The 144,179-nt window shown below is 45.1% G+C and overlaps 3 protein-coding genes across 3 annotated transcripts; 1 reads left to right on the top strand and 2 right to left on the bottom strand.

Annotated features, from left to right (window-relative positions):
* The first annotated feature begins 19,507 nt into the window (after positions 1-19,507).
* Positions 19,508-20,700, top strand: HAND1 (heart and neural crest derivatives expressed 1). The gene is made up of 2 exons (XM_051631298.1): positions 19,508-20,015; positions 20,587-20,700. The coding sequence occupies exons 1-2, from the start codon at positions 19,509-19,511 to the stop codon at positions 20,686-20,688; spliced, it is 609 nt and encodes a 202-aa protein (XP_051487258.1). The 5' UTR covers position 19,508; the 3' UTR covers positions 20,689-20,700.
* Positions 20,701-30,079: 9,379 nt separating this feature from the next.
* On the bottom strand, positions 30,080-40,745 carry SAP30L (SAP30 like). Its single transcript, XM_051631337.1, has 4 exons — positions 40,246-40,745; positions 38,302-38,424; positions 37,005-37,103; positions 30,080-35,089 (listed from the first exon to the last, which is right to left on the bottom strand). Exons 1-4 carry the CDS (start codon positions 40,429-40,431, stop codon positions 34,961-34,963), a joined length of 537 nt encoding a protein of 178 aa, XP_051487297.1. The 5' UTR covers positions 40,432-40,745; the 3' UTR covers positions 30,080-34,960.
* Positions 40,746-45,150: 4,405 nt separating this feature from the next.
* On the bottom strand, positions 45,151-127,898 carry GALNT10 (polypeptide N-acetylgalactosaminyltransferase 10). The gene is made up of 12 exons (XM_051631353.1): positions 127,623-127,898; positions 88,379-88,481; positions 87,408-87,546; positions 83,223-83,389; positions 67,238-67,423; positions 65,484-65,667; positions 64,475-64,592; positions 57,147-57,254; positions 55,127-55,348; positions 54,269-54,385; positions 52,037-52,186; positions 45,151-51,277 (listed from the first exon to the last, which is right to left on the bottom strand). The coding sequence occupies exons 1-12, from the start codon at positions 127,803-127,805 to the stop codon at positions 51,110-51,112; spliced, it is 1,845 nt and encodes a 614-aa protein (XP_051487313.1). The 5' UTR covers positions 127,806-127,898; the 3' UTR covers positions 45,151-51,109.
* Positions 127,899-144,179: the final 16,281 nt, after the last annotated feature.

Below are 144,179 nucleotides of genomic sequence, written 5' to 3'. Positions count from 1 at the left end.
ATCAAAACAACGGGTCACCTGCCTTCATCCTTTGGGCTCCTTCCACCTCTGCTGGCTGCAACCCGAAGGTCCCTTCTCTGGCACAGCAGCTGCTTTCTGTCATGATGCCATTAGGAAGGAGCTGGGTGAGGAGGTGTTTGTGTAGGCAGGAGTTACATCCATCCCCTGCTACCAACTGCTCTCTGCTCCCTGTCCCAGCCACAACTCAGCACCAAAGCTGTCCAGGCAAGGTGGCAGCAGACGCCGGGGTTTTACAGACTTTGGAGGGGACTTCAGTGGTAACGTCGGGGGACTTTGCTGCCAGGAAATGCTGCAAGATTGTTGTGCTACTAAAGGAGAAGAGGCGAAGCAGCTGGCAAAGGCTGGAGTGTGCTGCTGAGCTCTGTCCCCGTGGCAAGTCCCCGCAGGTCCTTGTGCCACCACAGCAGGTGGCAGCTCCGGTCTTCACCGGGGCTCAGGGTCCTCCGAGGGGACCGACCCCCGCGGTGCCTTGGCCTCCTTTCTCACACTCGCCATTTAAGGGAAGGAATAAAGCGCTGCGGGAAGATGAGAGGCGATAAAATCACAACTCCCTCGGGTCTGCCCACGGATAACCCGTGCCTCAGTTTCCCTGAAGAACCTGCTTGTCGCTCTCGAGGCAGAAGGACAGCGGGGCTCAGGCACCGCGCTCGGCTCTGCCTCTCCAGAGGACACAGACGCTGCGGAGCCCCGAGCATCCCCAGCCCGAGCAGGCCCGGGCCCCGCTTCGGAGCTGGGCTGGGCAGCTGAATCAGCAAATAACGAGCAGCTGCCAGAGCCGGGGGATTAGCATCTCTCTCCTCTGCAGCCGTCCAGCCGGGCTTAACCCTTTCATCCGCCTGTCTCCGAAGCTTTGGGGTCTCCCGGGAGGAGATGCTTTCGAGGGGCTGGCGCCGCCGGGGGAGTGCCCGGGGAGTGCCCGGGCTGGGCGGCCCGTCCCGGGGCTCAGCGCTGTCCCCGCCGCAGCAGCAGCCGCGGAGCTCCGGGACGGGCCGTCAGTCCCGTGCCTGGCGGCTCGTTTGTTCACCTCCGGGCAGCCCGATGACAGCGTTTCCCTTTACTACCAGCTGCAAAAACCTGGCAGCTGATTTAGGAGAGCTCCCGGGGCCCGAAATGTAAACCGTTTTTCACCAGGAATGTATAAGCAAGCCATAAAATAAGGGATTTGAGTCTGGTCACATGGGACAGGCCTCCCATAAAATTGAAGCATTGATCTGTATTTTAGTGAGCAGCTTCGAAGCTGCCCAGATGATTGAAGACCTGAGCTTTAACAAACTCTGTAATCTCCCACCATACATCTGAAGTGGCATGTTTGAAGTCTGAGGAGGAGTTATTTATATTATTTGTATAATACACGGTGAAAGGACATTAGCCAAAGCCCGAGAGCCAGTGGCAGGTATTGCTGGTGGGCATTGCTCTGGGTTGGGACTGTCCCACATGTGGGCACATGCGTGTGATGGCTGAAGTGGCCCTAAACCACAGGATCTACCCATGCTGCTGCACACCAGTGCTGTCCTGGCTGCCCCATACAGCCCAATCAGCAGCTACTGGGCTGGGACACGTGATGCTGCCCTGCTGTGCTGGTGGGGGTCATTCCCTTCCTGGCATGTGTCACCCCCTTCTCTTGATGACTGTCACTCCATTTCCAACAAGTCTCACCTGTTCCTGATGTGTCATGCTCTTCCCAGCACTTGTGCCACCTCCATCCTAGTGTGTGTCACCTTCCCAGTGTATGTCACCCTCATCCTGACATGTCTTACCCCATTCCCAGTGTATCATTGCCTTCCTGGCATGCATCACACCTTTCCCAGTATATGTCACCCCATTTCCAGCATGCCACCCACTTTCCAAGATGGATCATCCTGATCCTGGAGTCCCCCACCTTGGCAAAGCCACACAGGAAAAAAAACACTTTTGCTATCCTTTCATTTTAATGGCCCAAACTGGCCTCACCCATGAGCAACAAAAATATATTGGAGAAGAATATATTCACAATAAAAAGTGTAAATTTAGGGGTAAACAAAATTGTTTCTGAATTCTGACCAAACTCTGAACAACTCTGGTGAGGCTGGAGGGATGCCTAGGGTATGGGCTGAGAAAGGCTTTGGTTTTCTGTATTGGGGAGGTGTTTCCTTTCCACCCTAAGTTCACTTTTTTTTATTTGAAGGGGTTAAGCAAAAAATGGCTAAAAGCTGGAAAATGTCTCCTCCAAAACCAAATTGAACTGGAGCTATTTGTGTCACCTGCAGAACATTGTAACCTTTAATATAAGTTTCTTCATAGCTTTTCTGCACCAAAATGTCCATGTATTTTTGGGATCAGCCGTGAAATATGTATGTGGCAAAGGGGAGCTCTTGGTTTGGTGGCAGCTCCCAAAATGCAGTGCTTGATGAGACACCACCAGTGTGTTGGAAGACCTGCCTGGGGTTGCTGTGAGGACCCCAAAATCCTATTTTTCTATTTCCTGCCTGTCTCTCTTGGAATATCATTAACCGCAACATTTTGCCCCAGGATGTTATAATCCAAGTGACCAATAATCCCTGGAAAACCCCACCAGCCCCCTACCACACAAGCCTCAGCAGGGGCAGGTGCAGCAGCTCAGGCTCAGCTCGAGGTTTCCACTTCAGAATTCAGGGGTAGGTGGAAAATTGTGCAATAATCAACCTCTGGCAAGTATTTTGTGGCAGCCAGAGCTGGGCTCCCGTGCCCTTGGCAGGATGACAGAGGCTGTGATTACTAAATCCCTTGCCCACTTAAGGCAGGCTCTGTGCTCCAGCACTCAGGGAGGCATATTTGAAATGCTTCAGGACAGATTCGGTCTTCTGTGCTGTTCAAGGATTTCAACGGTGGCCCAGAAAATCCTTCTCCCCAAAATAGCCCCTGGCCTTGCCCCTGGACCCACACCATTGGGGGATCCTTGGGATGGGCAGTGCTGTGCCCACGGGAGCCTGGGTTGGGGAGGACAGTGGGGATGGGGGTGACAGAGGCTGCTTTGACTCACAGAGGCAGCCCCGAGCAGAAGAGACTGGACTAGGGGGCCAGGACCAGCTGCTGCTGGGGTTCTGGCAGCCTCACACTGTGGTCCAGGCATGGAAGAGTCTGGGTGTCCACCACAACCTTTATGGGGTGCATTGCTCCCACCTGAGCAATGCCCCTGGAAAGGCAGCCAGTTAACTCAGTGCCACTTAAAAGGGATTAAGCCTACAAACCTGATAAGGGATTAGGAGGGTTATTTCTCACCCCCTCCACAACCAGCAGATAGGATAGGGGCTGGGGTTGCTAGCAGGGGGCTGAGCCATGGGGCAGGCAGGGTCCACAGCCCCCCCATGCTTTCTTTAGGCGGAAGGTGATGGAGCAAAGCTGCAATAAATGCCCAGCGTTTCACCACATGGGGAAATTATTAGGACAGATTTTGGAAGTGGTCAGAGGGTCGCTTTAACACTGCCAGCTTTAAACGTGTGTGTGTGTGTGTGTGTGTGTGTGTTTTTGCAACATGCCTGTGAACTTCCCTTATCTCAGGGAAACCACCCCAGTTACCTACTTGGCTTTCATAGACTGGGAGATTCAGGGTGTGGAAAGGACCGAGCCCATGGCTTCATCCATTCCAATGACCAAAGCTCCCCATGGCCACTTGTTGCTTGTCCAGAGTTAAGTCTCAAAATGCACCTTGCAGGGAAACACAACACATCAGCTCCAGATCTGAACCCTTCTGCAGGAGATCACAGCCCATCCTTGGCTGGTGCATCTTGCCCTCCTTGCAGCTGGCTGTGGGATAGGTTTTACACCAAAACTGCTGGAATCCTGTGACTGCACAAAAAACCAGATTTTGTTAAAAAAAAATCCACAAAAAACCAAAAACATTTTGAAAAGCTTTAAATGTGATCACTTAAAAAGGGGTGTGTGTGTGTGTGTGTAAATAATTCTAAGTCAGTCTCAGGAGCTTTGCTTGCCTGACTCGTGATTAGGTTTTTGGGTTTTTTTATGTTTCACATCAGAAAATACTGTAAAACATACTTTCAAAGCCTCAGAGGACCTCGGCCTCCTCGGAGTATTCAAAAGCATCAATTACATGAGCATTATGGGCAGGATAGTTTGTACGAACCCTGTTAAAAAGTCAACCTGAGACTTGTGCCTCTAAATCCCCTCACTGCCCCCAGGGCTGGAACTGATTTCTGCCCGGCCTTCAGCACTAGGAAATGTTTCAGTTTAAAAAATGTTGAAAAACATTAAAACCAGCCCGTATGCACTTATTATTGAGAAAATCCCACACAGATGGACTGAATTGAATTGAGAGCAATTATTTTCTGCCGTTCTCATGAGTTAACGAGATGATCAGAAGTCCCCAGTGACCAACCTTTGCCTGCAGACCTGTGCATCAACCTCCTCTTCTGCAGCCTGGGGCTGCATGGTGCTGGCAAAAGCCCCTTTGCCAGCCCCAGGGCTCCCTGCCAAGGGACTCAGAAGGCAGGGAAGGCAAACCCTTGTTTTTTACTGGGCTGTTAAGCCCAGGATGAAGTGGGGTTTTTTTTGGTCCTGAACGTGTTTGGGTGTGTCTGAACGTCAGGAACGCTGGCAGAAGCTGGTACCCTATGGCAAAGCCACAGCTGAGCAGGAGCTGCCACGGTTTGGCACGGCACAGACAGCCAAGAGAAGAAGAAATCCTTTCTTTTTCCCCATACTAAATCAGGTTTGATGTTACACCACCAGTGGGTACCTGTTTGCCACCATTGCTGAGCGCACCCCCCTTTTGCTGGGCATGGGGTGCCAGTGCTGAGCAGAGCTCTGGACACAGCAGCTGCTCCTTCTGCCAGCCCTGGCCATCACGGTGGTCATGGAAGCCCTGTCCCTGCCAGACCACAGGTTGTTTACACCCACTGGTGCCTCTGAGCCATTGGGAGCCCTGCAAAGCGCTGGGTGTGATGCACACTCACTCCTCTGGCATGAGCAGAGCAGAAGGTGACTGAGGTTTGCACTCTTATCAGCACCAGAGCCCTAATTACTGTCCAAACGTCTAATACTCCAGGCTTGGCCAGTACCTTAGGGGCCTGATTCCCTTAGACAGAAGCTGTTATTGTCCAGATCAGGGGTTTGAAGTCTTGCAAACACAAACCTATCCTCAAAGGGAATTTCTTTTGCTGACACTTCGCAAGACAAAGAAACATTTCTGCCTGTGTTTTTGCAGCAGATGGATCTGTCCTTTTTTTAATTGTTATTATTTTTCCCCTCTCTGGATATTTGCAGGTCTGCCTGCTTCTGCTTTCTGTAAAGAAGGGATACAGGCAGGGGTCGGGACGACCACTGTGGGATAAGATGGGAACTCCTGGTGGGGCTGAAGCCTGTTTAACTGATGTTCTGAGCTCCATTTTACTGGTGCTCAGGGCTGGGCTCCATCCTGTGGCTCCGGGGCTGTGGTCCCAGCTGCCATGGGGAGGACATGATGCCACAGCAGGGGCCATGGGCTCATCAGAGTGGCGAGTGCAGGACATGGCAGGCTGGAGCCAGGTGGCTGCCAGAGCTGCTTCAGCCTGCTCTTTGCAGGGCACAGAGCTGGAAGCATCAGCTTCCTCTACTTTTTGGCTGCCCTGGTGCTATTCCCATGGGCATGGCCTGGGGCAGCTACTAGTCCATCCTCTCCTAAACCCTCCGTTTATAACATGGAAATGACCAGATCATTTATTTGTTCCAATCATTCACCTCCAGTGGGATGTGAGGCTGCCCACTCAGGCTGGAGCTGGCCAAGCAAAGCAGGGGAGGGAAATCCCGTGGCCTTTCTGCTGTGTGAGTTCATCAAATTGTTCCTCATTAGCAGCTCACAAGGCCAGAGCCCGGCACTCGCTGAGTCCAGAGCAAAGCTCCTGCTGCACACGCTGGGATGAGAGCAGGCTCTTAAATGCCATTGGAATCAGTGATTTAAAGAAGTAAACTGATCAGATGTAGCTAGTTATTATAACGGACTTGGCAACTTTAACGAGCTCCTGCACAGACTGGATTACTGAGATCACTCATCCATAGTTCATTAGAGCTTCAGGAAGGGGATCCACAAGAAGGCATGAAATATGATCTCCTAATCTCTCCTAAGTGGGAGAAGCCCAGCTATAAAGAAAATACCTTCTAAAAATACCCATGGAGTGAATAAATCTCCCTTGTGCTAAAAGGCAATGAAAGTGGACCCACGAGAGGAGGGGATCTGCTCAGGGGATGCATTTTCCATGCGCACAGTTAAAGAGACTTTACACAAGGGTGGTGTGCTTAGGTGGGACCAAAGGTCCTTCTGGTTTTCATGGAACAAGAGTAGCTTTCTAAGGTTTTTTTCCTTCGGGTTCCTGTGGAAAATAAATAAGGAATGGCTGGCTGGAGGAATACTATTCCAGTAGGTGGCAGTGGGCAGAAAGCCCAGAGGAGAAAGGTCTGCCCATCCTGGAGGGATGCCCAGTTTAATCCCAAATGTCTTCACCCAGCTCAGGGCCAGGAGGACAAGATGTCCCCTGGGACCTGAAGAAAGTAGGATGGGGCTGCTGGGACCAAGGTGTCCCAACAGCTGGTTCTGCTGAGATGATCTACATTCAGTCCCATCCCATGGGTGATGGGAGGCAGTAAAATCACTGAAATGGAGAAGAAAGCAAAACTCCAGAAAACATGGGGCCAGATCCACAACTCCAGCATGATGGATGCAGGTGAGTTTTTTGACTGGGAAACCCACATCGCTCCATGGGCAACAGAAGTGGCATGGCAGCAATGGTGCCCATGCAGGACTTCCTGAGTAGGGCATACAAAGAGAAACCCTGAGAAGATTCCCTTGTCCCCTATAAACCACCCTGGCCCTTATCAGGGAGAGCATTCAGCAAGCGATTAACTGAAGACTTCATTAATACTGCTGCAGCTGGGACTGCTCAGGGGCTTAACCTGAAGCATGTGCTCCTCTGGCTGAGGGTCTTAATGCACTTAGTGAACATCTGGATATGGCCCTCCCCTTCCAGACCTTTCTTCTCTCCACGGGCAAATGGGTTATCTGGAGGGGAAGGAAGCCTGAAAGCTGACTCTGTCCTCCAGGGCCGCTTTCATTCCTCAGCAGCCCCGGGGGACAATTTGGCAGTAAGGAGCGTCGCATGAAGGAATGTCCCGTGATGGACGGGGCTTAACGGGACACCTCGGCACGCACCCCTTGGTGGGGCAGCCACGGGTGCAAACCCCAGCTTGTCCCCAGCAGGCTCTTGGTGTGGAGAGGTGATGCCAGGGCTGAGGGGTGCCTGTGCTCACCCTCGCAGCCGGGAGGACACTTTCCCTCCAGACACCTCCACGCAGGCACTGGTACCTCTGGACGCGCAGGCTCTGCAGACTCCAAATGTTGAGAAATGTTTGACAGAGCAGCATACGTACTCCAAACATTGTTTGATTCATGTTTTAAAGTCTCACTTGCAAGCATACTTCCCCAGCTCAGACATCAATCACCGCAAATATGTTCTTATAAACAAAGCAATACAGACTGACTGTCTCTTCCACCCCTACCATATGGAGGTCACCGGGCAGCACCCCGAGGAAAGGCACTTCCCAGCACATTTAAGTCCCCCTGGAGGGCACCAGCACAGGTAGCTGGGAAAAAGCAACTGGAAACCTGTTACCTGTGGCACAGTACCACCCAAGGGCATGTTTCCCAAAGGAAGGCAGCTGAGTTCTTCATCCCTGCACAGAGGATGACTCCTTCCTGCTGCACAGCCACTGCAGGAAGGTGCCTGTCCTCATATTGAGCCATCCCTTCAGCTTCTCATCTCCACCACTCTGTTCCCCCAACACACGTCCCTGCCACTGCAGGGATGATGTCCTGCCAGGCAGGGACTGGATATGCCTCAGTCAGGAGAGAGTATTTCCCAGCACACAGGGTTCTTGAATGCTTACACATGTAATGAGAGCAAGTGTCTAAGTTCATTTTATGCTTTAACCCTGAATGCCTGATTATCACACTTCATACCTACAAGAGAAGCCCATCCCTGGCATTAGGGACCTGCTGTGCATGGTGTGGGCACAGGCACATCACAGCTGGTTGCTCCTTGCTGTCACCACACCACCATTGCCAGCGCTACCCTGCCTGTGCTCCTGCAGGAGCACAGGGCTGTGCTGGGAAGCAGTTCTACGTGCTTCCTCAACCACTGTGGACATATCAGACCCCACAAGCCCCAGTCCTTGCCACCACACAGCAGAGTCCCTGAAGCACACCCAGCTGTAGGGCCACCCCTGCCACCAGCCAGGCACCCTGAGAGTCCTTACAGAAACCATGAGACACAACAGGGCGACTGATTAAAAAAAAAATGCCTGCTCCAGACTCACGGGTTTTGGAGACTTTTTAAAGCAAACTTCCTTTCCTTAGGACGCTCCAGCAAAGTGCAGGATCCTGCTGGTAGGCAACTCTCGCACTCCTCAGCCCTCTGTTTAGGAAAAACAAATAGGAAAGAATCCAGCAGTGGCTCTTTCCTCCTGCTGCACGAGATGGATCGGCGCTCGCCACTGCAGGAAAACTGTCCCACCGTGATCTAAGCCAGCACTTTGTCCTGAAATGCTCTGCTACAGCTAAATAAATGACTCCTCTGGAGGAGGGTGACACATTCCAGCCCCAGACAGTGACACTGACAGATGCAATCAGCCTGCAAGTCTTAATGGGAACATGGCATTTGTGGAGACGGCAATGGGAAATTTATGAGGGATTTGGGAGAGGAAGAGGGAAACCAACAGTGTTGGCTGGTGCAGGAGGGAGGAAGGTCCCAACGAGGCAGCAGCCCAGCCATGGTACGTTGGTATTTATTGTGGGCAATTTGGTGGCAGGAGCCTGGCTGTGGGGATGGGATGGCAGCATGATGGGGCAAAAAAGGGATCCCTGGCTTCTCATTAGCCATGAGAGAGCAATCAGAAGGTGGCTTTGTGGCAGTTTCCTGCATGGGAAATAGTTAGCCCTGTGGTTCCCCCATGTCTTCTGAATAGAGAAAACCCTACCCTGCCATTGAGCAGCCTTTTCAGAGCAGCAGTGGCACATCTTGCATGGGCTCGAGTGGGCTCCAGCTCTCCCAGGTCAGTGCAGTGCATCCAGCTGAGCAGCAACCTACTGATGGGATCCTGCTCGTTGCCCAAGGTCCCCAGATCAGCCAAAGCACTAAGACAAAGGAGGCTTTGGACACGTATACTCCAGGTTTTCCTCCTCTGGTCTTGCCCTGCACCCCTGTCAGTGCCGAGGGGCTGTATCAGTCTCCATCTCACCTGAGTCAGCACATGCCATGATGGCCCGAGATATCAGCAAGTGGCTCAGCCATAGGGCTCCAGGGGGAGAATTAGAGAGGAGACAGCTCTTGCTGTCACCCAGCTGCCTTCCCGTGCCGCAGGGCAGGGCTCAGGGGCTGCTGAACCCTGCTGGGACGTTTGGGGGGCTGCCCTGCTTTGGGGTATTTCCCCACAGAGGGGCGAGGAGGGCAGCCCCATCACAACTCCCACCACCAGCCCCCGCCACCGAGGCACCACTGCGAGGGCAGGAGAGGGGAAAAAAATGTCTCACTGCTGTAGGGAGATTTACTGGGCTTGTTATCAGCACAGGAAGAGCCAGAGCTTAGGGGCAAAAGAGAGATGCTTTGCCTATTGCGGTATTTTTTCCTACCGTGCTCTGGCCCTGCCGCCGGCGCGGCGCAGGCAGGCAGCACACTCCACTCTGCCCCTTGCTTGCCAGCAAGCTTAGTGTGAGCCCTGTCACCTCTGGCTCTCTGCTTACAAAGGCAGGGGCTGCTCAGAGCCCAGAGCAACCATCTTCACTAAAAAAAGTGCTCAGTATTGAAGTCCCTAAGTGCAGCAGAGCCACTGGCGTGGCCGAACGCTGCAGCCGACTCACTGGGCTGGGGGCTGCTCTCCACATCCAGCATGTTTGGGTCTCAAAAACTCCTTTTAGATGGGAATGTGGCTTGTAACCACTGCTGGCACCAAGTAACAGGGACGTACCTGGCTTTTGTGGGTCTTCCTGGTCTTTCTGCCCACCTGCAGCTCACACCAGCCTCACCACGCTACCTCTGGGTCATGTCCTGGGGCTTATTTCCACAAGATCTTAAGGCTGTGGCCAGCTTGGAAGTGAGAGTTTTTCTCCAGGTGAGAAGGGATGCTTCCCAAGGATCTTGTTTTGTGCTTATTTGATCCCTCCCTGAAAATTCACGGGGGAGCACAAGTGCCTGGGGAGCCAGTGTGTTGTTACAGGGGGTACATTCACCTACCATGAATGTGGGTGTGACAGAGGGGGAGAAAGGACTTCCTCATCCCATCTACTAAATAGTAACATCCATGTGAAGTAAAACAAGATCTGAGTGGGGAAATGCACCCACAAAGGCCTTTATCTGGCAGAATCAGAGAAAGATCAGCTGCAGCGTGGGAAGAGAGTGTGCTGCACACAGGAGACCCAGCCCATCTAGGGTTTCGGCTCTGGTTAATGACACTGCAAATTAAGCCTGTCATCTTTAGACATGATGTTTCTTGCAGTTTCAGCTCAAGAAAACAATCACCACCCTGTAAAACTGTGGTTTCACAGCAGCGTGCCCTCTTCTCCCCCCATCCCAAGGAAAGGGGGAGTGAGGGTGCAGCAACTCCTGGGGTGGTGAGGATGTGGCATCGGGGGCTTGGCTGCAGACACCCTCTGTGCTGAGATTTTGGTATCACACAAAAGCTGGCTTCCTCCTGAGGAGCAGTGCACATCCAGAAGGATCCTGGTTCCCCTTTTAAACTGGCAGGTTTGGAGAAATCCATGAGCAATTAATTTTTGCCAAGTTGCACGGGCGTCGGGCTGAGAGCCCTGGCAGTCCCACAGGGCTGGGCTGTCTGTAAAAGGGGGGCAGCTGCTTGCCAAAAATTAATTGCCAAAGACATGGGGTAGAAATATTTGTGCCTAAATTGCAGACTGGTGCTACAAGAAGAAAAAGCAGCACTATATCTATACATATATATATATATAATTTTTTAGAAAAATTTAAATATATATAAAATATATATATTTTTAAAATATCATATCAGGACTGCTGGTGTGTATATTCCTGGCTTGGGAATTACTGGGATATTTTCCCAGGTGCAACATGGAGTCAGTAAGAAAAAAAAAAAAAAAGGACTTTAAGAATGGCCTTGACATCTCCTTGGGGAAGGGTTTTCTTTTGTCCTGGGGTATCCTCAGCTCCTGCATGGCATGGGCCCTTTGGACAGGCTATGGGAGCGCTGGCTCAAGGTCACAGTGGGGCTGAACACTGCTCCAAAATCCCTCCCTGCAAAAACTTCCCTCCATGCAAGCCTTCCTCCTGATGGAAAATACACCATGCTGATGTTGGAGATACTTGACCAGCTGGGACCACCAGCAGCAAAATACAAGCAGGGGCACTCAGCTCACCAGCACCCAGCAGCCCTGGCTGTGTCTTGCAAAATGTCCCCGGAGCTGCTCTACCAGCAGTGCCAGTGGGTGGATTTCACCAAACATCCCTGGGAGCTTTTGGATTTATGCTGTAAAAGAAACCTCTTACTTTTCATCCAAATGAGGTGCTTCTTGCAGAAATGGCTATTTTGGGATTTGCGTTTTGGCTTTTTTTTTGGTTTTTAAATGTTATTTTAGTGGCTTCTTAAAGGGCAGAACTTGTTCACACGAAGCTGCTCCAAATGTTTCCAAGCAAAGTTTAAGAGAAAACTGGAGTTTCGCTTAAATGTTTTAATGAGGAAGGCTTGTTTTTCCTTCATGCTCATTGCTCTTCTTGGGAAACAAGGAGCCAAGAGCAGAAATATCTTCAGCTTAAAGCAAACTATTTTGTTTCAGTTTTGAGAACTGGGGAGGGATCATAATTTTTATGGGAGATTTTTTTTTTCCCTCCAATAAACTCCATTTCAACCAGTTCTTTTTTTCTCCAGACTGTGTTAGGAGGAGTTGCATCTTGACATACAATAAATAAAGTCATTCTCTGTAGGTCTGGATTCACTTTTCACAGCACATCCCCATCCTTTGACTCCCTGAAAGCAAGGCAGGGTCATGTCCATGGTGGCACCATGAACCACACTGACAACAGGACTCCCAGTACATCTGGGCCTTTTTCCCCAAAAAACATCCCCACCACCTACCTACACCCAGGGGGGGCCTGTGCTGAGTGCTGGGTCCCAGCTTGGGGTGGGGGACGAGTCCTGGGGAGACAAAGTACTGCCCTGAACCTGAAAATCAGGGGCTGCCTGGTTGATGGGAAGTGAGACTGGCACAGTTTTCCTTAAAAAACAAATAAACAAAAATATAGTAAAAAGCTTTCTTGCCCCAAACCACCTACACTCAGAGTGCTTCACTGCCAGATAAGAGGACAGAGGGTGGCAGGTACCAGGGGTGTCCATGGGGCTGGCATCTCTGTAATGCCTTTGAGACTGTGTATTTTGGGAGCACATTACAGAGCTGGCAGATGGGCCAGTGTCAGGAGGGCGCAGCTCCAGTGAGGAGCCCAACCACCCCCAGCCCACATCGTCTTCCCCTACAACACAGTCTTGCACAGGCTGTGATTATAAAACCCAGTGTGGCAAGGCAGGAGGCTGGACACAGCCCATGGTTGGCAGAAGGTTTGCATGTGAAAAAGTTGTTTTTGACCAAAGAAAGTGCTGCCTTGCAGATCTCCACATTTCTCCTTCTTCTATCCTTTTTTTTTTGGGACTTGGTGTAAAGCAAACCCCAAGCAAACAACCCCAAAAAAGTGACCCCCAGCTCCTCATCATGTCCTCCTGCCAAACTTTCATCCTGAAAGGGAGACTACTTGCAGTCCCAGTCTGATTCAGGTTGCACTCATGTTTCTGCCACCTCCCATTTATAAAACAGAGGGGAAAAGGGTGGAAAAAACACACTAACATCATTTAAAATAAATCCCCACCTCCCAGATAATTTTCAGTTGAAAAAAAGAAGCTTTAACAGGCACTTGTGAATGTTTAAAACCACCCCAGTCTGCAGAAAATTAACCCAACCTTTAAAAAACACATCTTGCAGCTCTTGCCATAACCTGATGGCCAGTCTGGTGGCTGCATGGACCTCTCAGGATGCCACAGGGGAAGCTGGGGGAAAACCAGCCCCTCTGTTAAACTCTGCACCCAGAGAGAGAGAAGCCCTGGGATTTCAAGAGAGCTGAGAATAATTGGGGTAATAAGGCACCACTAATTAACCTTGTCCTTCTCTCCCAGCACAAGGCACTGAGCAATGGAAACTGGAATTGCCCCAGACAACTTACAGTCAAAATGAAGAAAAACTCAGGTAGATTTGCATGGAGAGGAAGGTGGGAGGTACAAGTACTGGGACATGGTCCCACCACAGGGAAACATGGGCAGGATGTGGCTCCCCAGCTCCAGCTCCTCCCCAGTGCCATGCATGTCATGCTGAGTCCCATTAGATCTTCTCACCTTGTTTTGGTGGGCTGGGCCTCTGTCACCAGCCTTTTCCCTCCACCAAGCCAATTACCTGTAATGTCACTCAGACATGGCACAGGATCACAGGAGCTCAGCCAACAAGCCAGGTCAGTCCTCTTGCAAGGCACCATGCCAATGGGACAGGAGGGAAGCCTTTCTTCCAATGAAGGTGGGGTGGTGGCACAACCAGGGAAATCCATTGTCCATGTGGCACATCATAGCACCTGAGGTACCTTGGGTGGGAAGGGTCCCTGGGCTCACACCGTGTCTCCTGCTGAACATCACAAAGCAAGAGCTAACAGTAAAAGGTGGGAAAGTGAGATCCTGTGGTGGCACCACCAGGATGATGATGGAGACTAGAGGGAGGGGGAGAAAGATACATCTCACATCATGACCCACCTCCCTCTCCCCCACCAGCACTTACAAGATGTCCCAAATACACACCCATGTCCAGACAAGGGGAAAGTTGGAAGTATCAAGCCCAGCTCTATCCCATCCAGATCCAGCAGTTTGTCTCCAGCCATGCTCTAAACCAGATGCTTCAGATGAAGATGCCAGGAGCTGCCTTAGTAAGTGCTTATGCAATCCTTGAGCAGAGGAAATGTCTTTACCAAGCCCCAGCCATTAGCAGTGGGCTGATGCCCTGGAGCAGGACATTTTAGAGCCCTTGTAAATTTACTTCAGGAGTGGAAAGTGGACTGAGGAGGGAAAGGTGCTGGTTTTCATCAGGGACCTGCATCTACTTCTCTCCATGAGCAGAGAGTTGCCACCAGGGGTCAGCTCCCAGACCCTGACCCAAGCCAGAAGATAGTAAGGGACAGGGGGACGATGGTGGCACTCTCTGCCCGGGGGTCAGCACCAGGTCCTGGGGCCTTAGGGGTCAGCATCGGTCTCAGCAGGGAACTTGACAGAAGAAAGAGGATATAGGGCAGAAGCATCACTCCTGCTTCCATGCAAAAGTTTCTTCTGGATTAAGAGAGCTCAACTGGGGAGCAACAGGACCAGCTCTCCATGTACATGGGGTCACCTGGGCTGTCTGTCAGAACTCAAGGACTCATTTTCTCCCTTATCTCCACATCCACGACGGGCAATGTAATCTAAGCAGAAATTCCCTTTATGGCAGGTAAAGCTTCCTTCCACTGATTTCCATGGCAATCAGATGGGGGTACAACCCAGTTTGAAGCAAGACTTGGGGCACCCACACCAGCCTGGAGTAATGATTTTGGAGCCAGCAGTGAGCTGCGAGGCTGCGTTACCTTCCCTTTGCCTATTGTTTGCATCCAAACCTAATTGCAAATTGACATGAGCCCTCTTTGGGGAGCGACTGCTCCGCTCTGCTCTGTCAGCACAATGAGCCGTTGTTGATATGGCCGGAGCGATTTTCCAGGTTAATTTATGGCCGCCACACCCCATTAGCAGCAATAAATGTGGAGCCCGGTTTTGCCGAAATTGTGAGTTACGATTTTTCAAATAAATACATTTTCCTATAAACCAGCACTCTGTTTAGTTTGAATGTTCCTCGCAGACACATCCATCTACATAAAATACACAGGAGAGGAAGCTGAGCTGTGACTTCGCTCTGATGACATAAAAACTTTTGTAAACACAATGTCATTTACAGTACGAGAGAGGAGAGAGGACAAAAAAATAAACAGCCAGTGCCTGGCGCATCCCTTCAGGAGCACATGGAAAATTTAATAATCTTTTTTCCATAAAGCTTTGTTTTCCTTTTGATTTATCCAGACAGTGCAGTGGCTGCTTGGCCATAAATAGATTGTATTTCTTGAGAGGCAATGGTTGCAGTCATCCTTTATGTTGCCCGAGGGGCAGCACGGAGGAGTGTGTACAGAGAAAAGTGCCATGGATGGCTGCTGAGAACAGGAGCATCCGGGCTCAGCACGGCATGGCCACTGCCACAGTGGGTGCTCAGCTCACCTCCAATTCCTCCTGCTCCTTCAGTGGGGCTCTGACAGCCTGAACCCTAGTTGGGGTTGTTTACATGACATTGTAGGATCAAGCAACTCAGTGATGTTTTTGGGGGGATTTGAGCAGCGTGCAGGCTCAGGAGCACACAAGTGCCAGCACATGTGAGCTGCCTGCATCCCAAAGCTTCCCCAGCCCCTACAAGACCCACACTAGTGGAGCAAGACACACATGGATAACCCTCCCATGGAGGAGGTATGCCCTGATAGGGCTATCACAGCCCTGGTGCTCGTAGCCCAGCCTTGGTGTGGCCCCAGGGCTGGGTCCATTCCTTTCACTCACCCCTGCAGGTTTTTATCCCTCCTCACAGCCCCAGGAGGAAAATACCACCCCCAGAGCAGCAACATACACACAGCCAGCCCTGATTCACCTCACACACCTCTCCTTGTAGCAACAGCCTCTTCATGCCTCAGTTTCCCAAGGCTTTTTGCAACCGTTCCCCGCAGGCCTCCAGCAGCAGAACTGTTAGGAAGGTGCTGAGTGATTATTATTGCATTATTTCGGGTGAGTGCTATAAATACCCAGGGGCACCTTTAGACACAAGCCAGCTGCCCGGGGGAGCTGGCTCAGCCCCACTCTGTGCCTGCTGCGGCTGTCAGAGGGGGGAATCGGAAGCAGCAGCTGGGTGAGGAGGTACCTTGGGAAAAACCTGATGGGGGGACATGGGGAGGGGGGTGCTGCTGGATGTTGGGGCTGGAACTCTCCTGGCTGCACCCCTGGGCGGTTGCAGCAGAGCCAGAGGAGAAGGGTATGCGGGTGCAGGAAGGTGCCGGGATGCTGCAGGGAGACGCTAGCAGGGAAGACAAGAGGAATATTTTACGGGGCTGCAATGTAAACAGAGCTGGAGCAGAGCCCCTTTTTATGGAGTCCCTGTCCTAGCAGGGCATCTGCCAAGGCCCTGATTTACGCTCCTATTTAGATAAGGGAGCCGGCGGGGGGGGAGCAGAGCTGGCGTCAAAGTCACAGGACACTCTGGGCTGCCGCTCGTTGGGCGTTGATAAGGAGGTGGCCCAGGGGCCGGGGCCAAAACCACAGCCCCCATGCCGGGGCAGGGGATGGGTGCAGAGCTGGGTGGTTCCTGCTGGGGTTGAGGTGCTGGGGCTGTGAAGACCTGGGATAAACTCATCCACCCACCCTGATGAGTGGCACCAGATCCCCCTACCCCAGCCTCCCCCCCAGTCACCCAGCCATGAGGGTAGGAAATTTTTCTCTGGGAAGGATTTGAAGGAAAACAGGTGGAGAGAAATATTGTTCCTCCCACCATGCCAGCCATAAATCGCCTAATCTGAACCGCTCGGTGTTTCCCTCCTGCACAAGTGGGGAGACTTGAAATTAAAGAAACTCACCAAAAGTTTGAGAAGTGCTAAATTTGGATGCCATGACAAAGGCAGTCTGGTTTGATTTAAAAGGTGTCGGTGTGAAAAGGGCTCCGGTTTTACTATTTTATTACAACACAAAAGATGAGAATGATTTTCCAAAGGAAAATCAACCCACCGGTCCCACTATTTGCTCAGCTGAGCACTTCCAAACTGCGCAGGGTCCAAGGATCTCTGGCAGGGTTTGGGAGCAGGGAGGTAGTGGTGGGGGGTGTGGATAAAGCAAGATAATGTCCAGGCTTGGGATGGGCTTACCTGGCTCAGTGGCTGGAGGGTGGAAGTGGCTCTGGTGCATGGCCTGAGGTGATGGCTCCAAGCTGGACATGGCTGCCAGTGGCCTGTGCAATGCAGGGCTATGGGATAAAAAGGTTCTTTTTTGGGGGGTAGATGTTTTCCAGGGATGGGGTTGGGTGGCACAGACCCCAGCCTGGCAGTTTGCTGGGTCAGGGCTTTTACAGGGTTGGGGAGAGGCTCGGTGAAGAGCCTGGCTGGTTTGTAAAAGGAGCAGGGCACTGCAGGTGATGCTGTGCTGGCAAGGGGCAGGGGGCCTGGAGGCATGAAGTGGGACCCTTCAACCTCTCCCAGGTGGAAACCAACCCCTGCCAGCTCCACGCCACGATCAGGGATCCCACCCAGGCACGGGTGCTTTGGAGGAAATCGGGGACATGGCGCCCAACCCAAGGCCTGACTCTAATGGGAGAGTAATCACTAGCAAATGTTTGCAGGGTGCTTGTTTAAAGGCAGTAGGGAAGCAGGGGGGCTTTGCAACAGCTAAGAACAAAGCGGGATGGGGGGGTAGTGGAGAAGCTGGGTAGATCCAGTACAGCCAACCCCCCCCAGCCGCCGGGGCCCAGCAGAAATGGAGACCCGCTTGCACCCTGCCCTGGCCCCCCCAGCATCCTGCCTTTGCAACTCGCCTTGTAACAACTAACGATGGAAAATCCGAGGCATTTAAGTGGCTCCCGAATCCGCCCGGGAACCGTGATTGAGAGAAGTCAAATAAAATTTGTCATCTTTAAAATGCAGGAGGACGTTAATGGTGTGTTAGCCCGGATGATTAATACAAGCGCCTGCAAACAACCCTCCAACGTTTCCACCCTCCGCTGCAAGATGAATCGCTGGAAAGCGCCGTTAATCGCTAACATACCTCGGGCCCAAAGCCCCTTCCTGCCCCGCCGTGATCACCACCCCCGTGCCCGGGCTGTCCTCACTGGAGTAACTGCAGCAAGAGCAGGGGTTGGCCCCAACACCACCCAGCCAAACTGGGGGTGAAGTGAAGGATCTGGGAGCCATAGTCCTGAGGATCTGACTCCCGTGGGTGCAGAGGCGAGCGGGACATGCCGCCCACTGCAGGGCCCCACTCTGGGCTTGGGGGCTGTGGTGAGGTACAAGATCCCAGCCCCAACAGGAACCCCCCAACCCTTTCGTGGCCAGGCTGGGACCGGGAAATGAAGGGCAGATGCCCACCACCCTATTGTAAAGTTGTGTGTGTGCATAGTATAGTTTTAATACATGTATATATGTGTGTGTGCAGTGTCTGTGCGTGGTAGTGCAACATACACGTGTGTGTCTGCATATGCAATGTGTATGTCTGTGTACTCAGTGTGTCTGTGCAGTGTGTCTGTAATGCAATATTAATGTGGTGGCATTCTGTGTGTGTGTGTGTAGCCCATGTGTGCTGCCAGTGCACATAGGCAACATACATGTTAATGGTGCAGTTAAGTGCTAACATACTTGTGGTGTGTGTGCAGCGTGCCTGGAAGCGTGCAGCGCACACCCGTGTGCAATATGCATTTGCATAACACGTGCGTGTACAGAACACGCGTGGGCAGTGTGCCCCGTGTGCAGAGACCCCCAGAGCTATCCCCACGGTTTCCAGCCAGACCTCCCTCCAGTGCCTTCGCCTCCTCCTCTCCTCCAGCACCCAGCTCCCTCGGCGGAGGCTGCTCAAGCCCCGGCTCCGGGCGTAGCCCCGAACCCCCCCGCCACGGCCCCGCTGCCTCCCCGCGCTCCGCTGCCCCGGGGCCGAGCCTGGGGACGGGACGCGCTGGCTCCGGGCGCTACCCCCGCCGGTGACTCCGGCTCTTGGGAAGCAGAAAGCCCCGGGGTCACTGCAGACACACGGCCCGGCCCCGCCGTCGGGGCTCCGGGCACCCGCGGCTCCCCCGCACCCGCTACCGTCTCTCGCCTCCCGCCGGACTCTCCGTTGGGGGCTCCGACACCCCCCGCTGCTGTATACAGCGGAGGGGATAGAAGGGCGACGGGGCGGGGGTTGGAGTCCCCCCTCGGGTCACTCCTCACCCCCTTCTTCCTGCAAGCACGGAGCAAGAGGGAGGGCAGAGCAAACAGCGGAGGTGTGAGCCCAAATAAACGGAGTCAACAGCGCGGCGCACGCCCCCTCCGCCGCCCCGCTCCCCCCGGGGCCCCCGAGCATCCTCCCCTGCCCATTGGCTCCGCGGTGGGGGGGGGGCCCGGCCCTATTTAAAGGCAGGGTTGGGAGGCTCCAGAGAAGGGGTTAAAAAAAAAAAAAAAACAACCACAAAACCAAACAACAAACCCAAAACCCCAAACCTCGACCGCAGCAACCCAAACCCCAGCGCCAGCCCCCACCATCGCAGCCCCACGCCGGAGCCGCCACCGCCCGCCCGCCCGGTCGGGGAGCGCTTCCCGGCCATGGTGCTCTGCTGAGCGCGGCCCCCGGGGACAGCGGAACGGACCATGAACCTGGTGGGGAGCTACCAGCACCACCACCACCACCATCATCACCACCACATGCTGCACGACCCTTTTCTCTTCGGGCCGGCGGCGCGGTGCCACCAGGAGCGCGCCTACTTTCCCGGCTGGGTGCTCAACCCGGCCGAGGTGACCCCTGAGCTCGCCGGGCAAAGCCCTAACTACGGCCCCGCCGAGTACGGCCCGGCCGGCCAGGGACGGCTGGAAGCTCTTAGTGGACGCCTGGGCCGGAGAAAAGGAGTCGGGGGACCCAAGAAGGAGCGACGGAGGACGGAGAGCATCAACAGCGCTTTCGCCGAGCTCCGCGAGTGCATCCCCAACGTGCCCGCCGACACCAAGCTCTCCAAGATCAAGACCCTGCGCCTGGCCACCAGCTACATCGCCTACTTGATGGAGGTGCTGGCCAAGGACAGCCAGCCTGGGGACACCGAGGGCTTCAAAGCCGAGCTCAAGAAGGCCGACGGCAGGGAGAACAAGAGGAAAAGGGAGACGGTAAGAGGCGGGTCGGGGACCGCGCTGCCCCGCTATTCCCGGGCCAGGAGCGGACGGGCCCCCTGGGCTTGGGGGGAAAAAATTAAAACCCTTGCTGGCCCCACTGAAGCAAATTTTCCCCAGCTTAATAATAATAACAATAACAATAATAATACCAACAATAACGGCAACAATAATAATACCACCCGTGGCTGGGACCTCGGCGGTGAAAAGCCCGCACGGACTTGCCCCGAAGGGCTCCCGACAGCTTTACTCGAGGGATAAACCCCCGGGATTGGCAGCGGCGGAGCCTCCGGCTAATTCGTCCTTCCCCTCCCCCGGCCTCTTTCCCTGTGAGTTTCGGAACAAGGGCCGCCGCTTTTCCCGCTGCTGCAGCGGGCGGAGGGGAGGTTCGGGCACCTCAAAACCCCCCTCTTTATCCTCAGGCCGAAAAGCCGCTCGGATCTGCGGGCTCGGCTGCAGCCCCGAGGCGGACGCAAGGTGCGGCCCCGAGGCGGGAGCTTCTCCCGGGACCTCCACTCCTCTCCTAACCGCTCCTCTCTCCCCCCTCTCCTCACCTCCTCTCCCGCAGCAGCCCGAGATCTACTCGCAGCCTTTGGGCCACGGCGAGAAGAAGCTGAAGGGCCGGACGGGTTGGCCCCAGCAGGTCTGGGCCCTGGAACTGAACCCCTGAGGGCTACCCCGCCGCCCCGACGGCGCTCCCCGCTCGACCCTCCATGTGCAATGTCGGAGAGAGCCCGGCTCCCTCCCGGAGCCCATCCAGCCCGGCTCCCTCCCGCCGAGTCGATGCTCCGCGGCAGACAAGCCAAAGGCGCCTTGCGGGGCTGGATCCTGCCCGTCCCGTCGGGGACTATTTCCCCCCTCGCTCCTTCCCCCGTTAGCAATACTCGTTGCTCCTGCCCGTTGTCAGCAGCGATCGGCGGCTCCTGCCGTCCCAGGCCGAGCTGAAACGGTTTGATTCGTTTGCTGTTGTAAATACGATCCCAATCCCGATCCCCGTCCGCTGCCTGATCGACGTGTGGCTGCGGTGAAACTACCTAGAGGTGCATTTGGGAACACTCCTGTGCCGGGTTTTCTACCTCAAATCTGCATGACCACTTCCCGAGGGACCGGGCGCGCCACACCACATATTTAAAACGGAGTAATTAAAAAAAAATACAAAATAAATACAAAATAAAATTTAAACTTTATGCAAACAGCCTCGGGTCCGACCCCTCCGCCTTCCCCTGCTCCTGAGATCACGCTGCTGCGGCCGGGCTCCCTGCCTGCGGGGACGAGGGGTGCTGCGGGACTAAGGACTCCCCTGAAGCCAGTGCCCTGCTGTGGAGCTGTTCCACGAGAGGGAATTCTCTCCTGGGGGGCTCGGGCAGCTCCGCAGGATCCTTTGTAACCTCTTTATGCGGCGTGTGCTCGCCCCAGGAGCTGGCAGGGCTCTGCGAAGGGGCACCCGCAGTCTGCCCCGGGGCACAAACTCTGCCCCTGCCCTACAGCCCCTTCCCTCCCGACCCAGGAAACCTGCCAGAGGGACTGGACTTGCATGTGGTGTGGGGAAGGATGGCCGGATCAGGCCTTTACAGCGCCTGGATGGCAAGAGCACCATAGAGCTGCGGACCCCCAGTTTTCTTGCTGCAATGCAGAGAACCAGGGCTCAGCTCCCTTTCCCTGCCCAGGCAGCTCCCCTGCACGGCTCTGGCACCGGCAGCACTTTCACAGAGGGACTGTCTCATAGCTGCTGCCTTGGCCACATTTTGAAAGAGGTAACATCCCCTCCTCACTGAACACAACAGGCTCAGACACACCAACACTCGTGCAGCCCAAAGGCTCTGCCACTTCTCAGCATAAATTCTTAAAAATCCTTAACAATTAAAGCCAAATCCTCACTCCCTTGCTCGGTGCACACTCAGAAGGGTGGCTGACAAGATGTGTGTGTACGGGCTCCGGGCCTGATCCTGCCTTCCCAGCTGGGCCACACTGCCATTCCCAGAGACACCAGGATAAATCCTAACACTTAGCCAGCTGCTTGAGGCAAAGAAAACCGGGATGGGAAAGAGTCGTACGCTACTGCAGGGATAATCTGAGGGCTCTGCTGGGAACATGACACTTTCTATTCGAAGTTGAGCTTCTGCTTGCGACTAAAGGTATAGAAATAGTGATGTGACATCTATAAATCACTGACACATCAACCAATCCCTGCGTGTGCAGCCACACACACCAAAAACACACCAGCTCTCCCCAGAACACCCGTGGGGAAGCAGCTCGGGTTTTATAACCACTTTGTACGAGTGTAAAAATGCGGACGGACAAACAAGGGGGCACAGACTCAGTGAAATTATAGCTCACAGAACAATCAGGCTGCATGAATCAGCTTTCCCTCCCTTTGGAGCTGCTCCTCGGCTGCCTTCCCAGCCCCTGATCTGTTTTCTGGTCTCTTTGAATGAGGCTGAGATGAAAATGGCCTGCCTGAGCGGAGCAATGCCCGCGGTGGTATCCGCTTTTGGTTGGGCTATAAAACATGTAGCACGGCACCAAGACAATGAGCGAAGCTAGAAAAGGGCTTTTCTAAACCCAAATGCATTCAAGGAATAATAATAAAAAAAGAAATAAAAAAGAAAATATACAGAAAATCAGCCCCAAATATCCTATTAAATAGCTACATTTCACAACCCCTTAAAGGGCTGGTTTTTTTACAGGAAAGCTCCCAAGCCATCACTAACACTGTAATCCAGTGCTCCAGGATTGTGTCCAGCCTGAATCCTGTTTACACATCCAACTCTTTATCCCCATAATCCATGTGGCAGCAGTTGGGGCTGCCCCTCAGCATCGGATGAGAGAAAGGGTTAAATGGAGACCTGGGACTTGCTCTGCTATGTGAGGCAAGAGGACTCTGCACAGGAGTCACGGCTTCAATTCCCACAAGCCAGACTCCATCTGAGACATCATCTGCAGCCTGTGGACCCTTCCCTACCCCACCAAAAACCTCTGGTAGTTTTTCTCTTGGGGTTTCCAGTTTTGCTTCCAGGAAGGGGACACCCTGCACAGCCAGAGCGATGCTCTGCCTGCACCCGCAGGATTGTTGCATTTCTAGCCACTGGTTTCTGGTAGTGGCACCCGCTGGCTACAAAACTCTGGGAAAAGTCTCTCCCATGCTAATCTCCCTTGCTCCTTCATAGTTTTCCAAGTGAAAATGCTCTCTGTTTCCACATCTGCAGACTGACTCCCTACCCAGAAAGGGGATTTTTTTGAGAGATTAGATCAGTATTTGGGGAAGGGAGCTGTGTGAGAACAAGCAACAAACCCCAGGGCTTCAGTGCTCCCCAAAATGCACACTTGGGAGAGGGTGTTTTTGCAAGCAGTGCAGCTCCATCCCCGCCTTGGCACCACACACACTGCTCTACTGCTCTGGGGACAGGAAGGAGTGTCAATGCTAACCTTAGCACTGGGTCCAATCTAGGATAGGGTCACCCCTTTATCCCCAAAAGAAGAGAAGCTGCACAGGGGAGTGAATCCTGCACAGGAGCTGCTTCTCTTTCTCAAGCAACAAACCTGAGTGTCTGGCAGAGGTCAGGACTGCCAGTGTCAGGCACAGCAGCAGGCAGATCCTTCCCAGCCAGGCTTCCCCTGACCTCCCTTCTTTTTCTACCCAGAAAACTGAGTGGAAGGATGGTTTGGCCACCAGCTTTGGATTTTTGGCCGTCTGAGAGCCTAGCTGAGCATCCAGGGGAGGTGGCCCCACACACACCTACGGCTCGACCCTGCCGTGAACTTGATGCCGTTGGGAAGCAGCAGCTCCCAGCACGCAGGCTGGAGGCTGCAGTTGCCCGGACAGAAGCACACGCAGAGGGATCACTCGGCCCTGGGGCAACATCATACGTGCTGCCTCCCTGCTGCTGGAATCCAGTCACCTGGGATGTCGGAGGGGACACATCTGCCCGCCCTGCCCAGCCCCTTGCTCCCCTGCCTGGCCAAGGGGGCAAGTGCTGGGGGCAGAGGGGCTGTTGAGTACTTCCTACCCCATGCTCTGCACCTCTGGGGTTTGGTGTGCAAAGAAATGGCTCCTCTTTTGCCTTCACATACTTCTCCCCTCCTGCCAAGCCCAGACCTTGCTTGTTGTTGTTGTAGGTATTTATGGGCCTGTTTATCTGATCTCGGGGGAGCCTTTCCTTATCTCGGAAGCAGCAAGGGAAGGGTTACACTGGACAGCTCTGTAGACAGTATGGAGCCAAATAAAATACCAATCTGACAAAAAAAAAAAAAAAGGAAAAAAAAAAGGGAAAAAAAAGAAAAGAAAAGTGGAAGAAACACCCAGCCCCTGCCACCATCACCCAAGAGTGAGAGGGTACCTGAAGGAAACCTGCAAGGCCAGGGGAGCATCCATCCATGCTTCTGCACAGCTCCACTTCCCAGCTCCCAGGACTGGATCATGGAAGGGATCCAGCTCCACATGCATCTGACACAGCCTGCCCGGGCAGGGGCTCAGGGAGCAGCCCCCGGATGAGCATGATCCTGGCTGGGGGCTGGCACCAGCTCAGCACGTGTCTGCCCTTCAAAAAGCTGCTGGCTTCAGGTGCACAGCACAATCCTGGGCAAGAAATGCCCGGGCACCCAGCAGAGTGCATTTTGATGCCACTGAAAGAAGGAAAGAAAAAGGACCATATTAAGTTTCAGGCTGGTTATTCAGCAGTTGATGACAGCCAGGGCTGACCCGTGGCACAGTATCCAGTACCCCACGCTTTTCAGCCATGACGCTGCCTTTGCTATCTCCTTGGGGTAAGCATGGAAATGTCCTCGTCCCACATTTGGAATGAGAGGCACAGCCAGTCCCCAGCCCCAGCAGGGACTGGCTCAAGGTCACCCCGAAGGTCATGGCCAGGGCCAGAGTGGCTGCCTCCTGTCATGGGGCCTCTCTGGCCTGGACCCAGATGGTGACTGGGGGAAGCATGGAGCAAGGGGGCACTACCTGGACACCACACTGGCAGGGAGCAGCAAATCCTATCCCTGCTCTGGCCTTTCCAGATCCCAAGGGCACAGCATGGCTAGGCCAGAGTGGGTGGGAGTGGTCTGGGATGGGGCTGGATGGGATGTTCTCTCCTACCATGCCAAGCAGAGGGGCAGGGGAGCCCCATGCCAGGGTGTCCTGTCCCTGTGTGTCACCCCCCCACACCCTCATCCAGCCTGCACCCCACTCTAATTATCTGCTTTTAAGGAAGTGCCTGACAGTTCTGGCCATTTAAGGTAGCCCCAGCCCCTCGCAGTAAGGGTAATTGGGCCATAATTTGTTTTCGGTGTCAAGATGGCGTCAAAGATAAGACAAAAATCTCCAGGTTTGGGGGCTAAAGAGACAGGAGAAATCCTGACCTGGGGCCGACCTCGGAGGAATGGCCACAAGCCCCAGTGAGCAACATGGCAGGTGAAAGATTTACTGCCAGGGGAGCTTTTTGATCCTCTCCCAACACTCGGAGCCTCTCAGCCCAGTTGCTGGCTCCCAAGTCAGACTGTCTCCTGGGAAGACTGCTCAGGTGAGAAGGTTTTCTGTCCAACAGAAAGCCCCTTAGCTGCAAAGTTCATGACATGCTATAGTTCTTCCTCAAATCCCCATGCTTCTGGAGTCACATGATTCTGAGAGCCCTCTAAAGAGAAGAAGCATTTCCAACCCATAGCTATAAAAATGAACTTCAGGTATGGGAAGACACTGAAGCCACGAGGCAGATAAAGGCTTCTAACTTTTTCCTTGTTTATTTTATTTGCTTTAAAGAAAGTAATACAAACTCTCTGGTTTTCACCCCTATGGCTGTCCCTGTCTGGGTCTGTTAGCACCGAGCTCTGCCCAGGGTGTATTTCTCCCTGCAACTCCCTGTGCTGGGACAAGACAAAAAGCCCTGCACACCCTGGGTCAGCCTTGCTAAGATCATCCTTCAAACTCCTCTCACAAGACTCACATGCTTGGTGTGGGGTTAACAAAAGTGCTCACCATGGGTTTCTGCAGAACAACCCATCCACGTCCTGCTTAGTGCTGGAGCAAATGTCCTTTGCAGTGATGACACCTTGCTGCCAATTTCCCCCTGGTCTTCTCCTGTGACATCTCAGCACAGCTCTCGGGTGAAGCTACATGATGTGTGTGACACAGCAGCTCACTGGTATCCCACACAACAGCTGGGGTAAAGGTCCAGGATGGAAGCAGGCTGGGAGCTGGGGCTACCTGGTAGAGGGCACTTTGCTCAGCAGAACCCTGTGCCATCTCTGTGTGGTGCTGGACAAGCTCTGTCTCTCCTTGTTACTCCAAGGCTAAAGTGCAATAGCAAACCTGGAGCTGCCACAGCTCCAGGAGCGTGCAGATAGGAGAGGCCAAGGAGCCAGATGGACCTGCTGGAGCACAAGTGGGAAGCACAGGCTGGGAAGAAGATATTTACTGGTGAGAGGAGACCAAATTATGGCCATTACCTGAGAGGCCTGAGCCAAGGGACTGCAAAAAGCAAGTGCTTGGAGCCTCACTGATTACTTGTGATAGATCCCTGAGGTGGGGAAGGTCCTTGCTTGCAAAGTTTCCCTTTTCCTGCTAGTTCTTTTGCGTGAGGAATTCAGGTTCTGACCACCCTGAAAGGCTTTACAGTAACCAGAGAAGCAGGGGAATTTGTTGCGTCACCAGCAGCTGAAAGCTGAGGAATTGAGAGGAAAAAGGATTTTTTATTATTATTTTTTTTTTCCTTAGACTGCAGCTACCTTGACAAAATTCTCATGGCCTGTAACTGACCCACAGAAGCAGCCAGTGGGGGGGACCAGAGCAGGCTGGTTTTATTGTCTCAGCCAGGGGCTCCTTCCAAAACTGAGAAGCTGGAAGAAGTTATGAGGCTCAGCTAGTGCACAAAGCTTGCATCAACCCCAAAACTCTGTCCTACACAGTTTAGTTCCCATGTTTTTGGTCCTGCGTCTGCTGGAGAGCAGGACAGGCTCTGCACTGAAGGCCATCAGACTGACTCAAACTCAAGCCTGGGCTGCTGTGTTCAACAACTCACCCTACAGAACATCCGGGAACCAAGCCAGCTGCCTAGGGCTAAACCCACGCAATTCCACACCCAATGTCCTTTTAGGCTCCTGTTTCTAGGAACCAGGCATAAAGAGGTCAAAAGGCCCTTGCAGAGGTACCTTTGTTGGCCTGCTTTGGGAAGTGCAAGAGGGATGTGAAGCAGATGAGCAGCAGGGAGGAGTAGGGACAACAGGAAAAGGAGAGAAGGGAGCAGGACTTGCCCATGGAGGTGTCAAGACCAGGAAGAGACACACCAAGTGACAAAGAGCCTCCTGTCTGCTTTGCAACCACAACCTGTGTTACTGCTAATGCAGTGCCCATCACTGTGCTCTCAGGTCCCATGGCAGTCCTGACATGGTAGGAGAAGCAGCAGAAACATCTCAGCTACCTGAAACTTCCCTCTTCCCCTGCCTTGTCTCTGCTCCTCCCCACACATCTGGGTGCCCTCTGCTGAGGGTGCCGCAGTGAGCGCAGAGTGCTTCCTGCAACACACAAAGGGAACAGATCTTGAAGAAAGTTCCAAAAACAACTAAGTAAAAGCACATTAGGGGGCTCTGAGGTACCTGAGGAAAAGCCAACACTGCCTGTTAGCATAAGAGATGTGCGATTGGCTCCAGCTCCTGGCAAAGTGAGACTAAAGGCTGGCAGAGCCCTGCAGTCACCCCTTACTGGATGTGGGGGGAGTGAAAAAAAAAAAAAAAAGGGAAAAGAGAAAAGCCAGCCCTAAATCTCTGCCCTGCACAGCCACATCTCTAAAACATAAAAACATTACATCCACATTTGCATTTTTCCCCAGTCCTCTGCACTGCCCTTTCTGCTGGGGAGCAGAGAACCGCAGCCTGTTTTCCATCAGCGCTGCGAGGAGGCGGTAGGACAGCTCCTGCCGGCAATCAGGCGTGTTCCATTTCAACATCCAACCAGGAAAAAAAAACCACAACCAAAACCCACCCCCAAAACCCAAACAAACCATTTTTATGATCTCCACATCCCACCGCAGCACAATCCTGCTTCCGGTCCCTGCCAAGCACAGCCAGCTCCTACCGACGAGGCATCTTTGGGACAGAGAGCGGCCCCGGTGCCCACCCCGCTGCGCTGGGCTCAGAGGTGCAGCTGCAGAGCACCCACCGCCCGGGTTACTGAGCTAACACTGCCCTCGCACGGCAGCAGGGAGCGGGGAGAGGGACGTGCAGTTTCAGGCCCATCAGATCAAGCTGCTGGTCGCTTAGTTTCTCAGTGTGAACTCGTTAGAAAAGACCGGGCAGTTTCTTCCTTGATATTGAGCTTGAAATTTCCTGTGGGTTTCCTGGCAGGGAGCAAACATGGATTTAAGCAGCGTTATTCATCAGCCTACACAAATAACAGATTAACTGGTGGTTTGTATGGCGGGTGTTTCCATCACACCCTCTCATGCTAAAGGCAGTCCCTGCACAACAGGACACTGCTGTCCTTCAGCCCTCCTCTCTCTCCTCTCGAGGCAGGACATCTTCTCACTGTGCTGGTAGAAGGTTCCACACTCACCAATTTGGGAATGTAAATGACACAGCTTTTCCCTTTCCACTGGCACAGACTGGCTCACTGCAAAGGCCTCCAGACACGTCCCCAAAAGCAGGCATTAAGGACATTGGGATCCGTTTCTGACGTGGCAGCTCAGTCTCCCCCAGCTTTCCAATACATCAGGGTCAGTCTTTGGCTAAGAGAGTATTAGACTCAGACATAATTACTGATCACTTCTCCAAGCAGAGTGAAGCACTAACACAATTCCATTCAGTTCTCTGAGGTCTCTTCCCTGCATTCCCCACTCCTTTACTACTGAAAGCAAATACCCTGTGATGTAGGACAGGAGGGACCATGTGTCTCCTGCATCACTGGAAGGGTAAGTGGGCACATTCTTCACAGCTGGAGGTCACTGTACAGCAGCAACACAAGCTGCCATCCTCCTTCCAGAGGGCATTTTAGCCTTTGCCATGAACTGAATGATGATGAGGAGACAGGACAGTTGGCTGTAAGACAGCACCAAGGAGTAAGGATACAGGAAATGTGGAATTGTTTCAGAGAGAATTATCTGTGCAAATCTTTACTGCACAGTGTAATGTAATTTGACAGTGATAAATTCAAGTCATGTATTTTGACTGTAAAGCTCTTAACTTCCTATCATCCTCCTTCATGAGAGCCCAAGTGTCTGAAAAGCTACACTACAATCTCTTTCCTGGCCGAAAATCAAGGCTAAAGCATACCTCAGTCAGTGCCAGCAGAGCCTTAGGAAATGCCATGACAGGGTTCAGGAGAACAAGTATTCAAGCTCCCGTTTCTGTCATCACTCACTCCCTCGCTGCAGAAAAAAACCCAAGTGTGGCATCTTTGCCTATAGGGCTGACGGTCAGGAAGAACAGTAATATGGGAAAAAGAAATTAAAACTCAGCATGGAAAATGATGTTGCAGCTTAACTGATTGAGCACAGGGATGCAACATGTCAGCATTGCTCTGGAGTAGCACCCACCTTGTCAGCTAGGCATGAGCTTAAGCTCTGGACAGCATGCATGAAACCTAGCCAAGGGGTACTTGAGGAGGAAGTAGAAGCCCAGGGTTGAACAAGACATGAAGAAGATTCATTAGGAAACATGAATCAAATGAAATGTTGCACTTGATTAACTGCCCATGATAGAAGGGGAAAAAAATAATCCTCATCATAGAAAAGTCCAGCACTGCCCAGAACACAAGATCATGTGGATCTCCAACAACCTCCACCTTGCTTGTGAGTCATCTTTTTGTTGCACCTGAAAGATTCCATTATTTGCATCCACACGACAGAGGTTTGGCACAAAATACCCCATCACCTGAATCTTCTACTTCAGGCTTGACACATCATAGTCAGCAGAGCCATTCTCCCCTCCGTGTCTGCAGTATTTTTGGCCCTGGAAAGGTGGGTGGGAAATTACAGTGAATCAGAGAAGCTGAGCATGAAACATCCATGCAAAGCAAAACTCCATTGGCTCTAGAGCCAGAAGGTTAAGGGCAGCAAGGGAAACAGAAGGGAATGCAGGCCTTGTTGCTAGATAGATCATTTATTAAAGTGAAATTCAGCATTTTATCTTTGTCAGACAGTACAGAGTTAAAGTCTCATACACAGTGGAAGCAGGACATTTCCTACACCTCAGAGAAATGAGTTCTACAGTTTTTGCTATAAGTTACTAAGTTGCTTTAACAATACACATCTATATTACACAGTTAAAAATACAAGGTGTCCAAAACATTTGGCATAAGATCAGCACAACATATGGAGGCCAGAAACAGAAGGGGGAACACAGTTTTTCTCTCCCAGTAAGCCCACCAGAAGACTTCAAGCCATTCTGCAAGTTACCTGCTCTTAGCCTCCCCTGCACTCCAGCTGTGAGAGCTGTGCCTAGGACCGGAGAAGTAAACCAGCCCTGCTACAGCTCAGCTAAGGAAGAGGCTCCTGGAGCCTGCAGATGTACAGGATGGCCTGCAGAGCTGCTTGCAAGGGAAGTTCAGGTTTAAGGCAGGAGCCCCCTCCTCCCCTTTCTTCAACCATTTAATTCATCCAACCAGGTGTGTTCACAGGCAAGTCCATAACGTGAGACCAGGGACAGCTGTGAAAGGTGCAAGGAGTATCTTGCATCCTAACAGTTCATTTGCACTTTGAAAGTGAAAAATGAAAACTCCCTAACTTGGTAAGTTAGAGATGGCTAAAGGGCATCAGTGACAAGAGGAGTGAGGCATCAATAACATTCCTTCACCTTTGGGACTCTTCAGTCAATACTCTGGGCAGTACCAGGACTCCTGTACAGGAGGCTACCTTAGACTACCCACTATTTCAAACTGTAGAGGCAAAGTGACTCTAGTGCTCTGGGGAAGTAGAACTATCTGCAAATTTAAATAAACAGTCCCCCAGCAGACCATTTCTTTCCCCTCCAACTGCAGTTACTGCTGAAGATCTCCCATTGGTATTTACATTTGGCTCAACCAAAAGACGTAAAGTGCACAGCTCCCCCCTTCTTCCCCTCTCATAAAACATCCATTACAAGAGCTAATGCAGAACAAATCTTCCTCCACGTTGCTAACAGTGGAAGTGTGTTTTGTTCAGTCTCTGTGGGCCATGTCCTGTTTCATCATCTTTGTGCCATTATGACCCGCTTACAAACTCGTACTTACTGTGGATTATTTTGGCTCTTGATTTCAAAGCCTGTCCGAAGCAAGTTTGCACTTAAGACTAATTTTAAATGCCAGACTTGATATGTTTTGGTCAAGTCTTGTGCTTCAGGCTATCTTGCCACATTTCTGAGGAAAACTGGGACTCTGGAGTACTGGGGACAAGTGGTACAAATCTGTGCCCAATCCACTTTTCTCAGGCTGAGCATCTAAAGTGCCTGTCAAAAGAAACATTATCTTTTAATGCAATTGTTTACTTCAGCTTGATATATTCTTTGAGATGCAGAAATATAAAAAAACCTGCATTCTAACACAGCCTCCTTGGATATATTTGCACTTTTCAGCCATCAGATTGCCACCAACTCAAGACTTCACATGCTTTCAACTCTCTTTAGTTGAGCTCAAGCCAATAACTACTAGCAATGATTCTTCTTCTTCCCTTAAGGTGAGCAGAGGGTCAGCATACAGGATGAAATTAACCCTGGAAGAGATGTTCCTGCATTATTTGGATTTCTTACTAATGGCTTTGGATCTATCCAGAAGTCTAATGAAGTTAATGGAACTCTTCAATGAGAACTGAATAAGGCAATGGAACTGAATTAGGCTATGTAATGGCTGGAGGGCTTCAAAGATGATCCCTCTGCCCCAGGGTGAATGTCACCTATGCAGGCTTGTAAGAAATAAGCTTCCACCATTATAAATGGATGACATCTGGTCATCCTCCATGCCCCCAAGGCTTGTGCTCCATGGTTCAAAGCTAGACAGAATTTAAGGCCCATCTGTGAAAAGCAAAATGCAAAAGGAAAAAAAAAATTACTCTTATCATACCAGCCAAAGCGATTTGGGTCTTCCACCTTTCCAACGAGTCCCATCTAAAAGTGCTGAGAAAATGTCCCACCTCGTGGCTCCACAAGTGTGAGGTTCAAGCACGTTTACTTGGAAGTTCAAAACAAAAAGGTGGAAAGTCTTTTTTTTTTAATTGGCATGCAGCATAAGGAGTCAAATACACAGAATGGTATCATACAGAACGACGATTGCATTGTTGCGTTTTCTGGTTATTAGACACTAAATGATCTTCAAGAATCACAGGCACCCTGAACATGGATATTGCTACTGAATTGACGTGTGATCTCAGTTCATAGCGTGGGAGCCAGAAAGTGGCTGACCCTTCCAACAAGACATGGGCTTTCTTTTGCTCAAGGCGTTTTGCTCTAGCTAAGTTGAGAACAAGGTAATAAGGCATTTGCAAAGGTTTATAAGGCCATGGGGTCTGACAGCCAAAGATCCCTCTGTTTCTTTGGTGTCTTGCCTTTCCACCTTATAAACAACTGCTAATGGCTGGTAAACAACTCTTCATCACCACACTTCACTAAGAATTTCTTTTTTTCAAAAAAGTATAATTGCTTTAAGAGTGAAACCAACAAGGATCACATTTCACATCAATTGACTATTTTCAGGAAAAAAGAAAAGAAAAAGAAAGAGTTTCCTGGATACCACCTCTGCACAAAAGCATTCCAGTGAATACACCTGAACAGATGGAACCTGCCACCGTATTTCCTTGAAAAGAATAATTTTGCTGCTGGTTGCTAAAACACCCCAACAGATTTATTTACTCTTAGAAATAAAACAAAAGAAAATACAACACAAAAAGTAAATCCCAAACAAACTACATTTTTACAGTTTTGGTCTAGAAGTTATGACGAGGCATTGCCCTCTCAACTCAGAAACTCATTCTCCCTTGGTACTACCCTCTGATTACACGAGCACTTTAAAGATTACCATGCAGTCAGAGAACATACCCTTTTAGCTACCTGTCCTGAATGAGAGAAGCCAGATCGTGTTGACTGATGTGGGAATTACTCCAGCCTTTCAATAAGGAAAGGACAAGTGTAATTAGGAAACTTTTAAACATTCATGAATTCATTCTCTCCTCATTCCTTGAGCCTCTCCTGGCTGATGTTCTTGAAATCCATACTGAATTGAGCAAGGAAATGCTGAAACAACCACACTCCCCAAAACTCTACACATGGGATCTGTACCATAACAGAGTATTTCTGCCTATGACACAGGACTTGAGAGATGTTAAGGTTTGTTGAACACATTTTTGAAGTATTAGCAAACACTTCAGAGCCAATGTGAACAACTTGCTTTAAATTGTGACTTGATTTTTAAAGAGACCCTGGGAGAGCTTCAGCAAGAGCTTCACTATGTGAACCCTTCCAGCCCTTTGAAACGTCACACAGTACTAAGCTGGGATCATGATCTACGTGTTTAGCTCTTCAAAAAAAAAAAACTCCATCCAGTTTTGAATATTAAAACCTGCTGTTGACAAAATGCTAGCCAAAGTTTCCTACTGTTCAGTTCGTTCCTTAAGGCTTGTTGAGAATATACTCTCTATGTGGAGTCTTGGCATCTTATAACAGAATGGAGATATTGGTTAGGACAGCAAAGAAACAGTGGTGCTTTACATAATGAGATCCCCCTGAACAGAAGTTGAGGTCACTGGAGAACAGTCACAACCAACAGTTTTATAAGCTTATTTTGCCAAAATAACCACTGTGTTATTTGTAAGGACTTCAAATAACAAAATCAGAGGGATCTCCTCCTACAGTGGCCAATCAGAGAGCACCAGTGTGGCACCCTCCACCCACACAGCTCTTACAGAAGCACACATGATGCTCACAAGGGCGAGTACTTCGATACTTTTAGCCCACTGCAAAGACAGATGAAAATGCATCATGCTCCAGCCAGGTCACTATCCCAGTTCTGGTGTTACACCCACTGGAATAAGTCTGATTTATACTAAACAGAACCTACCCATCCACACAGCAGTTTTGTGATACCTGCTAAAGTCTAGCTTCAGTATAATATTCACATCACTTGTGATTGATACCTGATCTGACAGAGATCAAGAGACAAGTGTCTTCAACCATCACTGAGCCTTGAATACTAAATGAATTAAATGAGCATTTCTACCAACGTGATCAAACCCAGCAAATAAGCTGCTTTTGCCTCAATACCACATCCTGAGGAAATGCAGAAGTTTTTAAATGCTTACAGACAATTAATTAGCAAGTTCTTAAATAAAAGAAATCAGAAAAAGAGACTGCAGAGAGTTGTTTGGCATCCAGGTCAGAAGGGGGTGGGAGGAAAAATGGTAATAAAAAATCATTTCAGACTAGTGAAGTAGCATTCACTGGAGTAGATTTGGTGAGCTGGAGCATTTGTAGAAGTTTGGAACTTGAAGCGCTGACTCGAGGCAAGACAGAAGACGTGCAGGTGGGGAGCAAGCTTCAGACAAACTTCTGACCCATGCACCTCAATAACAAATTTTCTCTCTGCTGCTATTCCAGTCCTGTGCCAAGACAAACTGCGTGGTGGTGGTGATGCAGTCTGAATTCAGCAAAAAAAATTCCATCTGTGATCTGAATTGCACTGAGATGCAGATTTCCAGAAATGGTTTAACACATTGAGTTGACAAGCTCCACAGTCCTATGGATTTACTTGGTTTTCCTATTATCCTCATTTCTTGATTCCAATGTGACTTTGAAATGAGGTGAAGAAGTCTTCAGAAACATGCTGGGCACATGTTTTCAAACACTCCTGATAAGAAGGTCAGTATTTTTTTTTTTCTGTCATCCAGACTCACTGCATTTAAAAAAAAATTTACAATATACTTCAACAGTTTTTATATACCAAATATGCACAATACCATCTGCTCCTTCAAGGTCTCTCTTATTCCAAGTCTTGCTAATCTTCATTCTAGTTGCTTGCTACCTTCTGATTTCTGGTCCAACCTGCTCTTGTTGTTCTTCACCATGTAGATGAAATATGCAAGTGTCTCTTTCTCATTCACAGGAATATTCCTGAAGTGACGACTGACAGTCTAGAAGGACAACATGTAAAGAGACAGAAATTCTGAAATTAAAAAAGTAGAAATAATCAGAACAGTTTCTCTTCACTTTCCCCAAACGATTTTTTGGCCACTGAGCATTATATACTTCTAGTCAAACATGCACCAATTGAAACTGTCAGTCCTCATTTACCTCTCTCTCTTTTTACAGCTGGAATGTGCTTATGAACATAGCACAGTCTTGCTGTATCAGCAGTACTTGCAGCCAACCTGCAAGCAGAATATGGAAGCCAGAACGTCCTCCTGCCAAAGCAGCACAGCCTCTCCTAAGCAGCATTTCATGCCGAGATTATTTGGAGAGCAAGTTTTCCCTGCATCTCAGTATTTTAAAGGAGAGTGTCAGGAACATCAAAACACTTTGCTGTGTGAACCAGATGTAGTAAAGTTTTAGAGTCCAAAGGAAAACACAGTAGATAAGTTTTCACTGGAAGGAACAACAGGGGATTTACAATGGGAGGTTAGGATTTGGTTAGGGCTACCCCTTTCTGACACAAGCATAAGCCCTGAAACATCAGCTGCTTTTTCCTCAGAAAATAAATGTACAAAAAATCTTGGAGCTGGATGAGATCTGCTTATGACACAGAAGAAGCTCTTTTTTGGTACACAACACAGCTCCAGAACTGGATGTTGATGCAGGCTGAGTAACAAGTTACTCCAAGAAGATTTATGGAAGTTTGAGTTTTCCTTACGGTGGGGTAGCAGCAGGAGTCTAAGAGCCTCAGGCAGCAGTGATTCAAGCATGAGAGCTGGACGAGGATCCAGTGTAGGGTCAAAGCTGCTCAGACTTCACAGGAAATCTGGGAAGTGTGTGACAACTTTAAGTTAGGCTCCCTTTACTTTCTGCTTGCATAGCAGTTCTGTTTTGTTGGGTGTTTTTGTCCTCTTGGGCACATTCATGGTAAATTCCCTAAGTAAGTAGTCCTTCATGGCAGGAGGCAGCTGAGAGACTATCAACTGGTCAGTTGGAACGTGACAAATCAGAACTTCTAATGAGGACATACAGCCACCCTGCTTCCTTCACCTTCCTCCTACACTACACATTCTTTTTACTCTGTGTATCAATTTCCTACCTGACTTATTGAATGAGAGCAAGACAGTCCTGCTGTCTTTTTTGGTCTGCCGGTTGTTGTTTAAAACAAAATGGACAGTTTTGGGCAGACAGCTGTGAAAGCCTCAGCTTACAAAACCAACCTCTTTACCATCCAGTAAATGCTACATTTTTTTCAAGTTTAGAGAAGACTTCTCCCACATAATGCCTTTGGATCAAGTCAGGGAAGACAGCATATGCACACCAAGCACAACTAGCCCAAATATCAAAGAGATACAGAGTTCTTTCTTAACAAGTATCCCATATGGTGAGAAAGCAGCAGTAGAGGCACTTAAGGAAAGAGCCTTTTATTGAATTAAAGAATCAAGACGTTAGGACGAAGGAAGGAAATAAGGCATCTGAAGACACGGTCAGTAAGAAGCCATTCCAACCAATTCAAGTGCCTGTGAGGAAATAAAAGCTAACAGGGGCACTTCAGGTGACTAGTAGTGTCTAAGTCTGAGTTCCAGTACAACAACCATCTTCAGTTAACACCTAAGGCACCGGAAACTAGGTTGTTCCTTAAGGTAATGGATTGCCACTAGGAATGAGAAGGGAAAGGAAGCAGAGAAAAGCAAGTCACTAAAACATGCTTTCAAGAGCCAGCTTCAGTGTCTTCCATGACTGTTTCAGGAGAAAGAAAGCACATAGCTTTCTGCTGGCACCATCCCCTGAAACCTTTCACATGGTACATATTAGTGAGGGAGTCCCCACAGGTATTAGTGTGTAAGAAACGTGCACTTCAGTAGAGGAGATAAGCTTTTTGATACCAGAGATGATACTACCTCTGTTGTCACTTACTTCTGCCAGCTGAGCCTTGTTGAGTCCAGGCCTAGTCTGCAACTTGTAATGTCTCTTGTAGCGTCGCAGAGTGTTCACTTGGAGCTGGAACAAGTCGACCTGGAAGTGATGCAGAGAAGAAGGGATGAGTGCTACCTTCAGCTTCTTTTGGGAAGAAATGTAGTTATCTAAAAATAACTATTTCTTCCTCAACAGGACTGCTCCTTGCCTGCATTCAGAACCACCCTGGCTTGCTTTACTGACAAATCTAAGTGTACTTTGCATTTGTTAATGCTAAAGGACCATAACAGCCTCAGGGAAAGAGAAAATTTTGTTCTGGTTTACATGCTGTCAACAGAATTGCTGGCCAATTTCTGCTCTCAATTGCACCTCTGCAACCTCCAAGCAAAGAGGAACCTTTTGTTCCCACGTGGTTAAAAAAGCTCACACATGAAATACCAATTTAGCAGGCATCGAACAAACGGCTCGTGACATAAACCAGAGAAGAAATGAAATTCAAATACTTCAGTGGGAAATGCACTGTTCAAAAGCAAGGGTGGTGAGGGGGGAGGTTACAGGAAGGAAGACAGAAAATGCCACGTTTCATAGAGAAAAGGAATCTCTGCTGGAAGCAAAGAAAATGACTTTAAAACTGACAAGCTGCAGAGCCCCTTATTCAGTTTGGTGATGTGCATCCCTCAGTTCTTCACCACCAAATACCCCACCTGCTCTACAGCATCAACACTGTTAGATGCCAGCTGAGCCACCACCAACCATCCTGGCAACTCATGGAAAGCCTGTGTGGCAAAGTTTGGTGGAGAACTTGGTAGAACAAAAACACAAACAGCTGCAACAAGAGGTCAGGCATCAGCAAAAAGAAAAAACACAAACCAAAAAGTTGCTCTTCTAGCACCTTAGGTGTGGGGACACACACAGATTTGCTGGCAAAACAGTTCTTGGAGGCTTTTTTTTTTAAAAAAAAAAGCTTTGTGCCAATACAGGTGGCATTTCCAGTAGAGGGCTCTGCTGACGTGGCCAGAGCTCTATGCTCATCCATGAACATCACCTCTGTGCAACTTTCTGCAGTGTCAATAGTACCAGAAACATCACCAAAGCAAATGCAGTGCACAGTGGCACAGAGATTATTCTAGAGTTCTGTATCACAGGGAAGAAGAAAAAAGCCTAAAAAAAAAAAAAAAAGCCTATTTCTGGAAAATAAAAAAATGTTACAAATTATTGAAGGTATCTTTAAATAGTACCAAAATTCAACATCCTCAAAATTAGTAAAGCATCCTACACACACATGGCACCTACTGACCTCTGGGACATCCGTTTCATGCTCAGGAGAGTCACCTCCATCATCACTTGTCTTCCTCTTTCTTTTGTTTCGGACACTTTGTATGAAGTTCTTGTGAAAATCACAAATATACAGATGTCTCACCTGGGAATCAGAAGTGGTAAAAATAAGCAACCAAAAGAGGTACTGCAGGAACAGCATTCAACAGTAGCCACTCAGACACTGCGGTGAGGGTGTGCATCCTTCATGACTGACTGCATCAGGACATTAAGGAATTTCTAATTTTAAACTCCAGCACTGATCTTGTACTCTCGAGTTACAGGTAATTTACATTACAAAGACTAAAGACAAGGAAAATGAAGGACTCAAGAGCTCCACCTGAACCTGAACCTCTGCAGAAAATATCTTTCTATTTTATGGTTGCAAACACGTCAGACAAAAAAAAAAAAGGTAATTGTGTGGAAAAAGTCTTCAGGACTTACTACCACATAACTACCAAGAAAAAGTTATTCTTTTCTACTCTTGTGAACTTTCTGGTTTGAACACTACATAATATCATTAATGCAAGTGTTCAAAAATCTCGATCAAATAACATCTGGCTAATTACCTCAATTTAAACAAGCAAACCAAAAGCAAAACTACCTTTTTTCTATAGCTTATCTTTCCATGGACCCCTTTTTAACAAGTATTATCCCAATAAAACTAGCATATAAACAACAAAAAAAAGACCACAAGTGAAAAAAAATTATTTGGCACCTGTAAGACAAAAATATCTTCAGGCAACACAGGCACCTGACATCTAAATTCACTTTATGCAGCTCATTTCATACTTCCCTTTCATTCTGAGCTCATTGGTCTGATTTTGTCTTTTTAGTTCTGAAGCCTTTCACCTAGCAACAAAGAAATATTTCTAAAATGAAAGAAAGGGCTACACCACCAGGCAAATCTGCTGAGGACTCCAAGCAGGAGAAAGACTCTGCTTCGATTTCAAACTGAGTCACCCTCCTCCTGTGACACGATGTATCTGGCTGTGCAAAAGGCACCTCACCCACTGGGGAAGCTGCCAAACAGACTGACTCAAAACTTCACCTTCTCTTTTCTTTTTTGTAAACGGTTTTAAACTTTAAAAGATCAGACAAGAAAAGCCGGGCAGAATTCTGTTAACCGAGTCACCTCTGGGAAATTCCTCCCGTAATCCTGACGGGCTGCTCTGCTCTACCTACTTCTTTACTCGGCAAACGACCCGTTTCTGTCTTGAGCTGACAGCTCCCACTTCATGTCACTAAGGGGTCGGCAGCAAATTGGGCTGTTCCCGGCCGAGCAGCGGGGATCACAACGCACCTCGCCTTGCCGGGTCGACGCAGCAGCTCCTTTCTAACGCTCTGCTTCACTGCAACACGGATTCTTACCAATTAAAAAAAGTAACGTCAGCGACACCTGACTGAAATCATAACGCTCATGGCTGATTTCACCTCGTAGCGTCGGCGGTGCACAACACGAAACTTGGAATTAAAGCAGCGCTGCCGCCTCCGCAGCAAAGCCCCTCGCTCCTCGGCCCCCCCTGAACGTCTCCCGCTCCCCACCGCACCAGAGCTCGACCCCCAGACGCGGCTCTCAGCGCTGCCGGAGGAGAAGGGCCACAAGAACAGCCGGCTCTCTCCCTCCGGTTCGCTCACCCCGGCGCAGTGACACCGAGGACGGGAAAACGCGCCCAAGGGGAGCCGCGCTGGCAACACGGACCATCGCCCGGCACCCCCCCCGCCCCCTCCCACGGCTCGCAGGGCTGCAGCGAAGCCCCCCGGGCACCCGCAGAGCTCAACCCGCCGGGCGGAGCAGCCCCTCGGCGGGGGGCGCGGCCCCGCCGGGAGGGCCCGCAGTGCGGTGCCGGGCTGGGCTGGGCTGGGCTGGGGGGGCTCGGCCGGGGGGCCCCGGCGGCGGGCAGGACCGGCGGAGGCCGCCACTCACACTTTTGTCGATGTCCAGCTTCAGCTTCTTCTGCGAGATGCTCTTCTGGATCCGCTTGCTGAAGGACGCGTTGCCGGCGGGGCGCACGCAGCGGTCGCCGTCGTCGATGAGGCAGCAGCTCTGGCCGTAAAAGGGGGCGGCGGGAGGCCCATCCCGGCTGTCCTCCTCGGTGCTGAAACCATTCATCGCCCACCTGCCCGCCCCTCACCCCGCCCGGGGAGCCGAGAACCGGGGAAACAGCCGCCGCCGCCCCGCGCCCTCGGGGGGGACCCCGCCACCCACCGCCCCCGCGGGGGCCCCCCACTCTCGCAGGGGCCCCCTCAAGGGGGGCGGGGGGGAACCCCCCTGAGCGCCCGGCGGACGGGGCCGCGCCTGCGGGAGGGCCGCCCGCCCCCGGCCCCGAGCGCTGGCGGCGGAGGCCGGGCCGGGCCCCCCAGAGCGCCGCGGGGGAGCCGGGACCCCGCGCGCCCCTCGCTCACACACGGACACACAAAAACCGCCTCCCCGGCAGCGGAAGTCCCGCCCCCGCGCCCGGGCAGGAGGAGCGCCGGTTGGGCGGGGCGGCTGGGAGGGCGGGGCGGCTGGGGAGGCCGCTCAGCGCGCCTATTGGTGGGAAGCGCTGTCAGTCTGATGCCACCGCCCCGCCCCGGCCCGCCCCCGCCCTCACAGGCAGCCGGAAGGTCGCGGCGGGGGGGGGGGGGGGGGAGCCGCGCGCCGTTGCCGGGAGACCGCAGCGCCCCCCGCGTGACGGGCCCGGGAGCGGCCCCGGCCGGAGCCCGCGGGGAGGCCCGGGACGCGGCCCCGGAGCGGCCTCGGGCTGCCGGGCTCCGCCTTGCGCAACGCCGGCCTCCCGCCGCCTCCGCCGCCGGGCCCCGAGCGCGGGGTCCTGCCCCGGCCTCGCTCTACAAAGGGCGCGGAAGCGACGGGCCGGTCCCCGGTCCCCGCTCCTGCACGAAGCCCTGGGGGTGGCTGCGTCATCACAGCAGGCTCCTGCTGGGCTGAAGTACTATTAAAGAGGGGGTTTTGTCATTCGTTCTCCCAAGGCAGCAAGAGTGGAAAAGACTGAACTTGGGAAAGTGCTTCCCAAAGCAACCTGAGGTGAAGCTCCCTTCCTTTCATCTTCAGCAGAAAAATAAAAAACGAGGGAGAATGAGAAATTCCTCCTGATCTGTAATGAAAAGATGTTACTCCTGGAAATGCTGTCAGCCTGCAATACCAGCCAGCCTCTGCTCTTGTCAAGGCTGTGTGGGCAGCTGTGAAAGGAAAAGAGACTTCATCTTCCTGGAGAAAAGACTTTTTGCACAAAGAGCAGAAAAAAAAAAAAAAAAAGTCCAATAGACTGAAATTACTTCAAAGTCTGAAATTCCACACGTAGAACACTGTATATTAGCACGGGATGAACCGTGCAGACAAAAACCCTCTGCAAGAGACTCCTCCAAGCCCTTGGCCACCAGACCCATGGCAATGCTGACACCTGGCAGCCTGTGCAGCCTGCTCCTCGCAAGACAACTGAGAAACACTAAAATACGTATTTTCCAGGCAGTCCTAGCAACACCAAACATGTCTCAGAATAAATCTGGAGGGCAAGGACTGAATACTCTTCCCCAACAGCCCTGCCTCTTGTCTTGGTTTCTGTCGAGGGTGCACTCAGACAATTACTAACCCCTGTTTGTGTGACCAGTAGAGAACCATGGTGCACTCTCCTGGGGACACCACTCCCAGGAGCCAGACACACTGATGGAAAGTGGTGGGAACAAATTACTCTACCCACAAACCAACAAGCAGTTAATGAAAAGCAAAGAAAGACTTAAAAAAGCAAGATGCTGCTGCATGTAAAAAGGTACTGGCCAAAATTGCTTGGGGTCTGCCTGCCTGGAATAATACCCTCCTGGTAAAAAACAAAACAAAACACACAAAAAGACCAAACCACATATAATCCCATGTTTATGGGAAAGAGAAAACACCAGAAGGCTGACAGTGATCTCGGCACTCCTGATGGCATGCTTTCTAGGTTTATCTTAATATTACAAATTAAAAACAAATGGCAAGCTGAGAAAATCTTGCAGAAGGACATTTGGGAAGCTGAAAACACATGCTGTAGGGACAGATAACAGCAGTGAGCAAGCAGATAGAAGGGAACACGATCATAACAGGAAGGACTGCCTCCTGCCCCCGTGAGGAGATTCTGCAGGTGCTCCTTGGGCAGCTGGGAGTGGCCAGAGAAACAGGCACTGTCAGTGCCAGGACAGGTTGGTACTTACCATCAGATTGTATTTCATCTTTGGCTGCAAACTCTCATCCCATGCAAATGAAAAGATTTTAAGTTGTTTTGCAATATCTACTAAGAATAAAAAAAAAAACAACCCTGTGTTTGTCACTGTCTGTTTGCTAATTCAATGCTAAGTACCTCTGGGCTCAGGCTGACACAGTGGCATCTTTTTTTCAGTTTATTAAAAAAAAATACACATGGAGGTGTTCAAATAATTGCAGTTTGTTTCAGCATATTTATCCTCATGGGATCCTCAAGATTTCACAGTCTGCTAGTCTGGAACTAGCTGGCTGTGAAATAAACTGCCTCATAGAGACATTCTTTATTAGGTATCTATCACTAACCTGATCTAATAATTCTTACTGGGAGCTGCAATGAAGTGAGAAACAATGTTTCATAAACCCATCAGCACCCAGGCAGCTTTAGTGCTTTTGAAGCTGTAATGGCCTGCCCATCCAAGCCAGCCCTCTAATCAAATTAGGGGAACCTACACAGGCCTTTAAATCTCAGCTGGAGCAGCACTACCCTCTGAAGATAGTCTGCAGTGTTAGCTGTCATCTGGAACTTACTGCTTTAATGGAGCCATTCAGGGTTTGCTCTGTGCTGCCAAAGGTATCCTGGGAAGAAGCCCTTTTTATTTTTTCTCTACCTCCAGTCAGAAATCACACCATTTCCATTTTCTGTACCTTGGGCCAATGGAAACTCTGCCCTAGCACCTCTCCTTCCAGACTCCTACTCTCCTCAGCATTTTTTGAGGATGGCACATATTGAACCTGCTAAAAATGCTTAAACTGTCACAGCTTTTGGCACATAAGCCTCTTGGGAAATGTTCTTGTGTCTAAGAATCACAGCACATTCTTCCCTCAGGACCATGTCTTGCAGTTACCTGCTGGTCCCCTAAGAAAGCACCTTTCCATTCCTTCACACATGCAGATTTTCACATATCCTATTGTTTGTTCCCCCTTTATTTATATCAGTATCTTTCACGCCATGGAGTTACATAAAAAGGAGTGTTGGGAAGGCCACAAAAGAAATGGTGACAGTAGAAAATGCTGAGGGTCCTAAATGAGAACACAGGCTAGGGCTACAATACCTATAAACTTACCTGGGGCTGAAAGTTTGCTCTCCCTACCCAAAGACTAAAGCACAGGAAGGGCAGCGAGTCTCCCTTAAAAAGTCTCCCCTGAATACCAAGGTGCAGGATAGATCTGCCAGCAGTTGATCTCAAGGCAGACATGCAGAGAATGAGCAACAGTTACACGGTGCTGAGCTCCCCCAAACCACAAGAAAAGGTAGTGCAGACATGATGCACATAGAGGCTTGGGAGATGTAAACGTTGTATTCTCATGGCCATGTATCTCAGCAGTTAACACACAAACTGCCTTTGAGAAAAGCTTGTGTGTTGCTTTGAACATGTGGCTGGTGACAGACTCGGGGAGGGAAATGTCCCAGGCATGGTGGCTGCTACCCAGGTGTCAGCTCTCAGAGGGCCTCACCTGCAAGGCTCTGTCCCTGAGGGGACAGCAAGGCCCACGCTCCAAGGAGCACTGCCAAGGGTCACTATCAGGCACAACAGGAAGGAGGATGGTGTGTTTGGTCAGAGGGACAAGAGTGCCCTAGAGTCTCACCCCAGCCCCTCTTCTGAAGTACTCACCCACAGAGTAGCAGCCAACCACACTTAAAGAGCTCCTCCCTGTGGAAAGCAGCCATAGCTTGACCATGAGGCTTCACTGCATCAGGTGATGCTCCAGCACTGTCATCTGCAATGGTATCAACCTGGGAAATTGTTACCGAGTCGCCAGTTAACACAATCTTCTAATCGTTGATTTGGGTACTGAGAAAACACACACTAAACACTTTTCCTCCTCCTTTGGCTGAATTTAATCCAAACATCTGGCCTCCACAGTTCCTAGCTTCACCTCCCTTTGCTGTGCATACACAATCTCTCCCAGTTCATTCCATAAGGGTGGTACAGGAGATCAGGGTCAAATGTGTAACTGTCATCAGTTCTGCATGCTGGGTTTTCCTTGCTCCTCTGTGCTTCCCAGTGTGTCCCACTAACAAGGATTGTCCATGGCAACTATCTTTTGGGGCTGGCTTACCTTGGCACAAAGCATCCACCATGACCATGATCCCTCCACAGCTTACATTTCTCAAGTGTCTCCTCCCCTTGTGGCTGCCTCTCTTCATTGAACTTGTCTGAGCTAAAGTGCTGCAGGATCCTTGGATGGGCTGGAGTTTTGGGACATGGTGGGATGTTCCCATTGATTTCAGAGCTGGCTGGAAGTAGCTGTGAGGGGCAGACTGGGGTTCACAGCTCCTGCTCCACAGGCATCTCTGCAGCCTCAGCTGCCTGAACCTGCCACATGGACCCAACACAGCACTCAGGTGAGCACTGGTCAGCTGTTCCAGCATGAACACAGTGAACCTTGCAATTTATACCTGATACCTTTAAGGGGCAGGCGGGAAGGATGTTTCCCAAAGAGCCAGAGGAGAGTAGCATGTGGCAGGGCAGGAAGCCTGTGCTGAGGAAACACCAGAGCAGGGTAACTAAGCTTTTTCTCATTTGAAGTAGAGAGAAGGGAAATCAGTCACTGAAGCAAAACAGACATGGACAGTCATTTCTGCATACACAGTTTCAGAAAACACATTAAAAATTTATTTTAAATATATTATAAAAGGAAGTCCATTCAACTTTAAAAACACCAGGCATTCTATCAATGATTCCCAATTTATGAGAGCTACTACATTAAAGTGCTACAAGTCCTTTACCACCCCCAGATATTAGGCTGTTGGTCCTAATATGCACAGAAATGAATATATACTGATTCAAGAGGCACCACCCAGTTTTACAGGTAAAATTCATGCAGCACAAGGAATAGACACACTTAGACCTTATCACTGAGATCCTGGAGAATGCATTTTGGAACCAATTCCCTTCTCTGTCCTGGAGGCTAAAGCTATTTGTTATTGTTATTATAAGGGCTAATGTTTTAGTCTATTAGCTTGATCAGTTTTTATCTTGTTTTGTGGTTGAAGTTCATATTTGCTCATTCACTAATCAGAAGCAGGACTTTTCTTCCTAGAGTTGAACTAGAAGATTTAAGACCACATAGATTCAGTGGCTTATATAAAGCTCTCAAATCCTTCACATCTGCTGGAATTGCTAAAGCCTTTTGGGTCATACAGAAGCATCAAGAAAGCACAAATGCAGCAAATAAAGAGTATACTCAGCTAGCAGAGGCAAGAACAGGCAAAGGATTTTTATTAGGATTTCCATAACCTGTCATTGCCTAGTTTCATACACAGACCTCCACGTGTACTAAAAAGGAGCAATCAGAGCAGGAGGTGAGTTTATGTCAGTCACACTTTGCATTTATAATGCAAATAAATCAGAGTGGTAAATGAGGAATATGACAACTTAGTGTTGAATGCTGAAGGGAATTTCAGATCTCAGCTTTCCCTTTCTCCACCCATTCCATCTCTCCCCTCCACTCAAACCAGGTGAGGACTTGCAGCTTTTTTAAAATACGGACTCAACACTCATTAGGTCAGCAAATAAAGCACTTAAAAGCTAAATCTTACACAGGTTGGGAAATTGCAGCACAAAGACTTTTCTTGCTCAAGATGAATAGGCCACTGGTAGACTAGCAGCAGGACCCAGTGCTCCTGACTCCCAGTCCAGCTCCCCTGTTGCTATGTATTCTGTGAAAGACATTTTAATCTTGCTGCCATAGAATCTGACATTAACCTAAAGCTACACACCATTCTGGCACTGGCTTGCTAATTATATAAGAAGCTTTTCATGCTGAATGATTGTTAAAATGGAAGCCTAGATTGTTGCTTGTCAGATAAGGACCAGCCCAGGCACCCCCAGGCTCCTTTGTTGCAAGTGGGAAGAAATACAGTAGGTGAGCAGGAACATGAACCACAGCAGTTGGGAGTGGATGTGGGATGCAAGGTACACTTGAATTCCTTGTGTTGGCAGAGCCAGACTGCTTAAGACAACCTTCCCAGGCTCTTTCAATTGAAAGCTTCTCCCTTTTTACCCAGCAGTTACATGACAGCCCAGGATGACTTTCAGGAGGTGACTGCCCTCTCCCTTTGGTGATGTAAACCAGCATAGCTGCTGTAATGATCCTACAGCAGCTCCGAGAGCACCCTGATCTTGCACTGCCAGTTGCTGGTCATGCCTGTTTGACTTTCAGTACACTGATGTCTCAGTGCAGGGAAAAGGAAAGTTTGCTGCCTGGAGCTCTCCAGTAAAGGAAAGCAAAGCCCTGTGCACAGACTACTGTAAAACAAACCAGGAAGAAAGTGAAGATGAGAAGTTCTCCATTAGAGATTCGAACACACCCTTTAAAAGCTTTCCCAGCGATGCAAGGCATCGACTTTTTGCAAGACACTTGTCCAGCTCTGATGTGCCTCTGGGACTACTGCTGACTTGATTTGGACACTTAGAAAATAAAATGCACAAGCCTTCACCATGAGATGAAACATCCAACAGCTAACCAAGACATCCTCTGCTTTAGTTTTGGTTGTTACAGGGTACCAAGAGGAAGATGCCATCCTTTTCAAGTCTTCCTATTAGGAATGACAAACCTCCAACTTCCCCAAAGTCATCAATGATATCGATTTAATAGAGGAAACCCCAGAGCTTCTGCATTACTATCTTCACACAAATTTTGTACTTAAAGTTGGACATTAAAAAAACCCACAGAAACACTACACAAACCGAGCTTTCTCTTACATCCTTATCTCCTAACCCCTTCCCCTCTTCTCTCATGTCCAGCAAGGCACTAGGAAATGGTTCAAGTTTAAGCATTTGCTGTACATTTACATTTTAAAAGGCACATCTTTATTTTAATGATGCTGTATTCCCCCCTTTCAGTAAGGCCCACACATTCTTCTATTATGGTGTGGAAAAGAAAATTAATTTCCCAGGCATGAAAAAAGACATCTTGCACACATAAGAGCCCCAAACCTCTTACTGTTTGTAGGCCCTAGAGATTAGCACCAGTACAAACAAACAAGAGCTGCAAGAGCAAATCAAAGTATTATTATGAGACATAACAGACATCCAGAGATCCTCCTGTTGTTTGGGATGCTTAAAAACAGCAGAATTTAAACAGCCTTGGTGAGAAGGGTGGTTTGAATAGTTTTGTGGAAAAAATATGAAAACATTTATTTTGCATTAGCTAATCACTGGTATTTAATCTCCAGTCTTGACTTGCATGCAGATGTGAAGATTTGCTTGTGTATTCACGCTATAGCAATTCTGCTTACAAATAACCAAGAGTAAATGGAATAATTAACCAGATTGCCCAGTAAAGGCTCAATTAAAGATGTAGATGATGAAACACAGCTTATGTTTCTCAATCACTGGATGCCTGGCTATACTAAGCCTTCACATTACTCAACAAAGCCTCTAGGGTATTGAAAAGTGTAATTGATGTAAATAACAGCTCAAAGCCCAGTGAGCCAGCCAGGAGAGTACAGAATTTGTAGGGTACTTATCACACACAGATCCCAAACCTTGAGAAAACCAACCAGATCAACCATACTGAGGACCCAGTAGGACGACTCACACTAAAGCTCCAGTTTCCAAGTACTGGTGGTCAGTTGTCAAACCAGAATTGCCTCAGCAATTACCTAATCTTTTGCTGCAGACTGCTAAGAGCTGTCCTTTCTCTCCAGATTAAAATCATTAAGTGGTAAAAGACCTGTTTGTTACTGCAGTTTTCTCTGAAGCAAGCATCCAGCAAGCCAGGCAGCTGGGACTCTTCACAAGGTGAGCCCAAGTACAAAGCAAGCCATGCATTTTAGAAACAGAAGCTAATCCTCTCATTAGAAAACTAAGACACACAAAGTTGCAAGCTCTAAGCAGAACGACCTCCAGTCCATTTATATAATTTGCAGATTGTGTCCCATTTATAAAAGACTAGCACCGTTCATAGACAAACAGCTTCTTGTTCCACAGGTATTAAAACATTCATAAAGACATCTAGTCAGGCCATCTAGTGATCCACAGTCAGCTCTACCAGACTAATGAGAGCATTAATAACTTAAGGAAAGCAACAGTCAGACACAAAGCACTGGAAAGGGGCTCTGTCTCTTAACAGACATGAAAAGGGATCCTAATGACAGACATATTGTAGGTACTGAGAACATAAGATGTCAACTCTCTTTGACACTCGTGTCACTTCCATAGCAATACTGCTGCAAAACTGTCACAAAGAAAGCCTAGAGCTTTTTTTTCTTTCTTCACTCCTAAAGTGTTAGACACCGACACATTTGACAAGCCTGGTCCCAGCTGCAACAAAGTGCCCATGTTTCCCTTGCTTCATTGGGCACCTCAATTCAAGAGAGACATCAAGGTGCTGGAGCAAGTACAGAGAAGGGCAACGAAGCTGGTGAAGGGCCTAGAGAATCAATCTTATGAAGAATGCATGAAGGAGCTGGGAATGTTTAGTTTGAGGAAGAGGAGGCTGAGGGGAGACCTCATCAGTCTCGACAACTACCTGAAAGGTCATTGTAGAGAGGTTGGTGCTGGTCTCTTCTCACAGGTAACTAGCGACAGAACAAGAGGGAAGGCCTTCAAGCTGCAACAGGGCAGGTTTAGACTGGACGTTAGGAAAAAAAAAAATATCACAGTAAGAGTGGTCAGACACTGGAATAGGCTGTCCAGGGAGGTGGTTGAGTCACCATTCCTGAATGTGTTTAAGGGTCATTTGGATATGGTGTTGGTGGAGATGGTTTGGGGGAGAACTTTGTGGAGTGGGGATGATGGTTGGACTTGCTGATCCCGGGGGTCTTTTTCGACCTGGATGGTTCTAGGATTCTACAGATCTATGACCGCATGGGCCAGAGAGGCAGAACAGGTCAGATATGGCCTCAACTGTGAGGGTGAGAGAGATGTAAATTATTTGGAGCCTCGTATATCAGACTTGAGAGGCAGCTGGTTGTCTTAGTCTGCTCCCAGCTGACACAATACAGCACTACACGGCCTCAAAGACATCTGAAATATGGGCAATGATCCTATGGTCGGCAATATTAGAAGGTTTGTTACTTCTGGAGCTCTGCAGAGGGAGCCAGCCTGCTGGTTTCTTGACACTAGGCAACACAGGAGCAAAATGCATCAGCATTCGTAGCTTGTACTAGAAAACACCACTGCTGCCTTCAGTAGAAGATTAAGTGGGCTGAACTATTAAATCTGTTCTTGCAACAACTTAATTTTCAACCAGTGTGGGGTTTTATTTTTAATCACTTGTTTCAGACAGACTTGAAACCAATGGTTCTCTGTTCACCCTTCAGTGTCAGGACTTCTTTCCAGCAGCTGAGATGAGACAAATTCTGGTTCAGTGTCTGCAGATCCTGCAGCCAAACCAGAAGGGTAATACCTTGCACTGCTAACTGACTACACAAAGGACAGGGTACTAGTGAAACTGGCCCATCAATCTTTCGCTTAAGCAAATAGATTTCCAGTGCCAATAAACCATACAGTGCTGTGGATGTTGGGAGAGATGAACAGCATGTTCCCACAGGGCTAGAACATTACTGACCACCAAACTCATGACTGCAACAAACTACAGACTGAAGAACAAATGGATAAAGACCAATGGCTAATCTCTGCCCTGACTTAATTATCTGGAATTAATCTGCTCACACCAACTGTGAATTAAGTCAGCCTTCAAACCTCTAAAGGAAAAATGGAAGTTGCCTTCATGTAGTAGATTTAACTCTGAGAAATCCTAGATGTTAGTGCTAAGAAGATGCTGAATAAGAGGCAAATTTGGAACCTGATATCCAGAGGCTCTTAGCAAAAGCCTTCAGTTGTAAGAACTGTGCTTACTCTAAAACCCTCTGCTCATCTTTCACCTTGAAGATTCAACAGTGAGTGACAAACTGAACTGCAAAGTGAATGGACCAGAAACCCAGATTCCTCACTGCTAATAACTCCAGTGATATTCCCAACACTTGACTGCACTTCACTATAGCTCATTCCTTTATCAGAGCTACGATCTGAAAAGTAATAATACTCAACCTATACTCAACCTGTTTGAAATATATTTTGGTTTAGGGCAAAAAAATAATTAATTTGATATTTTGATTCCCTCCCCCCTTTTTTTTAATGTCTATGACATCAGAGGATTATATCTTTCACCCAAGATTTTACTTAGATGGACTTTGAAAGATTAAGCACCTATATGGGAACAATTCAGCGGGTAGTGTAGCAGCTACAAAAATTCCTGGAGGGTCCCAGATAACAAAATATCATTTAACATCAGACCCAGGTGGGAAACAAAACAAACCAAACTTAAAAAAAAAAGCGGTTTGAATCACAGACTCCTCTAAAAACAGAGTTTCTGTTCAGCCTCAGCACAGAAGTGGCTCTGGCAAAGCCTTTAAAATGTCACCATCCCTAGAAGAGAAGGATGCAGCATCTTTGCAATAAAGACTGGCCTGCTAATTAACCTTCTCCTGAGATTCTCCCTTTTACCTTAACTGTTTAAAAAAAAGTATTCTTAAAAAAATTTTTGTAACCCTCCCCAGTAAAAACTATAATTGTAAAATATATATATTTTTCTCAGTCTTTTAAAGATCAAGATTTCTGTTAAATTTTTCCAAGACTGTCAAGTTTGTGTGTTCAAATATCCACTGCTGGGTTGGAGATGCAGGATTGCAGCTGCTCATAAAGATCTTTCGGTCACTCTCACTGCAGTCCATACAGCTGCTGCTTACAGGATGGTAGAGGGTCTTGTCCTGGAGAAGAGAAATTTGATGTGAGGTTGCTAAGCAAGATGCAAAGCTGTTTTACAACCCACAGAAAGAAATCCTAAAAACCACAGCAATATATTTAGTCACTTGGATGTACCTGAAGAAGCTATTTCACACTGAAATGATTGGCAAGTGTCAGGGTTTATTCCCACTTCTTGCAACAGTATCCAGCCCAAACCTCATCTGAACCAAGCAGCTCTACAGCTCTGAAGCCAGGCTCTCTAGCCTCCAGGCTCAGCTGCTGCTGCAGTCACTCCAAGGCACTGTGCATGCAGACTGCAAGGACTGGGACAGGGCATTTAGTCAAGAATTTACTTACCTGTTGGCCACAAGAGCCTTGTGCTTAGTGAGAGGATAAATAAATCCTTATCTACTTTTGGCACAGTCTTCTAGTATTCAGAACAAACCAATAAACACACCACACCTCTTTGCAAACAGGTTTTCTCAGGGCGTTGCATCACCTCACTGCCAGCTGTGGACATGACTGCAAGGAAATGTCCTGTTTAGCAAGCCCTGAAGAAGCTGTCCTCACTGTTTTCTAACCAGTGGCACAGGTGAGTCACCTCTTTCTAATCAAGGGTAATTAATAGCACAATGACAGCAGATTGTCTGCAGATTCTCTTATCACAGCTACATGAAGAGGAGGAATAAAACATGAGTGGTGACATTTTAAGGAAACCTAAGTGCTTACAGGCAATTGGACACCTGAAATGAGAATACACGTATGCGCACACACACACTCACTTTTCGGTATCTCCAGAGCTGATTCCCCTTCATTCCATGACAGTCATAGAGGGTTACTGGGCTGCTGTGGGAAATGGCATCAAAACAGAACTTCTTGGTATGCTGAGGATCCCCAGGACGGATGTCTTCTCTCCAGCTGAATGTGAATACCTGCCAGGAGAAACAGGACCCTCAGGATGGCTGATGCTGGGCCCAGTGCTTTCACCAGCAGAACAATGTCCCCTTCTTTGCCCACAGGGTGGGGATAGCTTAAGGGAAAGGACAGTCTTCTAGAGAAAAATTACTTCCACCTCTGGGGACAGGGACTGCTGAGTAGGGGTCTGTAACAGCCACCCCACAGAAAGCCACACAGCATGCCAAATGAGGCTGTGCTGCTGCAAACAGCCATGCTTGTTAGCTTGGGTACTAATAGCAGCCTTGAATGACTCTGCAGTGCAGACATACATCACGGATTAAGTGAGCAGCTGACCAATTACAGCACTTCACAGCTAGCAAGAAAGGCAGAGAGCTACAGAAGCTCCAAGTTAAAGCTGGCAGTAAATACCTGTGTTTGCACAGGCAGTCTGCAGTCACCTTGAGAAGAGTCTGTACCACACCTTCTGTGACAAGAGACCAGGAGGCCCACAACTTACCACCTCACTAGAGTGTCAGAAGGACAATCAGCAGGGCAGTGTCTGGTGCTCTCCTACTGACCCTGCAGTTTTGGGGTAGAATGAAAGGAGGGATACTACAGAATAGAAAAAGGACTTGAGCTGTAGTGACCGGGCACAACTTATCAATGCCTGGCAATGCTGTGGCCTTGATGACAGTACACATGGGTGACAGTACACATGGCCTGGTAATCCCTGAGCCACAGGAATTGGGCTAGAGGAGAACAGTCAGAGGAAGTACCACCACATGCATCCTTTGCCCCTGTGGCATTTACTTTTGGCCATTGGCTTGAGACAATAGAATGGTCAAGTTGCATTTTCATCTGATGATCATGGCTTGGCTTGTTTCAAGCAGTGTACAACTGAATAACACAAAGGAAACTTGTTTAAAGGCAGGGACTAGTGTCAAGCTTTTGCTTTCTACTTTGACAAGGACAGCATCTCCAGCAAGGTTGCAAGTGTCCTCTGCAACCAACACTAGCCAACATGGTTCTGCAGGCTTACCAGCCACCACAAGCCTTTCAGTACCTGAATGGAAGACCATTTTGGGGGCTTCTTTTGGCTTCAGGTGGAGGAATGGTCCTCTCTTCAGAGAGGTATGTATCATGGGGCAGTAAAAGACTGGTAATGAGCAGGGTGCTACTATTGAAAGCAGCATGGCCAAAACTTTTGCACAAAGAAGCTGCTTTGTTTCCATCTCACTTGCAAACCTCTCTGGGGAGAGAAATTACCACAATCATTTAGGCTCAGTGCTACACAAGTTCAAAACACATACTCCTCCTAAACATAAGCCAACACTAATTGTTCAAGACCCTCCTGACACAACAGAAGCTTAGTTTTGGACTGTGGTTGCACAAATTGGTTTTCTTCCTATTTTTCATGCATCAAAATTGATATGCAACAACCCTTTGTCTCCTACTACTGAAGCCATTTCCCTGAAGAGTTATGCATGGCTCTGTAATAGAGGCATTGTTTTCTTGAGCTTTTCTCAGCTCAGCTGCTACAGTTTAGACAAACTAGTATTTCCTTCGCTTCTGTTACAATAAAGCTGTCTTTTCTGGCACCTTATATGTTGAGAATGTGAATCTATAGCCTGACCAGTTTCATCTCTCTCCAGCAATGACTGGGTGTTTACAATGCATTTGCCTTCCGTCAGAGGGATGATACTAAGCAGTTATTGAATGCTCCTGCAGGTTCATTAATATGCATGATGCTCCTCTATCACTTCTTTCAGCACAACCTTTGAAGTTAATATTCACTTTGTTACATATTACAGCTGCCTTGTTGCTGGTTTCTTTTACTCTTTTGGCACATTGTTTTCTTGTGCTTTCTTTTGTACACTTCAAAGTGGAGACAAAAGCTCTGCACAAGCTCTGCCAGGCTCCAGACCCTGCCACAAGCCCAAGCCACATCGTGCCACAAGCCCATCAGCTTTAATTAGCACATGAGCCTTGAGGTCCACAGCACCCTCTGTTCACCTGGCAGAGTTCTGCAATGGCCTTTCTTCTCAAGCATTTGTTCTTATAACTTCTCCCTCCACAAATTTATTTAGGGGCTGATGATTTATCAGAGGGACTGTTACCTGCACATTGTTCCATGCTGCCTCTCCTCTGTCCTTCACACAGTTTTCCAGCCTCAGTGGGGATCCCAGGGCTCCGTGCTTAGTATCCACACACAGTCCAGTGCCTACGTTGCGTATCTGAAATAGTACATGAGTCACTGAACCTCCCACTCGTACCCAGCAACAGGAAAGAAGGCTTAAATTACCTAGAGTAGTGGTATTTGTATGAAGACAGTTGTAAGATTCCTCACTTAACTATATCTGAGCTGGCAGATAACACCTAGAAGAAAGCACAGGAACCCAAAGTGGGACCCATCACCAGCTGTACAGCAGGACACAGCAAAACCCATTAGCTACAGGACTGCAGAGCCCACCATGTTTGCTGTTGTTGTAGGAACCCACAACTTGACTCCTGGGGTGATTCTTGTCCAGAACACAGCTGACTGACTTTCAAAACACGAAAACCAGGGATAGTTTTCCTGGCTTTCAGATGGGGAAGCTAAAGAGGAGGGTAGCTCCACACAGTTGTGTAGCCCTTTGGAAAGACAAGATTCCTACTATTGCTCAGCTGCCACCTCTCCCTCCCTGTTGGCCTGCTCTGCCTTCTACTAACTATGCAACATGCAGAGCAAGCCAAGTCTCCCTTCTCTCCATAGCCGTGCACGAGCAGAAACAGCTGCCTAACTGCCTTCTTTGGTCAGGCCAATGCAATGGCAGAGCAGTTCTGGTCTTTGAAATGTATCAAGCAGGATCACTAAACGTTTGCCACCTTACTCACAGCAAACCAGCACTGGAGCCCACATGTAAGGCAACTTTAAAAAAAAACAACACCAAACTGCAGCCTGTTTGCTCACTGCAGCTTTCAGAGCACGAACTTGCCTCTCCCCAGGCAGCTGCTGGAGGCTCCACTGGTGGGTAAAACTTCGGCAAGTCCCACGCGACCTCGTTCATGAACCACTTGAAGCTTTTGCAATTGAGGTTGTTGCGAAGCTCCTTCTGCGCCGCCACGTCCCCTGCAGACAGATGCCGGTACTCGGGTCTGCGCTGGTAGATGAACTCTGCATACTCATCCATCCACACCTCAGCCACCCGCTTCAGGTTCTGCGTGGGCAACAGCCACGTGTGAAAACCAGAGGGAAAAACACCTGAGAACACTCTGCACAAACTACTGACATTAGCATTCAGAGCAGCTCTCCTGTTTTTGATCAGAAGGGATTTTCATTCACATCCACTCTCTCCAGCTTCAGAATGAAGATTATTTTTATTATGCTCTAGACTTTTAGAAAGATATTTTCAGCTGAGGTCGAAACAAAATCCTGGCATTTGGCCATTATATCTAGCTCATTGTGGTGAAGAAAAACAACATGAATAAGAAGTTGAGGGTTGTTTTTCTTTTTTTTTTTCTCTGTAAAGAAGCTAATCAGAAAATGATGCTGGTAAACACCACTGGACATTCAAAAGTCCCTGCCAAAAGGCTGTCTTCTTAAATCCTTCTTATTGCATCTTTTATATCCACCTAGGAAGGGGATTTTCAGTAGCAGCTTCTGGAAAGCTTCAGTTCACAATATTCTCTCTTACTACTGTTTCTCCATTTTCTTGGGTAAAAAGCTGCTTAGGAGAAACTCTGAGATACCACAGGAATATGGGATTTCCAGACAATGACCCCTCAGAAAAGATGCAGAGGGTTTACTTGCTGGCAGCAGTATGTTTCACATATCACTGTAAAGCTTAAGCCACTGTGTAACTCCAAGACAGCAAAGAGCAACAGCCTCTCAAGACACCTGCCCTACTGCTTGTCACAATACCCTGAAGAGACCATTGGACATTGGACTGGTCTCTGGCAACATCAGGTACCTTTCTTGGTGCCACACAGTGCCATGCCATGCCTTCAGTGGCCCAGCAGCACTGCCCATCTTCATGCAAGAAGGTGCTTCTCTACCAAAACCATTAGGATGTTAATAATGAGCAGTGCTCTGACCCTGCCCTAAATGCAGCCTATACACAAGAGCAGCCTATCTTGAGGTGACTGTACAATCTTACATGCCACAAAACAGCCTTTCCTACAGCCATCTGCCTCCAGCACTGTGGGAGTATGCAAGAGCCCAACGCTGAACCAAAAGAAATATAGCTCCTTCCTGAAGAGATGGCACAGACAGGAGAGCACTCGATTCCTCTGACAGGTCATTGCTGAGCTGAGTAATAAATCCAAACCTGTAACCAGGGCAATGTTGTTAAACTGGGAAACATTTTAACACTGTGCAAGCCATTGGCCTGCAGAACAGCAGGATACTTTTTTTGTGCTTTTTAGTTTTGCAGCTTTCCCGCTCCTATGATTTTTTTTCTCCCACCAGAGGGCAATACAATCCCTTCTCAATGTGGAAATTAACTGGAGAAGCTGGTGCGTGATAGGCAAAAGCCTATCACCTCTTTGGGTGACACCAGATAAAGAAATAAGATGGCACAGAACATTCCATTCTGGAAAATTACAGCTTGCCCATTCAGTGGTCTGCGATGCTTAAAGCTGAGAGGTCTTTCAATCACCAAAACACAATCACCACACTGAAGCCTGCTGCTTTTGGAGAGAACAGCTGTAAAATGACTGAAGGATTATCCCAATAAATCCATATCTTGTTTTTAGTGGTGATTCCATAGCCATTTCCTGATTGCAAAGCCCCTTCCCTGCTAGTGTCTGTAGCACAGTGCTGGCCTGCACATGAGTTTGCAGCTCCCCCAGGCTCTCTTCCCTTTGTGCTGCACGTCCACCACTGCAGAACTGCTCTGTTTGACTACTACACAAATACAAAGCCTACATGTGCCTTCCATTGTGGGGTAAGAAGAGCCAGCAGCACGGTCACATTGCAGTCAGAGGGCTGTCATGGGGAATGCCACTGCCACTTACCCTTGCCAGGCTGACTCCTGTTGGAACCTTGTATGGGACATATTTTCTGTAGATATGACCAACCCTGGAGCAAGGGATGTCCTCCATGCGACCCCCACACATCCATACCTGTGGAACAGCAGAGATGCAGATTCACTCTTTGTTACATAGAGAAAAACAAAATAAAAGAAAGGTTTTCAAGTAATGAAAAAGATTAACCTAGATTTTTTATTTAAAGTACACTCTCTCCCAAATTCCCTCTCCTCCCTGCCTTAGTCTCAAATCCTGTAACTACATGCTTAGAGCCATGCAGAAAGCCTTGATTTAGCACAAGTGCTACCAAGCCCAATAGCTAAACAGCACAATTTGGCATTCTTTAGAGAAAAATAACAGAAAAAAATTCCAAGCACCCAGAGAAAAGCACACAGCCCCCTATAATTGATATATGTTATTACAACGGTAGTAACCATAATAGTTAAACTGGACTGCCATATAAGACCTGGGTGTAGGCTGTATAACATCGCTGTAAAAGAGAGGCCAACCCTGTAGTATGGGTCTGTGTGTTATGCCAAGCACTCCAGGGAACTCATGAGCCTGTTCAAGAGGCAGAAATGAGAAGAAATTTTTGCTTTTTCTCATGTTATCACTGCTCTCATATGGCTTCATTGCTGACATGCACTCATTACTTTTGCAGCCTTACAATTAAGTAGAAATCCCTGCCTGGTAAAAAAAAAAAAAAAAAACCCTTAAAAAAAAGCCCTCAGAAAATCACTGGCACACACTGTTGCAGAAGATTACCTTGATGCTTGGTTAATGTCTAGATTAGGCCTAGAAGATCCTTCCTTCATCTTTACATTTCACTCTGTGCTAACACTCTGCAATAACTTTTATTCCTTACTTAGCATGGATGTAATAATTTTGTCCAAGTGAGACCCAAGGAGATGCTTTCTGAACCAGCCCATCTATTTCATTAGGGTTAGGAAATACATTCATATGTGTTTCCCAGAGATACCTAATTAATATTTAAAGTACCTTTCAGTATGCAAAACAAATGACTTCCTGAATTCTTGAAGCATGACACCATCTTGCCCTTCATTTTGTCCCCAGATCTTATGTTAATGCCTTGAAGGCAGCAGCATTAAAGAAGGTCCACTGGTGCTGCAGGCTGATGCAGTGTTCTTGATCTCCCTTCACTGGCTAATTTGAGCCACCTCAGCTCTCTATACAATAAGCTTAGTCAACAGCTTCACACATAGCAGGCAATTCCATTAATATTCTAGAGTGACAATATTAAATACTTAGCTAAGAAGAGAAATATTTGGCCAAGGCTGCTGCATAATTATTAGCTCTGACACTAAAGTCCTCTGGAGTTTCAGCTCTGTCTGCTGGCCCTAATAATTACAGTCATTTGCTGACTGCGTGTAACTTAATGGAGGTTGGTTGCACTCAGAGGAATATTTTTCACTGACAACTTTTAAAGTTCAAGGTACTTAATGGCATGTCGTTATGCTGAGAGACACAAGAGAAAGTTGACAAACAGTCCTTCTACAGAATTTTTTTCCTTTTGTCCCTGCTGTGTCTTGTGAGGCTGGAACAGAAGAGATGAAAATTAAAAAAGAAACCAGCACTGAGCTTCTGTGAAGTTCCTAGTGGAATTAGAAATGCTTCTTATTCAGTAGCTGCTGGGCTTTTTGCTGCAGAGGCCACAGTGTGATTTCTCTGCTAGGAAACTAGCAAGTAGACTGAGAAAACAAGAATTGGGGATGTTTTGTGTTTCTATGACAGTTTTGTGTTTCTAAGGCTTGTATGAGGCTGTAAGAGCTGCAACAGATCCAGGAGCTATAAAAAACCTGCAGGAACAGTTGAAGAAGCCTAGAGCTCAGCTGCACAGACACATACCTCTTTGACAGTCCCTGTTCTTACACTGTGCACTGCACCCTGCATCAAGAAAGACCAATCAGTTCATGAGCAGCTGCATTTTAGTGCAACGCCAGCATGAAAGAAAACACCAGCTTATTATCCTCACTGCCTGCCCACAGGATGCCTCACCTGCCCCTGATCTCTAAGGGAAGGCTTTAAGTCAGGCCACCGTGCACACATCTCTGAAAACATGCCTTCCTTGAGTAGTGTGAGAAACAGACCCCTGTGGTGAGTGCTCAGCTGGAGAGGAGAGACTGTCCTTGCCCTGCAGATCCTGTGAAGCAGCAATGCAGACAGCACTTACTGAGTGGTGCATGGGAGAAGCAGGGGGTATGGGAAACTAGACAGAAGTGATGATACATTGGGCCAAAAGCTCCAAGCTGGTACCAGACTCCGGGCATAACAGATGACATTACATAAACACATGTAATATGATAAGAAAAGCTACTTAACCGAGTTACAGAACAAGCAAAATCTAAGATCAGTTTTATGTGCTCTTTGCATAATCATGCTTTACAGTATTGACTCCCAAGTGATGCTGCAATAACCAGTGCTGCATGGAAGCAATGGAAAGCTTCCTAAAAAGTACTAGCAGAGCTCAGTGACCCTTTCAAGGTACTTTGCCAACTCAGTATCTTTTTAACATTGTCTCATGCTGCAAGTGACAGTATGGCACTTGCAATACAAATCTAATTTTAAAAGCATGCTTTCCATTCATTCATTGCTGCTTTGACTTATTTTATTAGTGAGCTGCTTTGTGTGGTGACAGAACTCATTACAACCTCCATAAAGACAATTACCAGTCCTTATCTATAAAACTGGAAGAAGGGGGAGAGGAAAAGAGCGTGACATGCATTGGCAAAATAGAGCTAACAAAAGCATTAGAAAGCTAGAGCTAAAGGTCAGGTTAATCACATCCAAGGGTCTGTCAAGAAATAACTGCAAGTGAAGCAAACTCAAAAGAGCTGCTTGCTAGCCCAGAGAACGCCTCCACACAGCTAGTTGCTTGTTTTTAAGCAAGGGTACAGGTCACAGGCATGACACACCTGAACAGACACTGCTAAAAATACAGCGCTGTCAGTGGGGCAGCACCTTGTGCCTTCTCAGTGACACCAACTGTCATTTATTGTGTTCTCCTTAGGCAAGGGGAGCCAGCTTTTTCTTGCTGCTCTTGTTTCACAGAAAGGTGAAATGGTGCCTCATCTCCCTGGCTGACATGACAGTAAACATCAGAACCTGAACTTGACACACTTAATTTCAACCAGCCATTTACTAGAATGCCATAAAAATAAGAATTAAAGCTGGTCAGGCAGGCAGTGCTTTATACAGTGATCTAATCAGATCTCATTAGGAGAGAACAGGAAATTTCTCTTCCTCCTCAGGCACAATTTTACCAATCTACATTTTGAGCTAGAAATCTAGCAGCTGACACATCTGCTAGAATTAAAAGAAAACCTGGCTACACTGAGGTTAATGGGCATAATGCAACAGGTTTCTGTAAGGCCACAATCTCATCCTAATAATAAAGCCATATACAAAGCAAATAAAGTAACACCACCAGTGATATTGCTTCCATCTGCTCTGTGGCCTGGAGAGCTGTTAACTCCATATTCATAAAGCAGCTCAAGGGCCTTTGACTCCACTAGTGTGCTATGAAAGCACAAGATAATATGCCACCTATTCTCTACATGGGAATGCTATGCTGATCCAATTCCCCTTCTGCTGTTTCAGAAAGCAATGTCACATAAGACAGCTGAACCTCTCCTCTCAGAAACACAATACAATACTGCAGTTGGTTTGTGAACACCAATTATCAGGGTATACAAGGTTTATTGTTTCCAAAGACTGCACCATGATGAGCCAATGCTTCCCAAGAGGGAAGAAACACAAAGGAAAAGGGTCTGGCCTTGAAAATAAAGCTGCTTCTGCAAGTCACAACAGAAATAAAGACCATAGGACAGACCAATGGAGAGAAGCTGGCTGGTTGTTTTAGCACACACTGAAAGGTGGGAAGAAAAGGACACAGTGGGCAAGTCAAGGGAGGTTCTCTGCATAACAAGGTAGGTGAGAGGATGAAAGCAAGTACAAGCAATTATTTAGGAAAATTGTAATCCTCTGTATTGTCAGCATGAGCTGCTGTTGCAGCTGTGACTTATTGCTCTATGAAAGATGAAGGGAGCTCACAAGGCACTGGGATCAGTGTGTTTGCACACCTTCTCTCTCCTAACACACAACTGCACAGCTTCTCCTTGCTGTCTGGAACACATTAGAGTAATGATAGTACTTTTCAATAATCACATTTTAGAGAGTGGAGGGGTCCACTTTCTAGCTGCTGCTTGGTGGGAGGCTACTCTGGAACCTGAACCAAGCACAGAGGGTGAACAGAGGTCAAAAATTCAAGGCAATGGTCTGAAACTGATCTTTGCATCACCAGATAGGAAGGGAGAAAGAAGCCACCCTGCACTACAGCTGAGAGCCTTAGAAATAAGCAGCATGTGCTGGCTTTAAAAAATCCACAAAAAAAAGTAGCAGAATGCTCAGTCTGTTTCAGTGTGGGCAAACATGAACTGCTGAAAAGTGATGTATGTGCCTGGAATAAGCAGTGGAGGCTCACAACCAGCACTAATTTCAGCAACACAACTAGAAATGCTGTCAGAAGTGATCACTTGGCAGCTGCACCCTAATTGTGGACCTGCCAGGAGCAAAATGTGAATCAGAAACATGCTGTTGACATGGGGCAAAGGTGATGCATGCATTAGAGATATGAACTATGTTATGTGAACAGAAGCTATGGAGCACTGAGATGGAGGAGAATGGTTCCTGTGCCATGCAGATCTGCAGAGCAGGTTGTCTGGAGCACTCTGCAAGCAGGGTTCCAGAAAAAGAGGCTTATTTGAAGAAATGTAATGCCTGGAAGTAAAATTAAAGACTGAAATTTTCATTTTGCATCTGATGACAACCTGAAACAGGAAGACCCTTGACCTGTGGAAGTATTGTTTTATAGACACCAAGCTATTCAGGACATACACAGAGGGAAAGAAGGAAGAAGTATGTGTTTTCTGCTTGAATACGGAACGGACAGATTGATTCCTTCATTTCTAATACAGAAATTTCTGTTTTAAGGAATTGAGAAGATGCAGAAAACTACATACCAGCAGTTAGGGTTAGAAAATGTGTTTATAATTAAAAGTTAATCTACATTTTATTTTGTCCCTCCAGCATGCTGTGTTTTCTAGTGGTGTCTGGTGTACACATTTCATAAAAGGAGTAAGGCTTCTGCTAATAGAGTTTGATCCATCCTCTGGCCGAGTGTTTTCTGAGGTGCTAAACACTGATATTTTCTGTTGGTTTGCCCTCAGCCTGAAAGTTTCTTCTCAGAAGAAAGCAGAGCAGCTGATGAAAGAAATATATATGATCTCAAAACAGAAAGGCAAGATGCTCTTCAATAAACTTATTTCCAATCTCTCAGCAACAGAACCCTGGATTATAAAATAAAGGCAAAAACCCTGTAAAGCACACTCCATGCAAGGTCAAAAGAAAATGCTTAAGGGAAGAAAAAAAAAATTAAAGATCTACTCTGAGTGAGGCTTGATAAGGCCAGATCTGATAAAAAGGACCAAAGACCAGCAGTACAAAAGAGTACCTGCACCCACAACTCCTAGGCACAGGAATGGATTCTTTGTTAAAGACAGGCTATACATTTGGCACACTTAGAATCTGAATTCCCATTACATAATAAATAATGTGAAAGCAGGTACCCCGCATCTAAAACTAGAGCTTTAACTCATTTGACAGTTCCCCTTTAACTACAAAATCTGTCTGGTTCTAAAGGTAAAAACGTAGCTCTAAGCTTGCCAGGAAATGTCATAGCTTCATAAATTCTACGAACAAACCTTCTATTCTTGCAATTCCAGCAGAATTATTAAATCTATCAGCCACAGATGAATGTATCAATTTATCTTAATTTCTGAAAATACACTGGGCTTCTTTCAGTTAAAACTTCATCTTTCTGTTGCACAATGAAAAAGGGGGTCTTTGCAGAGATTAATTAAAGCAAATTTATCCCTCCATAAATTACCATCTCTGGACTGAAATAAAACACAGTGTGTTTCAGAGAGGATAAGCAAACAGATGAATGAAGTAGTCTTATTTCCTGCAGATCAAGCAGTGGGACTGTCTGCTGTGGCATTAGAGACAAAGGGCTTGCCCAGCCACTGTCATCGCTCTTGGAAACCAGCATTTCCAAAAAGGGCCAAGGAAAAGAGGCTGAATACTGCCATGCCCCCCAGAGAGAATGACTATGTTACACCATTTCATTACAGGCAACACAAAGAATAAATGGCTCTGACAGTAACGACATCTTCAAAGAGGGTGCCCCCTGCCTCTCCCTTCCTGCTGCCAGTAGATGACAAGGGACCTCCAGTGTGACTCTATTACTTAAGGTTTCTGTGAGTAAACAGAGGAGGAAGACATTATCTTAAAAACAATGTCTTTGCTTGCATTGTTTGCTGTACATGGTGTGTATGGTAATACAGCCTGCTGAATATGGTTTGATATGCTTTTGAATTTGCTGAGATTTAAGAACCTGTTTGCCAGGGGAAACATGAATTTTAGAAAATCTTTACTCTCTGCTCCAGGCTATGGAAGGGATTCCCACCACTCATGACTAGCCACCTGCCTTCAGTGGTCTGGGATATTCCACTGAATCTCCTATGGGTTTCAGAGTGCCACATTCTAAGATAACACAGGTACCAGCAGTCTTTGTGGGTCACATTCTCTCATTGCTATTTGAATGCATTTTTGGCCAGTTGGCTAACTCATTGTAAAGCCCTCAACTGAACAGTTTAGTCAATCAGTAAGTAACAGAACTGTCCCCAAGCCAGGCAGATAATGATCTGAAGTCACTGCCAGCAACACTTATTATTCCAATTGTTGAAGATTTTTTGCAGGGTAATTAATAGTCTCAGTTCCTTGCAGCCAGGAGTCAGATGGATTGACTACAGACAGTAAGTTACTCTCATCTCTGGGAACTCAAGTTCAGGGCTGAGGCACTCAACTGGGCAAACACTGAGCTGCCTCAATCCTCCTTCCCTCAAGGAAGACATTTAGTCATCTTGCCAGGGTGAGTACTAAGCAGCCTAACAGTCAGAGCGAGCTCCAGGGAAGCTGACTTACCCTTTCTGGGAAGAGCACATGCATCTGAAGCTGTGATCACAGAACAGGGCACTCCCCAGCTAATCAAGCTCCAAAACTGACCCTCACAAATGACTGGTCACATCATCGCTGTTTCTTCTGTGTACTATCTTACTACTCCCAGCTCTTTCACCTTTAGTCACACGCAAAAGGACAAGACAGATCATTCACATTCTGTGCCTCAGAAAAATTCTTACTTTTCAAAACAAAAGTAATTTCCAGAGAACATAGCTCACCTTAAAGGATATTTCATACTGCTCTCCTCCCCATATCTCCAGACCTGCATCATACCCTCCCAGCTCCCAGAACCACTTTCTATCGACTGCAAACAGTCCTCCAGCCATTACAGGAGACCTTAAGGAAAAACCAGACTCCATATTACAAACACATTCAAAGATACAGATCTCCAGCTACACATGTAAGAAACAAAGGAAGAGTTGACAAATACTCTTTTAACCGCCCAATGTTCCTAGTGCCTTTGCAGCACTGTCAGAGCATCAAACAGTTGGCTTTGCATTATCTACTAATTTCCCACTTGCAAATGAGGAAGACCAGACCAGGCTCCCTTCAGAACCAGCCAAAGCCTCTCCTCCAAAAAGGCAAAAGAGCTCATCATTGACAGGACATAACCTCTCCCAGAGGGACTCATAGTGCTGCACAAGTGGTGCTGCCTCAGTACTACAATCAAGTCATTGAGCTTGACCTCAAAAGGTGTTTTGTTGGGGTTTTCTGGAACATTGCAGAAGCATAAAGGACAGCAGAACTGTCTCAATGTTGGTGAGCACAGCAACAGCAGAACATAACTTGCTCACAGATTTTACTTCTGCATTGCACTGCAATCATCAAAATTGCTGTAATTATTCTGCTAGGTTTTCTTCCCCCTACACACCTGGGAATGACATATAAGCTGCCATTGGTCTGTTGTTTTTGGCAGGTCATTAGGGATACTAAGTTATGTTTGAAAGAACCTCGGTAATAAACGACCACATTCAATGTTGCACAGTATAGTTTTAAATGAAATGTTAACTTCTGCAGGAATGAAGGTGGTAAAAACAGTAATGAGAAGGAGAGTGTTCCCAGCTGCTACACACTGCATTTCTTTCAAACCAACAAAGCAAACAGCTCCCAAAAAGCAAGTAGCTTAACACCAGCTTCTGACTTCTACTACACTGAGGCATAAACCAAGCCAGTAACAGGGTGTCAGTTGTTAGACAGCTCTCAGAGCACTGCATTTCAGTAACTTACTCAAAAGGATCACTGGGATCAAGCTTCTGTAACTCAGGAGGAATGGGGATCCTCTTGTAATACATCTCCCAGTCAAATGCACCTCGCATTGCATCTCCAGCCTGAGTCTCGTATCCAAAGTGATCATGATCAATAACATCAATCATGGGGCACACGATAGTCTTGCGGTTCCGGGCAATACGATCTGAAGATTGGAGAAACATGTTAGAAAACCTGCACCACTTGGTTCCACAGACCATGAATTTATAGAACAGAGCATCAAAATATGAAAGTTGCTTAAGAGTGACACAGCTTTATTCCTGTTAGTGCTCTTTCAGGTAGCTGCTTCAATTCATGAAAATTCATCTGGTATTTCTGCAATAATTCAGATATTCAAGCTAGAACTATTGAGATAAAAACACTAGACATTTATGCTAAAGTGCCTGTTACCCAGAAGCAGACTAGAAAGACAACCAGACAGTCTTGTACTCAGTGAACAGCCTTCATCTTAACAAGTGACCGGGATGTGAACCCTCCTGCCCTGATCCAAAGCCAGAGCAATAACCCATTGTACCACCCACCTTTAATTGCTGTGCCAGAATCTGGCAGGAAGCAGCTCAGACTAATGGCAGAACTACTCTCAGCAGGCTCAAGAAATGCAAGTATACCTCCTCCCCTCAACCTTTTCTTCCATCCAAATAACACAAGACAGGATTAACTCCTGCATAAGCATCTGGAACTTCTTAAATACTTTATTACTGAGACAGTCTCTTGTTGAAAGTTAACTTTCAGAGCAGAGGTGACAAATGATGCTTCAGCTTCTAATGCACATCTAACAGAAATCCTATCTATGCTTTAAAATTAAAGCCTACTCTACATGTTCTCATTTAAGTGGTATTTCAGCTAATTCTGTCCTCCCTCCCCAGGGCTCATGAAGCTGCAAATGTTTTACACTGTTATCAGATACAATCTGTAGTGAAAGCAACAGTATTACCATCCAACAGTCCTGCTGACAAATCTAACTAGTTTTTCTTGCATGGCCACTTGGCTATTGTTGCCACAGTTTATTCAACAAAGTCACACCTCAGAGAGAGCTTTGATAGGTCACTTGCCTTAGGGTTGTAAAAGAGTTTGGTACTGGCCAGAAGCATACAGGTATCAGAAACAGAAGGCACTGTCCTTTCAATTAGTCATCCTTGTCAAGAACTGACATTGTAAAACTGATGTCTCCTTGAAGATGAAGCACTGCCTTGGAAAGGACTGCACACGTTCTACAAATACACACCAGCAGCTGTCACTCGCAAGAAGTGTTTTCCACAGACTTGCAGACTATTAAGTTAAATATAGCTGTACAGGAGAAAAAAACCCCTAAAATCTACTTAAAAACTGTATGTATAGATCTTTCCTGTATCACAAAGCCATTCCTCTTTGCAAGCTGCTGAATGATCATGCAATAGTTTACTCTTCTAACAAGCTTTAAATTAAAATTTCATTTAGTGAGGAAAGAGAATAATATTACCTCTGCTCTTTAATTAAGCAAAGCACATGATAGGGTTATTATACAGTGCAGTCCTCTAGAACAGAAGAAAACCTTGTATTAAAGGCTGCAAGTTGACAACAATTCACCTGAGCCTTGTGGTTGGTTGATGCTTTAGGGTTCTGTTTGCCTGTTTTGTCTTTCAAGACAGGTAGAAATAAAACTAATTCAACACCAACATCTGTTGCCAGCTCTCTAGCAGTTCAGTCTTCAGCCACATACAGCACCAGGTGCTTACCTAGCAGAGGTGGCAGCCAGTTCACATTGGCCTCACAGTGGGAATCCAGGAAGGTGATGACATCCCCAATGGCCACCGAGGCCCCCAGCATTCGAGTCCTTATCAGGCCTTCTCGCTTTTTGGTTCGGAGGATTCTCACATTTGGGAACTGGGCCATATAATCTTCCAGGCGTTTCTTCAGGTGTTCTGTATGAAAAGGAGAAATTGAAAGACTGTAACAGCTAATTTCTTAAGAAGGCAGTTCCTTCTTTACCAGAAGGAGATGACTTTGGAAGTATGTCCTGAACAGTTAACAAATGCAGTAACAGGAAAATATAGTATGATGAATTCATTTTAAATCCAGGGTATAAACATAACTGCTTAACCAAGACTTCTGAAGAAGATGTTCCAAAACAATTTTAAAAACTGCTAAAACCAACAACAAAAAAAAGGACTAAGAGAAGATGGAAGAGTGCAGGATGAGAAAGAAAGCAGCAGAGTAAGAGGAAAAGGAATAAAGAGCCAGCTGGCAGACCTCTGGAGAAACTTCATCAGGGCAGGGATTCTCAAACACTTGTGGAAAACCAGTACAGCTTAGAAGAGACACAGGACAATTAACTTTCAGAAGAAAACTGCACCCAGTGCATTTAAGTTGTATTTGGTTTCTTCCCAACACGCAAAATGACCAACTACTCGTGCATAAATGAAAAACAGCAAAAAGTCTAGTCAGACATCCCCCCATGCTGGCAAGGCAGGCACAGCCACCCCATATATTTGGATGGCTACGTTTAATGCTTATCACAGGAGGTATTTGCATTTAAAGATAGAAATATTTATGCTACTGAATACAGACTGGAGCCATATCTGAATTAGCACAGACACTTGCAGTCACCACGATTAACAAGAATTCAAACAGAAGAGATGCAGAAAAAGATTACTGAGTGATTAAAACAATGGACAGCTTGTTTAGATGTGGAAATAAAAAGCTTGGTCTACATAATGAGTGAGGGGCACACAGCTGTCTTTATATCAAAGGGTGACGCACCAAAGGAAAATCTAAAAAGAGGCTACGAGCTGTCACTAACCTAATCACTAACGGGTTGATCTTTAGGCATCTGAAGTTTTTCCTTACTTGACAGCAAACCCATTCAGAGTGTGCCAGGGACTGTTCATTAACACATCACACTATCAGCTGCCATCAGCCACCAGCTGAGGAAACGAGCCCTGCTAGGCATAAGCCAGTTTGTCAAACCTAAGCAATTAACTAATCTTAAAATCTGATGTAACAAAACTCAAATAGTGGCAATCATTCAAAGACAAACAAGTTCACAGGATTATTTGCCTGCACTATAGGGAAGACATCCATTCCTTCTGTGCAACAGAGGCCTCCTTGGCTTCCAAAGCAGGCATGAAAGGCAGGGGCTGAAAAGGCAGGCAGGGAGAAACTGCCCTGAATGAGGGAAGCTGGGTATTGGAACAGCTCTATAAAGAAAGAGCAAAGAGGCAAAGAAACTTAAACTGAGTTATGAGCTCTCCCCCATGGTGCCAACCTAGCAATTGTGCTTCAGGGTTTTAGCTACTGGAGAAAAAAAACAGGCAGGAACCCTATGACTAACACACATTGTGCACCTTCTTTTTGAAGCAGCCATCACCTGCTCTCCTTCAAAGATCACCCAAATCAACTTCTTTGCTTTTGAGGTATTTCTAGCAAGCTCTTTGCCCTTTTCAAAGCTTTAACATTCCCCATGCTTTTTTCCTCACAAATGCATTGTAGTGTTTTGTCTGACAAGTCTAATTGTCCCACAACACCTACATAGGTTTCCTGCTCAATAGAGCCCTTAGTACTTCTTGCTCTCTACCATGCTTTCCCCTCATCCTTTTCAACCCTTTGCTGAATAGATTCTCTCCAGCTACCAGAAACTTTGTCCACTCAATTACAGATTTTTCAAATAAGGGCCTTCCATAGAGACTAGATACATAAGTGCAGCTGCCTTCCTCCTGAGGCAGTGGGTAGACTTAAAAAGCAAAAAAAAAAAGCAAAGCCAAGCCACCTCTGCTGTTTAACATCACAGCTCATCCCTTGCCATTTTTAGTTTATCACAAAAGATTAGCTAATCAGAAAAGAGAAAAAACAAGCCTCACTTCAAGCATAAATCAGCTGATCCCAAGCCAGGAGGTACACTTCAGTTAATTTACCCAGAGAAGACATACATAAAAGCAGCTGCCAGTGCTTGTAATAAAGGAGGTGACCATCCCACAGCAGCTCTGGGTCTGATTCCCCTAACAGTAGCCACAGATACTGCAGCATTGGCAAGATCAGATCCTACAGTATTTACCTTAGCCAAACTAGACTTACAAAGCACTGAAAAGTTAAAATCCAGAGCTCCAAAATAATAATAATAATAATAATAATAATAATAATAATAATAATAATAATAATAATAATAATATAGAGACTTTCTGCAACTTTGATAGAAACAAGATAATGAGACTGAAAGATCCCAGAGGTTTGTTTTCCACCTTGGTGCTTGTCATTTTATATTTTGGTATCATGTATCTTTCTTAACTGTCCTGGTTTGTTGTGCAATTTCACCTGTGATGATGCCGGAAGGCAGCCAAACCAGTTCCTCCAGGGGTATGAGCATGGCACAGCTCAGCCTGCTACCAAGGAACACTAGTATGTTTTTGGGTCTGATCTCACACAAAGACACACACCAGCAAGTGAACACAAAGTCCCTGGACTTGGTCCTATCTGTAGTGATGACGATGGCTGCTCTGCTACAGACTAACTGAAGAGACCGATTGATACCTATGAATGAACAAGCAGTTAAATACGTGAGAAATTTCCCCATTTTCACAATGGAACAGAAAGAAGGCATAGGAACTACAGTTTTCTCACTGAGTACTCTGCAAAGTGACACCAGGAACTCCAATCCACAGACTCCCCATTCTGTTGCCAAATGCTGGTTTTGGTTCTTTAGCACTTCGTTACTAGGTTTCCATAGTAAAAGAAATACTGCATCACTTCACACTTGCAGCAAGTAGCCTGCTCTGTGCAGCATTGCTAAGAAATACCTCACACATTAGGAATCTTCTCATGCCTTGGACAGCTGGAAGCAGCTAGGAAAAGCTCCAGGGACTCCATCAGCACCCAGGTGTTCTCACTGCTGCAGTGGACACACATACCAAGTGCTGTCCTTGTAGTAAGGAGGGATCATGCTCAGATAAGCTGCTCCAAATCGCTGCAGAAATGCCTGTGTTTGCTCATTTCATTTTAAAAGGTTAACACTTGTATCACAAACTGCAAGTGAGCAGGCTTCATTGTATCTACTTTCTCTTCCCAAAGAGTAAGAGACTTTTAAGCATCCTCACAAGAAACATGCAAACCACAACAAAACATGCTTTTAAACACGAGGTCTTCTTATTTCCTTATCCCTGAGCTGCCTCTGTCCCCCAGCCTGGCCTCTCTACACACCCAGAGAGCAAAATATTTATTTCACTCTCTTGCAAACATTGTCACAATTAAGTCAATTTTTGCTTTTAAAAGAAAATTTAAACCCAACAAACAAGAGGCATCAACTGCTACAAAATTTTATGAGGCTTTAAAAAAATATATTATGGAAACTTGTCACACTGAGTAATTTTTATTACAAGGGCAATTTTCTGTAATGAAAGTTGTTAGGTGAGCTGGATGAATTCCAATGGCTGCACCTACACTGGGCAAAGTAATAAAGCCCAAACACATAAATGAGAGTAAGATTATCTGCAGATTAAAAACTGGGCTGGTAGCTTGCTAACAGACTTTGCACAAAACTTGATATACAGGGTATATCAAGTTTATATATATATATTATTCAATATATATATATTGATATACAGGATATACAGACAGTACCTGTCAAGAGCTATTGCTTGCTTTATTTTGAGCTGTAAATAAAGTTATGTGAAGACAGCAGAGAAGCTTCAAGAGCAGGCTTGCTTAACATAAGATGACCCAAAGTTTGCCAAAATCAGACAACTTTTTCCTAGGTCAAATTCCTGTTGTGCTCCTATTGCACTTCTGCCTTCTGGCCTCACCATTCAGGTGAGGCAAAGCTGCCCTCAGATCCATTAGTCTGGTGACCACTTCCAGCATGGCAAGGACACTTGTAGCAGAGCACAGGAGAGGACTGGAGAATCTGCAGATTTTCCTTTTCAGCAGACAGGGCTGTTTTCCCTTCCCTACAGGTTATTTTGGCTAGTTTCCAACCACCAAAACCCAAAGTGCAACTGGTATTTGCTTACAGGTTCTCTCAGCCTCCCATCCCCACCCTTCTACATGCAGACACGCTTGTTTAAGATTACAAATGAATCCATTAATCATTACTTAAGATACTTGGCCCTAACGTGCTGTTTAACAATTTAAGAATGAATTATACTTCTCCTGAATCTATCACCATGTGCAAGCTAGGCCTCCCTGAAATAGAAAGCTCTACATCATTCAAATTAACTTTTCTCCCTGTTTTGGTGCAGATGAGTAATCCTTATAAATAGCAAAATGTGTTGTTGTCCAAACTGGCAGCACTTTTACTAGTTCTAATATTCTTTCAATGTTTTCCACCTTCTGATCACTGAAGTCAGTTGGTAAGATAATCAACTGATTTAATAAATTGTACTATGAACATGAGACCAAATAAACTCATTAAGCTGATCACAGCCTTCCAACCTGAATCTTCTTACAACAAAAAAGAGAAGGCCTGGAAAGGGAGAAAATTAATATCTGTTGCTTCACTGATTAATTTTCTGTGCTAGACTTTTAAAGGTGAGGGTCCCCAGTTTTCACTGCCCATTCTGCACCAGTGTTGGGTCTCAGCACACCTTTACAAACTAAAATTGGGAGCAAAAGTTTCTGTGCATGGCACAATGGTTCAAAAGTGCACCACTTCACTTGCTGATATAGGAGTAATCACTGTTTAGAGTGTAACAAAGATTAAGAGAGGTTTCTGGAAATCTGACTGACCTTGTTCTCTCTATAGATGTTTTAAAATCAAGCTTTCGTTTCCATACAATTAAGTGCACAAAAGTGGAAGTTTGGGACCTAAGAAATAAGCATGACTGCAAGTTGCTGGGGCAAAAAACACTTAGATGAGTTTGTGCCATGTGCTTCAAGAAACTCAAGTACGTAAACTTCTGCTGCCTTCCCTGAATCATCCATTACTTCCTGAATTTACCTTCCTCCACCCTACAGCAGACATACAAACCCTGCTCAGCTATGGCTTCAGGAGATACTAGCACTGAATGCAGAAAAAAGGGTGTAATCTTAAAACGAGAAAATTCACATTTACTAGCATTAGCATATAGATACACCCAGATCCTAGGGAAGGTTTAGCAGGCTGCCCTTCTGAACAGGGAAATACACACAGAAGGATCATTCTAGCTACAGCATAATCTCTTAATCTGTCAGGAAAGTTCAATTTGTAAGGAAAGTCTATTCCAACTGTTTCTTCCTGAGGGAATTCTGAAAAATCCATTTGCTCATCCTTCCTTCATGCTGCAAGGTTTAAGCACTTTTTGTTTGCTAGAAGTAGAGAAGCCAGCCTGTGCTGTATGCATCAGTTCTCAAGTCCTGCATACCAACTCCCTGGTCAACCCACAAGATCAGTTTTATCTCCTGTGCCATAACTCATCTTTCCCAGGGGGAACAGTCATTCTCAGTAGTTTACTCATCTCTTCCCATTTCATTAAATATATATCAAGACTAAAGCACTCACTTAGTTTTTTTTTTTTTTTCCTCTCTTCTGTTGACTATATCTGATTTAAAGAGTTGGTTTTGTGACTCTTAGTCATTTCCTTGTTAATTGCTTTTAACATCAGAGAGAAGGTTTTACAGACAAACCAGATATCTGCAGTTTTTGGCCTATGCTGCCTTTGTAGTGGCTGAAACAGGAATGGACTCCTTGCAGCACACTTAATGTTCAGCTCAAGTTTGATGTAGCCATGGTGACTAGCAGGAAGGGCATTACTGTCCCAAATACTGCCTTCAAACCAGGGAATCTGTGCCCTCATCTTAAGGCCAAATCAGTGTTTTTCATTATCCAGTTGTTTAACCAGGGGAATGGCTACAGTTCTGCTCCATGTTCACACACTTCTACATTGATAAACACTGTATGGGCAAGTGACAACACTGCAAAATATTAAGACAAGCCACCACACCAAAGCCATCACCACTTCTAGCAGCCTGAAGCTAACATGGCCTTCACACGGGTTTAGGATCCTGCAAATTTATACTCCACTATTTGTACTAGAGTAAAAAATTGTGAGAGAACAGATTAGTCTTTAATTGTCTTCAGTCTACATCGAGTGCTTTCTGAACATTGGAGATGCAAGCTTTTTAGAAGTTTGGTCACAGGTCAGAACTAACCCAATTGAACATAACTCCTGTGGAATCTGCAGGCTTGGGAACAGAGGAAGTGAGCAGGGACTGAGTCAGTACAAACTGCTGTGCTACAAGGTTTGCTGTGTCTGCTTCTGGTGAGAACATCTACATACATTCACTGCTGGTAAGTGATGTACTGGACAGAATATCATGACATGCACCTAAGCCTATGACTGACAGTAAGAACAAAACTTACCATCAGCTGGAGAGGTACAGCCAGATTAAGTGTTAAGACATTTAACACTGAAACATTTTGGAACTATCAAAGCTGTGAGATTAAAGCCTTAGAAGTCACTGAGTTTTGCTGGGGAAAAAAAGCAATAAAATAAATAAATGAAAAAAAAAACAAAAACAAAAGAAACCAGTCCTCAGAGATTCAGCTTTGCCTTTATCAGCAGCACTAAGGTCAAAGAACTTCTTGACCTGAAAGTATTTGCTCTGTGCAAACAAACAAAAAAAAATAATTCCAAAAAGCACAAGAATTAACAGAAAATTTTACTCTGGATTTTTGTCCTATTGGAGAATACACCATGAAGTCCAAGATGTAACCCTTTTGAAAGTTACTTTGATTTGGTAAGAATACATCCCTTTGGAGTCCAAAGGCTTTGATCTCAAGTGTCTACGTGAAGAACAACAACTACAAAGCCTCAGACTAATAGCAAAGACCTAAAAAATGTTTGCTTTGAGGTTGCAGGCAAATGGATTATTGAAAACCTGATAATTCTTCATTCCTACAAGTTCTTATGTTGATAACCATGAATGACAAAGCAAAACTGTTGCAGTCTGTATGTCAGAGAACAGAAAAGTATTTGGCAAATGAGAAAGTTACCAATAAAAAGACACATTTGACTTGAAGTAACAAAAACTGGCATGTCAAGTATATTTTACAAACTCACATTTTACTCTTTTCTTCTAGACCTCTGCCATCAGTTCCTAATGCTCTTGTTTACTTTATTGCCAAGAACAGTAAGTTACTCACATCTGCCAGAAAGGTCAATTTATCTATTAAATCCTGAAGCAAAAACCTAGGACTGTTTTCAGCTGTACTGATACCAAAACTAAAGCATCTCACAGACAACATTGTTCTCACCTGACATAATCATTTTATCTGGATAGCAGAGGGGAGAGGGTAGTGCAGGCAGCTAAAGGTGCCCTGCTTTTAAATCTTGAGCCTTGGCTTCCAGCATTGGTGAACTACCACATCAGCATGTACTGGGCTTACTGGTAATAGGCAACAGTGGTGCCCGTGACACTTATGAATAGATGCTATATTGGGAGAATGAGTGTGGCATCTCTTCACTAAGAAATCACTGCAATTAAAAATATTTAAGAAAGGAATGTGTTTTGGATTATCTGCTTTTAAATTGCAGCAGCATTACCTTCCAATTTTTTTCAAAGTGAAGAAATTCCACCTTTATCAAAGTCCCTACACAGGAACAGCTGCTTAGTCAAGATCACCCAAAATACATGCTTAAATAGCAGAAATTATGATTACCAATAATAGACATCATATATGAGTACTGGCAGAGGGTGTTTGAATCACATTTCTAATTAACTTCTATAGAGAAGCAGCTGTAAAGCATTAAAATGCTGATTTGTACTGCAGCTGGCAGATATCTAGATTTTTTTTTACTCCCAGCAGATGAGGACATGTACTTCAAGGGGAGAAGAAAAAAATGAAAAGCTGTTTTCCTGCAAACTTCCACTAATAGAAGCTGCATGTATAGGGCTTCTTAGTAACAAACAATGCAGTCAGATTTATTTAATGAGCTGTAAAGGAAACTATGCTCCTCAATTATTATTTGTTTCAAACTTGAGTTTGCCAGACATCCTTCACTACACAATAATTAGCTTAGAAAGAGGTCATAGTAAACTGGACTTTTAAAGCCACCTCATCTCCCTTCTAGATGAATCCTTCAGCCACAGAATCTCATCTTAAAGTAAGAAATACAGGATGATCAAAAGTAAAGTGCTGAAGTTAATTTAGGCTGTCACAAAAAAAGCTGAAATAAACAACTACAGGGGCCCCTCAGGTCCCTTAAAACACCAGGCAACATATTTTTAATACTCTCTAGCCATTGCCTAACGAACCATACAAGTTTTAGACATCCTTTTATGAAGGGTATACCCAAGTGCAGAAATGGTGTTTAACAACACATTAAAATTGAATACTCAAAAAAAAAAATTTGAATGCCATCCACATTTCACTATGGATCCAAAGCAAGCTCTGCCACTAACAGCTGTCTGCAAGTATTCACACCCTCAAGATACTGCTAGAAATGGAGAACAACAAAACACTCTCCTTTCATAAACTGAAAATCAGACATCTGCAACAGGTTTTATTTTATTCCTTCCCTCCATCTGATGCTCAGTACCAGAGTATTGGTCAGTTCATAAATTCACTCCTACACCAGTATAAATGTTCTGCTGTCCTACCTGTAAAGTCACACTGGAATTTGAGTAAACAAACATCACACCTGGACTGTGGGTACCAACCACTTAAATGACTTTGAAGCCTATTTCACTTTGTAATATTTGTGCCACTACCAGAATCAGTGACATTCACCAAAGCCACTTTCTCCATGGAAAAGTTACTTTGGTTTTGGCTTCCTTCAGAAGCATTTTAGTATTGAAATTCTTAAACCTTGACTGTAACTTCACTGTGACTTTACAGTTGTGTTAAAACACAAGACAAATAACCAGGCCCATAAGATGAGCATTATCAAGAGCCTGAAATTTAATGAGATATAAACATCAAAATGAGTAAGTTTCATGACAGAATTTCATTCTAATGTAAATAGACAATTGTTTTCTCAGATTTCCAAGTCTCTCCACCTAGAAGAACCAGACCTCTCACGCTTACTCAAGGGGAAATCTCACTAACAGTTACTTCAAAGCTGTTATTTATGAGTCTAAACAGACCTGTGATAATACACAATGAATTTTAACAACAAGGAAAAAAACCTCTTTATTCTCCAACTGAATTTAAAAAATATTTTTATCAGTTGTTTGAGACAATAGTTACCACAGCTTCTACAGGAGACCTTGAAAGCAGCATTGAGGAAAAGCATAATTTCCTAAGAAAAGCTTGTTTTTTTTGGTGTTATTTTTTTGTTAAATACATTAAGGTAAATAAAATGCTTTAGAAGAATCACATTAAAAATTCAGCAAGAAAGACTGTCACTGCTCTGTCCTAAGCACAGTCACTCCATATTCATACTAAACAGATACACTCTAGTGCATTTAAGAGGCAAAAAAAAAAAGTTTCACAATGCATCTTTAGCAGTGGCTAAAGATGAAAAGATAATCGCTTTACTGCATAAATCCTTTCCTGTTCCATTTAAAGGTGAAAGAGAATTCAACTATTAAACCCTTTTCTATTTTAGATACTAAGAACACGATTTCTTTCAATTAAGGCCTGGCAGATGTGGTTAATGGAACAGAGTTGTATTTGCTACAGACCTGAGGCTGCACCAAATGACACATTAATCAGCCCTTGTCTTCTCCCTTCAATACACTACTTAGTGACTTCTGCCCTTCAGACCAAACTATGCTGCATGTGGTTCAGCCAAGCAGCCTTACCCACATTTGTATTTCCATTCAGATTACCCCCAGCATCACTTGTACTGCAATATCGAGATTGAAAAAATCATGGGGGATTTAGCTTTAAAGAGGAAATAGGAGAATTTGGCTGTTGCTCATTCTGACACTTGGTGAATGGGTGGGCTCCAAGACTCTCCCACCAGGAAATGTTCAAGGAAGCTATGGGAAGATGTGGAGACAGAGCACAGCACAGGCAGCTGACTGGCCCTACATGAGGGGAGAGGGAAAACAAAAGGGGAAATGTTGGTCAAGTCCAAGGGCTGGAATGATGGTGTTTGGGGAAAATGCTCCTTGGATTGCTTTATTAAAAGGCTTAAAAGCCTCTTGCTCCCTTTCAAAGATGAGCAGTGGCCACATGCTAAAGTCTGGGCTTATTGCATTTTAGTGTCTCCCAAAGGTCAAAAAGCAGCTTGAACTCTTGCTGCACAAAGTCCTGCTGAACACACACAACTTAAAAAAAAAGAGTGAGTAGAAGTGGGGGAAAAAAAGAGCAAATTTTAAAAATGACCAAACAAATACATTTTTTCAGAACTCAAATATAGCAATAATTTTCACAAAATAAAATAAGGCTCAAAGAAACAGGGTTGTTTTGGAAGAAAGACAAAGCTGAAATCCAGATCCTGCCTAACGACCTCTCCAGGGGAAAAGGAGAACTCATACACCTTGTTTATAACAACATTTTCTCCTCTAAATCAAATATAGCCAGGTACACAGGTCTCTTGGATAACCACATCCTAAAATATAGTGTGTTTAATCTATTACCCTGAAGTTTGACTTTGCAAATGCCCTTGTCATATTGGGTTAAATATATTCAAGTATTGTTACTGCCTCCCAGTCCCAGGTGCAGATTTTGACTCGTTACTGCAAGAAGGATGTTCAGTCTTCATATATTGCCACCACACAGAAACAGACCTTCAGGCACCCAGCCCAGCTGGGTTAACACTTCCAGAACAATCCCAGTGTTTGGAGACTGCAGTATTTTCAGTGCTGCCACATTCAACTTCGTAACTGTATCAGCCCAGTGCCTTGCATATAAAGTGTGCTTTAGAGATGACTGACGCTGCTGCTCTCATCCTCCAACAAGGGACAACACTTGCTCTAAAACACTGTAGTCTTAAAAATGAGTAAGAACAATACGCAAATTGTCAGTCAATATGCAAATAATTGAATGTTGAAACATGACTTTTGTATGAAATTTAAGCACTTAGCCACCACTATCACTGAGTTCTCTCAAGCTAAGTCATAGAATAAACCCAAAGTACTCCTCAAACACCTGTATGGCAGGTACAATTTTCTCTCACAGCAAGACACTTCCTTTAAATAAGATTCATTACCCAGTAGTAGCATACACTTGGTGTTCCACTGCTGTACGGAGCTACCACAAGTGTATCAGGTGAAAAACAAAGAACATTTAGACAAGCATCCTGCAAAGTGCAATCATCATCCTCTACCCTCTGTTCCTTCAGCTGAAGGCTGTCCATTTATCTAGGGAGAGACAGAGCACAGCTTTACACTTGTTCATGCAAACCTAGAGATGGCTTATACGGCAGAGGTGCTCACAAGCAACAAGAATTAGATGAGACCAACAATCCATTTTGTACAAGACAGACACTAGAGATGTACAGCTCGCATTCTCACAGTTACAGCCAGATTCTGATTGTAAGTCTAGGGACTGAAGAACCTCTGAGGAATCATGAACAGCCTGTGTGTTATTAGTTGCCTGCTATCAATAATAAAATGCCATCAGAGCCAATACAGAAACCTGCAGGGTTGTGAACTGACCTGCATTTCAGCTTCTCTTCCCCTCCTCCCATCTATATGATATAATAGAACCTACTTACCACTGAGCAGCATTGTAATTAAATAAATCAAAAAGGAAAGAAATTTCACATCTGACAGTCCTCAGGAGAAAACTGATATATAGGAAAAAAACACATTTTTGTTTACTTAGTGGCATTCTGGAAACACCAAGCTCAGAGGGATATAATTAGTACCCTGTAAGCCAGGATATGAAAAGGCTTAACTGAGATCAGAACTGAAGAATAGCTATAGAAATTAAAGTGAAGCCACAAATCCACACAGGACTGCCACAGCTAAGTGTGTTTATGATCATGAATTCTAAAGTCGTGAATCACATGCGTTGCATTCTGATTTCCACCTATCCAGAAGGGTAGGTGTTATTTTGGACCACCTTGAAACAGCTGAGGACAACCTGGGGAGCTCAGTCCATGGGTCTCACACTGTTCTCAGCAGCTTGCAGGAAGAGGCAGACAATACCAGGCAGGTTCATTCCTATTCTCTGAACAAGTGCCTCCCTCTTTAATATAACCTATATTCTTCTGCACATTAAATCCCTACAACTGTTTTGAAATGTTTATGATCAGGAGAAGAAAGTCTTTGTATCACAGACATCCCAAGTAAGTTTGTGGGGAAAAAAGCAGAAGCTATCATAGTCTTCCTCAGAATGCCATGTTGATGCTAGAGACTGCTATTAGAGAAAGTAAAAACAGCCCCACAGTCTTTACTCTGTTGTGCACTTGCTGGAAAGCAGCTTCTTCTAGGCTAACTCAACCTGATGAGGGAATCCCCACAAAGAAAGATTCAAGTGTCAGCAAAGAGAGCTACTGGAGGCATCAACATGGACTGCACCTCAAGGCAAACTGGATTACTGCATCAGACTGATCCCACTGACAAGTAGCCTTTCCAGAACAGCTGATGTGGAATCCAGCAGTAAATTTGTTTGAAGACAGACTAGATTCGATCATTTACATTGCACCACAGGCAGGCAAAAAAAAAAATAATTCCAGACAGCAAGTTGTTCTAACATATTTCAATTTTTCAAATACAAAGCACAGGAAACATTTCAAAAACATGACTCCTAAAGCTTTTGCTGCTTGCTGTTAAGGTTTGCTGTCATCAGGACAGCCTTTTTTGGTTGAAAAATGTTTATTGCTAAACATCACAAAATTGTCTGTCTCAAACAAATTAAGAAATGAATGGCTGTTGACACTTCCAGATGATGATTCATCTATCCAAGAGCTCCAATAATGCAAAGCAACACAGCTGCCTCTCAGGTATGCTTGCAAACCACAGCAGCCACCAGCTAACCCAGAAATCTGTCTTCACTCTCCTCTCACTTTCTTAGCCAACTTCTCAATTCTCTTCATAGTCACACCAAGAATTCCTTACTCCCAAGCTTAAAACCAGATGAAAAACATATGAAACTAAAATCTGACTGAAAAAAACCCACTGATGTGTGCAGTAGCCAGGTTTCCACATTATTTCTATTATTAGCAAAGTCCTCTCTATTTCACGTGAAGCAAAGATTCTCCATGTACAAGATACATGGATGGAAGAATCTGAGAGTTTGGTACTAACACCACCACCTACAGAAACCAGAGCAACAGCAGAATGAGAGAACACTAAGAGAACCTCAAGGGCAGCTCAGCAAAGCCTAGTATGTTTAACCCCAACACAGACCAGTGCACAAAAAATGCTAGCAGGGGAAAAACAGTCTCCTTGCCTGGAAAAGCCAGGTTCTTGAATGTTAGTCTTCTTAAAGAGGTATTAAAGTGCTAGAGGTCTGTTTAGACAACCCTCAAGTGAAAAGGCCATCATGAGGTGTAACAGAGTATCTCTGATCTTTCATCTTGTCACAGTAACTGCTTGACAAAAAAAAGTTAGATTTTTATTGAGCAGTTATCCTTTTCATCTTCTGCTTTTCACTGGAGTTTATGATGACTATTTACTGATCTCTTTGGGGAAGAAGCTGACATTTACTGTTCATACTATGCCTCTCTGCTCGCAAATGTGGCCTCTGCTATGACTACATCCAACAGGGATCCTATAATTTTAGAAGATAGATGCTGTTTCAAATTTGTGGGACTAGCATTTGAAGCAGACACTCAGCATTCCACCTTGCAGACAATGCAGAGGACTAATAATTTAAGATTTTCACAGAAAACCAAGCCCTCCTCATTCTTATTACTGCTCACTGGTTCTGTGGCACAGCAGTGATGATCATCAGCTTAGACACAGGGTTTTTACCACCTGCCCAATTCAATTATGAGGAACAAAGAACCAGAACAGTGGCCTAACAGCTGAAATCCAATAATACACCCTTTAAAAACATATAATATATGAAGTAAGTCTTCCTTGAGCCTCCACGCCTCCCTACAGTTCAGTTTGATGCATTAAAGTATCAATTCACAGATATTGGGCTGAAGTCTTTGTTGTTGTTTTGGTTGGGGTGTTTTTTTATGTTTTAAATATATACAACAGATAAATCAAACCCAGACATTCGTAACCAGCAGCCTTTCAAGTCAAGATCAGGTGTTAAGGAGAATGCTGACTCCTGGAAGAGGAGCAGCAGTCAGCAGGAAATGCTACAGTGAAAACAAAACTGAGCAGTGAAGGAAAAGTGTTTCATCCTAACCAGTAATTGTCCCAACATGCACAGAGCTAGCAGGAAATCACTGTTGTTGTTTTAAAAAAAGTGATTTTTATTAGCACTCTTTGCCTGTGTCATTTTCTTCCCTTGACAATTTAGCTCACTAACACCAGTAGTCTTTTATATCCATCTATAAAAGGATGCCATGCACAAATTGATTTCAGCTACATCTTCCAACCTTTGTATGAAAGATGGATGCCTGATGGAGAAGAGCTTGAATCTTATCAGAGGCAGGTGAGACAAAACTGGATTAACAGCTCATGTACAGATTGACTAGGAGCAGGGGTTGGAGAGCCACGAGTGCTCTTTTGCCTGGTCAGAAGGGACCATCCATAGAACAGGGAAAACAGGTCCACAGGAAAACAGGTTTCATTACTTCCACTTCTCTCAAAAGAAACTTGTTTGTACAATTCAGCTGTGGTTACAGTGTGAGTTTGTCTAATTTGCTTCTAGACTGAGTAGCAACAGAGACTCCTTGTTGGGAGGGTGGCTTTTTTTCCCTCTCCAGATTAGACTGGAAATTCTCTAAAGAAATACTGACTTCATATAACATTGATTTGTTCAAACCAGGATGGCTTGCTTGTGAACTAATTAGAGATGTACTTTAGAGCAAATACTAAAGCTGTTGGGCAATGTAGGTCAGAGCACTAAATCCTCACGAGCTTGTTTCCAAGCTCTTTTTAGGAGCTTCCTATGTGTCAGGTTTTCAGAGGTTTATCCTTTAGTATCTGTGTAGAGAGCTGTTTTCCTCTGTTGAGTAATTTCAGTGGCAGGACTCTTGAACTCTGCAGCAGACAAAACTAAATAGTCTTTGCAATTTTAAAGAAGAAAATAGGGCTGCTAGATCTGATTGTAACACCTTAAAGTCACTGCACCCTCTTCTACACAAGAGAACACCAGCTACTTCAGAGAACTTCCCTTGTGACTTTTCTAGCTATGCAATGTCTACAAGACAGATACATTAATTCCCCCTTCACTCAGTTGCCTTTTCCACTATAGCAAGGGTGCAAACCACAAGTCAGGAAGCAAGAGCAGTTGGTTTTGGGTGTTGCAGATTTACTTTTCAGGAGAACAACTTTCAGAAGAGAAGCAAGCCAAATCATGGGCAGTCCAAGATGAATACCTGTTATCAAGGCTTCTTTTACCATTTTCTGTGTTTAGCAAAAACCCAAACAACAGCAGAACATGATGAGTGAGCTACTATCTTTTTTTTTTCAGTAGTCCAAGCATCAAACATTTAACACAGTTTTAAGGACTACATAGGCCCCTAGCAGAATATTAAATCCAGCTTCCATGTTTATTCACATTGTCCAAAACACAGGACAGCCCACACCATCAGCAGCTAAACCAGCACAAGCTGAATATGGAACATGAGGGGTTTTTTTGGCCAGCATTTTGGCCTTTCAGGTGTACTGGAGCAAGGGTCACCTCAGCTCTGCTGTTGGCAAGCAAAACAATCTCAAGTCACGATACACATGTGCAAGTTAATTGATTTCTTGGGTAAACATAGGTGAAGATGTTAAATTTAAGTATCATACCTCTGTCACTGAAGTCATCCACCAGCACTACCTCTGCTACCAGCTCAGGAGGGGAGCGGTTCAGGACACTGTGCACTGTCCGGAGGAGAGAGGACCATCCCTCGTTGTGGAATGGTATTATCACACTGGTGTTGGGAAGCTTCTCCAGGTACAGCTTATTCTTGCAGCTAGACACAGGTAGAGTAAGGTTAAAAGGTGGTGCCAAAAAACACCAGCACTTCCATACTGACTACTATCAAGTGACTTAGTTCATCCTTTACTCCTCAAATTGATGCAAACTGCCTGAAAAAAACCACATTTATCAGGCCAGTGTTGGCCATACCTAGCCTACCTGGCTAAAAAAAAAATTCCATGTGAACTGTTAATGGCCAGTAAGCAGCTCTTAACAACATCAAGTCAGAGGGATCTATTAAGTGCTGAAGCTGCTTTTAAAGGAAACTATAGCTATAATTTAGGATACAGAATTAGCAAAAATACTTGTTTTTCCCTATCATTACAGCTTAAAGATCACAAGAATGAACTTCTGCAGTTTTTCAGCAGTTGAATGAGTCTGTTTTAGGCGCTATCAGTACATTGGTTTAGCTTGGTTATTACCAGTTTTCAAAGGAAATAACTCTAATCACATGTATAATTATCATCCAAAATTTTTATGTGAAATGTGTAGGAATTAAGGATTTTGTGGGATGGCTCCCTCCCTAAACGGTCCCAGAAGTTCAATATTTTGTGAATGATGGATGGAAGAGACAAAAATTGCATGCTAAGAACTGCTCCATAAACAAACTCACTTCCCTCAGTAACAGATCAACCTCCAATCTCTACTGAAGGCTTCCTTTGTCATGCTGGACAAATTATTAGAATAGCTTTCCTAAACAATCAGTGTTGTCTTTTCCATTTTTCAGCTGGTCTAGTTTGACACCTGGGATCATTTCTGCAGACAAGTGACAGAGCTGGGCTTTGAGGACAAAGCACTGCAGAACTTCGATAAGGCTGGAAAGTCAGCCCAGTATGGAGCTCTTGACTTCAGGGGCACTTCCCCACAGCATTCATCCTCTCAGTTTTGAAATAGGGGCAATGCTCCCTTGCCCAGTGGGAGCTTTCAAGATAGGCTCATGAGTAAAATTCAAACTGCAGCAATAGGTGCAGTATTCATTTTCCTGCAGTTAGGGCCCTTAACAGCGGAGTTTGAACCTTGTTAAACAGATAAGATCTAAGGCTGCATCATGAATAACTGCAGTTAGAAAATACTCAGCAGCTGTTCAACAGGGCACAAAAAACTATTTCATTCCCAGAACTCCATGTGTCCAGTGCAAACAGACAGAGGTGCCTATATCAATAGAGATTTTTAGAATATATTACTGATGTTGCCAGCAGGTTAGGCTGCCCTCTTTCCACTAGCAGGGGAGGGAGGTTATATTCTGCTCCCTGTCCTGCCACAACACTGGACCTCTTGCACTGCACCCCTTGCTTGCACCAGAGCTGCTTTGCAGAATTCGTCCTCCCAGGCACCTGGGAGGCTTTCACTACATGCACAATGCAGTGAATGCAGGCAGCAAGTTCCCTCCCTGCTCCCCGGAAGGGTAGATGAGAACAAAAGCAGCTCTGGCAGTTGTAGCTTTTTCCTGGTACCTTTCCCAGCGAATGGAGAAGGATTCACCTACATTATACAAGCTCAATAAATGTGAGATTACAGGAAGTGACTGTGAGGCCTGCATGAAAGGACAGTAGCTTATTCTGGCTCTAATGAATTGTCTTGGGGTCCTGCCAAGAGCTTGCAGGCTATCACTGCAATGCACAGATGCAAGATGCAAAATAGAGCTGCATGGACTGCTTTCATCAGCCCTTGGCATCGCAATCTTAGCCTTCTTCCAAGACAGCTACTCACTATAATTCTGTTCCAATATGAAACAAGAGCCTCCAAATCTCTTCTCACTCTTCTTAAGCTGGAATTCTCATTTTCTGATGGCAAACTTTAGCTATAAAGTTTAAATATCAAGCATGGAGAGAAATTGTCTCCCTCCAGCTACCGCATCTACAATTGCTTTACAAGACCTGCAAAATTAGTATTTAATATTAAAAAGACCCAGAGGCACTTAAAGGAAAAGTTTGTAGGGGAAAACATGACTGTTGAAACAATCAATTGAGTACATGTACCAGGTAGATTCAGAAAGCAGAAGTGACACTATTTGGTACATAAAAGTCCACAGAAACCATTTCAGAGGTGAGTCAACCTATCGGATGCTTCTTTGACCCTCCCCACCCACTTCAGCTGCTGGGGAGAATCCCAACTGTGACCCCAAAGCTCAGGACATGACAGACACTGCATCTTTCCCAGTCTACCTTCCTTCTCACACTCCCCACTGTCTGTGGGCACATCTCCAGCCAACAAAGTCTCTCATCTCTCACTGTATGCAAAAGGTAAAGTGCTGCAAAACACAGCTCTCTTCTTTCTAGAATGCTTCTTACAGACTTTGTTTAAGCTGAACTTTGTTCTAAATTGTCCTCATCGAGCTCCCAAGTAACACAAACCACACCATTTCAAGCATATGTATTTTAATGGGCACAGGAAATGCACAACAGACCCTTTCAGCTGTCAATTCTTTTAATGCAAATCTCCATTATATGTAGCCCCACTCCCTGCCCAGCTAATCCCAGCAGCCATTATATATACATGATGTTTATCCTGTCCTTGAGACCTCCACAATTGTAACTCACTACATTAGGAGGAAGGATGTGTCAAGCAGCAGGCAGACCAGCTGCAGCAGTATCATTAATCACAGCTAAAGTTGTTGGTGACCCAGACACTTCACTTACTAATTTTAACAGGGGATTGGGTTTAGAAGTTTCATATTTTAAAAAGGTTTAAACAGTAGAATAAGCAACCAGGAGTCGGCAACTCTGGGAAACAAGGGGGAATGTGAGGTAATATATTAAAACCACAGATGAGGAAATACTGGCATTGTCTGAAGTTTAAATTCTCAGAGCCCATGACAGCTCCTGTAAATGGAAGCCAGGTATAATTTAGGTTAGCAAACTCAAACTGTATTTCCTAGAACTTGAGTATGGACTGATCAACAAGCATCTTCAGTTACCTGATTTATCACTACGTATAAACATTTCAGTTCCATGCCTAAAATATTTATGGAGCTATACTCACTACTCTGGTTTATGAGCACATATTGAGAAAGGGTGTCATGCCAGTGTATTTGATTAGTTTGCTGTGACAGCTGAAGAGGTAATATCTCAAATATGCAGTTAAGAAATTATAAAACCTGACTTCTGGAAATGTAATGAGTGAAGTAGATGCTGAATTCAGAATCACCAAATTGTGATAAAAATGGCTTTACACAAAACCAATTGTCTAACAATGCTTTCAGATTCAGAACTGTACAAACAGTATTTAAAAACAACCCTACTTTGGACAAAGCTGAGATAAGTCCTAGCTGAAGCATTTTTGCTAATGAAAAACTCCTCCTGGCTTGCACAAAATCCAGTCTGACACCACCCTAAAGAATAATATCAAAAACCAGATGAGCTCAGAAGCCAGCATTCACTTGAAACTAGTTTCTACTGGTAAACCCTGAAGTTTTTATGAGGAAGATGTCAATTTCTGATAAAACTCTTCATTTACAGTTTAGTGGAGCTACTCAAACCTTGTTCTGCTCCTGAACACTTCATGGTCATTCCATGACCAATAGAAGAACTGGACAGAGTGCTCAGTGACAGTCATCACCTCATGACACTTAGGGCATTTGTCAACTGAGTCAGATATTTACATCAGTTTCCACTAAAGAAATAAATATCTCCACCTCATTAGTTGCTAGAAGTGCTTGGGTATGTCAGGAGGCTCAGGAACTGACCTGTGACACTGCAAGAGATGGAAGAAGTAGCCACCTTTAGGTTAAATACAAGATCTCTTCTGCATGGGCTTGCACATTTTTGGTAATTTTAGGCCTTCTGAAATCAAAAGAGGATTTTTTTTTTTTTTTTCCCCAGATTTGGCCTCCTGTACTTCCACTGCAATTACTACACACTGTCCTTTATTAAGGAGACAACAGGACTGAGCTGTGAAAGGATTGTGTTTGATGAACAAAGGTACAAGAGTTTATAATAAAAGCACACTCCTGCAGATGTGGTAATTGAGGGCTTGTAAACATTAATTTGTAGAAAATGAAACTATATACTCACTTTGGATGTCTGATATCTGGAAGGGAGCGATTCAGAGAAATTTTATCACTCACGAAGATATTAAAGCCATTTTCCCTGTACGCCTGGTCCACTCGCTCTGCATCAGTCATTGGGTAAGGTTTTCCCTGCTCTCCATTTCCTATGGAAAGTAAACATGCACCATTACTACTAATTAGATTGACTGGCCAGAAACTACTTCATATATCAAAAGGAGAGCAGTCATCTTACAGCCTTTTGAAAATACCTTCATTAGTTTTGCGCTCTATGTCTTATTTAGCACTGGGTCAACCATGTCAACCTAACAATTGATATATTTGATAAGCAGTTTTGCTACAAGCCACTCAGTTGTGCAAATCGTAGAAGTTAAAGAGTCTTCCTTCCAACATCAGAACCAGATGTAGGGGCTGTGGCAACACTTGGGAGGATCTACAGAATGCTTTTTGTTTCACTGCAGGAAGAATACATACGGTCTGAATATCTCATCTCTCTTGCTTTTTTCAGCACAGATGGAGATGTATATTTAACAACCTGAGCTCTCGCACAGAGGAAAAAGAGCCCTTGCAGACACCAGTATCAAACTGAGAAGTTTTAAATGAGTCCTTTTATACAATTCAAGATAAAACCCAGAACTATGGAATAAAATTTGCATGAGTGTTATGATCTAGAACATTTTTCTTATCCCTCTTCTTCCTTTCTGGGTCTCCATTTTTTAAGGCATAGGCACATCTTTCAGTAAGCTTTTTTAAGTTCAATACTGCACCTATCCTAAACATACCAAGACGTTATCAATGTATTTTCATCTCAACATTATTGTGGAGTGGGGGAAAAGGCTTTAACACAATAACTTGCATCATGTTAAGAACATCATCTTGTCCCTGAAGCCAAACATGCTGTTCTGCACTCAGCCTACCAAAGAAAATCAAAATAAATTAAAACATTTATTAAAACATTTTTATAGTAATCTTACATACCTACACGCTCAGAGTCTCTCCTTATAGCTTCTTTGTTATGCCAGTCCTTTTTCCTTTGTCCATCACCAAAGTAAGAGTCCTTCTTTTGCCTCACATGTGATGCCTTGGAAACAAAAGATTGAATATATTAAATACACAGCATGTGGAGTCCTTCCTTAATAGCCTCCTGTCCTCTAAGAGGAGATTAAACATCTTCCTTAAGGTAAGACCATCACAAGCAACTAGTTTTTAACCTGAAAGGGGTTAGGGAGGATGCAAGTTTTGCATGCCTCAGAACAGTACTTTATAGCTGTTAAGGGATTTTTTTCCTTGGGGCACCATCATGTATGCAGACCAGTGTTCTTAATCAGAGAATCTATTAAAAACTCCCATTTTCATTTTGAAAACATCCAATACATCTTACATCCTATTTAATTAACAACAGAGTTGTAATAGGAGACCTATTGTGGGATCATTATAATTAGAACACCACTATACCTGAATAAAATCAAAATAAGATTTTAAAGGTCATTTATTAAGACTCTTGCTGCTCAACTTAAAAGCAAATTTTACACAAGGCAGGAGTCTGCACTGAACCCAATTAGAGCTCCTCTTTTCATGATGTTGTTCCTAAAATTCAAAAGCAATGGGTGCTTTGGGAACAAGCTAGCAAATGAAAGATGGGGTGAATTCAGGATCAAAGAGACTCGGGCATGTGGAAAGAAAACCATGATACATCTCAAACACTGATATCCCCAAAATACAAGGGAAATTTATATAATACATGTAAGTAGGTTTTAGGGTCAAAAAGAAAACCTCTTTGAGAATGAGTTTTCCATTTTGTTGTAATATAGTAGAGTATAAACACAAGTAATTTGTAGCATCATTACTGCAGAAGTAGTTACACAAGGAACTTGTGGGTTTTCCCTTTTCATTCCTCATGACCTGCCAAGAGAAGTCCACAGACTAGAATTTCCTAGAAAGAATGGACAGCTTGCCTCCTTGGAGAGTGAGAAGTTTAAAGTCTCATTAATGGGTCAATCAAACCAAACAACCACCAAAAAGCAACGGTTGGCATAGTAACCTTGCAGGGTTATCAGGCATCTTTGGTATCTGGGACACAGACATAATTTGCCTGACTACTTAAATTACAAACGCTTCATTTTCATGTCTAGATTTGCTTTGGGAAAATACAACATTTGAACATTTTACTTGTTGTTCCAAGTCGTTAGACTTCTGCCTGATGCAGCTCCCCTCACTGCCATCTGACAGATGAGCTCTGGTCAACCTTGCTGTGAAGGTTTTGCAGATTATCCCCATCACATCACCCCTCTTCTACAACACTCAGCAGGAAGGGAGCCCTGTGTATGAGCTTACAAACCCACCAGGGAGGAGAGGTTTCAACTGAGGAGTCAAAACGAACTAGGGCAGCTGAGCATAGACATATTCTCTGCTCCATCTGCACTGTTATGGGTGGTAACCCTTATCAAAGGAACTGCATGGAAACCTTGAGTTGTACTGGTTGTATTACCATGCCAAAGGGTAATAAACCAGTCAAAAAGTAATAGAGCTCAATCTGATTAAAATCTGGCCTGTGAACTATTAGAATCTTTTTCTTTTTTTTTCCACATAAGAAATTTTAAATCACTCTAGATCCTTTCAATCACAGATCATAAAAATGATTTGCAGTCAGCTTCTTGATATTTTGCAGATGGTAATATACCTGGCAGAAGTCAAGTTTCACCCGTGAAACCAGTCACTGACTCACAGATTTCAATTAACTAACTAATCAAAACTCAGAGCATTCCCCTTCCGGCAATTTCATTTTATTTTCATTGAAGGAGAAAGCTGATGGGCATTCAGGATGGACAAGAAGTCAGTCACACAGCTAGTTCATGATGTGAACAAGTATTAAGGAACTTCCACTTGTGCCACCTGAAGCTAACAAGGATATTCTCTGAAAAATACTTATGATGCAGGAAGATGGAGGGAAAGGAGCTCTTAGAGCAGCACAGAAGAGCAGTACTACACTACAGAATACAATAAACAGTGGTGAACACCAGACAACTGCCAGAAAAGGCTAGTTAGCCTAAATAACTCACAGAGCACAGCATCATTCTGTGTTATTTTTTGCTGCTGTTTTGCAAGATCCCTACTTTGCCAGGCCTGCTCACTGGCCAGTTTCCTCTCCAGGATACTCCCTTGCCAGGAAAAGTCCTGGAAAGTTCCCACAGACCTGAACACCTTGCCAGGACAGTTTTGCCAACTTTCTGAGCACTAGACTTGAGCACAATTGTCATACTGGGCACAGAAACAACTGGCAACTCTAAAACTTCAATATTTTAAGTCTCTTTTGTCTCTTGTTTATAGCACTCTGGACTGAATGAGCACAGCAGGAGAGTTGTTTACAATGTCACTATCCCTTTTGCCATTCGCTGCTATTGAACACTTGTAAACCCCTTACCAGCAGTTACTCTAGAAACCCCACCCACCACTGAAGAGGAGAGTATTTTAAGAGTGTCTATGAACCAGATCTGAAAGGAGAAATAGACAGTGTGACCCTGAGCCTCACAACACCCACTCTGCACATGATAACCCAGCACCCTATGCCAAGTCCCTAGAGAGTGACCAGGGGAAGTCAGGCACCCTGGAGAGAGAGGAAAAAAAGACACCAGCAAAATGACATCCAAGCTGCCTAACAGGGCACTGGTAAGAGTGATTTATATCCCACCTCTTCTTGAGACTCAGGCAACATAAACTAGAATTGCAGAGGCACCCTCCTTCTCTCTGAGCTCTAGTCTGAAAACATTCCTTAGAAGTTAGCTGTCAGCTGCTGCAGGTACCTGTGTGGATTGCTCTCATTTCAACAGATGCTAAAAGCACTGATCTTGAGCTGTCCTCCATAGCAACTCTCAGGAGATGGGAGACAAGTTCAAAGTATATCCCAAAGGTTTCACACAAGCATCTCCAGCATCCTCTGGAGGGAAGTCACACTGCTGGGCCATCTCCTGCTATTACGAAGCTGTACCATGAAAGCAGCCAACGCTCAGGTTAAGCAGCAACCTAAAAGCCATTTAAAAGCAGTTCCAACCATCCCTGCTCAGGGTGAGCACCCCCAGGCTCTGGGCTGGAGACATCCTTTTGTTCCTGCACTTGATATAAGACAACATGAACAGGGAAGTAGATTTCCTGCACAGCTTCAAGCCATTCTTTAAAGAGGTCAGCATCATATATTTAAATACCCTTAGAGTAAGCAACAACTGGATGCAATTTAATCACTGTGATACCAAGCAAAAGCAGGCAGCAGCATGTCATCCCTCAGTGATGTGAAAAAAGGAAGAGAATAATTCTGAGGCTGCCTTTGTATTACATACAGAGCCCAAATCAGGCAGGCAGCAGAAAGTCTAGAAGACAGATGCATTATTTCTCTCAGTCCTAAATAAACTTATACATGAAAACATAGCTGAGCTGGGCTAAGCTGTGTCAAGGCCACACACGTCAAGAGAAAAACCTCAAGTAATATGTAAGCTTGAAATTGAGGAAGAGGGGAAACTATGGAGAGCTGTGCATCAGTTAATCAGACCTTTCCAAACTGCAGTGCTGGACTTAATGGAGTAAGAGTTATCAATCCTTAAATCCTGAGGAATAGGCTCTGCACAGCTCTCAGTCTTGGGAGACTTAAAAGGACCAACTTTTCTTCATGTTGGCGTTGGCAAAGTAAAATAAGGACTGTGCAGGGTGACTCATTATCTGTGCCTCTGCCTGCAGTGCTCATGATGTTACTCCCCTGTACAGCTAAAGCCAAATGAGATTCACACCAGATAAACACAACATTAATCTCTGTTGGATCAACATACCTCTCTAAGTGGCTTTAAAAATCTTGAAGGCTAGACATAGCTGCAGATGCTCATGACAGACATGCTGCATTCTGGAGCTTTTTTAGGCTTGGGCAGAGAAGTTACATTAGTCAATCCAATGCAGAAATGCTCCATTAAATTTAGTTCAACTTGAGTAAATGTTAAGGGGTTAGAATATTTCTAGCTGCACCCCTTGCAAGCAAACATATAGAGTTAACATTGGTTTTACAGGGCTATTAAAACACTGCATTTGAAAAGTCTGCTGTGAGTCACTGACAAGTTCTGTCAACAATGTCTGAACATTAATTTTGAAGTGACTTTCAGTGCTAAAAAGAGTATCAGTGTCTCCGCTTCAGTGACCTTGCCAGCACCCACGATCCACACAGCCCCGAAGGTGCAGCTGCAGCAGGCTGGTTAGCACCGTATTTCTGGTAAAAATAAATAATAATAATAATAATTTAAAAATCACACTTTCAAGACCAATGTAATTTTAGCAGACTACTAAAAAAAAAAATCAATGTGAATGACAAAACATGGCCTCCCCCACCTCGACTGTTTTTGCTCAGGCCATCACTATTAGCAGCCTGTGAAGCTGCAGGCAGCAGATAGTCTTGGGCAGAGGGAAGATGCACTCCAGGTCTCTCTCATTGTGAAAATGGTCCGGTTGCTGACACTGATGTTATTTTGAAAGCTCCTTTTTATTTTTCCTTTATTTTGTCTCTTTGTAAAAGATGTCTGAGCTCTAGAAATCCAGACAGCACACAGGGACCAGAATGTTGCTTTTTTTAGTGGTTTCCTTGTGGGATTCTGCATGGGATTTGACTCAATTATGCAAATTACATAACTTGATGATACCCCTTCAACAGATGCTCTAGACTGTGACATCTCAGCAATCTGCAAAATGCAGCAAGTTTCCTAGGACTGACTTTTGCTTTAAGCATTACACAAGAATCTCACTTGCTGGGAGCTGTCTTACCTGTAAAGCTGTATTTCATGTCAATTTTCACCTTTACCCTAGTTTCTCATTAAAGCTAACCATACAGCAGGAGGCACGTTTTTGTCCTAACCCCACCAGCACATCTCCCCCTTATCTGTATTTTTACTGTGGAAGACAGTGGCCCTTGTTTGAACATTGCAGTTAGAAATGCTGTGTGGTTAGGGTAAATTGGCATTATGGACCTGGATTTCTGTCCCTTTAAAAAGGGCCAGCTAGGCTACAGCCTTCGCAATTCGCTTTTTTGCTCTATCTCAGCTTTTCATTCTGCAAAAACCTCTTTGTTTTTTATATGGTCAGTTGTAAATAGCAATGAAAAAAAGATTTCAAGGCATGGAGGGTTCATTATGATCATGCAAGTCAAGCTACTTAAGTGCACAAGCCATTGAATTTTATCCATTAAGTCCTACAGCAAGCCCATAAGTTTTATTTCAGCTCAAGCACATTTTCTTTTCCTCAAGTTATTTACCACTAAGGAGTGATTACCACTCCAGCAATATCTTAAACTAATCTCCTGCCTGTTTCCATCCTTCATTTTATAAAAACTGAAAATGAATTAAAGTAGAAAGACACATTAAGCAATACACTGGAAATGGATTTAGACAGATTGCTGTAAATAAGCCCCTTCTGTTGTCTACTATACTGTTACTTTACACACTGCCAAAGCAATTGATCAGCGTTCAAACGCCAAATGCACAAAAATGGAATTTTAATCTTTTGTTTAATCACTATTTAGTGTGCCTGACTCCAGCCAGACTGAAAGGAGGATGAGGATGTAAGCCAAGAGTTTTCTGTACACAAGGGAAAAAAAAAAAAAGACTTGCTGTAGTGCATATGCTAATCATAATGCTGTACAGATCTCAAACCCTCTTCAAACTTTTTTTTTATTTTTTTTAGTCAAGGAGCTATGATCAGACCCTAAAAGCCATCATCTTTGGATACAGTATTAAAAAGGGACATCTGTTCCATCCTAGATCTCTTCATTTATCCCAGCATCTCAGCAAGTGTATCTTGCATTTATATCCTACAAGATGCTGAAGATGACAGAACAACCCATAAAAACAAATGCAAACATAAACCATTCCTCCATTTATTAGGTGGACTCAGTGGAAGACTCAAGAGCATACACAGCAAAACAGAAATAAGAAACATCTATAGACAGCTTCTCTTCAGTCTTCCAAAACCCAGAGTACACAAGAGGTTTCAGAAGGCACGTAAAGTGAGAAAAGGCAGGCAAAGTGAGATAAGGCAGGCCTGGTAGAAACCAGGAGGAATCCTCTCTCACTGCAGGAAGAAGGTTTTAATGATCATGGGCCATCCATGCTAAATATAGGTAGCCCTTTCATAAATAGCTATTTAGTCTTACTGCACCATGAAGAAATAAAAATATTTGTTTTGGTTTGTCAGAAATGTACTAGCATGTGTTGAACAACAAATTGGTACAACACACATGCAGAATAAACAGCCTCCATCCTTTGTACTGGCATGAAAACCGCTGAGACTTTCAGATGATCTAAATAAAAATAAAAATATGTCCAGCATCAGCTGGAGGCCTTCATGCTAGGCCAGGAAGCTGAGCAGTTGGTCAAAGGTGTTCATTTAATGGAACAGGAGACAGCATTCTACCAAAAAAGGCTAAAAAGCCTTGTCTTGTGATCTACCCAAGTGTTTTCAAAAGGTTAAATTCTTGAGCAATTTCAGTCCATCAAAAATTTAAAAGCTACATTAACATAATTCATATCTTCAGCATTTAAGGAACTATTAAAAGGCAACAAGGGACTAAACAGCAGTACATCATGTGGCACGATTCAGCACTTTCAGAGACAAAAAAAGCCAAGTATTCCTTCACAGCTGTGCTGTGACTCAGATCCAAGCAACAGGTTGAAACCAGAGCAGAAAGCTTCCTGCACAATGCCGGGGTGCCATTTGGTCAGTCAGCATCCCCTTCACTTCTACCTGAAACACCAGTAACATTGAAATCCACATTTGGATTTGTGCTCTTCCGTGAGAAAGACACACTTTGTGGGATGGAAATAACCCGCCTGCTTCCTTCAGAAAGGAGAGCCACAAATACTGTAGGCACTCCTGGATCACGCCTTAGCCCATGGCATAGCTGGACAAGAACCAGCTGAGCAGCTCAGCACATAGACACAAAGCAAAGCCTTTTCTGCAGAACACTCAGGGACACTTGGTAGCTGCTTGTAGAGACATTCAAGAAATAATGTTTCTTTCTGAATGCCAGGCATGCAGCTTCTTGGTGGACAGAAGAGCCTACAGCTTAAACATTACTCAATTTTAACTGGCTCTGTTCTTTTTAATGCAGAAAGCTCTTTGTATCAAGTACTGCAACAGTACTTTCTTGAACCGAAACTTCCCCCCCTCTTCGATTCCTTCATTTAACAAGCTTTAACATCAATTGCTGTAAATCCTTTAGTATAAATAAAATTTGATCTTGAAAAAAGTCCTGCTTCATCAGCCAAATAAAGTCATGTCAGGTGAAGACAGCAATGACATCTAGCATAGTCATTGATGGCTACCCAACATGTTACACTTTGTTCTTCACTTTCCCTTAGAAATAATATTACTGTCTTTCAGTGTTTGCTCTTCTCAACTTATTGTTTGACTAATTCAATCTGGGCCTCCAAATGCACAATGCCTTTCCCAAGTCAGCACAGAGCACAAATGAGCCCTTCCCTGGGTTTCAGCACACAGCACACCTTGTGACAGCACAGCAGTTTCAGTCCCAGTCTTCTCTTTCAGCTGTTAAAAACCCAGCTGGCCGAGTTTTAGACTTCAGAACAGGACTCGCTGCTTTATTTTGCTCACAACAGCTTTCCCATCTTTTCTGTTCACTAAAATGCTTACAGCCCTTCCCAGCCACAGAAATGCTCCATTTCCTCCATAGTAGCATGTCTCAGGCATCTGCTCAAACTGTGGAATAAGCTCCTGCAGGCAGTCATACTAGAAGATTCCTTGTGTTCCTCCTCAAGTGATAAGCACACGTCTTTGACCTTGCTTTAACATACAGAAACACATTATAAAATTCCCCAAACAAGATGTGACTCCCTGGGCTACACTCCAGCCCAGATGGAGACACAATCCATCACTCACCCAGCCTGAGGTATGACAGCCAGGAGGGGTTTTGACAGTGAATACATTAAGTATGAAGACATAGACAAGAGTCATCTCTCAACTGCCATTCCGAAGAAGATGAAAGACTTTCCACCCCCTTTTTCTGCCTTGCAGCTTTACATGATTTCTGGAAACTTAAAACGAGGTGAGCTCTCCCAAGGAAGCCACATGCATGTAGTATTTTATCTGTGTTCCAGAGCTGGTTCTTGACTGTATCTCCTGGTTGAAGCAACAAATATGATAACCATAGAGAAAGACTGTTTTCCACAGCATTCAATGCTACCTGAAACTGTCTTCAATACAAACAGCTTTATATTCACAGAAAGAAGAGTGAACAAGCTGGAGATCAATTTGAGGAACGGACATTGGAAGCAGAACTCTCCAGATGTCTGCATATATCCACGCTCCATTTAACAGGAGCAAACAGAACACAAGCTGTGGTGGTTTCCTACAAGGACGTACTTTGGAGGTCCATTTGCAAAATCTGATTTACCAGTTAGATTGGCAGATTGTGCTGCATGTGCAGAAACACCTGAGTAATCTGCATTAAGATTTAATAAAAATGCAGGATTCAAAACCTGGTAATTCCAACATTTTCATGAATTCCCTGTACTCGAGCTACAAACTCTTGATTAAAAGGAATGTTAAGGAATGTTAAGCTGATCAAGGATTGCTGAGCTGAACACAACTTCCTAATGTTTTGACCACAAGCAGAGAATTGCACCATATCACACTAGCAGAAATCTCATTAAACATACTCCACAACAGACATCCCATATATCCTCAACACAGGAATACTACACACAAGTGCAGTCCATAGACCTCAGACAATCAATAGCAGATTACAACTAAGCTTGGTGCTGCAGGGAGGTGGACCTGGCAAACATGACTGAAAATTTGACTTTGTTCATTTTACAAAAACAATTACAGCATCTGTAACAATTTGAATAGTGAAAGAACTATGACAATTTGTGCCTTTCATAAAAGGGAGTCTACGTGGATGGGCACTGGGTCCTTGGGAAATCCTGGTGTAATAAAGGAGATGGCTGCTAATACTCCAATAATCTTTGAAGCAAGAACAAGACAAAACCTACCTGCTGCAGACCTAAAGAAAAAATATCTAATATTTTCCGTAAGACTGACAAATCAAGAGAAAACCACTCTATTTTGGGACTTTCCAATGTGCAAACTATACTACCATGATGCCTTGCACATTGTGATAGAGAAAGGCACAAGACAAGAGATTGCATTATACCATGTTTTCTGAGGTAGGATGAGCAAGGCAGTTTGAAAGTTTGTCAACAGTTATAGTTCATAATAACAAACAGAAGTGATCTGACACTTGCCTAGAAAACCAGGCAGAGAACCATCAGGTATCCACAAGCAGAGCTGGAGCAGACTTTGGAACAGCTGACAGGGTAGATGAGGTATTTACCCTTCTTCACAGAAATTGGGCTGATGCCAAACATTTTCAAGCAAAATTCAAAAGGTACATTACATGAGTTTGATGCCCTGGTGAGGGGCAAAGAGTCATCAGTGTGTGGAGTACACTGGCTTCAGAAAGGTTAATACCACAATTCTGAAATGCCTCAGAAAGGCAAAAAAAACCCCAACATTTACTGCTACTGAAAACTACATACAATCCATACAAAAGCTACATGATGGATAGGACTCAAAAGCTGGAATAGGAACCATAATTCCCATTTACCTGTGTGCCAGGTACCTAGACTGTGTTTTATGTCAGCCAAGTGCTTCCCACTGCAAGCTGCATATCAGGCTCAGAAATTGCCTTTCCCCCTAGTGAACTTTGAAAGATACTGGAAAAAAGTCTGTGTTTTGGCTTTCTTCTTGAGCCCCTACCCATCCTTAGCAGTTACACATAAAAATACAGAAATGTCTTACAAGAAATTTGAAAGAAGGCATAATCTAACCAAAGACAACATTATCTGCTGCAAAATCAGTCCCAAAACCAATGAATGTAAAATTATCTATCAGTGACATTAACCTGCTAGTCCAAGAAACCATCTCCAGACATGCTGTGCCAGCTTGTCTTGCTCAGCCAGCTTGTCTTGCTCAGCAGATCACATTGTGGTTTAATAATAAACTATCCCTGGAAATGTGGCTGGGTGACACAGGAATCCCCTTCTCTCCTGAATAAAGATCCAGGCTGAAAGGATTCTAGGGAGAACTTAAGAGATAGAGACTTACAGGTACTTTCAGAGTATTTCCCCCCACTTACCTTCTGCTACCAGGAACACCACCAAACTAGCACAGTAATTAAACACCACTTGAACAAAGTAGCTCCTGCTAATTCCAAAAAAGCAAAGAGACTCACAAGCATGTTTCTATTTTATTTTCCACACTCTTCACTTTGTACTTTCAGTGCTGACACTGCTTGCATGCCTTCCAGTCACTGGGCAACCAACAGTACCCATAACAATTATCTCAACAGCTTTGGTTCAGGAAAAAAATTAAAATTACTGTTTTCAATTAAACATGTACTATTACTTCAGGTGGTGTTTTGAAGGAGCCTACCTTCTGCTTTGCTTCCTAGTTTACACTGTTAGCAGTCTCAAAAGAGCTTTTTGTTACCAGCAATACCACATTTTTCTGGTTTTCAGCAACAGAATACAACTATTTTCCTTTTAGCTATTTTAAGGATTTTAAAGTAAATTCTCAATCAAATTCCTGGCAGTCTTGATGCTTCTTGACAGTGTTACATTAAACCAAAAGTGTCAGCACTAAAAAGCAACATTTAACACATCTCCCCTTCCTGAGAAGTTATTTAACTGCTATTCAGACAACTAGTACATTGCATCCAGCAATAGCAAGTGCACAGATCAATGCCAGGATTAATCACACTCCTTTCAGGATCTACCTTAAATTTCCCCATATTTACAGTGTCATTTCACTTGATATAATTGTGCTTTGTTTGCACCTTCAGATTCTCCTTATATACAAGGCAGGACACAGAATTACTGCCTGCGATGGTGAGGAGTCCTGCTGCCCACCACAGTGCAGAGCAGCTGGGCAATAGCTGTAGAGACCCTTGTGCCATTACTGGGTTCCTGTAAGCAGTTCCTCTCATCAGGAAGCACAAGCTGCTCCTTGAGACCAAGCACAAACTGCATTATTCTACCATAAAAAAGCTGAACACAAAAATCCCAACTTCAGTCTTCAGCCTCTTCTAGGAAACCAAGCCACCACTGAGGGGTTGCAAAGATGACTTGCAGAACATGCACATCACACAATCAAGGACTAAAGCCCCATCATGAACCATATGGGGAAGGTTACCCCATGGGAAGTTCTGGGCATCCTGAAAATAAATTGTGTTTATAAACAACTGATAGATACTTCTCACCAGTTAAAAGCTGAAATGCCAAGTACTTGTCCCCAGCAAGAGAGTGTCTATCACCCTTTCACCACCCCCCCTTGACAAGAAAAGCATTGGCAGAACTCCCTGCAATACTTGTATGCACCGTATGTTCCATCTGATCACACTTCCCAGGTTTAATCCTTCTCTCCTAAGCTGCTCCAGACATCTGTCTCTACCCCTTTTGAATACAGCGTGAAGCTGCAAACATCGCACAGCTTTATGGCACCCCAAGGCTTTTGTCCTCCACCCTGGGCAAAGATGAGGCTGACCCATGGCCAGGAAAGATCACTTACTCTACACTGAAATGCTGATTCTAGAATCCAGATGCTGTGTAGGTAGTTAGGTCCCTCCTAGAGATGCTCTCTAGTAGTGACTGCCTCTTGACGTGGGCAGCTGCAGGTTGTCATATGGCAAGAAACTACCTGGTTGCCCATAGTGCCAGTGTGACAAGAGGACACACTAAGCCTGGTGAGGGCACAATAGCGGGAGAAAACAGAAACTGGTAAAATAAATTGGTCGGGTCTGGGAAGAAGTTGGTTGTCAGTCTCAGAGCCATTTTCTCTGAGTGCCTGTGGAAGAGGGATGAGATTTCCAGTAACTGAAATACAACAAACACTTCTGGGGAACTGAGGAAAAGTAGAGCTGTAGATGCAGATACCAGAACACTGCATGTGCCTAAAAGGCTACAAATCAATTTTCGGCATCACCTTAAGAGAGACAAAGTGCTCCTAACTACAGCAGTGTCAGGATTCAAAACTAAGAAGCAAGCAGCTTGTTTCAGCTTGGTACAGGTACCAGCTATGCAGACAGAAGAGAGATGCATCACTCCACTCAATGATGCAAACCTGAGTATACTCAGTCTTGTTATTGTTAATATCCAAAATTGGAACACACTCAAATCTAATCAAAATTTACACATTTTGCTGCAAACATTCAGGTCATGTGTCAAAACGATCTTTGCCAGAATCTTTCCAGACCCTGTATAATTATCTATCGATTCCAATGCTGGAATGAAAAGCATGCTTGTTAAATCTGCTGATGTTGTCAGCTAAGTGGAGAACAGGATTAAAATTCAAAAGTGGTCCTGACAACAGAACACATCAGAAGTTCAGGATACAATTCAAAGGGTGAGTAAAGAAAAGCATTAACTGTATAAATACAAGGCTTGAGTGACTTCTTATGCAGCTGTTCAGCAGCTGCTTTATCATTTTGGGGTGATGATACATCACAGGCTGTATGAATCTGTGTCCTACTGTTTGGAAAAAGAAGCAAGTTTCATCTTAAGATATTTACACAAACATCATACATAGAACAATGCAAAATAATGGATGCTGATTAAGGCAAAGGTGACTGGGCAGAAAAGAAGGGCAAGCATTACAAATAGTCCTCACGCTTTTCCACACTGCTGCAAAGGAAAAAAAAAAAAAAAAAAGAAAGACATGAAATTAAAAGCACAACACATGAAATTATGGAAGAGACTTTTTAACTACATGATAAATTAGTATGCTCCATCTTGGGCCAAGAGGCAATTAGATTTTGAGGAGTCTCATTTTACCACAAAGGTCTGTAGGGAAATCTCTTGCTTGAGAAAACACTGAAAACATCAAATTCAAAAAATATTCACTATCCACTTTCTGGAAGCTTAAAATCAGTGAGTGCTATGGCAGCTGAACTCTCCCACAAGCACCCAGTTGTAATCACATTAAAATAGACCATAATATTTTCCATTTTCCTAAATCTACTCTAGCTCCTATAGCACAATAGGGCTATATTTTGAAGAGGCTGAATTATTTGGAGCATTTACTGTCCTTCAGGGTCATTACAAGAGCATGGCAGTTAGCCCTGTGATAAAATATAAATTCTCTTCTCTACAGCACATGGTCTGACCTCACTATAATGAAGCTTCCTAGGACTGAAAAGAATTGCTGTAGAGCAGGACATCCTCTGAAACAGATTGTGTATCTTGTCATACCAGAATAAAGAAGTACCCAATTTGACCCCATGTGTTATATCTAGTATTTTTGTGAGTCTCACGTCATACTGAAAGAATACTGCTTAAGCATCAACAAAAAAAGAAAAATCAATAAAAATTAAAATGCATAGTTGTACATAAGATACAAGCAGAGAATAATTGATACAAACTCCTCACATTTGCTTAGGAGTTCATTCTACCAACTCTTACTAAACAAGTCAAGAAAAAAATTCATGCTGGTGGGACTGTTTCAAAGAGGGTAGGCTATTAGCAGGTCTTGTTACAGAGCATCTGAGTAATTCCTTGTATGTACACATGGACATGGAGGTGAGGAAGCAAGTCCAGAGGAGGCCACAAGGATCAGAGGGCTAGAGCACCTCTCCTGTGAAGACAGTTTGTGTTCTTTAGCCTGGAGAAGAGAAGGCCACAGGGAGACCTTACAGCAGCCATCCAGTACCTGAAAGGGCTACAAGACAGCTGGGGAGCGGCTTTTCACAAGGGCTTGGAGTGATAGGACAAGGGGGAATGGCTTTAAACTGAAAGAAGTGAAATTTAGATTAGACCTTGTGAAAAAAAAATAATAAAAAAAAATCATTCATCATATGGGCAAAGAGACACTGGAACAGGTAGCCCAGAGAAGCTGTGGATGCTCCACTTTGGAAGTGTTCAAGGCCAGGCTGGACTGGACTTCAAGTAACCTGGTCTAGTGGGAAGTGTCCCTGCCCATGCAGGGGAGTGAAATCCAGATTATCACTTCCAAACCGTTCTGTGATTTTATGATCTCTCTCTGAAAATATTATTGTCTAACACCTCTTGGCAAAACCAGTGCTGGCAAAACAGTGCCACTGCACAAGTTACGCAAACTGTGCAGAAGCTGAGCTCCGTTTCACCTGTTTAAAGGAATTTTGGAGGCAAACCTCTGTTCAGTCTTGTATAGAAGTAGCTTAAACTATTTAAAAAGCCTTTTTTTAATGTTAGCTGGGAGTTCAGCACAATGTGAACTAAGCAAGAAATCCCACTGCCTCTAAAGAATGATGTCCTACAGAAAAGCAATGGGCAGACCATGGATATAACATGCAGGATTTAAAAGCATTTTTCAGAATAGCTTTTGTAATATTTGGTTTTATTTTTTCTTCCCTGAAGAGGCACAGGTGTTTGGAAAATGGAGCACTTCAAACACCATTTACAACTGTGGCGTGCAGAGAGGAAAACCTACCTCCATTTTGAAGTTTGAATTCACCTACATTTAACATTAGTCAAACTTTCTAGATTCTGTGATGTGGTTAATTGTAATGGAACAACATTTCTTTTACAAAGAGTTAATATACTTCAAGCTCTGTGGTTTTCAAACATTGCATTGAGTGGGGAAGTCACCTTGAAGGAATAAGCAGGCTGAGAAGACTAGGAACGAAGAGACGCAATTAGTGATGATGAACTGATCTTATTACCATAGAAGACTGAAGTTCAAGACTTCATCTGTGTCGTAAGTGAAGAATCAATCTTATTAATTTTGCCAATATCAGTTCTTCAGAACAGTTTTTCATCACTGCTCATGAAAAAGCCCTGACCTGACGAGTAAGTGCACTAACCAGAGCAGTTTAGGACAGCCAACACTGCCTGAGACCTACTGGCTCTTTAGACCCATCTCTTGACCACAGAAAGCTTTACAGAGAACCCTTTTGTTCAGAACAACCTGTTTCACACACACTTCCTGCAAAGTCTCTTAAAAACCTTGCCATTGCTGGAGTATTACTAGATAATAGTTCAAGACTAAGATAATGGAAATGAGGGTTTCCCTCTCTTTCTGCAAGTAAAAAAAATAGTTTTCCATTCAAGAATGTTTTTGAAGGAACTATACCACATACAAAGATATAGCAACACAGCTTATTACCAGTTCTTATCCATAGTGACAGGCTCAAGGTGTGAACATTACAACATTTTAAAACTTTTTAGCATAAATGAACAGCTAAAAAGTTCTGAATGACTTTGCTCAGTAGATGGACATCACTACGTGCTCCATCTGACCTTAGTAATAATCATTCAAGCTTCAAATCTGCTACTAAAGTCTCCTTTGTAAGCAATTATTTGCCTCTCTGCAAAAATGTTAATTTCATGCTCTGTAAACACATCTCCTTGTGAAAGACCAGCCTGCCCATAAAGATTGTTTTTGACAGCCTGGTGACCATCTCCTGCAGCAAGTGCCTGAAGCATCTTTCCATAAGTAACAACATCTGTTCTCTCCCTAAAGGAGAGGACATATGGGGACGACATGTTTACAGGTGACCACATATAATGACCTTGATAAAATGGAGACAGGGTTTTGGCACTTAAAACAGAGTGACTTAACACTGTCAAACTAAAGAAGACAGCCAGTGCTTTCAAGTAGCTGTAATTTGTCATAACATTTAATCAACTAACCTGTTGTGGAAAACATCATCTCTGCAGTGCTTCTCTTAGGGAAAAGAGGCATGGAAGATAAAAGCTGTGGTCAGAAAGATTACTTTAAGTAAAACTGCAACGGCATGTCTAGTTGTTAAACTTCAGGAAAAAAAACCCACCATGCTGTGTACCAGAACCAGCAGTAAAAAGCAGGCACTTTTTTTGGGCTAAATAAAGCCCAAACCAAAGTCAGCCACACCTAAACCTCTGGGCAATCTCTCCCCATGAGATCATGGAACATGATGCTACACTGCAAGCATTTTTATTTTTAATTTTTTTTTTTCCCAGTAATATTAGCCTGAATCCCAAACTAAATCCATTAAATACACACAGTTCTAGTTCTGGTTGCTGGCACATGCAAGACCGCTGGGAGACAAGCTACATATTTTAAGGCAATATAAAACAGCAACTGTCTTTTGAAAACACAAATAAAATGCTACACGTGAAAATTGCTACTTTTGCTAGAAAGGCAAGAGACTCATAAATAAGCCAGGCATTTAATGCTAGGAAACAACTCAACTTTGAATAATTTTATGCTATTAAGAGATGCATACAGAATATGGACTCGGATCACTTCATAATTCATATCTAACACATACTAAAAAGTCAGTCTTGGTACTGCACAGCAAGTTGCCAACCAGAGTGGTCTTTCAGATTAATTTAAATTCACTTCAACATGCACATAGAGCAATGAAATACTTTCACCCCCCCTCAAGCTTTTACTTCTCCCTCAGTATCACTTCACACATGCCTTCAACTAGACCTATTTTCCTGTGCCTCATGTTATAAAATATTCTAGGGGCCACACATTAAGCAAACTAGTCTTCTTTACTTCTAAGAACATTTCTTGAAACTAAGTAACAAGCGAAGAGACTTCAAGATTTTAGCGTCCATATGATGCTCCCAGATTAGGAAATATTTATGAATTTCCATAAATTTACCACTGTGCAAAAAGGGAAGACAAGTTCACCATCCCAAAAAGCATAAGCCAGAGCAGTTGGCAATTATGAATTATAAACGTAAGGAGTTCAGATAAATGTCAACATTTTCAGTAATCCCATTTAGGACAGCTGCTCAGAAGCAGCCTACACAGGACTGGATTTTCACAAATTACATTAGGAGGAGGAAGGACCATAACACTTACTGCAATGATGAGATGCCAATCTTGCCAAAAGTAAAAAAAGAAGATTCTTAGAACATGCAATTTAGTGGAATTACTTTTCAATTCACATAACAAAAAGTCAACGCTGCTAAGTACTTTCAAGTAAAACTAATCTTAGACTGATAAATCCTGACACTTCTGTCTATGGTTTGAAGTAAATCCTTGATAATTCTTTGAATAGATGAGACCAAGTCTTTTCCCTCTGCACAGCTCAGCAAAAACAGTCTGCTGAAATACACTGCTGTTGTATACTCATCTTTAGAAGCAAAGCTCAGTTAAAAGGCTTTTTTCTCCTTTCAAATCCAGCTCATCTCACCAATCTAGTTTACAGTAGGTCCCCATCTAGAACTGTACCAGCATCACAGAGGGAGAAGCAAGATGCAAAATGCTGACACCTCTATTACTGAGACACTTGTGTCAAAGCCCTCCTTAATACACACTGTTTGGTTACTAGATCATTATTCGTCAGGCAAGGAGAGCATATTTAGGAAATTAATTTATTATTCTTCCTGCTGTCTCCACCACTGAAATTCACACTTTCATACTCCCTCATGCAGGAACATGTATTAATCTCCACTTCCACAAAAACTTTCAGGCTTATTGAACCAAAGAGGTGAACAACCTTCTAAGGCAGAAAATTGCTTCTGTAAAAACAGAGAGGAAATCTCAGTGCCAGCCTCAGGAATCAATAAATGTTTACTAGTAGGTTGGAAATTCAACATGTTTTGGCTGCTTAGTGCACCTATTTTTAAAATCTCCCAACAGTTGAATCTAACTGGCTGCTGCATTTTAAACTACCTTCCCTATATAAAACTTCAGACAGGCACTTGCTTTAATTTTCAGAACATTTTCATCTCAGTGACAGCCAAAGAAGATCCCGATTAAACAACAATGACTCCACACCAGCACTGTTCTATTTAAGTAATCTTCTTTGCAAGCTTCAGGAAGATCACTGCATGCAAAAAAACCCCAATGCTGATGCAGTTAAAAGCCTTCCTCACTTAATCCTCCATCCTCAGTAAGAACTATTCTGACTGTCTGGGACAATTTATGTAGCAGCTCTCACTACATTAAGCGAAACATCTCATCCAAGAAGGGAAAGTATGAAGTACATAGTGATGATGTGGGAAAATCAAGTACTTTATCTTCCAAAATTCCTTTAAATGCATTTTCGAAAAGCAGCAGTTGTTTTGAACAAGCCAAGTTATTGCACTTGGGCCACAGGGAAGAGAAACCATCCCAAATTCTGTCAAGTTAAATGGAAGCCAACTTTCTACTAATTCCATTACAGGTAGGATCATTTTCTTTTCCTTACAAGAAGTTGCAAGCCAAAGTTCATGGCTACTACAGATTTCAAAGTACTCAGGTCAATCTTCTGAGTACTGCATAAAAATACTGCATACTTTTTATTGATGTTTCAGAAAATAAACTGTTGCTCCTCTTTTCATAAAAAATGCAAGGATTTTGGGCTCCATACACAGCACAGAGAAGCTACCTCAGAGCATATGTACATTGAGATAGCTGCAGTTGAGGGGTACATACTATTTTTGAGATTTTTTTTCTTATGAAGTCATGACATGAAACCAGAGCAAGCGTTATAGATAGTGGAAACATCCTGGGTGACTGGGGAAAAAAAAAACAACAAAACACAATTTTGTGGTTCAGGTGAGCAACCACTAAGAAAAGATTTATATTACAAATAGCAACCTTCAATGTAAACTTTCTTAATAATAATTTGTAAGACAAGAAAACATGTCCAACGTATGCAACCACTAGCTCTACAGCAAATGAGCAGAATTCCCCCTCACCCCAAGTATTTGATACACACATTTTCCAGAGTCACTACCCAAAGGGCAAGTATCAACCCTCCAGCTGACTGTTTCATTCATTATAGCACATCAATACAAAGAACCATTTTATGCTCCTGTACAAATAGAATCAACCATGAAAACTTCTCTTTGCCAGGCATCAGTGAGAGCCTTTGTTCGGCTGTACAAGAATTCAGTATAACCAGTTTGTACTTAAAAATCAGTGTGCAGCAGTCAGTGTTTGCCATCTCAAAGCATGGAGAGATTTTCTAGGAGGATTATATCTAAGCAGTTTTAAACACTAGTGTGAAGCAGCAAAATCCAAATCATTAGACTTGCATTTGCTTGATTCGGCTCCCCGCTGCAGGGCAGCGTGCCATGTCCCTTCAAGCAAAGCATGCAGGTCCCTGCTCAAGTAGTCACCCATTGATGCTTGCCATCTCTAATCTTCTCTTGGAATTGCTCCCCAGTGCCAGGCAGACTCTAGGGATTTCAGTGAGCACAGGCTGGCTTATATTTAAACTGGTCCAAAGGTGGAGGAAGGCTCTTTAGGGGTAACACGGGTGGGTACATCCCTGCCCACAGGGCTATTTCCTCTACCTCATATTGAGGCTCATCCAGCCTTTAGGCATTGCCTGTCCCCTCAGGATGTCTCCTTTCTCTCCTCCTGCCTTGACCAGCCTGAGAACTCAGGGTGCTGCATACTGAATCACATTTTAATGAGGTGTCTACAGCAAAGCAGACATTTCCCAACCTCTCTCAGGGTACAGAAAAATGACTCAATGGTTTATACACAGTGATTAATCAATCTGTCTGAATTTTGGAAGTCAATGACACCTGATGCAATTCCCATGTCAATAATCACACAGCCCCTCTCCACCCTGGAGCCATACATTTGAACATGCAAGCAACATTTTGTAATATGTATATACATATATGAAGATGCCCTTCTGGGCAAGGGTTCAATTCAAAGCTATGCAAAGACAAAACACACAGAAAGATGACTTCAAGTTCTTTAATCCTGTACAGGGTATTTAAATACCCCAAAAGTTTCTGTAGCAGAGGGCCCTGCTTTGTTACTGATGCACAAACCACAATGTTTCCATATGTTTAAATACATAAGTTCAATTTTTTTTTTCTACCTTAGTGCTGATAAGTTGCATGTTTGTTATAAATTTCAGTTCAGCATTGAGTGATATGGTGAAGTTCCCTTTCAAGCAAGTCTCCGCCTTCCAGTATTAGCAATAGAAGACCAGCAACTAACATGCCATGCAAGACCATCCATGGCAGTTCTAGTCTCTATATGTGCCATGACTAACATCTGTGCATGTCTTGCAGAAGAATGTCTTCAGCTAGCAAATCCCCCAACAAGGACAGAAAGTAAATTTTCTTGATTCAGACACTGAAAGTTTAATTCCTAAAACTTGGATTTTCAACATTTCCTCAGAATACACTCCATGTAATATTTAGAGCTGCTGGCTTCCAGGAGACATTTGTCAAAGCCCATTTAGAAACAATGTCTAAAACATCTGCAGCTGGTTACAATGTATCAGGAGAATAAAGTTGTCTGGGCTCAGTACCATGTCAGTGTTTGAAAGAAAAAAATATATCAAAACCAGATGGCTGCTCTTAGTTTAAGTCTCAAGTGATCTATATTTTATAAGGTAACTTACCATTAATTTTTAAATTCCTATGAGTTGAAATCTACTAATTGGACTTTTTGGGCTTTTTAAAAAAAGCCTTTACAAACCCTTAAAATTCCCGTAACCCAGTTGGTTTTGATTACACCAAGCATCTAAAAATCTTTCTGGTAAGAGGAATAATCTCCAGAAGTTATCATAAAAGTGCCATATCCAGAACACCTCCCTTCACTTAACCCCCAGAAATAAGTTTCCTGCAATTGTTTTACCCAGCTTACCACCACTATGGGTGCACAAAATGACACCCATTCCCAAGTAATTTACATTGGGGTTTTTAATTTAAACTCCATCTCAAATAGTGGCTCACTGCTTCAGATGAAGTAAATAAGAGCAGGGAATTTAATCCAGTCAGAAACTCAATTTTGACCCAGGTCTTCCATTGCCTCTGAATGAAAACCATTCAAATGAGGGGACAGTGTTTCCCTACTCCAAAGGTTCTTGAGCTATATAAATGAGCACAGATTCCAGGTACACAAGCACTGAGGCTTTAAAAGTACAGCAAGTTGCATCACAGGTACCCCTGAGACTTACAGGACTGTGGACTCACTCCCAGCAATACAACAGGGGCAAAGTTTCACCACTCTGCATACAAACCAACAGCTCACAGGGCATTCAGGAAAGCCTCTCCCTTCCTTTAGGGAGTGCTTCTATGCAAGCTTTCAGCTGCCACCAGCTCAACGTGCTTTGCTTAACTTTGCATCCTCTTGTGCCAATTTACGGTATTAAAAAGCCTTCCATGGCTTTGTCTTTAGCGACAACACAAACAAAACATTCTGGAAAACCAGCTATTTCAGCTGTTCCTATGGCCCAAAAAGGCATTTCTGAGTGGAAAGGTTGAAGCCACCTGAAATAACTTGCCCAACAGGCAGGAAAGTGTGTCCAACTCCAAACAAACAGCAAATGTTCAGCACAACTTCATGGTCTGTGAGCAAAGAGCCCTACACCCCTGAGAACAGTCCACTGTCCAGCTCCAGAGTGAGATCTGGGAGAAGTGGTCCAAAAACTGTGTAAACCTTCCCAATACATGTTTTGTGAGTCAGGGAGAAAACAGTCTCAGAGCTACATAATAGCCATGTCTTTTGACTGCAAGCAGCTCTAAACCTCTTTTTACCCATGCTGCTCTGGAGGAAGCACCTCTCACAAACAAGACAAATCTGCAAAATGCTTTCAAGAACAGAGGAGCAAGGCTTGTGCTAGAAAACTGAATTCTCTGAGTAAGACATTTTACAAAGAAACTGTCTAATACAGAGGTAGAAGAGGCTCATCACAACATATTTTGAGTTCATATCGCCTGGGAAACTTTAGAGATATAAACAGTTCTGTCATACTTTTTCCTCTTAGGAAAGACATGTCTTTCTCAGCCCCATAGATTAATGCACTGACTTACTGCCTTCAGTGCTTAGTCTCTGATCTCAGTGCAAAGTCCATAAGAACTGCCTCCTATCCTTTGAGAACAGAGAAGACACTTCAAAATGTCTTTCCCTTTTAACTGCTCCATCACTGCTTCGTTTCCCAGTAATGCTTTTGCTGACCGACAACTTAACAGGCTTTTGTGTTATTTCACAATAATTGCACAGCAAATATGGAGACAGAATCATCCATTCCCTCTGCAGAGCCTTTAGTAAATGTAGATTATATGGCTTTTGATACACCAGAAGATTGCAAAGCAAATAGAAAAGAACTAACATTTCACTTATTGTAAAAAAATATTGGAACGATGTATATGACAATAGTCCTCTCTAAAACCACACATCTGTTTTCAGGCCGAGTTCCAGCCTGACATGCTCTTGCAGTTTCCAGTCAGAATTTGAACATCAATTTGAAAAGCAGTTTCACAGCTGCTCGTGGGTCCCAGGAGAAGCAACATAAACTGACAAGGTTCTGATTTTATTTTTTTAAACCTTTTGCAGCTTTAGAGAACTGAGCAGCAACACGTCAAAGGCCAACTGCAAGCTCAGAAAGACAGCTCTGCACTGCTTTCATCTCCCAACCAGCAGGCAAGTTTTCCTAACACTGGTTGAGTCAGAGGAGACTGAACATCCTTTCTGCAGAAGTTAACTGCACTCACCAGAAGAAGGTGAACTCTACTGAAGCCACCAGCTCCTCCAAACTATCTGCAAAAGGCAAGGAAGAATATAATCTATGCAGAACATGGATTTGGAAAGAGAGCAGATTCCGAACTCTCTTGCAAACACATTTTAAGCTAAAAGCTCTGCTTTACTGCTACAGAAATTCACGTCCCTCCAACACAGACTTTTCCATTATACAGAATACAGCTAGTTGGAGTGCAAAATCCTAAAACCCTAATTAAAAATGCAAACCAGCTGCATAGTCCAATAGAAGCACTCCATCCATATTGATACACATATCTAAAAAAAGTCACGGCACTGTTTAGGTTTGAGGCTCTAACTCCTGTTCCAATGGTAGAGAACTGCCTCTGGTCACGCCTTGACAGGGATAAACCCAGGACCTTGTCTTTAAAGGCATATCTCCTAAGCACCTATGGTCAGATCACCTAAACAGCAGCATTTGCAGCACCACGGCTGTGTGAGCTGCCAACAACTCCACAAATTGCTGTTTTTCTAGAGGGTACAAAACCTGTATGATCACCCAGTACTTTAGAAGCAGACACAGGTTCTGCAAAACAAAAGCATTTTATATGACTGTTAGTCTGTTGTCTTATGCAGCACTATCTAGTCTGACATACCCAGGGATTTTAGAAATGGCCTCCCAAAAACACTACATTTTTTTTCCATTACAGCTAAAGGACCACAGCAATGCAATAGCAAAATCCTAGAGAGTGACTCAATAGTGTCAGTTCACAAAAAGGCAAAGTGCTGCAAGAAAAAATAATCATATTTATTTGAACTTATCTGTAACCCACAAGCAGCACAATATTACTTTGTAACTCCTAACTTTGAAAGGAATGTACAGTCAGCTTTCAAAGACTTCTAGAAAATGCCTGGAATATGTTATTAACTTAATTCTGACTTAAAGAAATCTTTAATTAAGACAGCATTTCAAAAGTATTTTCAGAATTATCTGGAATCCTGTGGAATGTATTAAGGTCTCCAAGGAAGCCTGCTCTGGCTAAAAGTGGGGATCAGTCATGACTTAGAGAAAGAAAGCAGCAGAAGTAGCCAGCACCATCCAACTCTTAACACACAAATTCTCTGTCACATCAGCACTAGACACAAGGATCACCCACCTATGCTCGATGACCTTCATTTGAGGATTTTGCCCCATTTTTTCCAAGAAAATTGTATTACCTAAGTTATAGTCATACAGGACTTGACTCACAAGAATTAACTGCTACTTACTTTTATACTAGCAAGCCAGTGCTAATCCTTGCTCCAGTAAAAAAAAACAAGTGAATTAGGTCAAGGGATCTTAAGTGCTACTAAAATATGCTGCATAGCACCTAATATCCACAGCTCAGACAGCACTTCCTCACCCACAAGTAAGCAGCAGACATTTAAGCCAAGTCCAGATGGCCAAAGAGTCTTTGTCTGGATATCAATGAACTTTCCTTTACTCTTTAGAGAAGGATTATGCCTTTAAACATCTATCAAGTACATGCAGTTCCCAAGACATTACTCTGAGGAGATTATACCCTGCTGGGGTGCTGTTTTGTAACTTCTTGCAACTATAACCTTCCCGAAGTACAGCAGGTCTCCTACTAGCAATAGAAACTCAAAGATGGAGCAGGAAGAGGCACAGCAGGTGCCTTCCTCTTTTCCTTGAAGCCCATTGCTCCAGAGAAGAGCATTGTCTCATTCCCACATCAGCCTATGCAGTTGGAAAGCTGCTCAGCTAGTGACTATCCTGTGGTCAGTGAATATGCAACTGGAAGGATCTACATCAGTTCCCTTACTGATCTATGCTGGGCTGGAATGTAAACCACCAGGAAGAGCAAGAATCACTAAGGTAGCATCCCACCTCAGACTGGGCACACAGCTGTACACCAAAGTTGTAAGAGCAACACACTAGCAGTTTGGCTGTTCAAGATATAACAAAGGCAATGGTACAGCATGAAGAGGCAGGGACATACTTAAACTAAATCTTGACTAACTCCTGCTGCAAACTGTGCCATTTCTCAAACAGTGTTCCAGGAACACAAGCCAGTGCTTGTAACTAGTGGTTGAGGTACAATAAATCCCTTTGGAAAGCTGTTCTACAGGTATTTTGCTACAGAGCATTGTTTAATGCTTCCACCATTCTGGCTGCAGATCACAGTAACCTCCTGCATACTTGCTGTAGGTTGTCCAAGCCATTCTGCAAAGTACTAACCAGGAAATTTTAGTAACATAAGCTAAAGCCAAGACTGCTTTGAATCTTCGCAACTTCTGCATTTCCCTCACGTTTTTTTCAAGTATTAACTATTGCTGTAGATAAAGATCTTTTGGAGGTGATTCATTGTTACACAGAGTTTGGCCCCATTAGTTACTAAGCAGAATTGCTACAGTCACCATTAAAGTCATAAACTCAGCCATGCAATTAAGATGTTGGATTATATTTCCTTAAATTTTAAAAGTACTCTATAACCAAGCAGCTTTCAGGGTCTTCTCTATCAAGAGAGTCACTGTGAGTTTTTAGATGCTTCAGAAGCCTTGTACCCTGTGATTGCAAACAAGACCCAAGTGCACAAACTGAACTCCATTTAATTCCTGACCCTTCTTGCTGCCTTGCACACAGCACAGAACCACGAATGGATTACACACACATGCTGAACAGTGACGTGGTACACACTGTTTTTGTTTAGGAAGCCAGAACAGAATCTTAACTGCATAATCCAGCAGCACTGAACACATGCCCAAACTCAGTCACGTTAAGCTGACAAAGTTTATAAATAGGATGGGAATTTTTTTTTTTGTATTCTTTTCCACCTCCTGAATGGAGAAGATTGCTGGAGTCTGTGCACAAGTTTACTTTAACAGTGCATCACAACACTTCAGAAGCAAGAGACATGGGTAGTTTTCAATAGTCTTCCACCAGAAGAGGAGGGATAAACACCGTGCCTCGCTGCTGCACTCCAGTCAGAGCCACTGGCTTTCCCTTGCTACCCAGGACCAGCAGCCTTTCAAAGACCCACTTGTACACATATTTCTGCTAAAAAACCAGACTGTACCTGCAGATACAGCTAAAATCCCACATGGACCCAGTACTAATGGATCCAGCTTGCAAACATTTTGCAGAAGACATCCTGTTACTCTGAAGGTATGACTCACAAATGAGGTAAGCCAGTGCTCCTCTTAAATGTTTAGACCTCTAACAGTTGTTATGGAATTAAAAAGAGATTAAAATAATCAAGGCTTCAAAGTCAGATCTTTTCACCACTCTGACAAGCTAAGGAAGAAGAAAGACGATCCAGAAGTCTCATGCCTTAGCCAGCAGATTCAAGTATGAAGCCATTAGAAAACCTAGAGACAGCACACATCAGACAACTGAAAACACCCAAGATCGTTAAATGCTGGATTCAGTCACCAGTGAAAATCCAGCTGTTCCTTTCAGAAAGCTGTGCAGTACTTGTGACACAGTATAAAATCCAATTATTGCACTGCTGAGAAGCTGGGTTTTTCTGGTAAAAGTGCCAGAAAACAATATAGTTTTTAAGGCATTTTCTATAAAGCAACTTCAGGGAAGCAAGATAAAGTAACATCAACTGAAAACATATTTAAGGGAAGCAGTCTTCCTTTGGGGTGTTTTATTTTCTTCTTGCAGATTTCTGACAGTGCTTCCTGCATGCTAGAGAATACAAATCAATCCTCATGATCAAGCCATCACTTTTCCCTAAAGGGTCCAAAGGATTTAATTGTTTTTCTAATTATCTCAAGAGTTACTCAACAGCAAGAACTTTATGGACTAGCAAAAAACAGACCTAAAATAGCTTTAAAAAGCTCTTAAAACTGAGGAAAATTTCTACATAAAAAAGCATAAGACAGGGAAGTCATAGCTGTAGCTAGCTCAAAACAATTATTTCACAGCTTGGATTTAATTGGAAATCACCTGGCTTCTTGCATTACTTCTTTAAATATTAATAGCCAAATGCCTACTCTAGAAAAAGTAGCAGTCTAATTTTGATGCTAGCAGGGTAATGCTACAAGGCAGTTTAATACATTCTTTTCACTAATTTTCAGGGAGTCTCTAACCTCTTGTGACTTCTCATAATCCAAGCTGTATTGAGCTGCTCTGACAAAGATTTCAGAGAGAAAAACAAGCAGTTTTCATAAACAAATACCCATAAAGTTCAAATAGAGACATCAGTTGTGATAAAGGGAGAAGGGCATTTTCATATTGCTTCCATTTATATTGCACAGAAAAATTTTGGCATTATCTGACAGAAGCGACAAGGTACAAAGAAGAGGGTAAGGCAGGAGAGTATCTTTTACAGCACTTGAATGATGACTACATCAGTGATGTCAAGGGCTAAATCCACAAGAAACTTTGATTTTGCACTGCTGTGCATCTTGATACTCATCTTCTAGCTCTGCAATTCAAACAGGGTGTGGGGGGGTGTCCTCAATGAAGGTCTGTTTGCACTTTCAGGATTAAATTAAAAACAACTGGGTAAGGCAGGTTTTTGACCTCTAATTTCTCCATATCTTAAGTACATGGCCCTTATATACATGGTGGCCTCTATATCACATAAGAATCATCTTATGATGACTCAACAAAAGCTCGTCCCTGTTTGATACCTGGGCCCTTAAATCCACTGAGGCCTAAATACAAAAAAAAAAAAAAAGAAAAAAAAGAAAAAAAGAGTTGGGTACCAAAGTCTCATACTTCCTAGGGCTCTGGCACAAACAAAGCACACAAATACCTGCATTACATAAACAGTGATAGATACAAAGGGCAAATAGTTTTCTAAATGAAGAAGAAATTGAGGGAAACATGCAGGGAAAGGCACCGATTGTTCTCTCAGTTAAACCTCAACTGATTTGGAAGACTGCATGTCAGTTACATACAGACAACCCTAAAAGTAACTGTTTTTCATTCCTACTGTAAACCAAATCCACAAACCACTATATTCTCAGGTTCTGCCCATTCAGCTTTTTCTGTACACAACCATATTTCTCCCACCTCATCCTGCAGCACTGGTCCCACTAATCACTGACATATGCTCTGGGCACAGAGCATTTCCTCTGGCATGCTTTAAAAAGAAGCACTGTCACCAGAGCAATTTAAGTGCTGGCAAATACGGTCTGTCAGGTTTTGTTTTCAAGGACTATAAAAATAGACTTCACTGCATTAGGCTTGAAAACTTATACCCTCTAGAAATAATTTTTAAAAACAAGTTTTCAGATGACTCGTTATTGTTTTCAAATACCCAAAGAGAAAATCGGTATTTCTTTATTTCATGTAATGTTTTCAGATTAAGCCAATATTTGAGTTTTTACCCAAGTGACAATTTCCAACTAATTTATCAGCAATGCCAGTGCTCTCTGCTCATGTGCATAAATTTGCAGCTTCTCAGATGCATTTCTACTATGAGCAGCCTCTTATTACAAAAATATCAGCACTTGGAAAGCCACAAAACACCACTTGTTTCCAGAGCTTAGGCCTTTCACCCTTGGTGACTAGTATTATTTTTGCTGATAACAGCTTTGGCCAAAATGCAAGGAAAAGAATCTTGGCACAGATTGAGGTTCAAAACACTTTCTTTCTAGTTTGCAATTGCTTTGCCAAGGACTCTCTTCCTGTAATCAGCTGGCCCAAGTTGCTATTTGCAGAGAACATGTAACTACAGTGAAAGAAAACCTATTATCTTCTCCACACAGATACCCTGCAGCAATCCAAAATCAAGGACAAACCAAGCAGGATGTTCACATGTTGCAGGTAAGACTTCTGTATCCCCATGTGCAGATACACAACCCACAACTGAATCACAGAATGGTCGGGGTTGGAAGGGACCTCTAGAGATCCCCCTGCCAGAACAGGATCACCCAGGGCAGATCACACAGGAACACAGCCAGATGGGTCTTGAAAGTCTCCAGAGAAGGAGACTCCACAACCTCTCTGGGCAGCCTGTCCCAGTGCTCCGTCACCCTCACAGTAAAGAAGTTTCTCCTCATGTTGAGCTGGAACTTCCTGTGTTCTACCTTCTACCCATTGTTCCTTGTCCTAGTACAGGGCACCACTGAGACTGGCCCCTTCCTCTTGACACCCACCCCTCAGTTATTTAGAGAGGATCAGAAAAAATTTGGGGCAGAATGAGGGAAGAACCACATTTCCAGAGCATTGTCAGCAATAGCAGGAAAATGGCAATAAGAACTTGGGCAGTCCTCTGGTCTCCGTATGTATAAGCAAATACACTGACAGTTTCTGCATCAAAATCCCAGGTCTTCCAATACTTCGCTGATGTTTTTGCAGCTTACTTCCATGCCCTCAGAACTAGGCAAGCAAAAGAACTGAGAAGTATCATTCCAAACACTTTAATTGTACAGATATAACTTCTTTGCTGCTGTGAATGAGACCTGGGAACAGATGCTTGTTTTCTGAAGGGAGATTTTTTTCCCCCCAAGCTAAATTAGTACCTTGAATCAGATTCTAAAATGGCTACAAAAACCAAATTAGGCAGCACGCAAAAGTAAAAAATCAATAGGAGTTTTAGATATGTCCAACACAGTAAGCCACAGCCTGAGAATCAAAGAGGGGTGGTAGTCCAGAGTCTATTTGGTGGATCAGCAAAAGTAACATATGCAGGATTAGGGGAAAAATGTTTTTTTCTTTATTACTTGGCTATCATACACTAAAGCCTGGCAATAGGCCACCTGGAAGATAAATGAAGACAGAAGATAATCACAGGGTTCACTTCTTTTTGAGATCCAGAATAATCTTGTAATGTAGTGGCTAACACGAACTGACAGTCTGGCTAAATTTAAGTGACCTTCTGTAACGTTACAGAAAACAACTTCCTTGCCTAACCAAGGCCCTTTACAACATAGTTATGTATGTATCTAGCTTCTGGGGTTCTGATTTTCTTCAGTGAGGGAATACATTTTTATTTTACTTATCTGAGCTGAAAGTACAGTCTCTAAAGAGAGCCACTTTCAAGGAAGCAGAGTTAAGATTAAAGTGAGTCTGAGCAGAACTGAAGGAGCTGCTCACTCTTAAAAATAATATAAAAGAGAAAAAAAAATATCTTACGAGATGCCAGACCTGGTAACATAGTTATTTTTGTATCATACCCTAGATGAAAGTCACAAAGACTCTTATTTTTCAAAGGAACATTACACTCCAAGACATCTCTGAAAATTTTGGTCTAAACATTAAGAAAACTAAAACTCTGTTTCACCTGTTTTATTTATTAAGCAACATCTCATGCTTACTACTCCCTGAGAAAGTTTCTTCTTCGGACTTAATTTGAAGGCTGACAAATGTTAGGTAACCTTGAGAAAGAAAAAAAGAACTATTTCTCTTCCATCAGGGAGAAAAAAAAACGTTGCTGGTGTCAAGAACTAGGTAAAATTACCTTCTGAAATGAACACAAGATATTTTATATAAAGACAAGCCTATGTGATCTTCCACAGAGAAAAAACAAGAGTGGCTACTAGAGGTTTTAGATGTTGGATCTTCCAAATAATCATAAGCAAAGATGGAGAAGAGCATGACTTGCCTTTGAAAAGTTACCTTAGCTTGCACATGTAACTGCAAGGAAAGGATTTCAGGCTTTAGAGATCACACAGGGCAGATCTTTTCATAACAACCTAATCTTACAAAAACAGCTGTTCAAGAGGGCAGAAGCAAAGCAGCTCCACATGTAGGAGGGACAGCTGACAGTGTTTCCAGATAAGATCTGATATAGCCCTAAAACATCACAAGACTTTGAGTAACAAAGACAAAATGTCATTCTAATCAGATTTTTTGAAAGGAAGAGTAGTCAAACAAAAAGGAAGACTTCATGGATCCAGAAAGTTCTTGCAGGAGATAGATTTATGTATTGTTATTCTGCAAATCTTTTATTGTTATTACGAAATAGCTCTACAGCAGGAAGACAATTAATCTACAGACATCCAAATGTAAGTCACAAGTTCAAATATTTGTACCTGGAAAACCACCCCTGAACATTTGCTTGAAGTTTAACTCTTTGGTTGGCCATTATTTCAGCAATCAGCTGCAGTTTCTACGCATTTAAAAAATACTCTGAAATGCCTTTTCTATGTTAGACTCAAGCAGTCACCTTATGAACCACAAGCACACAAAATAAGCCAAGTCCTCTATTTGAGAGCTACATCAGGGCAATGTGTCAGGTCATTGCTACATCAGCTACACATGACACATATGTGACATATGAGTATTGAGGGGAGACTCTTTGAACAGAAATTAGTTACCTCAGTGCAGAGGCAATGCTCAGCTTAACAGAACCATGCCAGCATTCACTGTTTGAAAGAGTTTTTAGAAGTCACTTTCTGCTCTTGTTGTGGTAATTGCAAAGAAAAAGTATTAGAGATGAAAATTTAATAAGAAGTTGAGTCTGGAAAACACAAATCACCAAATAAACATTAAGAGTTAGCTTCTCCACCAGGCTGGGCAGCAATATGCATTCAAACCTTGGCTGACTCCATCCTCCTCCCCTGCCTTTGCTTTCTATTTCTGGCCAAGGAAAGAACCATAACACCAACAGGAGCTACACCAACTCACTTAAAATCAGGTTTCCATTTTAAACCCTTAATATGTTTAAACTGCCTGTCATTGCAGTTTGACTCTGTAGTACAGAAAAGCAAAGGATATGGTAATATAACCCAAGTTTTGTAGGGTGCAAGTTTTAAGCCATTAGTTACCATTTACTAATTGCTTCTAGGTATGCTCTTGTCCACTGCAAGACCTCTGAGAGCATCTTGACTAAGTGAAGAATCTTAACCCTGACTCACATTGGTGGCAACACATTTGTGTGCTCATATCATGACCTCCAAAAAAGGAAAGTCTGCTGAATGCCACCAACCATCATTCATGAGAGCTGTGTTTTAGTGCAGATGCCTAGACAGAGCTGAGGTAAGACCCAAAGAAGATCTTAGAAATGAGCTGAAAGACATTTCCTCAGACTTTCTGAACACACTCATGAGGAACACTACTTGCAACAGCTGGCAGCCTGGGTTTCCAAGAAAATAACAAGCAGAATAAATACTTTTATTCTTGTGAACTACAGAGAATATGCCACTAATGGTCTCCAACCTTGGAAATACAGCTTATCAAAGTGGGAAGGCATGAAAGCAGTATCAGACAGAACTCCCATGACTGGGATAGCAGAGAGTTCAATTATACCAAAATCAACAGCTTTTCTACTAAAGCAACTTTCTTCCCCGGGTATCAGCAATACCAGAGGACTGCTTATACTCCACTGTAACTGTGGTTAAAAAGCCTTAATTATAGATACATGCCCGAGAGAGTTCTCTTTTAACCTTGGAGCTAAGATTAGAGAAAATGGAGGAACTGTGAAAGGGCAAAGAAAAGAGCTAATTATTTAGAAAGAAAAGCAAGCTTAAGGACCAAGAAATGGTAGACCTTCCTTCTTCAAAGTTGCAATTTAAAGCTTTACATTTATGAACAGTAAGGAGACATGTCAAGTGACATATTCCTTATATTTTAGGACAGGACTTTGGATGCAGAGCTGCCAGTGGATCTCAGACACAGTAGAAGTTACTCTTCTACTCAGGCATTTGAGAAGCAGGACTGCTTGGCAACTTATTGTGCTACATATTGATTTACTTATCTGTAGCTTTCTCCAATCGTTTGCTAGACCCTTTAAATCTAACAAAAGAGGCACAGTCTGACAAGTCAGCCATAATTTGATATCCAGTACTACTTATAGTCTTAACAAAGCTGTGTAGATGAACACTCCTTTCCTTGTTACCTGTCCATCACCTAACCAGGGAAACACAAAATGCAGGAAATACCAATAGTGTCAGTTACATTGATAAAAAAGATTCCATTACCACTAAGAGCTTAGGCTTCATGTTGAATAAAGCAGGACCAGTAACACTTCCTCAAGCACTGGGTTGTAAGAATTCATGAGCAGCATGCCACATCTGAAAGTAAAAACCCTTAAAGAGATAACAGAATGCAAGTTTATTCCTTGCAAACAAGAAAAAAGGCAGCCCAAAAGTAGAAAATATAAATTTTAAATTAAATAGTGAGGGATGTGATCCATGAATTTGGAAATAAAGCATAATGCTGTTATCCTTCTGAAAGTTACTGAAGCTTGAGGATTTGTTGAGGACTCTGAAAGCTGAAAGAGATTCACACTTTCTGTTAACTGCTAAAAACCCCACTGACAGCTATCGGTTTTGCAAACACTTTAGGACCTACAGTCAATTCAGAATGTCTTTCATACTTCTCTTTAGAAGCAGAGGAATCCCAGGCTCAACTGTATCTAGGAGGAATGTGGGTAACTGACCAAAACCATTCTGTCCAGGGGCAGAAAGGTTTTAACCTTTTTTGCTCAGGTTAAAACAAAGCACAAATGTAGGACAGAAAGGCTATTCCAAACATGACTCCAGAATAGGAACAGATAGTTACAAAATTAACAGAAAGTAACTATTCAGCTTTAACCCACACTACCTCAACCTGATTGAAGTATGCTTGATTATCTAAATTACCATCACGTCTGCTTGCCATTGCAGTATAGCCATTTTTTAATCCATTCAGCCACAGAAAAACTCCTTTCCAGTTTTTTGTAGCAAAGGTGATCCAGAAGAAAATCTACACATGGGTCAAGTCACTTAACTGAGATTACTTTTACTATTAAAAGATTTCATACGCACAAAGTCACTGAAGCCACCTCTCCCCCTGTGTCTACACTGCATCATGCATTATTCATGCTCCTATCAAACAATTTAAACCAGCTCAACTTAAGAGGTTATTCTACAGAGTTAACAGGATGGAAAACATGCAGCCTGATGGACACTAGAGAGAGTGTCCTCTGATGGTAAATATCACAGCAGCTTTGTTTACATAAGCATTTACATCACCCTGAAGTACCATGAAACTCAGCACAGTGCACTTCAGCTAAGGTGCACTCCATAAAAGCCTGCTGCCGACAGCTCTGCTAAAGTCAACAGGACACCAAGCTGGCAGGTTGAAACGCCTGCTTTCATGGTGGATCAAAACACATTTCTGCAGCACTTTGTTGGTTTTTTTTGTGATATTTCAAGCACACGGTGGAATACCTCCTACAATCTCCTAATGCACTGCACCAGCTCTTTCCAGAAGGAAGCTGAAGGCTACCTGCCTGTGTTGCTGGGTATAGGAAAAGGTTGCAGGGAAACAGGAGCAGCATGAAGATTGCTTTTACACCTGGATAACAATTTCCTCAAAGTTTAACTTAGACAGAATCTGTTCTTACACAATGTTAGTAAGGTTACAGTTGGCCCCATGGGGAAGCAGATACAAGAGTGACAGGCAGGTTAACTGCAATTCTTCATCTTTTTATAGTGATGCCTGTAACTGTATTTAAACAGGGAGTGGAAAACGATACTATTTAATTGAAAGTCTACTTGATAGCATTTTTCTGCTTAATTTCACCAATGCTCCTCACTAGTGGTAAGAAATTTTCTATTTGTTTATCAATCCACTTAGTCAAATGCATGTCAGTTCCCTGCCAGGAAATGTACAACTATAGTTTCTCTTAGCTCTTGCTGTCTCTCTTGCCTTTAGATCCATTTTCATACAGGAAAAACCACACAGCTCTGGAGATCACTGTATAATTATGGTTTTCACTGGTGATCTAAAAAGTCCAGATGCCATGAGCCAAAGAGTTTTCTTGCTGAAATCTTGTTTTCACGAAGAAAGGTAACTACTGTAGCTATTAAGAACTGCACAGGGAGCATGTTTGAATAGCAAAACACAGACCCACTTGTCCAGCAACAGGAGCACCTGCTCCACAATAAAGATAATGTCCCTTAAAGAACAGCAAGTGTAATAAACATTTAGTTTCACACAGCATAGGAAACCTAGAATACTGCCCATTTGTTCACTCAGCTCTGTGTTGCCATTACAGCAAGTATCACCAAAAAGCTTAATGAGACCTTGAGTGAAGACCACTAAAAGGCCCAGTTTCTCAATAAACGTATTTTCCAAATTTTACTTCACAACTGTGAGATGGCTTAGCAACTTCATGTTCATTTCAGCTCCCTTTGATAATCATAAGTGTGGTCCCTACTTATCTAGCACAGTAAAACCTGCTAATTTCACACATGGAATGAAGTAGCCCATCCTGGAAATAAGTCACTCTTAAATTCAAACAGGCTAGTTCAGCTGCAGCATCCACATTTCAGTCCTTTGATGTCAATTGATTCACACTATGTTTACCAAAATAAACTTTTCAAAGTTTGCTTTTATATCAGCTGATGAGTGACTAGTGAATATGACTGCCAACAGAGCAGTCTCAAAGGTCTGCGAGGAGCCAAGCTCCAGAGACCTGCAAGGTCTAGGGCACAACCAGCCTAGCTGCCAAAGAAGTCTGCCTAGGAACTATTCTTCTATTTATCTCTGGGCTGGCAGAGAGCAGAAAGGTTTTCCTCTCACTTTTACCAAGCCCTTCTCCTCCCTCCTAGCCTCGGCAGCACAGGGAGTCTGCTAAACCATCCTCTTCCTTATTAGCTTTCACCAGCTGCGACATGAAGCTGACAATCCTTGACAGCTTCATAGCTGCCCCCAGGTCAGAATGGCAAAGCCGATCATCATCCTCTGCTGAGGAGGACATGAGCAGCAGCTGCAGCCTGGGAAGCAGCAGGGAGTCACTCCCCACCCAGCCCATTAGCAGGGCTACATTGTCAGCAGTACCAGCTGGAAACTTTAAGCTTAATTGCACTAAAGACAAAGTTCACAACTCCAAACTTTCCAAGAGGACCATTTTCACAAAGCATTTTTCACTCACAAGGTCGCAGGTGGTTTCTCAATCACAGCCTTGCAGCAAGCACCTATATCCCACTTCAGCCAGCTGGCAGCAGAGGGCACCACACAATCATCTATGTGATTTATATACTTCCATCATGTTCTCGAGTGAATTTATAGAGTACAAATTACTACTACAACAAGCTACAGGGTGACTCCATAAAGCATGCATCATATCAGATAAAAACACTTGCAATGAAAGGCAGCTCATTTGCGACAATGCTTTTAGCCAGCAATTCAAGGAATGAGATGGTCAAGCTCAGTACCCCTCCAAGTTCAAATGACACATTCCCGTAACAGCAGGTATCATGCAGAGTGCAGCTCTCCAGCCTGACCAGGCTGGCACAGAGCAGCATCTCTGCAGAGCATTAGAAGTCACATAAATACTTGAATTAGCCCGAGCATAGACCACCAGCCCACAAACTCAGCTGTGTTTTCTGTACTGCAGGACTACACATCAAGTAAACATTTCAGCAGAATATGCCCAGCAGTTTCTGAGGCTAACAGTAAAGATTTGAGACAAAAGGTATAGTTGTATTTTGCCTGCTTTTTCCTACTCCCACACCAACAGATATGTTTTCTCCAATTATTAAGAAAACAGAAAATAAATACACAAAAGTCAGTCTGCGTTACTTGAGCATACTGATATAGTATGCTATATCAGGGTGAGCAGGAAAAGTACATTGATGAAGGAGCTACCAAGCTCATCCTTTTGCCACCAGCAGAAACACTAGTACCTCGATACCATCATCCCCATTTAAAGTCACGATACCAGCCAAACCTGTAATGCACACCACAAAAAATGGACTTCCTCATTCTTATCTGCTGAGGGACTGTACAAACACACTGATAAAGGACACTTCTGAGCATGCAGCTGTAGTGAAGAGGAACTCAGTGCATCAGCATCTGCAGCACAACCTTGAGGCCAAGACCTTGATGACTTAAGGCCATCCCATCTCTGCGGAGCAAGAAGTACCCAAAAGCAGAAGGAAAGAACACAGACCTAATCCACCTTATTAAAGCAATACATTATTTTCAGCCACCATAATGTTTCCCCTGAACATGTAAATACAGAAGCAATTAGCTGCCTAGGCACTTTTGCAGAAACCATTTAGCATAATCTTTCCTAGAATATATTTACATGGCTTCTGATTGCTTAATTTTCTGACACGTTTGTTTCAGCCACTAGAAAAATTAAATAAGGCAAGATCACCTATACTGATATATTGCCATTTTGAAGGTAACATGTAGCACAAGACAGACAACAAAACAATCTCCTAGCAGGTTTTAAACTGCAAAACCTTAGCATCACAACTCCTTGTTTTAGGAATTGGTTGATAGTTTTAATTCAGCTGTTCCTTAAAACCTTTTCCCACCTTTTGCTGTTACTCTGAAAGATAAATTTCCTGATTGAAACAGCAGACACCATTTAATGATAAAAGAATGAACCTGGACAGAGATATCATTGAAAAGCTCAATTCTGTATCACATCTGAAATGTCCTCAGTTTAAACATTAGCTTGTACAAAAAGGCAAATTAAAGCCAGAAACAGAAGAAAATCTTTTTGGACTGCTGTGAATAAATTTTTTTTATTGATATAGCCTCTTATCATCTGGAGTTCCAGTGTTCAGGAGTCCACTCTTCCAAATGTGAACAAGCAGGCAAACAGCATATTCATTTACAAGCTGGAAGTTGATTAGTAAGTACAAAACCCATGAATACTCATCAGGACCAATGAAGAGAGGCTGGAACCATGAAATCTGAGGATGTCCAAAAAAAAAACCACCTCTCTGCAGTCTGCTGGCAGATAACTCTATGGACAACAGTAAAAAAAAAATAAATAGTTTGTCTTTATTCAGCTTAATCTGAAATTATTTTTGCCAAGACAGCCTGTTGTCCTTTAGGGTATGTCTTCCCTTTCACAGTGTAACAGAAACTATCCTTTCAGGGCCAAATCCTTCAAAAAAACAGGCATATGATACAAATACATCTTCACTCACAGACCCACTGCAGCCCATAACTCCATGTTAATTAGACTGGAAGATGACACCCTCAGCCTAAAACCCAGTAACTCTGATTTACACGAGTGCAGAGAGGTTTTATTGCAAATACTCCTGCAAGCTGCACAGACATTTCCTGCCCAGCTCAACACACCAGCAAAATAAAAGGAGATCTCAATTTACTGACAGCTGCCATACTTTAAACAGACATAGGGAAAAATGGAGTCAACATTCTGTACAGCACGGGCAATAAAGGATATCTAACTACCAAGAGCAGTGAACATACACAGAAATGAGCAGTGCACTGTAGGAACTGCCTGGCTTACAGCTACCCAAAGCCCACAATACATGGACAATTTTGGAAAATAAGAAGTCAGCTTGTCACTGCTTTTTCAACCCTTAGAGATTAAACCAGGATGAACTGCTACCTCCAACAAAGCACTCTGAAGCCTCCTACAAATAATTACCAACTTTGTCCTCATAACCTCTGGAAGACACATGATTTTACAATGCCCTTCACCATGCCATGGGAAGCTATGGACTACAGGGCTTGATTTTTATCAGTCATGTAAGATCCAACAGAAATACAAGCATCAGGCAGTAACATCAGGAGCTCCAGGCACATAGTGGTCACTGTGTATGTTAAAAGGATTTTTGTGCAGGTTTGAAGGATTTGCTACAAATTTGTGTGTTATTCAGGTAACAGATGACCCCTTTCCCTACCAGCACGGGACATTACAAGGATATCATTATGGTTATAACTGAGACTTGCACTGCTTGGATTTGGAAAAACACTCCTTTTGGGAAGGAAGAGCTCAGTCTCAGTTTGACTACACCTCTTTTTGAGAGCCTTCACTCTCAGAGCAGTAATTGCCACAGCAGGTTTATCCACCTCTACGGTGCAGTCATAGTGGCAAGTCTCCAAGGAGGGCAAGATTTAGACAACTAAGAGTTTTAAGTAGTTTTGAACAAGCAGAGCCTCATAGAGTTGCAGCTGAACTGGTAGTAAAACACTGGCATTTCCAGCTTTCAAGTCCCAATCACTCTTAATGGTACAAAGCCAAACCCAGAAGGGGAAAGAGCAATTACATAGCCAAAAGTAAACGCAGCTAAACTGAGCTTCCAAATGTCCAATTTGGGTGATCTAGCCTTCCGGTCTTGCAAACTAAGCAGAAGGGTTTGCCTGTTAAATTTACTACTAGACCAGTGGGACAAGAAAGGAATGCAGTCATGTGCTGCAATATCATCAGGCCACGTATCCAACAGGCATCCTCTCCCCCTCTCAGGAAGAGTTATCCACTCCTCTTTCCCCAAAAGAGGATCAGTACACAGACATAATCGTCAGGCTCCACCCGGCACTTTCTGCTAACCCTTGCCTTAAGCTCCGCGGGGACCCAGAGGGAACGGGGTGATGCTCATTCCCGGCACCAGGTGAAGAGAAACGGCACAGAAGGCGCACCCGTGGGCGACAGAATTACCGTCCTTTTCCTCACAAGGGTGGGGCAAGGAGCAAAGACCTGGCTTTATTCCTTTACCGAGCGCAGCCAGAAAAGGGAAGCAGCCCCTCCGCTCCCCGCATCTCTGCACTGCCAAGGAACTGCTCGCGTTTCCCCTCCACCCCGGACCCAGCAGCTCCTTCCCCGGGGGCACAGCAGCCCCCGCACCCCTTCCCTTCGCCCCCTCCTCTACAAGGGGCGGCTGCTGCCTCTCTCCCCCCCCAGCCGCTGCCGAGGCTTCCTTCCTTCCTTCCTTCCTGTGACAGGGGAGAGGGTCGCGCCCATCCCCATCGCGACCCCTTCCTGCCCTCAGCTCCGGCGGCAGCTCCCGCTCCCACGGGAGCCTCCCCCGCCCCGCAGCTCCCACCTCCCCTCCCGCACCCGGGGCAGCCGCTCAGCCCCCGCGCCCCGCGCCCGCCCCCATCGCCGCCACTCACCGCTGCCTCGCCGGCCGCCGCCCCCGCCAGCCCCGCGGCGCCGGCCCCTTCCCCGCCGGCCGCCCCGCCGCCCTCCACCTGCCGCTCGCGGTAGAGGGACCAAAGCCCCACGTTGGGCAAGAAGACGAGGGCGGCCAGCGCCAGCCCCACCGCCTGCAGCAGCCGCTTCTGCTTCCGCCGCATCGGGGCCGGGGCCGGGGCCGCGGGAGGAGGGCGCGGAGGGAGCCCCGGGCTCGGCCGCCGCCGCCCTCAGGGAGCCCAACTTTCCCCCGCACGCGCGGCGGCAGCGGCGCGCGGCAACTCCGGCACTTCCGCCCCGCTCCGCGCGCGGGGGGGAGGCGTGGCTTGTGGTGGCCCCGCCCACCGCCCCTGGGAAGAGGGGGGGGGGGCGCGCGGCCCCGCCCCTCCCAGCGCGCGACCCCCGCTCTCTCCCGCCTAATGGCTCTAATGACTCGCCCCGCTAATGACTCGCCGATAGCCACGCCCCAGGGATGCCCTGGCTCCGGAGGGTGCCCGGGTGGGCGCCGCGGGACAGGGCGGGGAGCGGGGGAACCGAGGGGGTTAATTGCCCCAGAGCGGCTCCACAATTAGCGGCCCCGCGGTCATTAAACCGTGGCCCCTGCGGCAGCAGCTGCCCGGGCGCCGCGGGGTGAGCAGGCGCTCAGCGATGTTTGTGCCCCCCCTCAAATCCGAGCGGCTTGCGAGGCAGGGAGAGCGCCGGGACGTGGGGGGGGACGGGGCCGGCACCGGGGGAGACCGGGGAGCCGAGAGAAGAAATCGGCCCCCGGGGTTAAATGGGGTTCAGGGCCTGGGGCTGCAGGTGCCCCCCATCTATCCATCTTGCCTGGTCCTACCCGCAGGTGGGGTCCCGCCAAGTCACTTCCCCAGCGATGGTTCCCAGCAGGAAGCAACGCTTTTTATTCAGGTACCAATTAAGTGGTGCCGGAAAGTAGATAATTCGTGGGCAGGGGCTGGTGGTCTGTCTTTAAGAAGAAAACAACGGCGGTGCCGCTTTTCCAAACATGAGGAGTGGGTTAATTTCTTAATTGAAGAGCAAACAGCCCTCGTGATTAGGAGGACGCCCTGCAAGCCAACAGCCCTGCTGCTCTGCTCACGTCTGCAGCAAAACTGTGACAATCCCGTGCTCTGCGGGGGGCACTGGCAAAATAAGTATTAGGTCTCTTCCAATGTAAACCTCTGTGGGGGAATTTTTATTTCCTAGACAAACAAACAACAGAGAGTCTATGAAAACCATTACACATCCCAGCATTTGCACTTCTTGCCGCCCCTGCCCCACACCAGCCAGCGGATTGAAACTTAAATAAACTTCCATAACCCACTAGATGGCATCTTCCAGCAGATTTCAGTACCTCCTGCGAGAGTCAAATTATCAAGGAAAGCATTTAATTTGGAGAGCAGGTTACAGTTCCTAAGTCTAACTATGTGTTAAGACAGCTTGTACTCTCATTTTAATTATTGATGAGAATTTGTCGCCAGCTGATTTCTTTACTAGGAATGTTAATGCTTCCATTGTTCCACTGTGGGTAGAGAAGGTGCCAACCCATGAAATACCTTTGCTTCTGCCTTTAGAGCAAAACACATTTCTTTTATCATCATGGAATCACCTCCAGCAGCACAGAGACTTTGGCCGCTGTTGAATAATGCATGGCCAGTAAAGTTGTACAACAATAAAGCTGCACATACGTTACCTGGTACTGTGAGAATCCAGACTGGAAAGCTACAATACCTCTGATTTAATGCTGCAGTGCCACTGTACTGCCACATGGACCCTTATAATAACATCCACATCCCCTTGCTTCTGCAAGAGCTCTTTGAAAAGTGGTAGTGAAATAGCAGGAGGTTTTGTAGGCATGCACGTAGGATTACAGTCTGCCCTTGGCAGAACATCCTCAATTATATAAAGACATGACAGCCACAAAGTTTGAGAGTTAATTAAAACAAAGGTACTAGCTGGCTTGACATATGCTTAAATTTAGGATTGTGAGCCTGCTTGCTAAATTAAATGTTTGCCTCATAAATTGACTTCAGCAGGGTTGCACAAGTTTTAACTGGGAATAGGATCTGGCTGGGGCTGGAGGTAGGTAAGTATTTAGTATTTGAGAGCATCCTGAATGATTAAATCCTCTGAAGAGCCTTATAGGAATTGAAGCCTGGCTGCTCCTCAGGGATCACACTGGAAATGGATGCTTCAAGTCTTGCTTCAAGATGGAGTGAATCCTGTTGGAGTTACGCAGCAAAATACTTTGCATCCCATGCAGCTGCCTCCATCCTAAAAAACGGATGTATTTATTCTATTAAAAGTCCAGCGTTTTTCCTCTCCTCTTTCTCCTGAAGTGTTTCTGGAGACAGAGCTCTGATTTTGGCCTGTGGAATGCAATGCCTTGGGTACTAATTTAGTAAATGCAAAATAAACATGGGTTTATGTCTCTGAGAAAGGAGAAAGCTTGTAGCTGTTAAGCCTCTAACTGGGAAGGGAAATGGTGTACCTTCCCTAGGCATCTTTTCAAAACAAATACGAGATAGATTAGTAGCATCTCAATCCCTGTTTGGAAGCTTTCTTTGCTAGCGACCTGGGTCGCCAGGTTTGCAGTTTGTTTGCTGCGAGGCTGCAGGGCAGAGTGCAGCAAAAGTGGGTAGTGGCATCATGAAACCTTGGATAAAGGATGAAGAGCAGGGGTGACCAGAGGGACTTGATCAGCAGACACTAGAAGAGGGCAAGAGTGCATTGCAAAATGCTAACAGGAGTGGATGTGACAGGAGTTCCTGGGATAAAGGCCACAGATGGCATGACAGCACGGAACCAGGATGGCAAAGACAGGGAATCAGTGTTCTCTGCCTTCTGGTGTCCTCTGGCTGCAGCTACTCAGGACAAGGACTGACTTGTATTAAGCGCCAGAATCTTACCCTGGGACCCCTGCAGGGGTGGGTAATGGAAAACAGCGGGTCCTCTGCATCCCTGCAAGAGATGGTTATCGGATCCTCTCTCTCCTGCTAAGTGGTCATGAGTGAGACAAAACCTGGCTTTCTCTGCCCTCAGCTGCTGTGCCAGCCTAACGGCATGGATTAGGGGGACAAAATACTGCCAGTGGGATGGCACATCTGCCTCTAACAGCTAGAGGAAAACGGGAACCAAAGTATCTTGCCTATTCGTTTTTTTTTCTTGGGTTCAGAGATACATGTTACAATTATGGGGGATGGAGTGGGAAGCTCTGTGCCCTGTGTCAGATGGCTGCACCTGTAGGAAAAGTCAGCTCCTCCATTTATCCTCTGGGTGGGTTCTCGGGTAGTGGTTTGTGCACTGGGGGTGCTGTATCTTTTCTGCAAATCTCATTTTTATTCAGGAAGAGAAAAGGAAAATCAACCTTTAAAAAATGAATGAACTTCAGCCATGGCTGTGTCACAGCAGGACTTTTTTTCCATGGTGTTTCTTTATCCGTCAGTGTTTATTGGCTGAAGTTCAGCTCAAATCTCATGTGAAGAGAATTAATTGTTGGGGGCTTTTTCCCCTTTTTTCTTTCTCAATAAAAGGCAATGCCCAGGAACCCACTCACCTGTTGACTGGAGCACAGCCTTCCCCTGCTGCTCAGTGATAGGGTGCCTGCTGGCACAGCCCCCCACAGCAATCCTGCTGGACTTCCCCAAAACCTGGAGCTGCTTCTGGTCTCCACTGGAGATGCTGTGAAACAATGCAAATGCTTGAATAGCTCACAGAAGTGAGGATGATTACAGCCTTTTAAAAAGAAATTGCAAGCCCTGACACTATAGGAGGACATCCAGCCCTCTCTTCATCCCTCTCAGAGATGTAGAGACAGCACCAGCATCCATGAATTATAGCTTCCTGCTGGGAAGCAAGATAGGGAGTTATCTGTAGCGTGACTGACCTGGGGGTTTATCTGCATAGGACAGACCTATGCACAGCTTTTAGCATAAAAATAAATAAAATAATAATGCTGCTATTCCCAGTGGACCCACCTGAGCAAGCAAAATCCTCACGGTCAACAGGAACATCTGCCTGCATTTAATTTGGACAAACAGAGCCCAGCAGTGTGGGATGGGAGAAGGCAGCTGAAGCTGGATGCTGGTGGAGGATGCTCAGGGTCTTGTTTGGAAAGCTGTGCCATCTCCAGTGGTCACTCCTCCAGCCTGGGGCAAGGCAGCAGGAGCTGCTGGGTCCATCTCCAGCCTGGAGAGCTGCAAAAGCAACCAAGCTGTTGGAAGGGTTTCCTGGAGTGTAGCACTCTCTTAACTCCCCTGGCCTTAAATCAGGTAAATAATTTCTCTGATTGCCTGCAGCAGGGGAAATTACTGATGTCTAAGTTGAAGCACAGTCCTGGAGGATGAGGCGGCGGTGGCTTGCTGGGAGGATAAATACTGGAACAGAGCATGAAGCAAGGATGGATGTGAGCCTCGTGCATTCCACACATATCCAGAGATTTTCACTGCATGGGAACGTGCTTTTCCCCAAGAGTAACCTGACTCCATTGCTCACCTCTAGGCCAAGCTGCCCAACCTGGACCACTAGTGGTTGAGGAATGAAAACTTCAGTTCAAAACTGCACTTCACAGGGACTGAGTGGTCTCTGCTCTCCCCTCTGGGCTTTGGTAGTCAGCAAGAACCCCACCTCTCCAGGCAAAGCTTTGCAGAAAACCACATCAGGCTGCTTTATTCTAGCACTGCTTTCCCAAAAAGGTCCTGGCAGTTTGTGCATGGTTATCAGTGGGGCTCAGTTGGAGGATGAGGAGACAGAGGATCTATTCCTGGCTGTCTACTCAACTAACCTTTCTTTTTAAAAAAAAATAAATGAAAAACGAGACTGTTGTTGCAGTCTCTCTGGCTAGAATAGGCAATGAGCCTTGTCTGCTCCCTCTGCTCTGAATTCAGAGCTGCTGCAATGAATCGGATTGATTCCAAGCTCAACGGAGCCAGCCAGGCAGTCTGCAGTCAAGATGTCCCCAAAACTCCTTGGCTCCTGCTTCTCTGAGCACACTGTGAATTTTGAAGCCAACATTTTCTGTTTCTCGAGGAATTTGGAAGCTCACGCTCTAATAATTAAGGTAGTTTTGAACATCTTAGCCTTCAGTCTCACTTTTCTGACTGTTTCCTGTAGCAGCAGTTAGTGCTTGGAACAAATACCAGCTTTCAAACCATGCTTGCCATGGGCATGCATGGTTTTAGCAAGGAGGAACTCAAGGCAGGTTCTCCAGAGCACATGTGAGAGCAACACAGGGCTGATTTTGAGGGAGTTTTGAGTCTTTCCTATGAACATGAGTAGTTTGTGAATCACTGAGCTGAACCTGGAGAATGCTGGATGCACTGTGGAATGAGAGGAGCGTCACTTGGATCCAAGTTCTTCTTCAGGGTGGATCTGCAATGTATCAAGAACACTTACTTGCTGAAGCTCTCCTTTACCAGGTTATTTGTTAAGTGTGATAAACTCTGCTTACACTATTAAAATAACCTTATGGACAAGGGAAAGCAGGTTAAAGGTGCTTAACACAGCACTAAAATATCTAGTGCTGAAGATAGCCAGGAGAAAGGAAAAAATAAAGCTGGTTATGAGAAAATGTAAATGAAGTGCATAAAAACTTAAGTGAGACAGATAATGTTATCTCAAGTTACTACACTCAGTCCCACCAAAGGGAGAGGAGCCAGGGCTATATCATGTAAATAGAGGAAAATCATATTCAGATGTCAAGAAGCACCTTCCCAAGTGAAGAATCAAAAAAGCAGGGAATGACCTGCCTTGCAAGGCTGGAGTGGAGGCAGTAGGGCTTTCCACAGTGAGATGTCCCTGGAGCACAAGGCTGGGACTAAGCACAGAGCGAGATGTGCCAAATGGCCTCTGCAGGATCCTGCCCTGCCCTCTACATCAGACCTACAATCGGCTTCCGCATTTTTCATACCGAACAAAAAATTGCCTGCCATTAGCAAGGGGAACCTGGCAACCCTTCTCATGGGGACCTCCGACTTCCTTCAGCTCCATGGATTGACAGCATAAGATGTTCAGCCTTGGTGAGGGTCTGAGCCACCCAGCAGGTGCCCATTGCCCATGGGGTGCTCACCCTGGGAGAAGGTGGCATTACTGCCACCCGAGCAGTGAGCTGATGTGTTGGGGATACACCCAGGAATGAATCTTCCCACCTTCCTTGGCATAGAGGAATCCTGCTAGAGCATGTCTTGCAGGCATTGGTTTCTGCTGCTGCTGGATGAACTTTTGGTGGCTTAAGTGGCTGCTAACAAGTGTCTCAAGTGCCCGACTGGAGGGCATGGCACTGAGCCTGCCCTTGCTGAGAAGCTTTTCCAGTGATGGGAGAGGCTCTCCTTTCTTAAAATAGGTCCTCTCCAAGGGCTCTTGTGTTCAAGTACCAGAAGGAAGCCTGGTTCTTTGTCCTTTATTTTCTGTCTCTAAAAAGAAAGGCACAAAAACCGGTGTTTGAGAAGCAGGAAAGCAAGGCAGACATGGTGTGGGATGGGATGAGAGGGTAAGATGGGGTGGTCAGGCAGGTGCTGGGCTTGTGGTGCTGCCCCATAGTGATGCTCTGGGAGATCTGGAAGCACTGTGCCACCAGGACCCCACTGCTCACATGGGATTGGTTGTACCAGCTCAGGTGAGCACTTCTGCTGTATCTCAAAGACATTGATGTTCATACTTCAAGGAGCTTCACAGCTCCAGGCTGTTGCATGGCTTCAGGTAGCCATCAGTTAGTGATGGAGTTGCTCACTCAGTGTATTTTACCAGTTTTTTACCTTTTAGAGATTAACTCATAGTGTAAAGCTGGAGCTTTGAGTGCCCTTCTGTTCCCTTTCTTCTGCTCAGTGTCATCAGGGTTGCTCTCACTCTTTCTATTGATATCACAGGTTATTTCAGTGTCTGTTAACACTTCTGACATCTGAGACACATGAAGACACTGTGTAAGGAATTGTACAGCTCCCCTTCCATCAGATGAACCTTGTGGTTCAACCAAAACCCTGTTATTCTTTAATATATGGGAGTGCACACAGACTATCTGCATCCCAGGGCAGGTACCATGCCCTGGCCTGGGGCTGCTGGGCTGCCACCTCCTCTGTAGAGCCTCAGGGACTCAAAGTCACAGGGGAGTGATTTCAGGGTGATGCTGAAAGGAGGTAGATAAGCTGGACATGAGGAAAGAAATGAAAACAAAAACCAGCTGCAAACATTCCTTTGAGCTTCTCTAGATATAAACCCCCTGCTCTGCAGGCACCTGCATGTTTGTCATCAGCTTGCAATGGTTTGTTCCTCTGTACTTCTTTAGTTGTTTGGATGAAGAGAAAAGAAATGTCATGGCAGAGAAGAAGAAAGATAGAAGAAGACTACAAAGAGCTGTGAGCTGCCAGTGTGTTTTGACTTGCTTTATTCTGAATCAATATTGAACTGAAAAGTAATTATAAATCTAGAAGATTACAGCTGAAGCAATGCCAGGGCATCTGTTTCCAGATATTCTTTGTTGTTTTTTTACTGGCTAGAGCAGCTGTTTTTACAAGAATCCACAGTAAAAGAGTTATTAAAACAAAGGTGGAAAGAAATAACGATAAATGTAAGATATATAGCAGACAAGGAGTAGCAGAGATGCAGGACTGGGAAATAAATGGAAGAGCGGAAGAAGAACCCAACAACGAACAGTTTGTAACCAGCATTAGGCACTACAAAATCTGGAAAATATTTGTTTTACAAGACAGTGATCCCCAGCTCCAGGATTGAGCTCAGTGATTTATGGTGCCTGGCAGCTGTTGCAGAGGTTGAACTAAGAGCAACAGAAATAGAAAAGTGGAAATCATCCTTAGAACCTGCCTGTTGTTTCCTAGTAGAAGGGGATTTTTGGCAGGAAGCTCATAGGGGTAGCTGGGGTACTTGGAGGCAGATTCACAGCTCTGTCACTCCCTGTGTCTAGGATCACATTAACCTTTGATGGAATTCAGTTCGTAATTAAGGCAACAGGCACAACCAAGGGTATTCATGGGGTTTAAAGCCTCGCTGCACTTCAGCTGACACGATGTAATTGGCACAGACATGCTATGGCCTGGCCAAGGATGAAATAACATGTCAAATTAATGCATTGTGAGGTCATGAGGCCCATTGTCACATCCCCAATTGGCCACCACAGCTCACTGGGAAAGTGTGAACCCACTCAGCCTGCCCAACCCCATCAGCACCAGTCATGGGACCAGGACAGTGCTGGGGTGCCCAGTTTGTTCATTGGTCTCCAGCGTTCCCAAAGCCTTTATGTAATGTAACAGATTTCTATAGAAACTATTCTAAGACAGATAAAATTAACCAAAAACTGGTGTCCCTCCCATAGTTTATCTTTCCCTACACATCACCCTTTTGCAGTCTCTAGCTCTCCCAACTGGTGGCTCACACACCTTGAAAAGCCTTTGTACAATGAAGTTTTGCAGAATTTACCCTGGTGACCCTCAAATTAAATGATCTCTGGTGTTTGGGAGCTCTATCTGTGTGCAGGGCAGTTGGCATCTGCTTCCTCTTGCCAGCATTAATGTCCTGTGTGTGTGCTTGTCTTGAAATCAAGCAAAGACCTCTTATCTCTGCAGGCAGCAGCTCATAATCTTCTCATTACTTTACCAGCACCGACCACCATGGCTTGCAGAACTGAGAAGAGGATTTTGATTCTTATATGAAGTCTTTAAGAAGTGAGAAAATAAAATCAGTTGTCAATAATCCATCGTGCTTAATTTTCTCTACCGGGAAGAACCCTCGTGTTTGCAAAGAGAAGTTACCTGAGAAGCACAGGGGCATCTGCTGCAGCAGACACAAAGCTGCCTGCTCAAGTTGTTGAGGACTTGGCCTTGTGTTTGCTTCAGGTTTATTGATTCATTTTGCAACAATGCACTGTAAATAGATTCATTCTTACAGTTATAATTGAGCCAACAAGGGCTTGGAAAATGGAGACTGAAAGCAACCTGAATAGAAAGCAAATCTGAAAGAAGACACTCATGGAATGAATACATCTCCAGGATTGTGGGAGGATGGAATTAATGTTGCTCTCTCTGTACAGTATACTGGGAATAGCCCTGCACACCTGGATCCAGCACTGCCCTCCTTTGAGATCAGCTCTGCTTGCCCACAGGAAACCCCACTCATGCCCACAGCTGCAGCCTGTGCCGAGAAATCCCATGCTGGGTGCTCCAGGACATCCCTGGAGGGAGCTGTAAGCCCCATCCCTTCCTGTGGTGATGGAAACCTCACTTTTAATGTCTTTTTAACCTCAGCCCACTCCCATTCTTTCTTTCTCCTTTTTCTCAAGCTGGTGTCTTTAATTGCTAAATCTTCAGTCTCTTTGCAAGCATCCGAGGAGCACAGAGTGTCATGATTCTCCAGGCACTGGTGCAGCTCTAGGATGTGACCCAAAGCTAAATTATTTGTGGAAATCTGCAGTCAGCTCACAGATAGCTGCTGAGCAGAAAGGCAGCAATCCTCCCCTAATCCACAATTTGATGCAGATTATTCATATGGTGCTGCTGAAGAGTTAATATACTTGGCTAGGACAGGACAGAAGTGATGCCTACTTAATACGACAGAAAAGAAATAGAATTGGCTTTCGAAGGGTGCATTGACTGAGCTGTCCTGCCTGATGCTGGGGAAACAAGTGCCTACAAGTTTCAGCTTAATGTGGTGTGGAAATATATTGGGTTGTATTTATGCCTATATACAATACTTAACTGGCTATTGTCCTGATTAAATATTTAATTGGCTGTCTGTGAGGAGAAATGCACCATTAGTCTATAGGGAATTACACTGTTCCATGTGCCTGCTCTTAAATAAAACGTGTAATTCGTTGACACTTAAGCATAATGTTAAGTGCTTGTTAAGGAGATGTTTTCAAGTGAAATAAATCCAAAACTTACCTGCTGGCATTGCCCTGTGTCAGCCCCCAGGCACCTCAGTGTAGGCACAGCCCTGGGAAGTCTCCCAGGGCTCAGGGCACAGCAGGGATGCTCAGCCCGTGTATGTCACTGCCAGCCAGGGCACTTAGCCTTCTGGTTTCCTGTGCTGCCAAGTGGCTTTTGGAGGTGCTGCTCGAGATAGCTGGTGATTTTAACCCCTTTCCCCCTGGTCTTGTGCAGTATGGCTTGTCCGGGTTCTGCAAGGGGAGAGAGAAATGCAGAAAGTCCAGTGGGATGCTCCTGAAACACAGCTCCGTGCTGCAGCCAGGTGAGGGGAGTGGGCCCAGTGGGTGAACATCACAGGATTTTCTTTGCCTGGTTTTGTTTGGGAATCTGAATTCAATGGGGAGAAGAGAGTTAGGAAAGAGGAAAGGAGGAAGGCTTATGAAAGCAAACTGTTTCTTCCCTTCCCCAGAGCTACCCTGGGGTACAGCAAAAGCAAAGTGTGCAGAGCAGAAGTCACTTACCTTGCAGACCACACTATGCTGAACAACTGGGAATGTGCTGAATTTTATTACTTATCATTATAATTTGATGAAAACCCTGGACTTTTTGATGCAAAAGCTAGTGGTATTTTATTGGGAAAACTCCCTGCTCTTAGAACACAACATTGCTCCCAGCAGAGCATACCCCAACAACGACACAGCCTCTGCCAGTCATGGGTTTTGTTTCTTTTTCTTCATTTTTCTTTTTTTTTTCCTTTCACACCTCCCCTCACTCTCTATTTTTGATCAACTGAGTCAGCCTGGATTTGGTGCTTGAAGACTGGAAGGGTGATCTGGCTCCATCAGCGGGATAGAGCCCATGCAGCTCCCCTCTGCACTGCTTCCTCAGCCCACGTTGACTCCACAAAACTACTGTGACACATTTTTGCCTCTATGAAGGTGTGGGTTAAAACATCTGAGAGCCCCAGAGTGGAGCTGCACCAGCCCTTGGAAGGTGCAGAAGAACATAGGGTGGGCATCCAACTGGTTCTGCAGACCTCACCTTTAAACCTGGGGCATCAGTGGGACACCAGCTGCTTTGGGCAGAGAACAGGGGCTAAGGAAGGTGAGGAACTGGATTAAAACTTTCTGGGGAAGCTGACATGGGGTCAAAAGCCCATTCCCAGTCCAAGGACACATCTGGATAAGCAGCTCCTGGGGCTGCGTGAGTGTGTCAGCCCTCCCCAGTGCCAGAAGTACATCTGGCTTTCACCCCCTTGCTCCAAGCTTGGTGGTTTGAGCTGTGCAGGATGTGTGCAGGTCCAATTCTGGGCTTTGCTGGGCCACTGGGAGCAGATTCAGCAGGACACCATCGTCCATATCATGGGGCTGAGCCCATTTCTTGAATCCTGGGGAGAGAGGGCAAGGATAGGCATGGGGTTTTAGCGTTTCTTTAGATAATTAATCACACTTTAATTACAGTGAAACCTGGAGACATGGTAAAGGATTAAGTGGATTATCTTCAAAGTAATTTGTTATCAAATATTTATCCTTCTGGGAAGGGAGATGGAGCCTGAGAGATTCTGTGTTATCTGAAGTGCCAGCCAAGGACATGCCTTGTCCTTCATGCTTCCCTTCTGGCCCTGTACCCCCAGAGTCCTCTTGGTGCAGGCTTGAAATCCAGGGTCCCTTGTCCCCTGGGGCTGTTGGCTTCAAAGCCAGCACCGTGTCAAATTTTTGCCCCTGCAAGCCCATAGCACTGCAGGAAAGAGGATACTGGTGCCTTACTGGTGGCCTCAGGTCTGCGAGGTGACACAGCAGGAACAGCCAGCACCACTTGCTGGCTCTGGCAGTGGGATGGATGTTCCCGACCCTGCTCCCTGGCAGTGCCCAGCTGCTGCCTGCCCCCGCAGAGGCAGGGAAGGGGCCGGGGCTGTGATGGGTGGCAGCTCCATCGCTGCCAGAGGAGCCAGCAAGATGTGTGGCAAATCGGATTCAGCCTGAGCTCTTTATCCATTCGGCAGACTGTGGGTTTAGTGCTTGGATGCTTCATTAAGTAATAATAATGAGTCATTGTATTTGCCTCCTGGGCATTGTAAATGATCCAGCGTCAGGAGACGCCACGAGGCCATGGAATTGCAATGAGGCTGAAACAGGCCGAGCTTGGAGCACAAATGGAACCAGTGCAGATGTACCTCTGTGCTCCCCACCTGGGGACATGGCCCCAGGGAGGGGGTGACTGTGTGGGGACAGGGCTTTGCTGGCCAGGCTCTTGGCACCAGGATGATCCTGCATGTGCTGGCACCTCTGTGATGTTCCTCTCTTCCCCTCACATGCCTTGAACAGGAGCTAATCTCTCTGTATCAACATCCATTGATAAAGGGATGTTTTTATCCTACACATCCCTGCAAGCAGCCCTCACAGTTCCCCTCCAGTGCTGCACCTCAAGGTGATGCACCAGCTGCATCTGACCACCCAGTGTAGCTCACCTTTTTATTCTCCTGTGAGGATAATTTTTCCTCTGGAGCTCAAGCAGAGTGATGTGCAGCACCCCAGAAAGGTGCAGTCCCTGGCAAAGAGAAGTGCATGTGCCAGCGGGCAATGAGAGCAGAAGAACTGACTGCTGCTCTCAGGTGGACATCCTCTGCCACCAATGTCACCGCCTGCATCCCTGCAGACAGCACGTGTTTGCACCCCAGATCCACATACAGAGAGGGAACACTAGCCTCTGGCCCACAAAATTCTCCTGCACACCCCAGCAAGCAGGGGACAGCACCCTCTGGCCTCAAGAAACACACAGCCCCTTCTCCTGGGACAGGTGCCTGAACAGCTCAGTTTATCTCTGAAATCTGACCCCAACAAGCTACCAATTATAGCAAATGTGGAAAAAAGAAATCAAGGTGAAAGCAATAAGGGAATAATTTTTAAAAAATTAAAAAATGAAAAAGAGGGAAACAAGCTGGTGGGCTGATTGTGCAAAGAGCAGGAGCCACATGGAGATCGTTCTGGCTCACACATTGTCAAGAGGGACAGCAAACGTAGCTCCTACCAGGAGAGGCAGCCACCAAGGCTTGTCTTTTGCCTAAATTAACACAGGGAAGTCCAATCCTGAGGAGCCAGTGGGCTGGCAGCACAGAGGTTCCTGTGCCTGTCACTGTGTTTGTGCCACAGCTGCAGTTTGCTAATGGGGCCGGGAGCCCAAGTGAGTCAGGGCTGTGCAGGGTCAGGGTCCCAACGGTGCTGTGAGCTGCTCCTAGTCCAGATTTCACCCCAGCCATGTGCCCTTTGCCAACAGGCATTGCACCAGTCTGGGGGAGCTAGGACACCTTCCAGTTCAGGGCTGGGGCCCCTCAAAGCCTGTGCTGGTGCATCTTGCAGTTGCCTCCACTAACCCAACTAGTCACCCCATCACGAAATGAACCATCTTTGACAAGATGTTGTTTTCCATAAAGCACATGGACTGGCATTAACCAGATTTCTATCCTTTAATTCTTTATTAATTGAATCTTACATCAGCTTCTTTTTATTTTCCTTAGGATTAAAGCCAGGCTGAGCAGGCAGCACCGATCTGGCTGTCTCCAGGAGCTGACCCACCTTTACCACCTCTTTTACCTCCTGTAGCATCCCAGGCTCCAAGTTTTACTCCCGGGCCTGGCTTGGACAGGGCAGGAAGCCCAGGCACTCCTGCCTACAGCTTCTCCAGTGTTTGTTCCTGGCAGATGATATTTAATAAGACGACATCATTAATGAACTAAAAAGCACTTCAGCAGCCTGATGTGAGACTCCTGTTCATTTCCAATTACCAGATAGAAATATTTGCTGCCCATTCCTGTCTGATACATGTCATCATTAGCAGTTTTACCGTCTCTGTTAAGCATTTGTCTGTAATAATACAAATATAATTAAAATACCTCCTTTCTTATTCCCCGTAGCCCTTCCAGAAATGTTTTTCCCCTTCCATTTTCATCTTGCTTTTTGTGTTCCTAACATTTCACCTCTTCCATACTGTAGCAACAGCTACCTAGTTTTCCTTGGCTATATATAATTTTTTTCCATTGTAATGAAATTATAATTACCACTTTAATTTCACCATTGTACAGCAAAAGCTTTAATTGTTTCCTTGTCTGACCCTGTAGCCAGGTTTTTTGATCCCTCTGTCCACCCCGAAATCTTCCTCTGAATTCTCAGCCATATATTTTTCCATCTGAGTTTCTCCCCTCACAGTCAGCCCCTGCGTAAGAGCCTTTCTGGGATGTGATGGCTGTTTACATATTCTCCTCTCTCTCACTCCAGGCAGGTTTATTCCCCACCATGGCAACAAGGTCTGCTGCAGGGAGACTCCCTGCTGTGCCTGAGCCCTGGTTTGGCTTGGAGGGGGCTCCTCTGTCCACGCAGTCCTTATTGAACCCTCCCTTGTCCCTCTCCAGCAAAGGGGGGGGATGGACCCCAACTCCCTGTGCTGTGACTTAGTCCCCCTTCCTGGGGCCGCTCATTACACAACATCCCACCTTTGCTTGGCTGTGGGAGGTGAAGCAGCAAGAAAACTCCCACTGTGCTGCTGGGGGTGGGAAAAAATAAGGAAGAGGGAGAATGTGTCAGCACAGTTTCTCTGAGCAGTGTTATGAAGACACTCACGTGACTCTGGTTGTATTTTCTCCCAGGTGCAGATGCTCTGTACTCTGCCTTTGACCCTGCACAGGGTGGGATGCTGCTGGCACAGATGGGCTGTGGGCTTCTTGTCCCTGTGAGGGGAGGCAGAAGCTGTTGCAGGGAGTCAAAAGAAGTCAGAGACCTGAAGGAAACACTCCGTGGGATCTTGTCTGCTGAGGATGCTACCTCTGTTGCACCTGGGAATTATCTGTCTGGAAAAGGGGATGGTGCTGCTCTGCTGGAGCTGGGAGAGATGTGTCAGGGAGTGGGAGAGTGAAGGACCTGGTGATGTCCTACCAGGTCCCCGTGGCAGGAGCCCCATATCAGCTCTTTTCCCACAGGGATGCCTCAGCACATGCTGGCTGCTCCATCGTGATTCCCTTCCCCAGGAATGTGAAGTCGCAGTGCAAGTGCTCACCCATCCTTGCTGCCATGATGTATCCACTGGCAAGCCCTGCAAAACTCCTTCCTTTTAGCCAGGGCCAGGGGGCTGCCACTGTCCTTTAAAACCCTTCCAGTGATCCCCAAACCAATGCAGATGTTGAGGTAAAAATACCAGCTGGGCAGGCTGATGGGGAAATAGGAACATATGTGGTCTGGGAGCCCAGAGCTGCAGACAGCGAGCTTTTGAGATTAAATACTCTAATCGCAGCCCCGTGGCAGGGTAGATTTGCATCCTTTGTGTCCCACACCATTGTATCACCCTGAAAAATCCCTGTTGCAGCTGGCAGTGGAGGCTGGCACTCCTGTCTTTTGAGCCTGCCATCAAAGCAGACAATGAATCACAATGGGCAGAGCACCCCACACCTGTCCCTTCCCACCTGTGCTCCTTACCTGGGCTGGGAGCATCTTCACTAGCCCCAGGGCCAGTTTCAAGACTTGCTGCTGGAGTCTCTCTTTGAAATGGCCATTTCCGCCCAGCTGCTAAGCATGGGCTTATTTCCACCTCCTCCCAATGATGAGAGAGGAAGCAATCTCCAGGCAAGGAGTTATTGCTGCTTTGAAACTCCTTCTCTGCCCCAGCGGGTGCTTGCAGAGCCTGCCAACCCTTTTGCTCTGCCTCCCCTTGCCCTTCTTCGCCAGCGTTGGCACAGGGAGCGGCCCTTTCTCGTTAGGTGGGCTGTGATCTGAGAGCCCTCTACCGGGTAATTGGCAGCAGAAGAGAAAATTGTAGGAATCAGCTTAAGGATAAAAGTCAAGACCCAGGAAGAGGTCCCAGCAGAAGCTGGTCCTTCCTCCAGGATATTTCCTTGTGTATGGATTAAAGGAGAAACAACGTGGATTAAGGTCCCTGCAGCATTGTTACCCTCTGCACCTCCAGGCATTCACACCCATACAGGGCACTTGTGCTGGTGTTTGAGCAGTACTTTGGGGAGGCAGGAGAGGGAAAACCCATGTTGGATGAGGTTTTTTGGGAACAGACGAGCTGATGCAGCTGGACTTTCCAAAAGCAGCATCCACAGTCGCCAGGGAGCTGGTGGCACAGCACTGCCCTGACCAAGCAAGGCAGAGCTTCTTGTCACCTCTCTCAATCCAAACCAGACTACAAGTTTCTATGGTTTGATCACATTTTCTGTGATCTCAGTATTTGCCTCCAGGTTTCTGAGCTTTGGGGCTTTTTTGCATCATGATCTCCAGGCGTTCTCCACAAAAATTGAAACCTAGAAAAGTGCTCCCATTCCAAAGGAAAGCTGCAGCCCAGGGATAACCAGTGCTGGAGGAAGGCAGCAAACACTGTGAGGCTTGTGGGAATTCACAATTTGACAAAATACAACTTGTGAGCAAATTCCCTGCTGGAAGCTGGCTGCAGCTTGCCCCGAGCCAGCTGCCTGCCCAGCCTGCCCACTGTGGGCAGGCACACACACACATAAACAAGCCTGCTCCAGTGAAGCAGGGCTTGGATTTGGAGTCCTGTTGGGGCACTGCATGAACTGGCTGCTGAAATATTGCTAAGTCAGCCTGGTAAGGAGCCCTTGTCCAGCCAAACCCCAGCAATGCCTGCCTTGATGCTCTGAGCTTTTCGCCAGTGAATCCCCATCAT

Source organism: Apus apus, chromosome 13, assembly GCF_020740795.1.
Source record: "Apus apus isolate bApuApu2 chromosome 13, bApuApu2.pri.cur, whole genome shotgun sequence".
Lineage (NCBI taxonomy): Eukaryota > Metazoa > Chordata > Aves > Apodiformes > Apodidae > Apus > Apus apus.
The sequence above is the reverse complement of the archived record's forward strand: the minus strand, read 5'-3'. Positions and strand labels throughout refer to the sequence as shown.

Bases quoted from the DNA above. Each gene is read 5' to 3' on its own strand.
- SAP30L (XM_051631337.1), bottom strand. From the start codon at position 40,431: ATGAATGGTTTCAGCACCGAGGAGGACAGCCGGGATGGGCCTCCCGCC. The intron at 38,425-40,245 runs GTGAGTGGCGGC...TCTGATTCCCAG, and splicing joins AGCTGGACATCGACAAAAGT to GTGAGACATCTGTATATTTG. The intron at 37,104-38,301 runs GTCAGTAGGTGC...CATCACTTCCAG, and splicing joins ATGAAACGGATGTCCCAGAG to GTCGACTTGTTCCAGCTCCA.
- GALNT10 (XM_051631353.1), bottom strand. From the start codon at position 127,805: ATGCGGCGGAAGCAGAAGCGGCTGCTGCAGGCGGTGGGGCTGGCGCTG. The intron at 67,424-83,222 runs GTATGATACTTA...CTTTTCATACAG, and splicing joins GGATGACTTCAGTGACAGAG to AACACCTGAAGAAACGCCTG. The intron at 54,386-55,126 runs GCAAGTTCGTGC...GTACTATTTCAG, and splicing joins CAGCAGCTGCCTGGGGAGAG to ATACGCAACGTAGGCACTGG.
- HAND1 (XM_051631298.1), top strand. From the start codon at position 19,509: ATGAACCTGGTGGGGAGCTACCAGCACCACCACCACCACCATCATCAC. The intron at 20,016-20,586 runs GTAAGAGGCGGG...CCTCTCCCGCAG, and splicing joins ACAAGAGGAAAAGGGAGACG to CAGCCCGAGATCTACTCGCA.